Source organism: Mobula hypostoma, chromosome 27 (genome assembly GCF_963921235.1).
Source record: "Mobula hypostoma chromosome 27, sMobHyp1.1, whole genome shotgun sequence".
Taxonomy (NCBI): Eukaryota; Metazoa; Chordata; class Chondrichthyes; order Myliobatiformes; family Myliobatidae; genus Mobula; species Mobula hypostoma.
The window spans coordinates 9,523,007-9,667,185 of record NC_086123.1 but is presented as its reverse complement, the minus strand read 5'-3'; the positions used below and the strand labels follow the sequence as shown (position 1 = coordinate 9,667,185).

At 40.9% G+C, this 144,179-nt stretch overlaps 2 protein-coding genes across 5 annotated transcripts; one reads left to right on the top strand and one right to left on the bottom strand.

Annotated features, from left to right (window-relative positions):
• Positions 1-69,902: 69,902 nt before the first annotated feature.
• spring1 (SREBF pathway regulator in golgi 1) lies at positions 69,903-103,865 on the bottom strand. The gene is made up of 5 exons (XM_063034200.1): positions 103,614-103,865; positions 76,813-76,969; positions 76,424-76,575; positions 75,170-75,283; positions 69,903-72,252 (listed from the first exon to the last, which is right to left on the bottom strand). The coding sequence occupies exons 1-5, from the start codon at positions 103,722-103,724 to the stop codon at positions 72,169-72,171; spliced, it is 618 nt and encodes a 205-aa protein (XP_062890270.1). The 5' UTR covers positions 103,725-103,865; the 3' UTR covers positions 69,903-72,168.
• A 138-nt stretch (positions 103,866-104,003) lies between these two features.
• rnft2 (ring finger protein, transmembrane 2) lies at positions 104,004-136,866 on the top strand. 4 transcript variants are annotated; one of them, XM_063034199.1, is made up of 11 exons: positions 104,018-104,053; positions 104,439-104,520; positions 104,967-105,051; positions 107,266-107,744; positions 111,797-111,873; positions 114,366-114,466; positions 121,028-121,181; positions 132,819-132,968; positions 133,413-133,478; positions 135,615-135,716; positions 136,732-136,866. In XM_063034199.1, the coding sequence occupies exons 4-11, from the start codon at positions 107,357-107,359 to the stop codon at positions 136,864-136,866; spliced, it is 1,173 nt and encodes a 390-aa protein (XP_062890269.1). In that variant the 5' UTR covers positions 104,018-104,053; positions 104,439-104,520; positions 104,967-105,051; positions 107,266-107,356. The 4 variants fall into 4 exon arrangements, with proteins under 4 accessions (XP_062890266.1, XP_062890268.1, XP_062890269.1 ...); XM_063034196.1 differs by lacking the exon at positions 104,967-105,051 and having other exon boundaries at positions 104,004-104,053; XM_063034197.1 differs by lacking the exons at positions 104,018-104,053; positions 104,967-105,051 and adding an exon at positions 104,071-104,212.
• Positions 136,867-144,179: the final 7,313 nt, after the last annotated feature.

Sequence of the window (144,179 nt, the reverse complement as noted above, 5' to 3'; positions counted from 1 at the left end):
CATATTCAAAACCCGGACTCCAGCAACGACCATGGACACATTCGAAGTGACTACGCAACCACCAACTGCAACTCCAGCCTTGAACACCAGGCCGGGTCTTTATGTGCTGCTGTTGTGACTCCCGTCTCCCCTTCCCCCACCACCACTCCGCAGCCCCATCTTCCTCAGATCCCACCGTCAGCTCCTGTGCCCTCAGAGGCTCCATCTTTCTCTCACCCCAACCCTCCCCTCTCCATTGACACCCCCAGCCTCCCCCCTCCCCCCTCTGATCCCAGCTCTCATCCGTGCCGGGTCTTTACCATCCCCTCCGACCTTCAACTGTCGGAGGCAGAACGCTCTGTTCTCAGTAAGGGCCTCACGTTTGTCCCCCTTCGCCCACACCTCAGCGAGTTCCGTGTTCGCCATGATGCGGAACTTTTCTTCTGCCGTCTCCGTCTCCGAGCCTACTTCTTCGGCAAGGACTCTTCCACCCCCACCGATGACCCCTTCTCCTGTCTTCAACCCTCCTCTTCTTCATGGACACCCCGCTCTGGTCTTCTGCCTGCTCTGGATCTCTTTATTGCTAACTGCTGACGGGACATCAACCGTCTCGACTTCACCGCACCTTGTCCCCATTCCAACCTCACTCCTTCGGAACACTCTGCTCTCCACTCCCTCCGCACTAATCCTAACATTATTATTAAACCCGCTGATAAAGGGGGTGCGGTTGTAGTCTGGTGTACTGACCTCTACCTTGCTGAGGCACAGCGACAACTCACGGATACCTCCTCTTATTTACCCCTCGATTGTGCCCCCACTAAGGAGCACCAGGCCATTGTCTCCCACACTATCAACGACTTTATCCGCTCAGGGGATCTCCCATCCACTGCTACCAACCTTATAGTTCCCACACCCCGCACTTCCTGTTTCTACCTCCTACCCAAGATCCACAAACCTGCCTGTCCTTGCCGACCTATTGTCTCAGCTTGCTCCTGCCCCACCGAACTCGTTTCTGCATACCTCGACACTGTTTTATCACCCCTTGTTCAATCCCTTCCGACCTATGTTCGTGACACTTCTCACGCTCTTAAACTTTTTGATGATTTTAAGTTCCCTGGCCCCCACCGCTTTATTTTCACCATGGATGTCCAGTCCTTATATACTTCCATCCCCCATCAGGAAGGTCTCAAAGCTCTACGCTTCTTTTTGGATTCCAGACCTAACCAGTTCCCCTTTACCACCACTCTGCTCCGTCTAGCGGAATTAGTCCTTACTCTTAATAATTTCTCCTTTTGCTCCTCCCATTTCCTCCAAACTAAAGGTGTAGCTATGGGCACCCGTATGGGTCCTAGCTATGCCTGCCTTTTTGTTGGGTTTGTGGAACAATCTATGTTCCGTGCCTATTCTGGTATCTGTCCCCCACTTTTCCTTCGCTACATCGACGACTGCATTGGCGCTGCTTCCTGCACGCATGCAGAACTCGTTGACTTTATTAACTTTGCCTCCAACTTTCACCCTGCCCTCAAGTTTACCTGGTCCATTTCCGACACCTCCCTCCCCTTTCTAGATCTTTCTGTCTCTGTCTCTGGAGACAGCTTATCCACTGATGTCTACTATAAGCCTACTGACTCTCACAGCTTTCTGGACTATTCCTCTTCTCACCCTGTCTCTTGCAAAAACGCCATCCCCTTCTCGCAATTCCTCCGTCTCCGCCGCATCTGCTCTCAGGATGAGGCTTTTCATTCTAGGACGAGGGAGATGTCTTCATTTTTTAAAGAAAGGGGCTTCCCTTCCTCCACTATCAACTCTGCTCTTAAACGCATCTCCCCCATTTCACGTACATCTGCTCTCACTCCATCCTCCCACCACCCCACTAGGAATAGGGTTCCCTTGGTCCTCACCTACCACCCCACCAGCCTCCGGGTCCAACATATTATTCTCCGTAACTTCCGCCACCTCCAACGGGATCCCACCACTAAGCACATCTTTCCCTCCCCCACTCTCTCTGCATTCCGCAGGGATCGCTCCCTACACAGCTCCCTTGTCCATTCGTCCCCCCCATCCCTCCCCACTGATCTCCCTCCTGGCACTTATCCGTGTAAGCGGAACAAGTGCTACACATGCCCTTACACTTCCTCCCTTACCACCATTCAGGGCCCCAAACAGTCCTTCCAGGTGAGGCATCACTTCACCTGTGAGTCGACTGGGGTGATATACTGCGTCCGGTGCTCCCGATGTGGCCTTTTATATATTGGTGAGACCCGACGCAGACTGGGAGACCGCTTTGCTGAACATCTACGCTCTGTCCGCCAGAGAAAGCAGGATCTCCCAGTGGCCACACATTTTAATTCCACATCCCATTCCCATTCTGACATGTCTATCCACGGCCTCCTCTACTGTAAAGATGAAGCCACACTCAGGTTGGAGGAACAACACCTTATATTCCGTCTGGGTAGCCTCCAACCTGATGGCATGAACATTGACTTCTCTAACTTCCGCTAGGCCCCACCTCCCCCTCGTACCCCATCTGTTACTCATTTTTATGCACACATTCTTTCTCTCACTCTCCTTTTTCTCCCTCTGTCCCTCTGAATATACCTCTTGCCCATCCTCTGGGTCAACCCCCCTCCCGTCTTTTTTCCCGGACCTCCTGTCCCATGATCCTCTCGTATCCCCTTTTGCCTATCACCTGTCCAGCTCTCGGCTCCATCCCTCCCCCTCCTGTCTTCTCCTATCATTTTGCATCTCCCCCTCCCCCTCCAGCTTTCAAATCCCTTACTCACTCTTCCTTCAGTTAGTCCTGACGAAGGGTCTCGGCCTGAAACGTCGACTGCGCCTCTTCCTATAGATGCTGCTTGGCCTGCTGCGTTCACCAGCAACTTTGATGTGTGTTGCCTTCCTTAACATTTTTGGTTAGCCCTCCCTTAGAATGTTTCCCACTTATTGGGATTTTCTTAAATCAAATGTTTTGAATCCCTTCTATAAATGTCCCTTTCTCCTGTCCTCCCTGCTAATCTACCTGCCCAGACTACTTCAGTCAACTCTGTCCTCGCTCCACTGAAATTCCCTTTAGGCACAATTGATTCCAACTCAAAATGTGTACTGTGTCTACAGCAATGACACTGATAGATGATTGCCTGAAAATCATTTACAGTCCTTAATGCTACATACAGCACAGGATCAATTCAGCTCTTTGTACTCTGCCTCCAAAATTCAGTCGCTCGACTTGAAGGGAAGTGAATGCTGTGAGCACATTTCAACCCATTGACGCGACTTCATTCTCCTTTCAAGGAATTCCCTCATAATAAAAGATTCCAGTTTTGTTGGTTCTGAGGTAGATAATGAGAACTGCAGAGTCCTCCACTGATGGGGCAGCCACTGTCTGATGGGAAAGGTGTGTTGGTAAACTTTCAAAGAACCGACAACTCAAGTTCTCAGTATTATTATTTATTTTTCATTTGCTCAATTTGTCTTCTTTGCACATTGGTTGTGTGTCAGCCTTTATATTTCATTTTGTCACAAATTCTATTGTATTTCTTTATTTTTCTGTTAATTCCTGCAGGAAAATTAACCTTCTGGTAGTATGGCGGCTTGACGCAGCGCACGCGGCCATTCCGAATGAATATCGATATAGTAACTATGGGCCGTGCACAATCCGGATTTGATGGGGACAGCCGTGAGAAAGTGCAGAAGAACATCTGGTGAAACTTCTGAAATGCCCGCTTCGCTGCCACTGCTACTGTGCGATCAAGAATCCCCGGAGACGAAGGCCCCAAATCCTCGGCTTTGCCTATCGCCTGTTGCCGGGGCCGGGGTCGAAACGCTCGGCAGAGATGGTGCTCGGCGCTCGGGGTCGGAGAGCTGGTTGGAGGCTCAGAGTTTTTCAGATGGACTCAGAGTCGGACTGGATCGGATGCTTCCGGGATGCTGCATCGGCAAGTTGGCGGCGCTGGAGGTTCACCGTCTGCGTGAGTTGATGGGACTTTCGAGAGACTTTGAGACTTTTACTGTGCCATGGTCTGTTCTTATCAAATTACGGTATTGCTTTGCACTGTTGTAACTATATGTTATAATTATGTGGTTTTTGTTAGTTTTTATGTCGGTTCGTCATGTGTTTTTGTGATATCATTCTGGAAAAACATTTTTATCGTTTCTTAATGCATGCATTACTAAATGACAATAAAAGGGGACTGCGTGTCCTCATAATCATATATCGTGCCTTATATGTACTTTGGTAATAAGTTTATTTCTGCTTTGACTTTGACTTTAATTTTACGAACTGATGTATTCCTCCTATTGCTTGTGCAGGGCTTTGTGTCCTCTAGCTAAATTCTCCTCGACTTTGAGTGGTCAAGGGTCGGATATTCTCAGGAAAAAGCAGCAGCTGGGATTTCCCCTCTGTCTCTATTTTTGAGAAGAAGTCTATGAGCTCCTTACATGGAGTGAGTAGTAACAGTTCACCATTTGAGTGACTTTTTTTTATTCATTCTTAGGATGTGAGATCACTCCTTTTCACTTTCTCCATACAGCAGCTCTCCACAACAAAATAGCTTGTTAGGCCGCAGGGAAGGACAACGCTTGAGTGCAGACGTGCAAAGCAGAAACAGAATCACTTTATCGCCAGTATGTGAAACATACCAGCATTGATTGTGGTTCGGTGCCAAGTATAAAACACACGACAATACCATAACAGACAACACAACAGCAAACAACAATTTACAAGACAATAGTGCAAACAGCCATAAGCAATCAGCAATAAGCAGAATGGTCAGAAGCACAAAGGTTAATAACCAGACTTAAATAAATGTGAACATATGAACTGACTCAGTAATTATCAGCAGAACAAGGAGAGCAGGAAAGACCATCTAATGGATGATGTGCGGGGACGGTTAGGGTATTACACCTGTGTGAGTTTTGTTAAGAAGCTGGACAGCTACAGGAAAGAAGTTGCGGAGATGACGTGTAGTGCTGGTGATGGAATTGTAGCGTCTCCCTGATGGCAATTTGGTGACTAGGTGACTGCTAGGGTAAGTAGGTGGAGTCAGCAGTAATTTTTTTTCCCAGCTCTTTTCTTCGCTCTGGCAATGAACAGGTCCTTTACTGTCTGTTGCTGACAGCCAATGACCTTCTCCACCAAGTGGACCACTCTCAGCAACCTGGACTTGGAGAAGGAGGAGACAGCGGGAAACCAATCGGTGATAGAGGTAGTCACAAACTCTCAACGATCATTAAAATCAGCTTAGCACTTTGAAGTGCTGTCCACAATGTTGAATTCTATTATGTGAAGAATTAGGCGAAAGCACCAAAATTAGAAAGATGATGCCAGAATTGAGCACATACAACTCAGAACGAATTGATGGAGATAATCTCCTTTATCTTGAGGAGAGGTGACAAACTGGAAGTATTTAAGATCAATGGACTGTTTGTAAATTTTATTAGGAGTTTGAGGAGATTTGGTATGTCACCAAAAACACTCACACATTTTTACAGATGTACCTTAAAGGGTATTCTAACTGGCTGTATCAATGTCTGGTATGGTGGGGTATGGGATACCGCAGAGGATCGAATCTGCAGAGAGCTGTAAGCTTAGTCAGCTCCATCATGGGCACTAGCCTCCATAGTATCCAAAACATCAAGAAATGGTGCCTCAGGAAGGCGGCATCCATCATTAAGGACCCTCACCACCCAGGACATGCCCTCTTCTCATTGTTACCATCAGGAAGGAGGTACAGGAGCCTGAAGGCACACACTCAATGACTCAGCAACAATTTCTTCCCCTCTGTCATCCGATTTCTGAATGGACATCGAACCCATGAACACTAACTCACTACTTTTTTTATTTCCTACTTTTTGCACTACTTACTAAATTTAATAAGGACCTTGAATATCAGATACCCAAGGAGGAATTCAGCAGAAAGTTCTTCACACAGTAAATGACAAGTGTGTTGACATCTTTTCTGTTTAAAGTGTTTGAGGTGAATATTCTAAATTAATTAAAGAGAAAGCTGGGTGTGTATATGAGGTGGAATGAAACAGGAGAACTGATAAAATGGGATGAGGTGAGAGGTGGAATGTAAATATTGCCACAGATCTCTTGAGCTAAATGTCTTGCATCTGTACTGTATATTCTATATAATTTAAGTGTGAACCACATTAGTCTGAGATTAGTGTTGCAAACTGGCATTTTCAGAGCCATATGTTTCATCTACAATATAATGTACATGTAAGGCTATAGACAAACCCTGCTCCTCCATGTCTAGGGAAACCCCGCAACCAGCCAACTACGTAAGTCAGCTTATGTGGAGGCTGCGTAAACGCCCAATTCGCAGATCAGACAGAACACCATAAGCGGTTAAATACGTACACTTTATAAATCTTACTGCGAATATCAGTTAACAAAGAATACACTCTAAAAGAATAAAACAAAGAAAGGCACCAAAGTTTGAATAGAGTTTTAAAGGTCAGTGCTCTTAAGGTTTCGTTGGAGCTCAATATCCCGCAGAACCTCGACTCTCTGTCCTTGTCCTCCGACGACCCGCACAGGACCACTCCTCAGGTGGTCGACCAGATCGTCTCCAAATGCGACCTTCCTCCATCTTCTCCGCCCGAAAAACCCGCCAAACCACACAGTCCCCCACCATATCAGACAGAATATCACCCACAAAAAGAATAACATGGAGACTCATTGGTTCGTTTTTCCCTTTATCAATAATATAACCCAAACAAGCAGGGAGAGAGAGAACTCCTTACATCGCAGTTATTATTACAGAAAAGCCATTTTATATAACAGACAAAGAAGCCATTTTAGACACCTCAGCAGCCAGTGTAACCAAGACCCGGTTACATACATTTTCAGTTACTTTAAACTAAATTGAAATTCTCAAACTGCTGTGGTGAAATTTGAATTCATTTGGTCTGAATTATTGGTCTAGCAAGCAACATAGCTTTTATACCATCATACCCAAATAGACTTAAGGTGATTTGGACAATTTTATCTTTTCAAAGAAGACAATTCATTTCCATCTGGAATTCCACCTAGCTGAACAGGTTCAAAAGCAACCTACCTCCACAGTTCCAGAATCCAGCTTAACAAAGTCCACCATCTGCCGAAAACAGTTACACAGGCACATTGGCTGATGCCAGTGAAATAAGCTGACAGATCTTGGCAGACATAAGCCGCCTAGAATGGGAACCATGCAAACATTTTCACAGTTGCAGCTTTCGGGCTCTGGTTTCAAACCCTTCTGCATCTTGTGACAGATGCCCTGAAGTCCCCTCAGAAAACCTGAACGACTTGGTTGTTCCAGAAATGAGACAGTAAGGCGTGTGAGGAATGGAGCTGTTTATGCTAAAGGGGGAGAGGTATATATTGGGCTTTCTTTTCCTGATCCTCTATATTTTAGCTCCAATGTAAACCCAAAGTTTCTTTTGCTTTTAGTATTGCCGGCAGATGCCTGGGACTGTGTGCCTGGTACCTGGGTCACTTTATTAGATGCCGACACCTGGTGGAAACCTTTTATTAATTGCACTTCACCCATTGCACTTCGGTTTATTAAGATGCTACTGTATACTCCTGTGAACATGGTCTCTGTTTTTTTTAAGATTGTTTTTCTGCTATTGACTGCTTGTCATGGTACATTTCCATGCATCTTCCCTGAGGATTTACCATTATACATCTGTGAGCCTCAAGCCTCCATTATCAGTGTCAGCTAACCACTCATCCCTCAGGAAGCTTCATGCACAGTTAAGACTGAGATTATATTGAGTGTCAAGTAAAGGAAAAAAAAAGAGACCAGCTATATTCCGCCAAAGACTTTGTTTTCTCCTTCTGTAGATTAGTATGTTTCCCCACACAGACACAGAATGAGAATGGGATCGCTAAAGATTAGATTAGGTTAGATTTAATCGTCACATGTATATCGGAAACCTACAGGGAGATGCATTGTTTGCATCGAATCAGATCAACGAGGATTGTGCTGGGCAGCCTGCTTCTGGCACCAGCATAGCACACCCACAACTCAAAACGCCTAACTGTATGTCTTCGGAATATGGAAGGAGGAAACCCACGCAGTCACGGGGAGAACATACAAACTCCTTTAGATTTAGATTATGAGGACACTCAGTCCTTGTTTATTGTCATTTAGAAATGCATGCATTAAAAAATGATATAATCTTCCTCCAGAGAGATATCACAAGAAACACAAGACAAACCAAGACTAAAACTGACAAAACCACATCATTATAACATATAGTTACAACAGTGCAAAGCAATACCGTAATTTGATAAAGAGCAGACCATGGACACAGTAAGAAAAGGTCCCGATAGCCCCATCATTTCACGCAGACGGTAGAAGGGAGAAACTCTCCCTGCCATGAACTTCCAAGCGCCACAAATTTGCCGATGCATTGGAAGCACCCGACCGCAGCCGACTCTGAGTCTGTCGGAAAACTTCAAGCCTCCGACCAGCCCTCCGACACCGAGCACTGAGCGCCATCCTCTGCCGAGCGCTTCGACCTTACAGACAATGGCAGGAATCGAACCCCATTGATTTTACAGCCGGCACTGTAAAGTCTTGCACCACCCTAAAGACCAACAAGTGTTGAAGAGGTTAAAAGAAACTCACGGATGTAACTAACAGGAGACATTGAAGAGACCGGGTTACATTTCCTGCACAAGTTTTAAGACTAAAGGATGATCCCCTGGATCTCTTTAAAAATTTGTAGCCTTGGTAGAAGGGTGCTGTTGCTTGTGGGGAGACCGAAGAACTACAAATATAAAATAGAGAAAATGAAGGAAAATAGCTGAGCTTAAAACTGGAGCATGCTAGCACATCGGGTCATTGAGGCACAATGCTTGAGTACGTTTAAGCACGTTAGAGAAGCACATGAGGTAGATAAGGTGGGAAGGATTTATTGATGTCATGAGATGAAGAGAGGACGGGTACAAATCTTAAGGAGTAGAAATACTCACATGTATGATGTGGCCTATTTCAGTGCTGTGTATTCAAAACAATTCTCTGAAGTAGACTGCCAATAGTCTGTGTTCATCTGCGTCCATCTGGCACTCGGGTGAGATGCCCACAGGCTACCAATTCCTAAAGAACCAACAGGAGGGAAGAGAATAAAATTACATTTTTTCCTCAGGCAACTATACTTGATGAAAAGGAACAGGTGCAAGTACCCCCTTCCTATAAACAGATAATAAAGCACACGTACAATATGCACTGACAGAGTTGCAGATGCACACTCACAAACCATGAATTTGACACAGAACGCACAGCAAGGAAATATTATCATAATACAGAACAATACACTCACTCTCACACTGAATAAGATGTAAAGGAAAGATATGGATGCACATGTGTGTATATATAAATGCAGACAGCCATCGAGATAAAAAGCAAACCACACACAAAGTACATAACAAAAACCTTAACTCATGCACAATACATTGACACAGAAATACACTTACACATAAAAGGATACATTGCAAACACTAATACATGTGCACACATACACAATAGGACATACTCCAATGAAACACATTGACACACAGATAACAATACACACAAAACATAAAATGACACACACGTGCATAGGCATAGTATACTATTAAAACATACCAAAAGCCACAAACATGAATGTATGCACATACAAATAAAATACAAACAAATTCACAACATAAAGCTTACACAAAGTATATAAACAAAATACTCTCTGGTACACATATGTCAGAACACACAACTACAAACACTGATTTACGAATCAGAATCAGGTTTAATATCACCGGCATGAAATTTGTTAATTCTGTGGCAGCAGTACAATGCAATACATGATAATTGAGGGTAAAAAGCTGTGATTATGATACGTAGATATTAAATAACACACGCAATATGCTGGAGGAACTCAGCAGGCCAGGCAGCATCTATGGAAAAGAGTACAGTCAACGATTCAGGCCAAGACCCTTAGGCAGGACTGGATCTGCAGATTTTCTCTTGCTTGTGAAAATTAAGTAAGCGATGCAATAAACGGAAATAAAAAAGAAGTGAGATAGCATTCATGGGTTCAATGTCCATTCAGAAATCAGATGACAGAGGGGAAGAAGCTATTCCTGAATCGCTGAGTGTGTGCCTTCAGGCACCTGTACCTCCTACCTGATGATAGCAATGAGGAGAGGGCATGTCCTGGGTGATGGGGATCCTTAAAGATAGACGCTGTCTTTTTGAAGCACCTCTCCTCGAAGGTGTTCTGGAGATACATACACACAATCAATGACCAAATCATTTAGGAGAAAATGGAAATTGAAATTATTTTTAAAATTATTACATTTTAATTATGGTATCCAAGCAGAATGCAATATTGTTGAACAAGTAAATAATTAATGACGTGAACAGTTAAATCATTCCCTTCTATCAAGTTCATCTCTGCATTACTAATAGTAATTGTATGGATTTTCATCAACGTTATTCTGCCAGTTGGATTCAAAGTAGTTTCAAGGACATTAGAGCCAATATATGGAGATTAGGAATATGTTTATATTAAACACTCATATTTGGTATCCAGCCAAAAGATGATTACCAGAAATGTCTGAATTTATATGATGTCATTAAAATAAGGATCAGGACTATAATATAACGACTAACAAACAATGTTGTAATAGATAATCATTCCCTTAATTTAGCTGTGAAAATGCATGAAAATTTGATTATTTATGCCTGAAAAATCATTTGTTTTGCGCCTTGTGTTTTTAGACTAAGAAAAGACCATCAGTGGGTCGATTCCACTGAGCACTTAACCCAGCATCTGTGAAAATGAATTTTTAATAATATTTTAAAATCTGGCTAAAAGCAGAAAAGGTTAATATGCTCTGAGTGTGACAGAACCATCTTGTATCACAGTGAATCTGCTCTGATTGTTTCAAAGCTAATCCAATTTGAACTCAACAAATCTTAATTACTAGATTAACTGCTTTTTATTTCAGTAATTGAGATTTTTTGGAGCTCACATATAAAGCAGAGCTCCCAGGGTGACTCAATGAGTAAACACAAGGGCCAATTCGCTATTCAAGGGGGTGGGGAAACTAACCTACACTCACTGCTGTCTGCATCTACTCAAACATGTGAGGTTTGGTTATTTACATAATTAGAATATCACCAGTGTGGAAAGGGTAATGGTTAATTAACCGACCGAGATGTATGGTGATTTCCGATTGTAGAACCTTTAAAGACTAATGCTTTTGTAGAGTTTTCTCGCTTTGGAAGCTTGCTGCTGCTTAGAGAAATGGGCGAAGGAGCGCAAAGATTTTCCCATTCATTGAAATGAAGCTGCTGGGACAATTAACTCTGGCAAAATGTTTTCATCGTGATGATAGCCTTTGTACAGCAAGCACGGGGCAAAAAGCTGAACACGTTCGATAGAATTTACAATATTTCACATCAGAGTAAACGTGCACAAAAAGAATAGTCTTGATGTTGATTTGTGTGAAATGTACTTATTTATTTAGACATACAGTGCAGAATAAGCCCTTCTGGCCTAACAAGTGTCCCACATAGCAATCCACCTTTTCAACTCTAGCACAAGTTACAATGACTAATTAACTTACTAACCGGTACATCGGTTGCCTTTGTGAGAAGAAACCCACGCGGTCACAGGAAGAATGTACAAACTCGAAATTGAACTCTGAGCTCCAAATACCCCGAGAAGCAGTAGTGTCGTGCTAACCGCTACCCACCATGGCACCCTTAAATTAAAAGCATATGTACCATACTTTGCATAACTTGTAGATCCTTCAAGAAGGATTTAAAGCCCATGAAATACCTCTGAAGCATAGGTACAGTTAGAATTAAGCAAGCACCCTGACCAATTGGTGAGGAAGTCCTGAAGAAGGGTCTTGGCCCAAAATGTCGACTGTCCCTGCTGAGTTCCTCCTACATTTTACGTGTGTTGCTTTGGATTTCCAGCATCTGCAGAATAATTGGTGAAGGTGCTCAGTAGCATTTAGCCTGTCTTTCGATGGCATGTTAGTGATTCAACTTGTCCTGACCACACACTTTATCAATCTGCTGCTCCGGCCCCATGCCATCAATCCAGACAAAAATCATACATTCTCACCAACTTGCAACGCATTATCGTGCCAGCTGTAGAATCAGGCGGGGTTGGATTCCCACCACTGTCTATAAGGAGTTCTCCCTGTGACCACATTGGCTTCCTCCTGGTGCTCCAGTTTCTTCCCACATTCCAAAGGCATGTGGTTTAGCATGACTTAGATTTGTGCATGCTATTTTGGCACCAGAAATGCAGTGACACTTGTGAGCTGCCTAGTACAATCCTCATTGATTTGATTTTCCAATTCAAAGATTGAAAGTACATTTATTATCAAAGTATGTATGCAGTATACAACCCTGAGATTCACCTTCCCACAGACAGCCACGAAACAGAGAGAGCCATGGATCCCATTCTGAAAAAGTGCTAAACCTCCAACGTGCAAAAAGAACTCAAACAAATCGTGCAGATTGCAAAATAAGAGTGAAAAACAACGATACCAAGTCTCAAACACGAAATCATCCAGTAATATGCAAATAACACAAATAAATATATATAAACAACAGGAATTCTGCAGATGCTGGAAATTCAAGCAACAAACATCAAAGTTGCTGGTGAACGCAGCAGGCCAAGCAGCATCTATAGGAAGAGGTGCAGTCGACGTTTCAGGCCGAGACCCTTCGTCAGGACTGACGAAGGGTCTCGGCCTGAAACGTCGACTGCACCTCTTCCAATAAATATATATATATTCTTTCTCCCTCTCTCCTTCTTCTCCCTCTGTCCCTCTCACTGTACCCCTTGCCCATCCTCTAGGCTTCCCCCCTCCCCCTTTCTTTCTCCCTAGGCTTCCCCTCCTATGATCCTCTCATATCCCTTTTGCCAATCACCTGTCCAGCTCTTGGCTCCATCCCTCCCCCTCCTGTCTTCTACTATCATTTTGGATCTCCCCCTCCCCCTCCCACTTTCAAATCTCTTACTAGCTCTTCTTTCAGTTAGTCCTGACGAAGGGTCTTGGCCCAAAATGTCGACCGTACCTCTTCCTAGAGATGCTGCCTGGCCTGCTGCGTTCACCAGCAGCTTTTATGTGTGTTGCCTGAAATTCCAGCATCTGCAGATTTCTTCGTGTTTGAGTAATATGCAAATGATGTTTTTCGCAAAATGTTTTGATATACATGTGACAAATAAAGCTAATTAATTCATTGTGGCTCCTCAAACAGCAGGCATCATTTCTCTTTATTTACCATTGAAAGCTGTGACAGGAAGGAGAAAATTCCATAGGTGGCCAATTCAATCATAGCTGTTGTCGTCTATGAATAAAGCCCTTTCTGAGTAGCCCCACCAAACTCCTCCAAATGCTTAACAAACTCAAGTGGCATCTGTGGAAAAAGAGCCTAGTTAATGGTTCATATCAGGAGACCCTTCCACTAAATCAGAACCAGAGATAAGAGAATATATTTTCCACTGGAATACTATTCAGTGCCTTAATGGTAGGTAGATGTCATCAGTGCGATTCTATACTTCAAGTAGTTGTTGGAAGGGAGCGTGGAGTTTAGATCTGGATTCTGGATGTCCTTTGTTACTTATCCATGATCCACTGGTTTCAAAGAGCAACGAGTTTGTGACTTGTGATGTCACTGGCAGAGCGTTCCCTGTTCTACCTTCAACACAGGTGAGTTTTATGCTCGGGCTTCAGTTTGATTTGAGTCACCGCACCTTCTGAAGATAAACTCCAGACGCCAGTAATACAAAGTTCCCTTGGCTTCACTCTTTCAGATCCATGGCAGTCACTACCTATATCGAGTGACATGAAAACTCACTACAAGCCAGTATTTATTTTTCCTGCAGAATGTCTTTCAAAAGAATAGATATCCAAGGAGTTTCATCCAAAGGTCAGGAACCTGAATATACAAACTACACAAATGACAAATAAATGAATTGTATTGCCAGACATAATCGTCTCAGAAATGATGGCAAGTCTGCTTCAGCTACACATTACAGTTGCTCACAAACCGACTGCAACTTTGAGGAGATACCTATCAAAACTCAAAGCACAACAAAATGTGATAGATAAAACAAAATGTTATCTGCAAAATCCAGTGTAGTGACTGCAACAAGTACTACGTTGGTCAAACAGGAGGAAAACTATCGACCAGGCTGCATGAGCATCAGCTAGTGAGCAGGAGACATGACCCACTCTCGCTAATATCAGCTCATGTAGACGAAGAAGGACAACATTTCAAATGGACGACAGAGTCTTGGCTCAGGCAAGAGCAAGAAAAGAACGAGAATTTCTCGAAACATGGTTCTTTGCGGAAGGATCCATTAACGAGCACATCGACGTAGATCTGGTATATGAACCCTGACGGAGAAAAGAGAAATGACAACGTCAACAATCAACAAATCGCCAGCAATCTCAGGATCTGGATAACAAAGCAAAGACTTCCAACAGACTTCCCTCGAAGCTAGCCAATCCAGAACCTTCTACTGCTAAGCTGCTCACAGTGTTTCAAACCAACCAACCAGATCATGACGTCTAATCAATATCCATTCCGACCCTGGAGGAGTATATAAGCCAGCATTCTGATGAGACAACACCCTCAACTGCACACTCGATTGGAGCCGGAACGTCTGCAAATATTTTGCCAAGCTCAGTGATCAACCAAACTCCCAGAATGTCTATGAATTCGCAGATCCACAACCTATGAATATTCCATGAGAAATTTAGCCTTGAAGACTGATAATCAGGGAATTTTAAAAAAATGCAAAAAAACCTTTGATGTCTAAAATAATTGGTCATTAAGTTCCAGAAAAACAATATTGTAACTTTATAATGCATATCAACCTGTCCAAGATGTTACTGTACATTAATATTTTATTATAATATTGGCATGTTATCAATAAGCATCAGGGGAGCCTGTGCTTGTGGTAAACATCGGGACTATGCTTTCCTTTCCTTTATGAAAAAGAAACATATGTGCTGCTGAAAAAGCACAATCATACCATAATCATCTGTTAAATATTAAAATGCAGCAATATTTTACATTATGTTTATTTATGTTACCACTATATTCTCCAAGATATTAAAGCAGTAATTTAATATATTTAAGAAATAGCTAAGCTAGCACAAATGCTACAACTTCTTGCTCCTAACACTATTGCCCCCTGCAAAAAATATCTAAAACCTTTAATATACTTCAAATCATGATAGGAATGAATTATACAGCCTTTACATTTATTGTCTGAAAAATATTTTACCTTCAAATGATAAATTTGGATGAAAATGTGAGCCACTTTGCAGATGGATTACTACAAAGGTAAGATGACAAACGTGAGATAACCTGCAGAAGTACAAGGCGGCAGGGGATCGGTGAAATTGGAAGAGGGGGAGGGATGAAGTAAAGAGCCGGGATCAAGATTGCGAGGTCAAAAATCCATCATCCTCCAACCTGATGGCATGAACATTAATTTCTCAAGCTTCCAGTAATTGCCCCCTGCCTCCCCCCCCCCCCCCGCTTCACCATTCCTCATTCTGGTTGCCCTCTCTTACCTTATCTCCTTCCCTGCCCATCACTTCCCCAGTGCTCCTCCCCCTCCCCTTTCTTTCATAGTCTTCTGTTCTCTCCTATCAGATTCCTCCTCTTCCAGCCCTTTATGTCTTTCACCAATCAACTTCCCAGCTCTTCACTTCAACCCCGCCCCCCTTTCGATTTCACCTATCACCTACCACCTTGTACTTCTTCCTCCCCGCCCCCCACCTTCTTACTCTGAGTTCTCCCCTTCCTTTCCCTTTCTGAAGAAGAGTCTCGACCCAAAACGTTGTCTGTTTACTCTTTCCCATAGATGCTGCCTGCTCTGCTGAATTCCTCCAGCATTTTATGTGTGTTGATATTACAAAGGTAAATTGGTTTATTAATGTCATGTGAATCAAGATACAGAAAAAAAACTTTGCTTTGCATACCATCCACAGAGGTCATGTCATAACATCAGTACAATGGAACACAATATCAGAATGCAGGATAGTGCTGTAGTCTATAGAGAAAGTGCAGTGCAGACAGGCAACATTACAAGATCATAATGAGGTAGATTGTGAGGTCAAGAATCCATCCAATCATACTAAGGAACTGTTCAATAATTTTATAATAGTCTTAGATGTTGTTCTAGTTCTTGGTGGTACATGATTTGAGGTTTTATACCTCTTGCCAGATGGGTGTGGGCAGAAGGGAGAATGTCAGGATGGGTGGAGTCTTTGATTATGTTGGCAGTTTTACTAAGGCAGCAAGAAGTTTAGACAGAGTCCGAAGAGAGGAGGCAGGTTTCCCTAATGTGCTGAGCTGTGTCCGCAAATTCCTGCAGTTTCTTGCGATCAGGGGCACCATACCAAGTCATAATTGTAGTTGTCGATCCAGACCAAATGATGACGATTGCAACAAATGTTACAACTGTAATGTAGAAATATACCGCAGAGCTCTTCACAAACATGGGACTAAAGAAAAATCAATACTGAGAGAAGAGGGATATATTAGGATGGATTACTAAAGCCTTAATTGCTTCACTTGAGGAAACTATAGCTGACTGTTGGACAAGCAAATAGTCAGCAAAAATACAATGGACAATATGAAAGAGGTGGTGGCAAGATACATCACTTTACACATCAACGGTTTTCAAAGGATCTCAGCAAGGAGCATGGAGACAAGGAATAGTAAGCAGCATGTATTCATCCTTGTAGAATTCCAATGCTAATTTCACATAAAGCAGAAAAGAACTCCTTACAACCTCACAATCAAAGTCAGCAAGACCAAGGAAATGATTGCGGACTTCAAGAAGGAGACATTGAGAGAACACATTCAGTCACATTGAGGGCTCAGCATTGAAGAAGGTGAGCACCTTTATGTACCTGGATGTTAATATCTCAGAGAATCTATCCTGCACTCAACACATTAATGCAATCATGAAGAAGGCACGCTAGTGACTCTATTTCATTTGGGTTTGAGGAGATTTGGTATGTCACCAAAGGTGTTCAAATTTCTGTCAATCCATGGTGGATTGTATTCTGACAGTTTGCCTCACAGCCTAGTATGAAAGCTACAATAACGCACAGGGTCACAAGATGCCACAGAGGGTTAAAGACGCAGCCAGCTCCATCATGGGTGCAAGCCTCCTCACCATCAAGGGCATCATCAAGATCTGATGCCTCAAGAAGGTGACATCCATCTCAAAATATCCTCACCATCCAGAACATGACCAGTTGCCACACATTTTAATTCCACATCCCATTCCCATTCTGACATGTCTATCCACGGCCTCCTCTACTGTAAAGATGAAGCCACACTCAGGTTGGAGGAACAACACCTTATATTCCGTCTGGGTAGCCTCCAACCTGATGGCATGAACATTGACTTCTCTAACTTCCGCTAATGCCCCACCTCCCCCTCGTACCCCATCCGTTATTTATTTTTATACACACATTTTTTCTCTCACTGTCCTTTTTCTCCCTCTGTCCCTCTGACTATACCCCTTGCCCATCCTCTGGGTTCCCCCCCCCTTGTCTTTCTCCCCGGCCCTCCTGTCCCATGATCCTCTCATATCCCCTTTGCCAATCACCTGTCCAGCTGTTGGCTCCATCCCTCCCCCTCCTGTCTTCTCCTATCATTTTGGATCTCTCCCTCCCCCTCCCACTTTCAAATCTCTTACTAACTCTTCCTTCAGTTAGTCCTGACGAAGGGTCTCGGCCTGAAACGTCGACTGTACCTCCTCTTAGAGATGCTGCCTGGCCTGCTGCGTTCACCAGCAACTTTGATGTGTGTTGCAGTTATTACAAGATCACCATCCAGAACATGACCAGTTATTACAAAATCACCAGTTACTACCATTAGGGAAGAGGTACAGGAGCTTGATGATCCACATACGATTTTCAGTCTGGCCAAAGAGCAATGTCATTTTGGAGAAACCTCCAGATCATTAGGAGGCAGAATTATTTTTTTCTGACTCTCTGTTGCTATCTTTCTGGATTCCTCACTGAACAACCAATAGTTTAAGGGTCCAAACCTGAAAAGCCAAACCTTACTCTGTTGAATCAGCCTTCTAATTGTAAGTAAGGTATCTCATCTTAGTCTAAGTTATTTTATTCTTTACATTACCTGACAGGAAAAATTGACTTTAAACTGCAAATCATTGGAAACATACTGAGATATTTCTGGAAAAGGGAATAGCTGTTGAAGGAGATTTTTTAAATGATAAAACAGTTCATAGAATGGATGTGGATGTGGAGAAACTTCTCATTTGCAGGTGACTCAAAATATGGCTGCGTAAATCAGAGGTGCAACCCCAAAGAGTCAACACCTTGGTTTGGAGAAACATTGTCTTGTTTCTATCTACATTATATGGTCAGACGGTAAACGTTATATACGTGTATGTAGTTAAATGACAAGAAACTTCACTTGACTTTGTAGGAAAAGTTAGTAAGTCAGACATTTGTGAATTGAAGAATAACTGTATCTGACAGTAGCAAAAAGAACAAGGGATTGGATAGAATTTCCTTAGACAGAGACTTCTGAGAATGTGTGATTTGCAGTAACAGCCTTGGCAAATTTAATATGAGGAGTTATGGCTGCCAGGTGCAACGATGGCCAGTCAAAGTTGCCAGTTTCTCTATTGTATACGCCATCTAATCCCATGTAAAAGTTGTCTAGAACAGAGGTACGACTTGAAAAACTGCAAGGTTTTATGTAGATGTTACAATAAATCCTTGAAATACACAAGGCTTATGTTCCATGATTTGCTTTGTATGATATTCAATTTGTATATTAAAATGCTCGTAGCATTTTGGCAAGTATTATTTATATGCAATAATGGCAACCTGTAGTAATCTCAATCTCCAGAAAAAACTGCTATTAAAAGGCAGCTTTTGAGCTTTGATTTTCCAGAGCTCCTGACTATAACACTTTTGTTTTCTTCTTCTCAGATTATCCCTCAGGATCAAAGATCTCTGGTTGAAGCCATTACGGAAATCATAAACTTTTCAACAGTAGGGGCAGGAGTTGCTGGCAGTGCAGATGAATTTGTGAGATGTGCAATTCTGTCATTTGGAAGCATCTTCTGTTGGCTCCTAGTTGTCATTACCAGCTTGAATGTTCCTTCTCACTTTGAGTGGTCAAGGCAAAGGTGTTCCAAGAATCAGAGGGTATGTTGCATTTTTCAAAGTTGATTTGAGCATATCTTTGAACCTTTTCCCCTGTTCACTGGTAAAGCCTTCCAAGAGTTCAGTATAGTGTCTATTTTGGGAGGTGAGACAATGTACTCAATATGGCCTGCCAAGTGCAACTGACCATGTATAACAGGAGCTTCTCTACTGGGAGATAACGTGGACATTGCTGTGCTTATCCCCAGTGAATGTGAAAGATTTTGTGGAGACAGCACTGGAGGAATCCTTGAAGTGCCTTTGGTTGCCTGCGGTGGGTAGTCCAGGTAGGAGAGCTAGTATCATTGACCTTCAATAGACCATGAGTTTGGCAGTAGAGGTCTTTTCATCATTCATGAAGTTCCCCTCTTCCCCTCTGCCATCTGATTCCTAAATGGATATTGAACCCTTGGACACTACCTCGCTTTTTTTAATATACAGTATTTCTGGGGGGTTTTTTTGCACATTTTTTAAATCTATTCAATATACGTATACTGTAATTGGTTTTCTTATTTATTTTTTTTCTCTTCTAGATTATGTATTGCATTGAACTGCTGCTGCTAAGTTAACACATTTCACGTCACATGCCAGTGATAATAAAACTGATTTTCATTCTGATTCTCTGCTAGCCATTGATTGCTGTGGTGGATTCCATCAGCCTTCGCGAAGAGATGGCTCCCGAGGTCTATGAAATAGTCCACCTTCTCCAAGATCTTGAGGTAAACCTTTATTGTCAAAGGGTAATAAACGATTACAGAACATCCAAGGAAGTAATTCTGAACTAAACAACAGTATATTCAAAATGGAACAGAGAAATTTACAGCACATTACAGGCCCTTCAGCCCACAGTGTTGTGCCGACCATGTAACCTACTCTAGAAATGTTGTGCCGACTATGTAACCTACTTCAGCAAGACCTGAAGGGTCCCAGCCCAAAACGTCGACTGTACTCTTTTCCATAGATGCTGCCTGGCCTGCTGAGTTCCTCCAGCATTTCATGTGTGTTGTAAATATTAGAGGTGTTTTTTTTAAGATGAGACACAATACTCTCTTTGCCTTCTTGGTTTGGTGTAAAATGTCCATGAAACTATTGTCAGAGAGGGCAGTTTGTATTTTAGATTAGATTAGATTATGAGGACAAGCAGTCCTGTTTTATTGTCATTTAGTAATGCATGCATTAAGAAATGATACAATGTTCCTCCAGTATGATATCACAGAAATACAAGACAGACCAAGACTGAAAAAACTGACAAAAAACACATAATTATAACATATAGTTACAACAGTGCTAGCAATACCGTAATTTAATAGAAGAACAGACCATGGGCACAGTAAAAAAAAGTTTCGAAGTCTCTCGAAAGTCCCAACATCTCACGTAGACGGTAGAAGGAAGAAAACTCTCCCTGCCATAAGCTTCCAGTGCCGCAAACTTGCCGAATCAGCATCCTGGAAGCACCCGACCACAGTCCGACTCTCAGTCCAGCCGAAAACTTCGAGCCTCTGACCAGCCCTCTGACACCGAGCACCGAGCACCATCTCTGCCGAGCGCTTCGACCCCAGCCCCAGCTGCCAGCAACAGGCAAAGCCGAGGATTTGGGGCCTTCCCCTCTGGAAGATTCTTGATCGCACAGTAGCAGTGGCAGCAAACCGGGCATTTCAGAAGTTTCTCCAGATGTTCCTCTGTGCTTCTCTTGTCCGTCTCCATCAAATCAGGATTGTGCACGGCCCCTATTTAACAAATATGATATCATTTCACTGGAGAGGCCGCACGCGCTGCGTCACGCCGCCATCTTCTCCTCCCCTATTCATTTGCATTTATAATTTACTTTGAGTTTTCAATGGCTCGATGATTCCATTTACTATCAGAGAATGTATACAACCTGAAACTCTTGCTCTTTGCAGACATCTTTGAAACAGAGGAAAAACCCCAAAGAATGAATGACAGAAAGATTTTAGAATCCCAAAGCCCGCCCTCCCTCCCCCCACACAAAGTATCAACACCCACCCCCTTCCCCTCACTCCATTTGTTCCAGCAGGAAGCATCAGCACCTCCCACTCACCAAGTAAGCAACAGCAAAGCTCCCAAAGAGAGACCATGATCTGCAGTCCAATAAAAACCATTGTTCACCCAACAGTTCAACATGCCACAGTCTTTCTCTCTCTCACTAACGAGGGAGAGAGAGGGGAGACGAACAGATCGCTGTTCGGTATTACAGTCAAACTCACCCAATTCGAGAAGCAGCAGACTGACCCAGCAAGAGTGTGAGAGTGAGAGTGGGGGGGTGGGGGGGAGGAGAGAGAGGGAGAGAGAGAGAGATAGAGAGAGAGAGAGAGAGAGAGAAAGAGAGAGGGGGGAAAGAGGGAGTGAGAGAGAGAGAGAAAGAGAGAGAGAGGGAGAGAGGGAGAGAGAGAGAGAAAGAGAGAGAGAGAGAGAGAAAGAGAGAGAGAGGGAGAGAGAGAGAGAGAGAGAGAGAGAGAGAGAGGGAGAGAGGGAGAGAGAGAGAGAGAGAGAGAGAGAGAGAGAGAGATTGCTTGAGTGCAGAGGCCCCAGACAGCCATGCCATTCTGATATCCCGCTACAATCCAGCTGGTGACACTGGTGAGAAATCAAGTCCACAGGGGCCGCCCGAGGCCACACCCCAGAGGCACATGGCACACATCTTCCGGGCCACTCCTGGAGGTATCGAAAACGGCCAGTGGGTGAACTCCGGGAGCAGAAACCCACCGTCATGCAGAACCACAGTTTGAGGGCAGCTGTAGATCGCAGACCAACAGGTCCCCAGCCACCTTGGAAAGGAAAAAAGAGACATTAAAGAGAGGAATTTAAGCTGTTTTGCAGACGAGCTTGAAGAAGTCACCCTCATCCTACTTATTTTTGTGGTTTGGTGGAGGGTATTTGTTTTGCAGCTGTGAGTGAAATGCACGTCCATCTTTATGCTTCAGTGATTGATCCAGTAGGGGACTGGAAAGAGGTCTCTGAACATGTCCACGCCAAGTGTTGTCTGCATACTTCAGTTCTGTCACTGCTGCTTGGATAACATTGTTTCAGGATTGTGGCCGCTATAAATTAAACAGTTTAAAAATTAGCTCCCCTCCCGTGGGAAGCTTGTTGGAGGCAAGAAGAAACATTCTTCTTGCAGAAAAGATTGCGTGAAATGTTAGTGCAATGTTGCAGCCTTACTTGAGACTATTCTTCATTGAGATCACAGACACATTCAATATGAATATGGGTATTATGTTATCGTGAAGCAAACATAAAACTGTTATGAATTTCTGTGGCAACTGGATGTGAGGAGGATGTGCCACAGTTTCTCCTAATTAATGGAATCAAAGGCTTACCTTTGAATCATAAGTCTCGCAGCCATTTCTATGCACATAGTAAACTCCCACGTAACAGTAGGTGAGAATGACCAGCTAATCTGATTTTATTGATGTTGATTGAGGAATGAATATTGATTTCGACATCAAAGATAATGTCACTGCTCTTTGATAGAATATTTCTGTAGAATTTTAGATCCACTTAAGAGAGCAACAGAAGATTCCTGCCTTAAAATGGTACCTCAAATTCAGTATCATATTTGTGAATGTGAGTGTCTTATGAACTGACTGTACCATAGGTCTGAGTTTGATAATTTGTTGTACCAGACGTCACTGTTTAAGGCCTGGACTTTTTCAAATTACTTTGTGGGTTGATGTTTTATATTCTGTGTTTTTTGCCTTTTTTTTGGCCATTTGCATGATTTTGGGTTATTTTTGCATGTTGGGGATTTGATATTTTTCTTTGAATGGGTTCTATGCTTTTCTTCGTTTTGTGGCTGTCTGTGGGAAGACGGATCTCAGAGTTGTATACTGCATACATACTTTGACAATAAATGTATCTTGAATCTTTGAATTAGGGTCACCAATAATGCTCTGTCCCTTTTTACTTAATTACACTCACAGCAATGTAACAGTAGCTATGAACACCAGGAAGAGGAACTTTAACCAACAATCACCAAGAGCACTACCCACTGAACCAGAGATGAGATATACTAGAAGTCACTTTTTGTGACCTATGAGTTTATATACGATACTATCTTATTGGAACATTTGTTCATAAGCATTTACTAAATATGTCCAAGGTGTTGTGCACAAGTTGAGCCTCTTCTCTGAATCAGAAGTATGTCTATCCAAGCAACACACATAAAAGTTGCTGGTGAACGCAGCAGGCCAGGCAGCAACTCTAGGAAGAGGTACAGTCGACGTTTCGGGCCGAGACCCTGCTGCATTTACCAGCAACTTTTATGTGTGTTGTTTGAAACTCCAGCATCTGCAGATTTCCTCGTGTTTGCGTATGTCTATCCAAGCCTCACTCCAGAGCTTTTGGCACATAATCCAATGTTCCAATATAGTCCAGATACAGCTGATGTAATTATCCATCCAAAACTTCTTTTATATAGTGTAATATTTTCAAATAATCTGTTGTGTACGTTATTGATCATCAATACCAATCCATAAATTAGGTTTAGGTCCTCCAGGACAAACAATCTCAGAGGCGACCTGAGGACTGAGGCCTGCTTTGGTATCCTTTGGAGGGCTGGCAACTGCCTGGGCTGCTGATAAGGAGCCTGGAGTATCTATTTTCTCCTTTATATTCACTTCATCACAACAGCTAACATCAACCATCTTCCTATGTTATTAATCATTCCTATTCTTTCCTTGACCCCTCCTACTGAAATCCCTATTTAATAACCAACACCCAACCAATGTATCCCCAGTCATCTCCATAACCAAGTCATTTGCATTGACTGAATCCTGAACCCTCAGAACTATCCTGCCATCCTTGTGATTTTCTCCCCCATGGCTTCCCCTGTTATTTTGTATCACCATCCCAGTCTATTCCCAAACTCATCTCTTGAATAAATATGAACTTCTTCCTCTTAGAATAGTTTCATGGAACTTCTACATCTAATAAAGAGGGTAAACAAAGTAGAACATCTCACCTTAAAACAACACCACTAATTTTTGGTTCCTCATTGGGGTTATTTATATGATTACAAGGACACCTTTAAAAGTTGGTAGTAACATTTTGTACAATTTGGTTGTCCCAGACTCTAGTCTTTCATTGAGAAATGCTCATGAAGGGAAAGAGCTAAATAGAACCTGTGACAGAGTATTACAAACTGCGGACCCATTGTAAAATTGTTGTGACCTTCAATGGAATGTCACCTTAACACACATTTTCATGGTTGGGTTGAGTTGTTCTCCAATCTTGGCAATTTACTTGCAAACATTTCATCACCATGCGAGGAGACATCATGTCCTCCGAGTGCTTGGCCTTTATATTCTCTTCAATCAGCTGATTGGACGTCATTTCAGAAACTTAATTGTGATGTGGGGAGGAAATCTCAGCACTGCTGAGTTTCTGAAATAACGTCCAATCAGCTGATTGAAAAGTATATAAAGGCCAAGCATTCGGAGGACACACCGAACTCAACAGTGCACTGACAATATTTCCTCGCATGGTGATCAAACATATGCAAGTAGATTGCCAAGATTGGAGAGCAACTCAGTCCAAACATCAGCCACCCAAAATATACAACTTCGGAATTATTCCCAACATAGTTTCATGTAGCGTAAAGCTACTAGGACTTGATGTTTCAATCCCTATGGTAAGTTGGCACTCCCGATGTTGGCAGTGGGTTTGGAGAGGTGACAAGGAGGGAGGGTAGGTACGTCATCAGGGTCATCAGGTGGGCACTCTCCTTCTTTGACATTTCGTTGATAAGCCCATGACGTCTCCAGAGGGCTCAACGGTGCTACCTGGCGTCCCAGATACACCCCCCTCAGTTCCATACCCTCCTGTCTTCATCTTGCAGCCCAGTTGTTGTCTTTCCTTTTAGTCCAAATCCAATTGCTGCTTTCTTCTGCTGCATTGGATAAGGACTTGACTGCTTGTTGGAGGGAGTGACCCTTCACCCCCATCTTCTTCAATAGACTGGGCATAGATGTAGCAACGAATCCCCTGCATCCCACTTCTACAGGGAAAATCTTGGTCTTCCAGCCATTCTGGGCAGCTTCAGTTGCCAGTTCAGAGTACTTGGTCTTTTTCCTCTCATAAGCTTCTTCAACACCATCTTCCCATGGTACTGTCAATTCCACAACATATGCCAGCTTGGCTGTTGTGGACCACAGGACCATGTCTGGCCGGAGTGTTGTAGCCGCAATATCTGGAGGAAACACAAGCTTTTTTTCCAAGTCCACGTCCATATTCATTCCTTCCCTCTGCCACCTGTCAGATGATAAACTCAAATTCTGTTTACCCTTTCTACCTCAGATTTAAGTCTAAGCATGGCGTTGTTTTAGAAATTTCTTTCCCTTTTACCTATCCCTCAGGTATCACTTTTTGGAATGAGGCATGTTGCACTTGGAGACAGCTCTGTAACTCAATTCAGCTGGATTTATTTCCATTCACTTCATCTACAAATGATGTGAATAGTTTGGACATCTTCTGGGGCACCACAGAGTGACCATAGAGAGATGAGTGTAGCCACAGTGTAACACTGTTTTGGCACCGCACTTTACAATGAATCTGTACTGGAGCATCTGCTGACTTAAAACTTCCCAACGGACTACATCAAATGAAGATGTGAAGGAATTAATAAGGAAACAAGGATTTCATTATAACACTTGGATCAATTGGTACTCGTGTTCATGCTAACACTGAATTCAATTGCAACTACTGTATGGAAATCCCCTGGCAGTGAGAAGTGGTGGAAGGTCATGTATTAACATCAGGAGATTCAGAATGGGCTTGGTTGTGATGAGACAGAAAGCCCACCAAACCACAGCTGTTCAGCTAGTCTTGAACTGGCCACCCATAGTTCCCACCAGCTTGTGTTTCCTTCCTTCCCACAGAACCTGGAGGACGACTCACACAGTAGAGTAGGCTCCAACCTACAAGCAAATCCCCTTTGTGGTAATCTGAGGACTTCTTCATGGACCCCTGCACATGACTTTTCACTCTCTGTGGTCAATACCTTTCCAGATCATTTTTAACTCCTCAGTAGTCATTGATATTTAAAAACTGTTCTAATAATAAATAAATAAAGGCATCCGTTAGTCTTGCAAGACCATGGATCCGCGCCTGGAAAGTCTTCACTCTCCAGGGCGCAGGCCTGGGCAATGTTGTATGGAAGACCAGCAGTTGCCCATGCTGCAAGTCTCCCCTCTCCCACGACACTGATGTTGTCCAAGGGAAGAGCATTAGGACCCATGCAGCTTGGCACCAGTGTCGTCACAGAGCAATGTGTGATGAAGTGCCTTGCTCAAGGACACATCACGTTCCCTTGGCTGGGGCTCGAACTCACGACCCTCAGGTCGCTAGTCCAATGCCTTAACCACTTGGCCACGGGCCCACACAAAAACTGTTCTAAACAAAAAAATAAATATCATATATTACGCAAATAAATAATTCAGAATTTTAAAGGATGAAAGAGTCAAGCAGTCAGTTACATTGACTATTTCCCCCTGAACCAGCCCACCAGGATGCACAGTGTATCCTGACACTGTTCAGGAAGCCATAGTTCCACTGCTGGTCTCAAGAGTGAGTTCGGCGATGGCACAAGCTCTGTTCTCTTGCTTATCTCAGAGTTCCACCTTTCCCTGCACATGCTGGACTTCCGAGACAGGCAGAATCAGGAATGGCTTATGGCAGGCAGTCCTCGTCAAAATTATCATCTGTTCACTAGTAACGCACAGCTCAATGTAGAGACACAAAAGATGGATGAAGAAGGAAAAAAATGCCATCAATTGAACTCCAAAAAGTAGAATGGGTGAACAGGACCAGAATTTCCAATTTCTCTTCAGCATTGTAGAATGCATCAGTCTACGTGGAGCAATACACACACAAAATGCTGGAGAAACTCAGCAGGTCAGGCAGCATCTATGGAAGTGAATAAACAATCGAAGTTTTGGGCTGAGATCCTTCGTCAGGACTGAGAAGGAAGAAGGAAGGAGGATAGCTGGAAGGAGATAGGTGAAGCCAGGCGGGTTGGAAAGATAAAGGGCTGCAGAAGAAGGAATATGATAGGAAAGGAGAGTGGACTACTCTGAAAGAGAAGGAGGAGAAGTCTATGTGGAGTCCAGAGAGATACAGGGCAGAAACAGAACCTTTGCCACTGAGTCCAAGCTGAACATCAGCCACCCATTTCACCAACCCTATAATAATCTCAAACGAGAGAAAATCTGCAGATGCTGGAAATCCAAACACACAATATTCTCATTTTTTAAATTATCCTCATATTTTTTATCCATTCTGCACAGACTTCCCCTCACCTGCACACTAGGGGCATCTTGTAGTGGCCAATGAACCTACTCACTGCACATCTTCAGGATGTAGGAAGAAACTAAAGCAGCTGGAAGAAAACCACACAGTCACAGAGAGAACATGTAAAGCCCCAAACACAGCACGGGAGATGAGGACTGAACCTCATTGTGTCTCTGGTATTCTGAATCAACAGGTCTACCTGCTATACCACTGCAACTTCAATCAGATCTCAAAGATTCAAATTTTAGAAGTGTATTTCTTATCAAAATATGCATGCAGTATACAACCCTGAGATTCATCTTCCCCACAGACAGCCACGAAACAAAGAAAACCATGGAGCCCATTGGAAAAAAAATTTCAATCCTCTCCTCCACGCGCACAAAAAAGACATATAGCGCAAACGGCCAAAAAAAATGAGCGATAAACACAGAATATAAAACACCAAACCACAAAGTCACCAAAAGTGTCTTTCAGTTCAGCTCAGTTCGTTTCAGTCGAGCACTGCGTCGTTCGTTATGGAGTCCAACCCACAAATGGTGTCGATTAAACCTTGCCCAAGACCTAAGACTCTGGCAGCATCAAGAGAGAGAGAGAGGCCATTCAAATACAGCAACCTTTTAGAGTCCTGATAAATGGTCATCAATCTGAAGCATTAACTCTTCTCATGTATGCTGCCTGACCTCCTGAGTATTTGTGGCATTTTCTATTTTGAACTCAGCTTAAAAGTCAAACTACAAAATTTTGAGCAAACTTTATACCCTCACCTGGTTGATGAGCCAATTCAGTTTTAAGAGATAATGTTGAAATATTCTCACGTATATAGTCATAGTCATAGTTATACTTTATTGATCCCAGGGGAAATTGGTTTTCGTTACAGTTGCACCATAAATAATAAATAGTAATAGAACCATAAATAGTTAAATAGTAATATGTAAATTATGCCAGTAGATTATGAAATAAGTCCAGGACCAGCCTGTTGGCTCAGGGACTTATTTCATATCTACTGGCATAATTTATTACGTATATATTACGTATATTACATATATATTACGTATATACCTTGAAATCAGGAAAGAAAAATTGAAGCTTTGATACCAAGGGAGATCTCCACATTTAAAACTAAACATAAGAGAAAAAACAAATTGTTTTACCTACTTTGAACTGAGCAGTTTGGGAAAATTATTCTTAGCATTCTCACTTTGGTTTAACACGGCAAAGCTGTAGGAACTCGGAGGCAGCTGTGTTTATGTCATAGATGGATTAGCATTGCCTTGGAATGCTTAATTCCCAACAAACATCTGTGTGTGGTGAGGATCCACTGAACCAAACATAAATCGCCACCTACCGAGTGCAAACCACGATAGAGGAGGATGAGCTCTTTGGAATGTAAAAACACATATTCAAGCTGCCATTTTAATAGGAAGCAAGTATGTATATGTTATTAATATGGACCTATGAAAATGCTTAATTGCACCTATTATGTGTCCCCGCTCCCCACTCTGCTGTCAAGTGTACATTACTACACGCTAGAAAAGAAAGCTGTTTCTGTCATTAGGCAACCATAGAGAATGCAGTAAAACGTAATTAACAGACTAAGGAATCATTTCCTTTCACTGCATCATCTGCCAAGCAAATTTTGCATGGCCTTGCTCAAATACTTAAAGAATAAAAGTCTTAAAATTATACCTTATTATTAATATTGATACAGGGGCTAGATAGATGGTGAAATAGCTTGTACTGAATGCCTAAGAAAAATATGCGAATTTACATGACTGCTTTCACCATCTCACTATTTTCTAAAATGCTCCATGAAGAAATTTTGAGGTGACTGTTGTAATATCTACTTTTGAGTTCTGTTGATTGTAGAAGTTGGCCACGGGGCAGACAAAAACACTTGAGGATGTGCTCAAAGATTCCTTGAAGGTGGGAAACATCCCCGGTGAGCCCTGGAAACCTCCGGCCCACAAATGTTCTCAGTACAAAAAGAACATCTGGAATGGTACTGAAAACATTACGTACATGCTCTGGGGGAGCATAGAAGCCCTGTGTAAGCAACAGAAGGAGTGAACCATCTTAGAAACGACACACTGACCCACCACACCTGCCCCATTTTAGAAGAGCCTGTAACGGCCACATGTTCATGAGTCAGATTGGACCCAAGACTCCTTGATCCCAAAGGACTGCCTAAGAAATAAAAGTATAGACAGCTCAATAGCCAGAGAGCACTAAAATCTATTAATGATAAGTGATGTGCTTCTGATCAGCTCATTAATTTAATGATTTGGTCGTGGATAACATTGCCCAGTTTGCCTAGTGAATATCTTGCTCTTCCTTGGAAAGCTCCATTGGATATTTCTCACACCATAGGATGTTTCTGGGGTGGTGGGGGGGTGGGGGAGACAGGACCTTAGGTTAACATTTGCATAGCAGAACAGCACCTCTGATAACGTAAGCACTCACTCACTCAATATTGGGCTGTCAACAGAGATCTTGTTCTCAGGCCTGTGACTTTAACCAACAGAGGCTTGAACGTTACCAGTTAAGAATTAAAGATTAGCTTTATTCACAATTTACGTAACATAAGAACATAAGAAATAGGAGCAGGAGTCGGCCATCTGGCCTGTCGAGCCTGCTCTGCCATTTGATAAGATCATGGCTGATCTGGCAATGGACTCATCTCCACCTACCTGCTTTTTCCCATAACCCTTAACTCCCCTACTGTGCAAAAATCTATCCAACTTTGTCTTAAATGTATTTACTGAAGTAGCCTCCACTGCTTCATTGGGCAGAGAATTCCACAGATTCACCACTCTCTGGGAAAAGCAGTTCCTCCTCGTCTGCAACCTAAATCCACTCCCCTGAATCTTGAGGCTATGTCCCCTAGTTCTAGTCTCGCCTACCAATGGAAACAACTTTCCTGCCTCTATCTTATCTATCCCTTTTATAATTTTATATGTTTCTTGTCGCGTGACCGGCAACAATGAATATAGAATTGAGTCAGGTTTTATAAAAACAAACAAACATTTATTAAACTCTGCTCAAAAGTAGCGAAATGTATTTAAACGACTAACTTAACCGGAAGTTAACTGCTATATGGCAACTCTGGAACAATTCTTAATAGGGTAAATGCAAAAACAGTTCTTAAGGTGGTAAATTCGAACACAGTTCTTCGAATAGTAAATTCCAAAGTCCAAGAGATTTATACAGTCAATTAGGAGAGACTTTCCTGAAGTAAAGAATTCCTCGAAGACGTGATGTTACTGCTGATCCCAGCCGGAACCTGCCTTGTCCGCAGGATTCACAACGAGGTATGTAACATTCTATAACATCTCTTCTCATTCTTCTGAATTCCAGCTAGTACAGTCCCAGGCGACTCAATCTCTCCTCATAGTCTAACCCCCTCATCTCTGGAATCAAACTAGTGAGCCTCCTCTGCACCACCTCCAAAGCTAGTATACCCTTCAAGTAAGGCGACCAAAACTGCACGCAGTACTCCAGGTGCGACCTCACCAGTACTCTATACAATTGCAGCGTAACCTCCCTGCTCTTAAATTCAACCCCTCAGCAATTACATATTCAATTTCATAGCACCAAACCTCATAACTGCAGCTGTCTAATAAATCAGGGTCCAAATTGGATCATTGGAATAAATCTATGATGATCTCCATCAGGAGGAAAGGATTCTAACCATAAATGAATTCAACAGTGTTGGGGTGGTGATGGACTGGTGAATATAATCATCATCCATATTTATAACTGATTTCTTATTTTTCCTCACATAACTTTGAAGGATGCCATTCAATCCATCAAAATAATGCAGGCTCTTGGAACACTCCGGACAATTCCAGACCCTTACTTTATTCTGTGCTCACCAATTCCAGCCTGATTCTCCTACCATCCACTTACACTAGGGTTAGCCAGTAGCCTACCAACGACATGTCTTTGGGATCTGTAAGGAAACTGTAGTTAAGTCAGATGGACTACACCCCAGGGTTCTGAAAGAGGTAGCTGAAGAGATTGTGGCGGTACGAATAGCGACCTTTGAAGAACCACTAGATTCTGGTATGTCCTGGAGGACTGGATAATCGCAAAAGTCACTCGCTCTTTAAGAAGTGAGGGAGACAAAAGACGGGAAATTGAAGGTTATCTTCATTAAAACCTCCTGAATATTGAGAAGCTTAAATAGAGTGGAAAAGGTGAGGCTGATTCCAGCAGTGGGAGTATCAAGGACCGCAGGACACAAGCTCAGAATAGGAGAATGTCCCTTCAGGACAAAGATGAGGAGGAATACCTTTGCTGCCGAGAGTAGTTTGGCACTTGGTGCAACACTAATACAACTCGAGGCTTTCTGGGCTTCGGAATTCAATCCCAGCACCGTCTGTAAGGAGTTTGTACGTCTCCCTGTGAACCACATAGGTTTCCTCTGTGTGCTCTGGTTTCCTCCCACAGTCCAAAAGGTATACCAGTTAGTAGCTTGTCTGATCATTGCAAATTACCCTGTGTTTGGGCTATTGTTAGATCAGTGGGTTGCTGGACAGTGTAGCTCATTGGGTCCTGTTCTGTGCTTTATCTCTTCATAAAAAATATAAGTAATTTCTTTAGCCAGATGGTGGTGAATCTGTGGAATTCATTGCCAAGTCATTGGATATGTTTAAAGCCCAGATTGACAGGTTGTTGATTAGTAAGGGCATCAAAGGTTATGTGGCGAACCCAAGAGAATGAGATTAAAGAGAATATTAATCAGCCACAATCGAGTGGTGGAGCAGAGTCAATGGGCCAAATGGTCTAATTCTGCTCCCTTGTCTTATGTGCACTCAGGTGAAACCTATTGATTTCCATTGCCTCCTGCTGTAAACTGCTTATGTGGAGTGAAATGAGTACATGCTCAGTCTCAGTTGTATGGCTATGGCAGTTAAATCGCCTCCCAACTCTCATTGCTTAGTCCAATATATGAATTATGGCCGCTTGAAACAGTAAACTGCTGGTTCCTGTGCATCCGTCCCCTAGAATATGTCAACCTGTCCAGGAGATGGGGGACGACTGCGAAAGGTAATGTGGGAGGGAAGCTTTAGAACCAAATAGATATGGGGAAATTCATAGGCAGCCATTTGTCAGGACTCTTAACACAAATTACTTACGTTTCAGAAAATAAGGAAGCTGAACTAATTGTCTGCAAGTTTGCTTCCAGTAATACAGAATTTGTCCTTATACGGTCAAAAGGGGGACATAATGGATTCTATCAACCTTGCTACAACAGATTGAGATCAACGGTGAGGGTTGAAGGGTGAGGGGTGATTTTAAAAAAATGTTAAAGACAATAAAATCAACAAAACCACTATTGGCATTTAGCATATTTAGAATAAATACAAATTTTTGATACAAGTTTTCTAGGTTCTAACTACAAAGATTGTTTAATTAGTTATTTTTTTGTCTGGTATCTATGACAATAGTTCCTCCAAAACACCTCAGTTTCATGCAAGCTTCCGGTATTGTAACTTATTTTCCTCTCGATTGGTTATTGAAGCTTTATAAGATACAATGGTGAAGCCCTTCAATAAACTTTTCAAAAGCATTTTCTTCGCACTGTTCTCAACCGCTGGTTTGGTTGCAAAAGACATAATTCCCCATATGAACTAAGAAAATATCCAGGAGGTAGTGTCATTATATGCCTTTAACCAAACAGAAACATCTTTTTAGTTTTACTCTTAAAACGCATTATTTCTGGTTATTATGTGCAATGAATCATGATGTCAGTGTAGATAGAATTAATGCAGTAGTCTGACCTACTTTACAGTGTTCACACCATTGGATATTACCCTGTGTTTTCATGCAGCAGATGGCACATGTTAATTGTATTTTCAAAATAAAATTATTTATGATTAAAAAATTAACACAAATGTTTTACAAACTATTTGAGTCCAACTTGCCTCTTCTCATCCAGGTAAAAAATTGAAAAGTTGGACTTTTAATTTTGCCTTGATTCATTTTCAGGAAATCAGTGCCCATCTCTGGTTTCCTCTCAGGCAGTGATGGATCATTTTCTTGCACTGCTCCCTCTGTGGGCTCGCATGTGCCTGAGGATTTCCAGCAGTTTGGCAGAGCAACATGGGCTGGAATTTCCCTTACGGTGTGATGGAATGCTGTAGGTGCTACAAACCAATTACTACTTCAGTCATCAACCCAACGCATAAAGCCTCTGATGCATCTGAACCCCCCAGGTTTCAGGTGCACATGACTGGCCAATGCACAAAATTAAAAATATACCTCCTGATGCTCCTTGAGGACGAGAGGTGACTTGATGGAGGTGTACCAGATGATAAGAGGCATAGACAGAGAGGACAACCAGAGACTTTATTTCCCAGGGCTGAAATGGCAAATACAAGGGGGGGCACAATTTTAAAAGGATTGGAGGAAGGTATAGGGGAGGATTTCAGATGTGGTTTTTTTTATACAGAGAGTGGTGGGTGTGTGGAATGCGCTGTCACAGCGATGGTAGAGGCAGATACATTAGGGACATTTATGGGACTTTTTGATAGTCACATGGATGAAAGAAAAATGTATGGTTTTGTGGGAGGCAAGTGTTAGATTGATCACAACATCATGGGGTGAAGGGCTTGTCCTGAGCTGTACTGTTCTATGCTCCATGTCTGTGTTCTAAATGAGTGTCTACGTGGAATTACATAGAAAGCACATCACAGAAACAAGCCATTCAGTATCGCCAATCTCGGCTCTTATTTATATCTTCTGAGCCCTGCAGCATTTATTTTTTCATACCTTCCACTTCCAAGCACTTGTCGAGTTTGCTCTTGCAAGCGTCTTCACCATTTGCCAAAAAAAAGCACATGGTCGTACAATCGACATTCAACCCATTCTCCAAGCAATTCAATTCACCTTCCCACCCTATATTTACTTGAATCTAATATCTATAATTAGTAATTGGTTTTGGATTCTCTCATTTGTGGAAATGTTCTTTGCCCAGGTATCCTGGCTAACTCATATATAGTTTTAGAAACTTGCATCACAGCTTCTCCAAGTCTCTTTTAGTAAAAAAGCTTAATCCATTAACATTTTTTTGATAACAGTAGTGTCTCTCTTCCCTGCTTATGTAAGTATTTTTGCCCTTTATCTAATGCTAACATATTCTGATAACGAGAACTAGAACTGTATACAGAAACTGGCTGTGATTCTCTATACTTTCATTGCAATCTACATAAAGTACTCCGCAGAATTATGCCCCTGGCAATAAAGCCTATGGCTTTAATAGCATGTGTAATTGTCTTGTTAACCTTGAAATGCTGTTTTAATTTTAATGATTTGTCCACCTATACCCTAGATTCCTTGCTGTTCTGCCCTATCTTTTTTTCTCTCATAGAACCAGTTTATCAAATATCAGTTCACAGCAGTATGGATAAAAAAAACCTCTTCTCACTTTGGGATTTATTTCTTTGTAAATGGCTGTGACATTTTGTGGAACCTTTTCTTGGAGTACAGTCACACATATTCCTTTATCATTTTTATTAGCAATTCTTCTGCTTCTATTTAACATTAATGATTTTGTGTAGACTATTCACTGTTTCATCTCAGCTTTATTCACAAACAAGACCAAACTCCATTGAAGATGTAAATGATGAATTATTCAGAATCATTGAAATCCCTTCAACCATCAGAAGTGTAATAAAATTCTTAGGCTGTTAAAATATTTTGATTTCCTTGTGATTCCAGAATATCGGATGTTGAAAGGCCTCAATAGAATGGATGTGAAGAGGATATTTCCTATGGCAGGGGGAGTCTAAGACAATAGGATACAGCCTCAGATAGAGGGACATCCATTTAGAATAGATATGAGGAGGAATTTCTTTAGACTGAGGGTGGTGATCTGTGGAATTTGTTGCATATATTTAAAGCAGAGGTTGATAGGTTCTTGATTAGACAGGGCATGAAGGGATACCATGAGAAAGCCGGAGACTGGGTCTGAGAGGGTAGATCGGGCATGATGAAATGTCAGAGCAAACTTGATGGGCCAAATGGCCTAATTCTGCTCCTATATCTTATAGTCTAATATTCCATTACAGGCTCAAATGAAGTAATACTCCTTCACATTTAATTTAAGGTCTAATGGAAAAATGGACTTTTTCTTTCTGGGGATTTATTTCACTCTCTGCTCAAGACCAAATTCGCAGACATTGCAATGATGCACAGTAAATAGTTCTATTAACCATTATGGAGTTTTGCCACAGTGTTGCACAAGCTCTTCGAAATTTATTTTGGAAGTGTGCGCTTTTAAGTGTCTGCAAATGCTTAGAAGCAGGGTTTTAGTTGTTAAATCTTTCTTTTTTTCATTCATGAAATCTAGCCCTTAGTCTCACTCCAATTTCTTGCACTCTGGAACTTCTTTCCCAAATCTCTTTCTCTTCCTTTAAGATCTCCCTTGAAAGTTACCTGTTACCTGACTTACCTCCTTGTGGGACTCAATGTCAGCATTTGCCCTTGTGGAGTGTCTATTAGATTGCTATTTCAGCACATTAAAAATGCTGTACTAATCATTGCTGGTTTCTGACAGCAGGAGGAACATTGATCATGCAGATTTATTTAAGATTCACTTCCTGTTTTACTGCATTTGAAGCTGGTGTATCTGCACCAATGAAATTCACCGGAGGAGAAGGTTGGTTAAAGGAGGCATTGTATAGTGAGCTCTGCAGTAGGACCGCCATATTAAAAGTGGCTAAGTGACACACAGCATCGTGAAGATCTTTTTACGGGACCCGATAGATCAACCCAACTGTGAATATTGTGGTGAACGAGGAGTAAGGTATGTTGCGGAAAAACTGCATGAATTAATACTGTTACATACCTCATGGATATCTTGTGACTGTCTTATGACCATGATGTAACTGAGTAGCTGATGATCATGATGTAATGGTCTTTTGGAGGTCACCTGATGTAATTTTCCTGCCGATGTGAGGTCACGTGATGACACGTTCACCACAGGTATAAAAGGAGACCCCTGGGGTGATGCAGTTTAGTTTTCCAGTTAGAACGTCAGCTAGATACTCTGCTCCGCTGCGTATTTGCCTTATGACACAGTTTTGATTTAAAACCGAGTTTTACGTTCTGTTGTAAGGTACAAAAGTGTTGGGCTGACAGTTTAACCAATAGCTGCCCGGTTTGTTGATGTACCTTTTCAGTAATATTGGAGAGTGAAGACGGGAACCTGAAAGAGTTCGGCAGTTTTGGATAGGATCGACCATTATTGAATTCGTTCAAGAAAGAGTGATGTGCATGTGCTCAAAGCAGCAGAAAAGGCTGTGTGGTATCTAGTATCCAGAGGGAAAGGTCAGTGCCTTTAAACCGTTCCGTCGTCGTGAATCCTGTGGACAAGGGAGGTTCCGGCTGGGATCGGCAGTGACGTCGTGTCTTCGAAGAATTCTTTACTTCAGGAAAGTCTCTCCTAATTGACTGTATAAATCTCTTGGACTTTTGAATTTACCATTCTAAGAACTGTGTTTGAATTTACCACTTTAAGAACTGTTTTCGCATTTATCACCTTAAGAACTAGTACTGAGTGGTGGTTTGTTAAATAGCCGCATAGCAGTTTACTTCCGGTTAAGATTTTCGTTTGTTTATTTTTTTTAATATTGAGCAGAGTTTAATAAATGTTTGATTGTTTTTATAAAACCTGACTCGATTGATATATTCATTGTTGCCGATCACGTGACAATACGTTCTGGTGCTTATGTCATTGTACCATCTACCTTTGATATACTGAGAAACAGTTTCTTCACAAGCAACTGTTTAATTTGTTGAGTTTTTTTAAAATCTCAAGTCCTGGAACAAACTCACTCAATTATCCAACTTCGCTTCCATCAAATGCTTCTGAATACAATCCAAAAATCATGCAAATCAAACAGTCTCTCTACCTATTAGATATTGAGTTTCCTGTTGCATTAATATTCATGGCACAACAATTTCAGCAGCAGTGTTCTCATCAATAGAGCCCAACTTAGAGAGTAACGTAGAATTCCTCATTAACAAGGCACCATTAACTGCACTAATTGAACTAAGCAAACTCATTTTCTGGGGGCACATATGATAAGCACATGACATGCTCTCCCGTGATTCAGTGTGGAAACCAGAATACAAAAGGGATTCCTTGAAAACATTGCCTCCTCACTCCAAATGTGGCAGAAATCCACAGAGGGCCTCTACAAATGGTAATTGATAAATGGAATGAATCTTTCAGGACTAACCACAGGTTAATACGTGCTTTACCTTGGTGACTTTTTAGGTTTGACCTGGTGTGTCGATTAAGTAACTATAGCACATGTCAGATGGAATAGAATAATGTAAAGATGCTGACTGAAATGGACAACTGCACATTCATTGGTCAGACGTTGATGGTCTTCTCCTCCATCATGGAACACCTGCCATGAGATCTATGTCCTTTCTTAACTAACCTGGATGTAGAGGATGAATTTTTGCTGCTCACTTCAGAGATATGAGCAGCATTGTGACCTTCGATAGTACAAGAAGGAGGCCCTGTTCCTCAGCACATCTGGAGTGTTGATGGCTTTAGGAAGACTTGGCTGGTTGTCATTTGGAGCAAGCTTATATCACGTGGCCAAGCGGTTAAGGCGTTCATCTAGTTATCTCAAGGTTGCTAGCTCGAGCCTCAGCTGTGGCAGCATGTTTGTGCCCTTGAGCAAGGCACTTAATCACACATTGCTCTAGTCTGTGCGAGGAGTGGCGCCCCACACAAACTTCCAATCTGCACCTTGTAAGGCATGAAAATGTCCGATGCAGGCCTCTCATGGTCTGAGTCGACGTTCTCTCCCCTCCCTCATAGATTTGACTTTCTCACAGCTCATGAAGAGGTATTTAACAGATTGCTGTTAAGACTTCAGAAGACCAACTGTACAATTCACCTCTCTTGGTCCCCATTCCACCTTTCAGCTTCATTAGTTATTTCCAAGAAGAAGCCTCATCCTAAAAAAAACTCTGGCAGCCTTTGACAGCTAGAAAGCCATGTCAAAGCTACTGAAGTTTCTCAATTTTCTTAAAGTGTCTGGCATTTAGACATGTGGAAAAACTATATAAAATTATTTTATTCAAAATTAAACAATATAAAATACAAAACTCTTTCAAAATAATTAGAACATGAAATAAATCACTATTTTGTTTTATTAGAATCATATCCTTCCTTTTCAGCAGCTCAACTATTAACAGACTCATAGATATTGCACCAGTCTAAGAGTAAATGAATTAAAACAGAAATTGGTGGAATTGCTCAGCAGAGCAAGTAGCATTCCTTGGAAAGAGAAAAAGTTCTGACAAAAGCTCAACCTAAACATTCACTTTCTTTCCCTCTTCACAGATGCTGCCTGTTCTGCTGAGTATTGAGAACATTTTTTGTTTTAGTATCAGATGTACAGCATCTGCAGTGTTTCCAAAATCTGGAAAACCTTCTCAAGATCCTGCCCGACAGTTGGACTCCAATCTGGCAGAGGAACACAGCCAGGAAATCACCAAGCAACAAAACCAAGCAAAATCTAGGCCTTGATAACTAGTAATAATGCTCTAGTAAACGAGTAAATTTGCCACACCTTTATAAACTTCTGCTACACTTTGTATGAATACTTTAAGTACCGAGAATATGAAACAGATGAAGATTAAATACTACTTTATAAGGTATTTATTATCGGCACCATCGCAATGTGAATCAGAATTAAGTTTAATAGGACTGACATATGTCATGAAATTTGTTTAGATTAGATTAGGTTAGATTATGAGGACATGCAGTCCTCTTTTATTGTCATTTAGTAATGCATGCATTAAGAAATGATACAACGTTTTTCAGCAGTTGTACAGCAAAGTGCATACAAACGCTATAAATTACAATGAGAAATATATATATATAGAAAAATAAATAAATAGTGCAAAAGAGAGGCAAAATAGAAAGATAATATTCATGGTTTGGTTCATTGTTTGTTCAGTAATCTGATGGCGGAGGGGAAGAAGCTGTTCCTAAAATGTTGAATGTATGTCTTCTGGCTCCTGTACCTCTTCCCTGATGGTAGCAATGTAAAAGGGCACATCCTGGGTGATGGGGTCCGTAATGATGGATGCCACCTTCTTGAGGTAATGTCTTTTGAAGATGTCCTCGATACTGGAGGGGCTAGAGCCCGTGATGGAGCCGGCTGAGTCTACATCTCTCTGCAGTTTTGTATTGTGCACTGGCCCCTCCGCAGAATCATTACAGCAATAGTTAAACCAAATCTAAGCAGCTTCTAATCAGCATATAAATAACAAATAGAAAGATATTGGTAGCAATACTTCCATGTAAGAACTGCATGAAGTATTTATATTTCTGATGTAATTACAATTAGCCATTAATTCAGAACTTTCCTATTATGAAGTTGCTGGAACATTGACGTTTTATTGAAAGTAAAATTAAACTGTTTTTTAATTAGATGGTAGCTTTCCAACCGATCTTTTTCAGTGCATCTGTTATGTTTTTTTTCAATTCTGACGATATAATAAAATACATGAGCCCCAACTGAATTTGCCACATTAAAAAACATATCATCTTATGTAGAATGCACATTCAAATCCCAGCTACATATAATTATATATATATTTAAGTAATTAATGTGATAGCTTAGTAAAGCACAGTTATTGTGTTAATTTCTACACTGTATAGTTAATTAAACAACTACTTTGTTATCTACATTACATTAATGTGGTTCCTCATCACATTTCAGCTAACCAGATTTCCATTAACTAAAAATGTTTTTCTGGTTGGCATTTTATTGAAATTACATATGCCAAAATTGACCATTTATATTGATAATTTCAATAGCTTTCAATACCAAATAGTTGAAAAATATTTATTTTAGTTCAGTCATTGTATGGATAACATTAACTTTATAAAGTTAATTGCAATTTATTAATGAGATTTATTAGATTTATTCTTGAGTGTAGTTTTCAATAACATAGACAAGGAGCTACTGATGCAGTACTTGCACTCTGTTAGATTGTTACTGTATGCTATTTATCATTTATAAATTTTGCAGTAGGAACCTTGATTAATATCTCATAAAAACTGTACCCTAAAACAAAGTATGTCTGATCAATGCACCATAGTCAATGAGCACAGACTGTGATACAAACCTTCATCATAATTTTTCACCATATCTCAATAGGAATAGACTTTGTACAGCTCTATAGAATAATTGCTGATTGGTTTGTAGTTTCATATTCATTGATTGATCACCTGTAAAGTAGTTTAAAGGTAAAATAAATTTCCAATGAATCTCATACATGGAGAACAGCAAGGGAAAATAGTAAAATTAGGTGGTATATGAGAGGAATATAGATTAAAAATCATTGGGGATAGACTTTAACTTAGAGCGATAAATCTAACAGGTGATAGCAGCTTTGTAGCGCTGGTTTATATCAGTCCAGTTTTTTGTTAATTCAGTTGCCTTCTATGGAAATAAAGGCCAGGAGAGTTGTAAAATGAACTGTAATGTTGTTTTCTCCCATTTAAGGTTTGCCACAGAAACTGTGTGAGGCAAGTGTTGTCGGCAATCGGGTAAGCATTTATTTGTCCCTGCTCCATTCTGCTCCTTTTATGTTGTGTGCCTTTAGATGAATTTTCTGAAGTTCCTATCAAAAATGCACTGTTCTCAGGTTATTATAGCAAAATTGCAAAATCATTGCACCTGGGGCGGGAGGAGGTAAGAGGGGTCCTTAATTACTACTTTGTCTCAGTACTCACTGGTAAGAGGGACCTTGAAGGCTGGGTAGCCCCCAAGCTGATGGAATGAACATCGATTTCTCAAACTTACGGTAATTTCCCCCTTCACCATTCCCATTCCTGTTTCCCTCTCTCACCTAATCTCCTTATCTTTCCATCATCTCCCTATGGTGCTCCTCCCCCTTTCCTTTCTTCCATGGTCTTTTACCCTCTCCCATCAGATTCCTCCTTCTCCAGCCCTTCATCTTCTTCACCCATCAGCTTCACAACTCTTTAATTCACCCCTCCCCCCGTTTCACCTATCTTGTAGATCTTCCTCCCCTCCCACCCTCCCCCAACCTTCTTGCTCTAACTTCTCATATGTTTTTCCAGTCCTGATGAAGGGTCTCAGCCCAAAATGTTGACTGTTTACTCTTTTCCACAGATGCTGTTTGGCCTGCTCTGCTAGGTTCCATTTTGTGTGTGTTACCTTGACGAGTGTGAGGTCAGTGTAGAACAAGCTGATATGTTGGGAAACAACACCGTTAAGAAAGAGGATGTGCTGGAAATTTTGAAAACAGCGACACACACAAATGCTGCAGGAACTCAGCAGGTCAGGCAGCATCTATGGAAAAAGTACATTCAACATCTTGGCCCAAAACGTCCACTGTACTCTTTTCTATAGATGATGTCTGGCACGCTGAGTTCCTGGAGCATTTTGTGTGCGTTGCTTGTATTTCCAGCATCTGGAGATTTTCTCTTGTTTGTGATAGGATATACCCCAGCTTACCTCGGGAAGTGAGGGAAGAGATTTCCTATGCTTTTGGAAACAATTTTTGTGTCCTCATTGGCCATTGAAGTAGTACTAGAAGACTGGAAGTTGCAAATGTTGTTCCTTTGTTCAAAAAAGGTAGTAGGGATAACTCTGGGCATTATAGACCAGTGAATTTCACATTAGTGTTGGGCAAAACAGCGGCATTGGAGAGGATGCTTAGAGACAGGATTTGTGAGAATTTGGAGAAGCCTAGTCTGAGTGAACATAGTAAGGTGCAGGTCATGCCTCACAAGCCTGATTGATGTCGTTGAGGTGGTGACAAAACAAATTGATGAAGACAGAGCAGTGGATGTGGTGGATATGGATTTTAGTAGGGGAATTTGACAAGGTTCCACATGATGGCCTCATTCAGAAGGTCAGCACGCATGGGCTCCAGGGAGGCTTGGCTGCATGGATTCAGAATTGGCTTGCCTATAGAAGGCAGAGGGTGGTAGTGAATGGAACATCTTCTGCCTATAAGTCTGCTGGGATCTATTCCGGGACCCCTGCTTTGTATGATTTTTTTTATTGACGACTTGGACAAGGAAGGGGAAGCATGAGTTAGTACGTTTGCAGATGACACAAGGGTTGACAGTGCAATGGATAGTATAGAAAGTTATTATAGGTTACGACAGGACAGTGATAGGGTGCAGACCCGAGCTGAGAAACAGCAGATGAATTTCATTCTGGGAAACTGCGAAACAATACACATTGGAAGGTCGAACTTGGAGGCAGAACATAGGGTTAATAGCAGGATTCTCAGCAGTGCGGAGGAACAGAGGGTCTTGAGGTCCACGTCTAGAGTTCTCTCAAAGTTGCAGTGCCTGTTGATAGGGTAGTGGTAGAGGCAAATACATTAGGGACATTTAAGAGACACTTAGATAGGAACATGGATGAAAGAAAAATGGAGGGCTATGCGGGAGGAAAGGATGAGATTCATCTTGCAGTAGATTAAAGGGTAGGACACAGTATGATGGGCCAAAGGGCCTGTACTGTGCTCTGCGATGTTCTATGTTTTATCACATTGTAAGGTTTGCTAATTTTGTGCTGACACATTCTGCTTTAACTTGAATCACTTGGAAAATTCATAAGGCAAATAACGTCTTTCCCTTACTGTACATATGCAAACTGAAAAACAGCAGGAAATTCAGCACTTATTTATAAATTCACAGGTTCAAATAGATAAAAAAAAGTTAATTTGCAACAATTGAATTAGTCCAGCTACACTTGGTTGCCTGATCAATATGTTTGTACCTGTGATTGTTCCAGATAACAGGCTCAAGCAAACAGCAGTGTCACTTGGGTCCTCTTTAATGCAATGCATTTGCTGTCACAGTGATGGATGCCCTAGTTCGAAAATGCTGATCCAATCTCTCTGCTGTGCCATTTTCACATAACCTAAGCCCTAATAATAGCTTCATCTTCCCTTACCAATTAAAGAAGTTAGAGTTATGAATTTCAAAGCTCAGTTAAATATCATCTGTTAATTCTGAGAAAATTACATTTGAAATGATAATGTGCTTCATTTTGAGAAACCCCGACGTGACAAACAAAAACATACTGCTGAACAGATTAATCAACTGTATCAAAGAAAGATTTAATTAACCAAGGCCAAACAACCATTTAATTTCTGATGACAGAAACTTCATAAAGATGCTATGGGTTTTAAAATACAAAATATTCTAACAAGATTATGGACATTATTGCTAATATCAAACCTTTACAATTTCTTGTTGAGTGCATTGTCCAAGCAATCACTAACACTTTATGATAATTATAGATCAATAGGTTCCCAAGTTACTGAACTGTGTAGCAATCTCCAACTACAAACCTGAAGGAAGTGTTAATAAATCAGCTCTGTGGGTGCCTCATGAGCTGTGAACTTCCAGAAACTTTTAACGCACATTCTGAATAACTTTACCTTCATTGTGCTCAGTGGAATAGTAAATCAGAAGGGGAACACGATGGACCATTTAGTTCCCCCACTGGTGCCAATTAATATCTGCCTTTGAATAATCACAGAGTTAATTATTTGTAAATTTAAATATGCTGATATCCTCTGACTTCTTTCAGTACAAGAGACTGGCAGTTCCCATTTTTATTCTTCTTTTCCCAAATACATTGGGAAATGTACGTTTCCAGATGTGTTTCCCAATGTATTTTTCCCTTGCTCCACAAAGGTAATTGATTTTTCTCTCCCATTTTTTATGTGCTGTTGAGTGTTGGCAGTGATGAGCGATGCCTTTACTGGACGTGATCTGGTCCTCTCCAGTTTGAACACCCATGGACTTTCCAGCAGAGGTCACTGTACAGCATTAAAGAACTGGAAACTGAGGGATCTGTTTATTCCCCCTCTCTGGAAATAGTTATACCACAGCACATAAAAGCTAACTTATCAAAGGACATCAATCGCAGGATTTTTTTAACACAAGATCATCTTTGGAATGTGGATATTGATTGGCATTTATTCTCCACGCCTTTGGGGTGTGTGATAGACTTTCCTCCTTAAAAGCCCTGTGGGAAAATAGGGTACCTCGCAAAGCTGTTGGGAAATCGTAAGTACGGATCCTATGTAGGCAAATGGGATTAGCCTAAACGGGCAAAATGGTTGGCAGGGAGATGATGAGCCAAAGGTCCCACTTCAGTAAGGCACATGATAAGGTTCCCCATGCAAGGCTCATTAAGAAAGTAATGAGACATGGGATCCAAGGAGACCTTGGTCTGTGGATCCAGAATTGGCTTCCCTACAGAAGGCAAAGAGTGGTTGTAGATGGTTCAGATTCTGCATGGAGGATGGTGACCAGTGATATTCTGTGGGGATCTGTTCTGGGACCCTTCTTCTTTGTGAATTTTATAAATGACCTGGATGAGGAAGTAGAAGGGTGGATTAGTAAGTTCACTGATGACACAATAGTTGGGGGTGCTGTGGATAATCTGGAGGGTTGTCAGAGGTTACAGTGTGACATTGATAGGATGCAGAACTGGGCTGAGAAGTGGCAGATGGAGTTCAACCCAGATAAGTGTGAAGTGGTTCATTTCGGTAGGTGAAATTTGAAGCCAAAATATAATACTAATGGTAAGACTCTTGGGAGTGTGGAGGATCAGCAAGATCTGGGGGTCGGTATCCATAGGACACTCAAAGCTGCTGCGCAGGTTGACAATGTTGTTAAGAAGGCGTATGGTGTGTTGGCCTTCATCAGCCATGGGTTTGAGTTTAAGAGCTGTGAGATAATGTTACAGCTATATAAGACCTTAGTTAGACCCCATTTGGAGTACTGTGTTCAGTTCTGGTCACCTCACTACAGGAAGGATGTGGATACTACAGAAAGAGAGCAGAGGAGATTTACAAGGATCTTGACTGGATTAGAGAGCATGCCTTATGAGAATAGGTTGAGTGAACTTGGCCTTTTCTCCTTGGAGCGACAAAGGATGCGAGGTGACCAGATAGGGGTGTACAAGATAATGAGAGGCATTGAGCATGTGGATAGCCAGAGGCTTTTCCCCAGGGCTGAAATGGCTAACACGAGGGGGCATAGTTTTAATTAAGGTGCTTGGAAGAAGGTACAGAGGAGATGTCAGGGGTAAGTTTTTCACACAGAGAGTGGTGGGTGCGTGGAATGCACTGCCAGCGATGATGGTAGAGGCAGATACAATAGAGTCTTTTGAGAAACTCTTGATAGGTACATGGATTTTAGGAAAATAGAGGGCAATGCAGTACGGAAATTCTAGACAGTTTCTAGAGTAGGTTACATGGTTGGTACAACTTTGTAGGCCGAAGGGCCCATAATGTGCTGTAGATTTTTATGTTCTATGTTATACAACTCTGTGACTCTATGAACGTTAAATGGGTGCAAGAGCGAAATATGGAATACCATCCAAAGCAGTGTGAGGTAATGTACCTAGGGAGAACAAACAAGACAAGGCGTGGTAGTAATGGGATATTAAGTTGTGTATAAATCTTACAAGTCATTATGCAAAGTAATAGAGCAGCTCAGTAGGATGGTTAAGAGGGCAAATGACCATTTAACTTTATTAGCCAAGGTGTAGGGAGATCTTGTTAGAAGTGTATACAATTCTAGTTAAGGCACAGCCAGAGCATTCTGTTTTCTCTCTCCACAGATGCTGCTTGGACCTGCTGGCTCCTTCCAGCATATTCTGTTTTATTTTGGATCTCCAGCATCTGCACTATAAGAAATCCTTGTACAGTTCTGGTTAACATGTTACTGGAAGCAATAGAAAGGGTACTGGGGAGCTCTGCAAAGATGCTGTCAGAACTGGAAAAGTATAGTTAAGTGACTGACAGGCACAAGACAAAGAGTGGAAACAAAGGGGTCCATTCCTGGTTGGCTGTCACTGACTTGTGGTGTTCGCCAGGGATTGGTCTTGGGTCTGCTACTTTTCACACTGTATGTTAATGATCTCGATGGTAGAAATTATGGCTGTATGGCCAGATTTGCGGATGATACAAAGAGAGGTGGAGGGGCAGCCCATGTTAAGGAATCAGGGTGTCTGCTGAAGGACTTGGATAGGTAGGGAGCATGGGCAAAGGAGTGGCAGATGGAATATAGCAGTGTATGGCCATGCACATTGGTAGAAGGAATTAAGGTATAGACTATTTTCTAAGAGTGCGAAAATTCAGAAACCAGAAGTGGTTTCCTTAAAGGTTGACATGCAGGTTGAGTCCATTGTAAGGAAGGCAAATACGGTGTTATCATTCATTATGAGAGGACTAGAATTTTTTTTAAAAAGCAAGGATGTAAAGCTGAGGCTTTGTGAGGCATTGGCCAGGCCACATTTGGAATATTCTGGGTAGGTTTGGGCTCCATATCCAAGGAAAGATCTGCTGGTGTTGGAGAGAATCCAGAGGAGGCTTATGAGAATAATACTGGGTATTAAAGGTTAAAGTATGAGGAGCATCTGGTAGTTCTGGGTCTGCACTTGCTGGGGTTTAGAAGGATGAGTAGGGATTTCATTGAAAAATACCTGATACTGAAAGCCTGGATAGAGTGGATGTGGGGAGGATGTTTCCATTAGTAGGAGACTCTAGAATCAGAGGGCACAGCCTCAGAATAAAATGATGTTCCTTTAGAACAGAAATGAATTAGACAAAGATAAGAGAAAATCTGCAGATGCTGGAAATCCAAGCAACGCACAATCCTGATGAAGGGTCTCGGCCTGAAACATCCACTGTTTACACTTTTCCACAGATGCTGCCTGGCCTGCTGAGTTCCTCCAGTATTTTGTGTGTGCTGCTCAGAGGTGAAGAGGAATTTCTTTAGCCAGAGGGTGGTGAATCTGGAATCTATTTATTGATTCCGGCCCTTCAAGCTGTGCTGCCTAGCAACTCCTGATTTAACCCTAGCCAAATCATGGGACAGTTTACAATGACAAATTAACTACCCAGCCCTACGTCTTTGGACTGTGGGAGGAAACTGGAGCACCTGGTGGAAACCCACATGGTCATTGGGAGAACATGCAGACTCCTTACAGACAGTGGCGGGAATTGAACCCGGGTTTCTGGTAGCGTAAAGCGTTGTGCTTACCATTACACTACCCTGGAGGCTGAGCAGCTCTTGATTCGTAAGGGTGTCAAAGTTCACGGGGGGGGAGGCAAAAGAATGGGGTTGAGAGGGAAATGTCAATCAGCCACGATCAAGGGTCAAAGCAGAACTGATGAGCCGAATTCTGCTCCTTAGTCTTGTGGTCTTATGGCCTTGTGGATAAACGTGTCGAGGGTGAAAACAGAAATTGCTGACAATACCCACCAGATCATGCAGCATCTACAGAGAGCTAAATAAGCCCTATCCAAGGCTATGGTAAATTATAATGACCCCCAACTCTCTAACCTTTTTCATAGCCATGAACAGGGATAGGAGCAGATGGTTCAATTTAATATCGGAGAATGTATACAGAATACAACCTGAAATTCTAACTCTTCGCAGACATCCACAAAACAGAAAAACCTCAAAGAATGAATGACAGAAACATTAGCACCCCCAAAGCCTCCCTCCCCCCTCCCATGTACAGGCAGGCAGCAAAAGCATCAACCGGCCGCCCCATCCACCTTCCTCCACTTGCTCCAGCAAAAGTACCGACCCCCGCCACCCCAGTTCACTGTGCAAGGAAGAGTGAAGCTCCCCAAAGAGATCATGATCTAGAGTCCATCAAAGAAAATTACAGTCCATCCCAACACTCCGACATCTCAGACAGGCTCTCTCACTAGCGAGGGAGAGAGAGATATCGTTCATGCAACAAACAAGCTTTGCTTCTTCAATCCCCTGACTCGAGGACCGACAGGCTCTCCTCACCATCAAAAAGAGCGAAAGAGAGAGAGAGGGAGGGAGGGGGGAATCACTCGAGAGCAGGGGCCTTCTTCAAAGAGCAGCGCACACTGCCTGCTGTCTCGATGGTTCTTTCACTATGGGAAAATATCTAATTGAAGGAGAGCTAAATGTGATGCTATTAGGCAGGAACGGGAGGATAAACTGAGAACAGATGTACGCAGAGAAATACACAAAGGAAATGTGGACGTTGCTTATGGAGCACGTTCATGTATTTCTGGATCGGTTTGGGAAATGATCGTACAGCAAAGGAACCATGGTTGACAAGAGATCTGGAACATCTGTTCATGAGGAAGAAGGAAGTATACTTAATGTTTAAGAAGCATGCATAAGATAGGTCTTTAGAGAGTTATATGGTAGCCAGGAAGGAGCTTAAAAATGGACTTAGGAGAGCTCGAAGAGGACATGAGGAGGCCTTGGCAAGTAGGATTAAGGATAACCCCAAGACATTCTACACACTTGAAGAACAGGAGGATGACTAGAGTTGTGGTAGAACTGATCAGGGATTAAAGAGGAATCTGGAGTCAGTGGAGGTAGGGGAGGTCCTTAATGAATACTTTGCTTTAGTATTCAGCAGCGAGTATTCATCAACAACTTTGAGGACGGTGTAAAACAAGTTAACTTGCTGGAACGTTTCAACTTTGCTGGAACTTTAACATTACAAAAGATAAATTTCCAGGGCTGGGTGGGATATAATTCGGGTTATTTTGGTTTACTGTGTTGGTGCGTGGCCAAGTGGTTAAGGCATCGGTCTAGTGACCTGAAGGTCACTAGTTTGAGCCTCAGCTGAGGCAGCATGTTGTGTCCTTGAGCAAGGCACTTAACCACACATTACTCTGCGACAACACTGGTGCCAAGCTGTATCAACCCTAGTGCCCTTCCCTTGGACAACATCGGTGGCATGGAGAGGGGAGACTTGAAGCATGGGCAACTGCCGGTCTTCCATAAAACCTTGCCCAGGCCTATGCCCTGGAAACCCTTCAAGGTGCAAATCCATGGTCTCACGAGACTAACGGATGCCTATATAAACGTGAAGTGAGGGGAGAGATTTCTGCACCTTTGACTATGATCTTTGCATTCTCACTGGCAGCAAGAGTGGTACCAGAAGATTAGAGAGAGGTAAAGGTTACAAGAAAGGTAATACCTCCAAGACAACAGCTTTGCTGATTGCAAGAGTGTGAATGACATGACTGGCCCCACTCGCTTTTTGAAACCTCATGCTCAAAACCTACCAGATAATAACTCCACCAATAGCAAAAGCGCGAAGAATCTGACAAAAATAAAATTAGTGAAGGTAGAGTACTGGATGCAATGTATATGGATTTCAGAAAGGCGTTTGATGAGACTCCACATGGTAGGCTCATTCAGAAAGTCAGGAGACATGACAGCCAAAGGAATTTGGCTTAATGGTATCAGATACTGAAGAGATGCTACAGATGATGGAAATCCAGAGCAACACACACAAAATGTGGAGGAATGCAACAAGTCAGGTAGCATCTGTGGAGGGAAATAAGCAGCTGAGACCCAGATAAAGAGGCCCAAAACATCAACTGTTTAGTCCCCTCCATAGGTACTGCCTGACTTGCCAAGTTCCTCCAACAATGTATATACGTTTCCATGGAATCAGAATGGGCTTGCGCACAGTAGATAGAGGGTGGTAGTAAATGGCGGATACTCAGTGACCAAGGTGTTCTGGGACCACTGCTCTTCACAATTTTTATTAATGACTTTGGATGAGGAACTGGAAGGGTGGATTAAGTCGTCTGCATATGACACAAAGGGTGAGCATTGTGGATAATATGGAAGATTGTCGTAAGTTATAACTGGATATTGATAAGAATATAGAGCTGTGCAGAGAAGCAACAGATGGAGTTCCTGGAAAAGTGTGAAGTAATTCACTTTGGAAGGTTGAACTTGAAAGCAGAATACAGGGTTAATGGCATGATTCTCAGCAGTGGGGAGAATACAAGGTTAATGGCATGATACTTAGCAGTGTGGAGAAACAGAGGGATCTTGAGGTCCACATACGTTGTTTCCTCAAAGTTGCAGTGCAAGTTGATAGGGCGTTTAAGAAGGTGTAAGAATATAGGGTGCAGGGGATGGTTACCGGAACATGCCTGGATTGGAGAGCATGTCTTATGAGGACAGGTTGAACAAGCCAGGCCTTTTCTCTTCAGCCGTCTTGCTAAAATCTACAGAGGAGGATGAGATGGAGGCTTGATAGAGCTGTACACATTAATAAGAGGCATCGATCAAATGGATAACCAGAGACTTTTGTGGAAGCTGTAGAGAGGTCTCAGAAGAGATTTACCAGGATTTTACCTGGATAACGAGCATGTCTTATGATAAAAGGCTGAGCGAGCTAGGGCCTTTCTCTTTGGAGTGAAGGAGGATGATAAGTGAGTAGATAAAGGTGTATGAGATGATAAGAGACATATATATATAGTGAACAGCCAAAGACATTTTCCCAGGACTGTAACGGCACAGACAAGGCAGAATTTTAAGGTGATTAGAGGAAAGTATAGGGAGGATGTCAGAGATTGTCTTTTTTCAAACACAGGGAGAGGTGGGTGCACATTTGCACTGCCAGAGTGGTGGTAAAAGAAGATACATTAGGACAATCAGCTTACATGAGGGAGTTTGAAAAATCTGGCCGAATGGTGCCACAACAACAACCTCTCATTCAATGTCAGCAAAACCGAAGAGCTAGTTACTGGTTACAGGAGAAGGAAACTGGATGTCCTCAGTGGAAGATCAGAGCTGGAAAGGGTTAGCTACTTTAAATTCCTTGGCATTATCATTTCTGAGGATCTGTCCTGGGTCCAACACATAACTGCCATTACAAAAAAGGTGCAGCAATGCCCTCTACTTTCTTAGAAGTTGGTGAAGATTTGGCATGTCATCTAAAACATGGATAAACTTCTATAGATATGTGGTAGAGAGTATACTCACTGGTTGCTTCACATCCTGGTATGGAAACATCAATGCCCTTGAACAGAAAAGCCTACAGAAAGTAGTGGATACAGCCTAGTCCATCATGGGTAAAACCCTTCCCACCATTGAGCACATCTACCAGGAGCGATGGTCACAGGAAAGCAGCATCCGTCATTGAGGACCCCTACCATCCATTCCATTCATTCTTCTCGCTGCCGGCATCAGGAAGTTGGTACAGGAGTCTCAGGTCCCATGCCAGCAGGTTCAAGAACATTTATTTATCCTCAACTATCATGTTCTTGAATTCAGTGGGGATAACTTCACTCATGCTAACACTGAAATAGCTCCACAGCCTATGGACTCACTTCCAAGGACTCTACAAATCATGTTCTCAATATTTATTATTTTTTTCTCTCTCTTTTTGTATTTGCACAGTTTGTTGTCTTTTGCACGCTGGTTGTTCGTTGTATGCAGTGATTCTTTGAATCTTTTGTACTTCTTTGAAATGACTGAATAACCACAAGAAAAGGAATCTGAGGGTAATATATGGTGACATACATGTTCTTTGATAATAAATTTACTTTGAACTTTGGACATTTAAGAAAGATACACATAGATGAAAGAAAAATGGAGGGCTATGTGGGAGGGAAAGGTTTGATTGACCTTGGAGAATACTTGCCAATTTCTAACTGCATTACAAGATCATCTACATTATTACACATAGGGCATGCACTCAAATATAACAGTAACAGTCTTGTATTTACCCAACTTTTCAATTTTGTCTCCATGTTTCCTGATGCCAAATTCTTACCCGTTTCTAAACTTTTTCTCTCATTCCTTTTTCTGGAGACTTCTGTAACTCTCCTGAATTCTCCTTCCTTTTTACTTTATCTATACATTTCCAAGCTGTTAAACTCACCCTCCTACCAGTCAGTCTAAAGCCCTATCCTTAGCCCTATTATGTGATTGCCAAGACAATGGGATTTCATCTATCTCTGAATTTACTACCAAATGTTATATTCTACTCCAGTGATAAAAATTTTTAAAATTAAACTCTGTCCTATTGTGAAGCTACATGACTAGATTAAAAATTTGTATTTAAACCTAATCGTTTATCTTAAAATAGAAAATCAAAGATTATTGCAAAATATGTATATTTGCTAGTATTTGTTGTTTGGCTTGATTGTAAAATTATAAAAGAACAAAATTGACACAAAATGATTAGGAAAATCAGACTTTTCTAAAATATGTAATTATTGTCTGATGTGATTCATTACCCTTGCCCCGAACACTAATTGGTTCCTTTCTTTGTCAGACTGAACGTAAAGAAGTAGATGATGTTTAGATCGAAAGTGGGCTGCGTAAATCCCAAAATTAAACAGCAAGCCAAAAAAAGGTACCAAGATGGAGTGGTTTGTAACTTTAACATTTGGACGTCCATCACACAAAAAAGCACATGCTTCAGTTTGAACTCATTTCTCCACAGTCTCTCTTGACCTTTGCTTTGTCAAAATGACACCCAGCCCTCATAAACTAATTACCTCCAGCTTAATTTACATTCCAACCTCACCAACAATTCTATCCCTCTCCTCAGCCACAAGTCTCAAGTTGATCAGAGTGCAAACAACAGGAATTCTGCAGATGCTGGAAATTCAAGCAACACACATAAAAGTTGCTGGTGAACGCAGCAGGCCAGGCAGCATCTGTAGGAAGAGGTGCAGTCGACGTTTCAGGCCGAGACCCTTCGTCAGTACTCAATTTGATCAGAGTGGTTCAGTTTCATAGAAATCATAGCATCTTGAAAATATACAGTACAGAAAGGAAGCCATTCAGCCCATCTTGTCCATGCTAGCAGTAAAGAGGCTGTTCGGGCTAATGCCATTTATAAACTCTTTAGTTGCTCATTCACATACACTTAAACATGATGTGGATACAGTATCTGCCTCCACTGTCTTTTCAAGCAGAGTTTCAGATTCTGACAATTCATTAACAGAAAAATAAAATGTTTCACTACTCCCCTCTAATCCTTCTACCAATTAATATAAATCCAAGCCGCCTAGTTATTGACCTTACTGCCAAGGGTAGCAGATCCTTCCTCTTCGTTCTGTCTAGACTTCACATAATTTAGAGACTAATTAAATCCTCCTTCAGTCTACCATATTCCAAACAAAAAAGATACTCCAGCTGAGCCAAATACTTCTCAAAACTATAATTCTCCTGCTCTGGAAACATCCACATAAATCTCTGCACTTTCTAGTGCAATTAATTCCTTCCTGTAAAATAGTGACCAAAACTATATGCAAGGCTCCAGCCATGAGCAAAACTAGTCTTTCATACTATTCCGGAAGCATCACTCTCCTCTTGTGTTCCTTTGTCCCATTGATAAGGGCAAATATTCCATAGTTTTCTGACTTTATTTATTTCTCCTGCTGTTTCGAGGGATCTATACACCACGATTCCTCTGTTCCTTACCCTTCTGATTATTTGACCATTTGTTAAGCATCACCTTGTCAAGTTTGCCCTACCCAATATATCTTTTGCCGCTTTTGTGCACATCTAACAGTCCATTCACCCAAAGTGCTCTTCCTGACTATTGACCACATTGCCAATTTTGGTATCATGAAACATAAAACATTACAACACAGTACAGGCCCTAAACATTGCACATTTTAACCTACTGTCAGATCAACCTAACCCTTCCATTATAAACAGACCTCCATTTACCTATCATCTATGTGCCTATCTAAGAGTGTCTTAAATGTCTCTAAAGTATTTGTCTCCACCATCACCCCTGGCATGGCGTTCCACGCACCCACCACTCTCTGTGTAAAAATCATACCTCTGACATCCCCCCTTTACTTTCCTCCAATCACCTTAAAATTATACACCCTCATTATGGCCATTTCCATCCTGGAAAAAAGACTCTGGCTTTCCATTAGATCTATTCCTCTTATCTACCTCTATCATGTCACCTTCCATTTTACTTTATAGATTTTAGCAAGGGGGTTGAAGAGAAAAGGCCTGGCTCGTTCAACCTATCCGCATAAGACACAATTTCTAGTCTAGGCAGTATCCTTGTAAATGTTCTCTGCACCTATAATATAGGATCTATTTCTTTTAGCGCACCCTCCCTTAGCACTATCTGTTGTCCGTGCATGCGCTGTTGTCTATGCATGCACATTGTTCTCTCCGTCTTGCTGCAATGTTAATATGATAGTTTAAGCCATCTTTCCTGTGCACAGTATTTTAATACTTATTCAGTTGTGCATAGACACAACAAATTTTCAACAAGTACAAACCGAACGTCAGGAAATATCACAAACTACACTGACAGTTATGGCAAGATTACGGGACAAAACAGCAATACTGAAAAGGCCGTCATGGATGCTAAAAAGCGCGTGAGAACTGAATGATGCGCTGAATTTAATGTGAAAATAACATGGCAATGGCTTCAGTCAGGGAAGCTGACGAATTTTATAACCCCTTATGAAGGCTGGGAGTCGTATATCGAGGGGGTTTGAACTGTATTGTAACGCAAACAACATGGAAGAGCAAAAGAAAGCCCTACTCTTCTTAGCTTAATGGGCCCAAGAACGTACAGTCTCTTACACAACTTAGTAACCCTTGCAAAGCCAGCAAGCAAGATATTCAGCGAAACTGTTACAATTTTACCAAGTCGTTTGAGCCATAAACTACTGGTACTAGCTGAGAGATTCAGCTTTTACAAAAGCAACCAGTCAAAAGCCTTCTTGAATACATTGCAGAACTGCGCAAACCGTGACCTAGAGATGGACTTTCCGATGCGTTAAGGGACAGGCTGGAATGTGGTTTAGAGGAATATGGACTAAACGCAGTCAAATGGGAAGAGCTCAGATAGACAATGCATGGGTGAGTTGGGCCAGAAAACCTGTTTCTATACTTCTTAGATTTATGACTCTAAAGTGGCACCATTTCTTAACCAGAATAGACTAAGTAATTCAAGCCTATGCTATAGAGGGAGAGTGGAGAACATTTAGTAAATTGGAGAATGATTAGGCTCTGCCTATTCTTTTCCTGCTTTTCTTCCTAATTTTTATTTGTTATGAAGCTACGCATGTCATTTAGCGTGTCCTCATTATGGTTATTTTGCATATTACTTCTCCCTTCTTTAATGTCAATTTCTCTGTTCTATGAAGATAGGTACCATGTTTTTATTTTTTTTAAAACTCCAGTACTTAACAAGTCAAACAATCATCGTTTGACTTGCTAAGAAGTGGATTCAATGATTTTTGATTCTTCTAAAACTCTATGCCCCCTTTCTATGACACAGCAGAGATCTTGGTCTTACTCTTTGTGGAATTCCCTCTAAAACCCTGCTATGCTGCCTTCTTCACCTTTAAGTGTGAATTCTTTTTTTAACAATACTCCTGATTCATTGTTTGTTATTGTGCTTGGTTCTTTTTTTTTGTGTGCATTAAGCCAAACTGAAGTGCCTTGGGGATCTTTTAATGTTAAGCATATTGTGCAGTTGCACGCTGTGTTCCAAACAGATTGGAACCAAAAAAGGCACATCTCTGCTTTCTGTGCATCACTTATATTTACCGTGCTCAGAAGCAATGCATCAGATTAGATCTACCTTAAATCAAATATCCTCTAATGGTTCAAGAAATAAATGGTTAAAAAAGGCTAAAAAGCTGAATTGCTAGAAAGACTCCAATTCAACTTGCATCTGTAGAGAGAGAAAGAGAGTTACTGTTTAAGGTTGATAACTTAACATCAAAGCTGCAGGAAAAAAAATGATTTCCAGGAGCATTCAACAGCTTTAAAAAGCTATTAAAATCAATTCAAAAATATTGAAATTAATTAAAAATGATTAACACACAAGAAAGTGGAGTCATGGATTTATTAACATACACACATTCTTTCTCTCTCTCTCCTTTTTCTCCCTCTGTCCCTCTCACTATACCCCTTGCCCATCCTCTGGGTTTCCCCCCTTCTCCCCCTCTTCCTTCTTCCAAGGCCTCCTGTCCCATGATCCTCTCGTATCCCTTTTGCCAATCACCTGTCCAGCTCTTGGCTCCATCCCTCCCCCTCCTGTCTTCTCCTATCATTTCGGATCTCCCCCTCCCCTTCCCACTTTCAAATCTCTTACTAGCTCTTCCTTCAGTTAGTCCTGACGAAGGGTCTCGGCCCGAAACGTCGACTGTACCTCTTCCTAGAGATGCTGCCTGGCCTGCTGCGTTCACCAGCAACTTTTATGTGTTTTTCACGGATCTAAATCTGGTCAGGTGTGACATTACTGAATAGTAAGGCAGGCTCAAGGAGTTTTACTGTAGACTTTTTCTCTGAATTCTTCAGTTCCCAAAAACAAAACTCAAAATGAATACTTTTTTAACAATTAAAAACATTCAATTCACAGTTAATTCCGTATATTCCCTTGTACCTTAACCCTTACACAGCTGTTTCTCACCATTCAAATGAATGGAGTAGGATATCCTCGTGTAGCCTGGCACATTTTCTGTGGGTGGATTTCCCAGCGTCAATTGTGTGAGTTTGTGTTTCCCTAATGAACTCAATGAGAAGTTCAATGTTAGAGTATAGTTGGGACGTGACCTGCAAAAAGCTTTCGCGTGTGAATCCCAAACTAAGCGACATTTACACAGAAAAATGCCAGCAGTTCAATGCAGAACCACCAACATTCCCCAGTAGATCTGGCCCATTTTCAATAAAAAATAAAGGGATTTTCTGACAGGCTAACCTATACTTTTCCTATTTTGTATTCAATTTGTATTAGAGTCCCGTGGCAAGGAGATAGATCTGACCATTTATCAGTCTTGATTCAGTATACACTCAGCAATGAATGAATTAATGAGAAGTATATGGATTTTATCCCTTCACTCAAGATCTCCAAGTTGAAGACAAAGGATCCCATAGCACCACTCAAAGAAAAACTGGCACGTTCTCTCTGGTTTACTGGATAATACACTCATTGGTCACTTTAATCGCTGCACCTGCTCGTTAATGCAAATATCTAATCAGCCAATCATGTGGCAGCAACTCAATGCCCGAAAACATGCAGACTTGGTCAAGAGGTTCAGTTGTTGCTCAGAATGGGAAGAAATGTGATCAAAGTGACTTTGACCATGGAATGATTGTTGGTGCCAGCAGGGATTCTGATCTCCTGGAAATTTCATGCACAACTGTCTTTAGGGTTGACAGAGAATGATTAAAAAAAAAATCCAGTTAGTGGCAGTGCTCCAGGCAAAAGCACCTTGTTAATTCAGAAGAATGACAGGAGATCTTATAGAAACAGATAAAATTATGAAAGGGATAGATAGGATAGAGGCAGGAAAGTAGTTTCTACTTTAATTGCACCCTTCCTAACAGCACTGTAGGTGTACCTACATCTCAGGGACTAGAGCAGTCCAAGAAGACAGCTCATCACCACCTTCTGAAGAGCAATTCGGGATGGGCAATAAATGGTGACTTAGCTGCCAAGGCCCACATTCTGTAAATGAATAAATTTTTTAAAAAATGAAAGACACTGGAGGAGAATGGGAAAACTGGTTCAAGCTGATAGGAAAGTGGCAGTAACTCAAGTAACCATGTGTTACAATGTTGAATCTTAAAGTGGATGGGTTACAGAAGTAGCAGGCCACAGACATAAAATCAGTGGCCACTTTATTAGGTACAGGAAATGCCTAATAAAGTGGACACTGAGTGTATTTATCCTCCAGCAGTATCATGACAACAAATTGGCTGGTCATTACAGATTGTGGGAACTTGCTGTGTGAAAATTGGCTGCAGCATTCCCTGTACTGTGGCAAAAATTATCAACCACTGTGGGATATCCCGCGGTCATGAAATGTGTCTTACTAATTCAAGTTCTCTTTTCTTTCACTTACACCTGCACCTGTCTTACATATCAGTAATAATGCAATGGGAAAATCATCCATCAGCAAAAGGTATGAATAACAAATTTATCCTCTGTCTCTAATGACATGACTCAACAAAATTGTTCACAATGAAGCACAGGTTAACGACCTCACTCTGGGAGACCCTAAAAAAAAGAGACAAAATTAGAAATTGCGCGATGCTGCATTCTGTTTCAAGTTATAGGCAAGATACAGTTTTGGGGTGTAATGAAAGAATCTTGGCTTTCCTTTATTGTAGGTTTTGTTGATGAAAACAAATACCAAAGATATTTTGTTCCTTTCCTTTTATGGCTTTAATCTTGATGGTCATAAAAAGGAATTGAATATTTTCAAATTAATATTGATTTTAATTGTACTCTTTGTTCATTTTGTGTTTAACCTTGTTATTTTGTGTTTAGTTTGGGGAATCAGCATGTATGCAGGAAGATGACATAGGACTCAAATGACCTCAGTTAGAAAAGATGGTCTGGGTCTGGTGCTCCCAGCTCATCAAAATTATTAATTAGTGTGTCAGCTGCAGTCCCTGCTTGCCTGGATAAACATATCTCTACATTAGTTAATGCAGCTTTGGCTAGAAGCTGAAAGAAAGACAATTTGCACCTTTCCCTTAAATTCTCTCCTACATGCACCAAATCACAATGAGCAGATTGTTTGCCTGATGTATAAACAAATCTGTCAAATTAATGGGGATTAAAATTTGTCCCAAGTGCATGCTTCCTTATGTAGATTCTGCTGCTCCTCTAGTAGAACCACATCCAATTTGTTTTGGCAAACTGGGATAATAACGACACCTACATGTACTTAGATCCTTCTGCAAGCCTGATTTCTAATCATTTCTGCATTCTAGTAACAGAAAAGGCTTTTGGGCGGTACAGCCTCCCCTGCACTAAATTTGTATTCTTCGCTGAAAGCCAAAAGCTATATGGTGATAGTATTTTCGCCCACAGAGCCAAAAAATGTTATTTAGTAAATTATATGATATATTTCTAAATAATCCACATTGAATGTTAATTTGTCACTTAATGACATTGATTCAATCAAAGTAGTTTTGCAATCACATCAATTATTCTTGTGTGTCAAAAACAAGACCATTTTTGTGAATTGGGTAGAAAAACATTGATGTCTACAGAATGTTTTCATAAACATAGTTTTAAGGCCCAGCAATCATATGCCTCCTCCCCCCGCCATCCTCTAACCCTGACCACTCATCTTTTTTTCTCCAGTCCTGCTGAAGCATTTTGGCCCGAGACGTCGACTGTCCTCTTTTCCATAGATACTGCTTGTCTGCCGAGTTCCTCCAGCATTTGGTGTGTGTTACTTGAATTTCCAGCATCTGCAGATTTTCTCTCGTGTGTTTCTTCGTTATGTGTCGTGTCGTATGACGTAGTCGATGATGGTCTTTCCATGGCCATGAATGTTCTTGGCAAAATGTTCTACAGAGGTGGTTTACCATTGCCTTCTTCCGGGCAGAGACTTAACAAGATGTATGACTCCAGCCATTTTCAATACTCTTCAGAGATTGTCTGCCTGGTGTCGGTGGTCGTATCACCAGGACTTGCGATATGCACCACCTGCTCCTGTGGCTTCACATGACCCTGATCGGTGGTGGGGGCGGCTAAGCAGGTGCTACACTTTGCCCAAGGGTGTCCTGCAGGGAGCGGAGGGAAGGGGCATCCTACACCTCCTTTGGTCGGGACGTACCTCTACCCCACCACCCTGGCAACCATAAGGCAGGCTCAACAAGGCCATCCTGTTAACCCTCTCTCAGAATTCGGGTTGTTTGGATAATTGGAAATCATGGAGAAACCGCTGTGAGAGCCTGATTGGAATTAGTACATGAATCACGCAAGATAATAATATGTACTTATCCTAGAGCTATGGAGTACATCAGCTAGGAAATGGGCCCTTTGGCTCATTGCATCTGGATTGACCTTCAACATCCTTCTAAACCCAGATTCTACCAGTCACCTGCACACAAAGCTTCATATATGGTGAAGAAGGCGAATGCAATGTTGGCATTCATTTCTAGAGTATAGGAGCAGGGATGTGATGTTGAGGCTCTATAAGGCACTGGTGAGACTTCACTTGGAGTACTGTGGGCAGTTTTGGGCTCCTTATTTAAGAAAGGATGTGCTGACGTTGGAGAGGGTACAGAGAAGATTCACTAGAATGATTCCGGGAATGAGAGGGTTAACATATGAGGAACGTTTGTCCGCTCTTGGAGTTTAGAAGAATGAGGGGAGACCTCATAGCAACATTTCAAATGTTGAAAGGCATGGACAGAGTGGATGTGGCAAAGTTGTTTCCCATGATGGGGGAGTCTAGTACGAGAGGGCATGACTTAAGGATTGAAGGGCGCCCAGTCAGAACAGAAATGCGAAGAAATTTTTTTAGCCAGAGGGTGGTGAATCTATGGAATTTGTTGCCATGGGCAGCAGTGGAGGCCAAGTCATTGGGTGTATTTACGGCAGAGATTGATAGGTATCTGAGTAGCCAGGGCATCAAAGGTTATGGTGAGAAGGCGGGAGAGTGGGACTAAATGGGAGAATGGATCAGCTCATGATAAAATGGCGGAGCAGACTCAATGGGCCAAATGGCCGACTTCTGCTCCTTTGTCTTATGGTCTTATGGTCTTACATATTACACTGGCCAACTAACATACCTACGCACATGTCTTTAAGGTGTGGGAGAAAACTGTGCACCCTGGGGAAACAGGGAGAATGAGCAAACTCCACACAGCCAGGAGCCAAGGTCAGTTTTGAAGCCAGGTCACTGGCATCATGAGGCAGCAACTCCACTGGCGGTGCGCTGTGTCCTCAGCCCCGCCACCCCATCCTCCCTGTCGCCCATATCATCTTCATCGAAGGCGAGGAGTTAATGTCATGGTGTATGATGAAAGAATTCAAATGTTGCATTGGATAAAATAGATAATTTGGAATTGCTTTATGCATTGGCATCAGTCGAATTAATAAGTCCTTTTTTCTGTCCCGAAAAGGTATGTGGTAGGTTACGGAGGGAAACAAGATTGCAGATAGCAGTAACTACAATCCCAACCTTTCAATCGATCTTGTATATTAGCTGTACGAGAGAGCTGAAGACTTATAAGCATATATTATACCTACGTTAATAAGATCGAAGACTGTTCAAATTAGTAACCGTAAGCCAATGTCAATACCAAAAGTGCACAAGAAATCAATATCTAGGACTCAATTAATTCTCACTTTGAGAGGAACAGGCTGGTAAGAGAGAGCCAACATAGATTTGTTAATGATATATCACTCATCGGGGTTTCCTATTTGTGACATTAACTGGGAGTGTTGTAAACGAAGAGCCCAAAGCATTCTTGAGGATTTCTACCACCCAGCCCACCATCTCTTTGACCCGCTATCATGGGGAAGGAGTTACAGAGCATCAGAACTAGGACTGCCAGACTGGGTAACAGCTTCTTCCCTCAGGCTGAGAGATGAGTGAATACCCTACCACCACCGAGGTCTTGTCACTAGGACGGCAAGCTGTTTATTTTTTTTTATTTTATTGAGATACAGTGCGGAATAAGCCCTTCCAGTCCTTTGAGCCACACTGCCCAGCAACGCCCCCCCCACCGCCTTCTTGCTTTCCAGTCATAAAGGGCACTCTTTCAGCATACAGACAGAAGTAACTTAGATAGGGGAGGAAAGTTAATGCAGCTTGGCAAGGAGGAAGAGGAAGTGATGCCCAAGTGTGCATGCAGGCACAGTGTGAGTTTAACCAGAAAATTATGTATGACTTGCCTTGGATCATTATGTACGATTATGCCTGATTACTGAGCATGAAAAAACTCCCAAGTATCATCCAGGACAATCTATTAAGGATCTGGTCGGCTGAATCATCTTGTACTGTAAAGGATCAGAACCGGGTTAGATATCGTCAGGATATGTCGTGAACTTTGTTGGCTTGGTGACAGCAGTACAATGTAATGCATTTTGAATATAGAAAATAAGTAAATTACAGTAAGCATGTATATGTACTGTATATTAAATAGTTAAATTAAACAGTGCAAAAACAGAAAAAAAATGGTGAGGGAGTGTTCATAGGTTCAATGTCCACTTAGAAATTGGATGGCAGAGGGGAAGAAACTGTTCCTGAATAGCTGAGTGTGTGCCTTCAGGCTTCTGTACCTCCTTCCTGATGGTATCAATGAGAAGAGGGCATGTCCTAGGTGATGAGGGTCCTTAATGATGGATGACACCTTTCTGAGACGCAGCTCCTTGAAGATATCTTGGATATTACGGAGGCTGGTACCCATGATAGAGCTGACTAATTTTACAACTTTCTGGAGCTTCTTACGACCCTGTGCAGTAGCAACCCCCCCCCCCATACTAGACAGTGATGCAGCCTGTCAGAATGATATAGAAGTTTTTGAGTGTTTTAGGTGACAAACCACATCTCCTCAAACTCCTAATAGAATATAGCCACTGTCTTGTCTTCTTTATAGCTGCATCAATATGTTGGGACTTGGTTAGATCCTCAGAGATATTGACACCCAGGAACTTGAAATTACTCACTCTCTCCACTTCTGATCTCGCTATAAGAATTGGTTCATGTTCCCTCATCTTATCTTTTCTCAAATCCACAATCAGTTCTTTGGCCTTACTGACATTGAGTGCAAGGTTGTTGAGATTCTTCCAACAATGCTTGTATCATCAGCAAATTTATAGATGGCATTTGAGCTATACCTAGCCATACAGGAGTGGGTATAGAGAGAGTAGAGGATTACATCTAGTGGGGGAAGAGATTGGAAGATTGAATAAAGGGAGAAGAAAACTAGGGGAATGAACCTCACCTAGCCTCCCCCCACTAGATTCCATCCACCATCATTCCATCCCCCTCTGGTTCCACCTGTTAATTACCAGACTCTTTTGCCAACGCACACACGACCATAGGCAATCTTTCCCGTTCTCTAGTCCTAATGCAAAGCCTTGAACCGACCATCAACTTTTGCCTCCTCAGATGCTAGATACTGTTCAAGATTCCAGTGACTCCAGCCCCTGTTGGCATCACAAGGGCCTGTTGTTATAATGAGAGGTTAGATAAGGTAGGTTTAAAATCTCATCGAATGTAACGTGGAAGCAGGTTCACTGGTTTGGTGAGCAAGACAAAAAACATTGACTGTGAATGAGCATATTAATAATTTATTTACAGACAGAAAAAATTCAACCAAACATTTAAGTCCCCCCACTTACACAAATACAAAATTAAATATTCAACAAACAAATACTTAGTTAAAAGTGTGTGTGGAGCATACCTTCTCAGTGGTTCTGGGGACAAAGGAAAAGAGCGAACCCCTCACATGTGCTATTCTTTATACCCCTGAAGTTCTTGAAACTGGACACAAGGTAACCAATGGGAAAAGTTGCTACGGCTTTAAGCTGACCAATCAACAATCGACACGGCAGAGCAACTTTCAACTGGCAAGTAAGCCGCACCCCCACATTAAACCAAAACTTTGATAAAAGGGTGAGGTTGACAACAAAAGGAAATGTATAAGAGATTGGAGTGGCAAGTTGTTCAGACAATCTGGATAACTTGTGACTATCTGGACAAAGTGGTGACTATCTGGAATGAGCTGCCAGAGGAGGTGTTTAAGGCAGAAACAATGATCTCTAAAAGGCTTTTGGACAGGTATTTGAATAGGAAAGGCATAGAGGGATAGAAGCTAATGCAGGTATATAGGATTAGCGATGTTAAGATACACATCCCAGCATGCTGAACAATTCTATGTTTAAATTCTGCATTTATTAAGACCATAGACCATAAGATATAGGATAAGAAGTAGGCCATTTGGCCCATCGAGTCTCTGATTATTAATGGGAAAATTATTTCATTTTATTGTCTTTTTGAGAAGAAGCTAAAGTCAGATGTATCAGTATTATGGCGGAATAAAGGGAATTATTCCACTGAGCGAGAAGCTGGCCAAAATTGATTGGAAAAGAACACTGGCAGGAATGATGGCAGAGCAGCAATGGCTGGAATTTCTGAAAGCAATTCGGAAAACACAGGATATATACATCCCAAAGAGGAAGAAATGTTCTAAAGGCAAGATTGACAGAACTGTGGCTAACAAGAGAAGTCAAAGCCAACATAAAAGCCAAAGAGAGACCATTTCATAGAGCGAAAATTACTGGGAAGTTAGAGGATTGGGAAAATTTCAAATATCAACAGAAGACAACTAAAAAAGTCATTAAGATGGTAACAATGGAATATGAAAGTAAGCTAACCAATAATATGAAAGAAGATACCAAAACTTTCTTCAGATACATGAAGTGTAAAAGAAAGGCGAGAATGGATATTGGATCACTGGAAAATGATGCTGGAGAGGTAGTAACGGGGTACAAGGAAAGGGCAGACGTACTGAATAAGTATTTTTTGTCAGTCTTCAATGTGGAAGACACTAACAGAGTTCTGAAAGAGGTGGCTGAAGAGATCATGGAGGCATTAATAATGATCTTTCAAGAATCCCTCGATTCTGGTATGGTTCTGGAAGACTGGAAAATTGCAAATGTCACTCCACTCTTCAAGAAGGGAGAGAGGCAGAAGAAGGGAAACTATAGGCGTGTTAGTCTGACCTCAGTGGTTGGGAAGACGTTGGAGTTGATTGTTAAAGATGTGGTTTCAGTGTACTTGGAGGCACATGATAAAATAGCCCATAGTCAGCATGGTTTCCTCAAGGGAAAATTTTGCCTACAAATTTGTTGGAATTTTTTGAAGAAATAACAAGCAGGATAGACAAAGGAGAATCACTTGATGTTGTGTACTTGGATTTTCAGAAGGCCTTTGACAAGGTACCACACATGAGGCTGCTTAACAAGCTACGAGCCTATGGTATTACAGGAAAGATTCTAGCATGGATAAAGCAGTGGCTGACTGGCAAGGGGCAAAGAGTGGGAATAAAGGAAGACTTTTCTGGCCGGCTGCCGGTGACCCCACAGGAGTCTGTGTTGAGACAGATTCTTTTTACATTATACATCAATGATTTGGATGATGGAATTGATGGCTTTATGGCAAAGTTTGCAGACAATATGAAGATAGGTGCAGGGGAGGCAGGTAGTTTTGAGGAAGTAGAGAGGCTACAGAAGGACTTAGAGAGATTAGAAGAATGGGCAAAGAAGCAGCAGATAGAATAGTGTCGGAAGTGTATTGTCATGCACTTTGGTAAAAGAAATAAAATGGCTGACTATTTTCTAAATGGAGAAATAATACAAAAAACATTGAGGCGTAAAGGGACTTTGGAGTTCTTGTGCAGGATTCCCTAAAGGTAAATTTTCAGGTTGAGTCTGTGGTGAGGAAGTGCAATGTGAACATTCATTTCAAGCGGACTAGAATATAAAAGCAAAGATGTAATGTTGCGGCTTTATAAATCACTGGTGAGGCCTCACACGGCGAGTATTCAAAGGAGGTTCACAAAAATGATTCCAAGTTCAAATAGCTTGTCAAATGAAGAGCATTTGATGGCTGAGCCTGTATTCACTGAACTTCAGAAGAATGAGGGGTGACTTCATTGAAATCTATCGAATGGGGTAAGGTCTTGATAGAGTGGATGTGGAGAGGATATTTCCTATGGCGGGAGAGTCTAAGACCAGAGGACACTGCCTCAGAATATAGGGGCGTCCTTTAAGAATGAAAATAATGAGAAATTTCTTTAGCCAGAGAATGATGAATCTGTGGAATTCATTGCCACAGGCAGCTGTGGAGGCCAAGACTGTATGTACATTTAAGGAGGAGGTTGATAGATTCTTGATTAGTCAGGCATGAGGTGTTACGGGGGAGAAGGCAGGAGATTGGGACCGAGAGGGAAAATGGATCAGCCATGATGAAATGTAGGAGTACAGTCGATGGGCCAAATGGCCTAATTCAGCTTCTATGTCTTATGGTCACTTAACCTCTTATTCAAATTAACAGTGAGTATTCATTCATGGAGAAAAGTAAACTATCGTAAACAAATCATGTTTTCAAGCCGCATTATAAAGCAGGTAATCGGCAAACCACTTAGAAAATATTTCTCCTAATTACGACTAATTTACTATTTGAAAGAAAATTAACTCAGCAATCCTATGTTTCCCTTTCAGAATAGCAAACAGTACTAACCAATAAATTCTAGTTACCTTTATTAGATCTAAGTAGCTGCTATGATCATGAGGATCATAGCATTCTTGATGTTTTTTGCATTGATTAGCTTTCAAAGCTAATTTATTCCCAGACTTCAGACAAGACCATACGACACAGGAGCAGGATGAGGCTATTTGGCCCATTGAATCTGCTTTGCTATTTGATCATGGCTGACTTACTTTCCCTCTCAACCCCATTCTCTTGCCTTCTCCCCGCACTAATCATCATATGTGTGGTTTGATCATACTACAATGCACAATGAGTCTTCCCATAGAATTCTGAGCTGATTTCATGGAAAGGATCCTTCCAATAAATCACTGAAAGTTTTCACTTTCCAGCAGTGCTATTTTTATTTTGTTCTTATGATCAATGTTAGATATTAATTTTGATCCATGATTAAAATTAAAGTAATAGATTAAGGAAATAATTAATCAAGAGTAAGGAAAATAGGTTTATTAATATTATATACAGACTATTCCCTGTGGTTTTATTAAATATGATCATCATATTTCATTTACAAGCAATTTATGCCATCTTAAACCGTGTTAGTAAGACAGTAAAAATATATGCACTCACTTACAAATACCATATTATTCATAATAATCATTAATATTACTTGCATTAATGGGATGGAACACTGGGTGACACAGTGAATTATAAAATTGCTCTTTTCAGTTTAAAGAAAAATCATCTACGATGCTGAAGTCATTTATTTCATGCACCTGAAAACAGAAGTGCAATTTTAACTGGAGGTCATTTGGCACAATCAGGACAATAGCAACCCCAAAATACCTTACCAATCAGTTAGTACCAATATTCAGGCCAGTAACTTCTCCAAAGTGGTTATCATTGGGTGGGTCAATCACCTACCTGTTTCAAACAGTCAATTCTCTAAAATCTAAGAATTGGGACAGAACTGTGCTTGGCTTATCCAGATCTAAATGGGGCCAGTGAAAAAGAAGACCCTGAAGGTAAATTGTTATTGATTTATGTGGAGCCAATAGCATTATCAGGTTTGATTTGAAAATCTGATACCATAGTCAGTGGGAGGAGAGACAGAGCTGGAGGCATAAAAGCTAAGTGTTTAATTATTTAACTGCACAGTAGATACTCCAAAACAAATTACCTACCGTCAAGAGCCAAAGCTAAAGATCAACATTAAATAAGTAAACAGATGCAATAGGTTAAATGTACCAACATGAACAATGGAAATAGCTAATTTAGTATTAATTTAGAATTAAAGGTGATTCAATGAGCATAAAAAATGATGCACAGTAAATCAATAAATGCATTTTAAAAATTCAGTCAGTGTAGTAGGACTGCAGTAAGTGGGAATTTATGGACAGAGTGATTGTTCCGGATAACAGCTTTTACTAAGTATCTCTACTCAGATTCACGGAGCTGGAGCGTTATTTAAGGATGATCCAAGGAAAAGAGGGTGGGATATCTGAGTATTTCGTATTTTATTCCAAATGACAGTGAGATCTCAGAGTTGAAAATGCATAAAGAGGTGAACAAAACTGACCATCTCCAGGAAAAATCCAGTGAAAGCATTGAAGGTGGTGTATGGGAGCGCTGAGGCACAGACATGGCTCTTATTTTCCAGATCATGGGAGAATGTGGTGCCATAAACCAGAAGAACAATGCCCTAAACCCTACAGAAAATCTAGTGCACACTAAAAACTCCATATTTAATACTGTATTCTTGTCATTTCTGGTATTGTTTTCCAGTGGGAAGAAAGATGTGTAGTTAGTGGGCCTGTAGGCAATAAAGAGGAGCCCAGCTGGGAAGAATTCAGGTGAATGAGAAAAAAAAAACGCAGTGATCAGGCCAAATGTGGGATGGGTGCAACAGGCGTAACATTGTCTTTGGATTCAGTGCACCATGTGGGAGAACGGACTGCTTTCTGTTTTGGGCTACAGATATCAAATGGGTAAGCAGCCACACCTTGCCCAGCCATCCAGAAATTATTGCATGGAATCAGCCGGCAGGCAAAGCCTTTCAGAGCCAGTATTGTTGCCAGGTGGCAGGGGAGAAAAGTGGGTCTGCAGCTGGTGAGAACTGGCCACTAATGTGTCAGGAGATTTGAGAAGCTTGGAAATAGCATCCTTGTTCCTTAGAAAGCACATATTTTGGAAGTAGTCTGTTGTTTACTATTTACCATCTTTCAACAGCTGCAGAAAGTAGCACCAGGTTCCTTGTATCCTTGGGGGCAACTTACAAATTCTGCAGTCATAAAATTGGTGGTAATGGACCAGCAATCAATTTCCAACCCAGATATTCACACCTTTGCCGACATTCAAAGCAGTTCCCTTTGTATATTCTAATCAAAATTACAAATGGTTTCCCTAGTTAAATAGACTCCTGCCTGTTTAATGTAGGACAGCTGTGGGACATGAAAGCGACTGACTGGGAGCTGATTCACATGTACAAATTTGTGCACAAGGAACCTACAACTTTCAAATGCAGAACCTCATTTTCCAAGTGAGAAAAAAAATTAACAATTGCGAATCCTCACATTTTCAAAACTAGGTAAATTGCTCTTTAGCTTTAAAGGATATACAGATAAATATTGCAGATGGAGTCCAATTGATGCAATAAAGCATGCCAAAGCATGTTTCCAAAGTATTGAACTGCCTCTTATTTCATGAGGGGCTTCTCAGTCGAAGCCATATCTGGGCTTAATCCAGGCATTATTAAGGAAGTGCAAAAACTATACATTTTTAGGTTTAAGGTAAGTAAATAAATGAAAATACAAAGGCAACAATATCGCACAAAGCCTCTATCAGGTGTGATGAAAACCCAATGTCAGCACCAGCATGCAAACTACTCTGATATTCTCACTCATGTTGCATTGTCTCAAGGTTAATACATTATTCACAAGTAAGCTGTTTATGATGTTAAAATGGCTGGCTCAGTCAGCAATTCAGCAGCGAACCTAAACCCTTTAAAAAACTTGGCTTATATCTGAGAAAAATCCCTTCAAAAGATGAAATTTAATTTCCCAGAAATATCAATAAATTTAGTCAAGATTCTTGCTCGACTAAATGGTAACAAAATTCCAAAAGCTTAAAACAAATAAGCTGTCATTTTTTGCCTCTTCTTATGAAGTTTCTTAATGACACCCAAAGACCAGAACTCAATCAAACTAAATTAAACTTTAGATTTAATGTAAAAAGCAGTAGAAATAAGTCTTAGAGCTCTTTTGAGCCTGCTTCCCCCATTCAATATGATTATTTTGATCCTGTACCTTACCCACTTTTTCACCTCATCATCATATTCTGAAACAATGTGCCCAGAAGTCTATTGACATTACCTTTCTACTGTAAATTGACAGTTTCCTACTCACACAAAATGCTGGAGGAACTCAGCAGGCCAGGCAGTGTCTAGGAAAAGAGTAGATTCAACATTTTGGGCTGAAACGTCAACTGTAGTCTTTTCCTAGATGCTGCCTGGCCTGCTGAGTTCCTCCAGTATTCTATGTGTGTTGTTTGGATGTCCAGCATCTGCAGATTTTCTCGTTAGTCTCTTATTCCTGCCACTTAATTCAAATAAGATGAGCATTCAAATGTGCTTATGTTCCAACTTGGTTGGATAATGTGTTTTTGGTGCAAGAAGTTATTAAAAGTGGCCCGCACATTTGAAACATTTCCCAATAATAAAATTACTTAAAGGAACAGGTTTCATGTTTTTAAAAATGATTTACATAATCTGAATAAATAATATTGACATTGGAGGGAAATGACTTCCGTTCAGTAAACCCCAGGAAGATGAAATACATACCAGAAGACAATGCCATGAAAGATGCATTTATTTGGTAGACTTCACATTAGTTTGGTCGTTTTCACTTTGTTAAATCTATTCCAATGTGAAGCAACATAAGACATCGTGGAAGTAGACATATGCCATTGCTATGACAAGTGCTCTACTTGAAATTCTACTGAATTGTCAAATCTTATTTATAAACTGTTTGGTTCTGAGTACTGAACCATTTTTTTAAATGCAGCTGACTTCAATTTAAATGTGTAAATAGTAGGGTTTTACTCCCAGTTGGAACAATGTCCAATTCAGAATGTGTTCTCTCCTGACCAGCATAGTTCGCAATCTAACCAAGGATATCAACGATTATCAAAGATTACTCTGTTTGAGTGAAATATGAACTGCAGACACCAGTCTCAAACCAGTACCTCCAATGGCAGTGTACATTTAATCATCGTAAATGAGGCTGATTCAACAACTGAAGTGCTCTCATGGATAGGGATGAGGCAGGCAGCAAATGTCTGCGGTGAGCGGGAGGCCAAGACATTAAATACTGTCACAAAATACTGAGACTGGTTACAAATTACAGATGTCAACTCTCATGACTGTCATTTAATTTGACATTATTCCAGTGACATCAAAAATATGATTATACATATTGTAGTCACATATCAATTCAATTGCATACACAAAATAAATTAGATTATATTAAGTTAATAGAAACTTCACATATGAAATTTTAAAAAATGAAAGCACATGATTTATTTCAGCCCTCAGGATAATATTCTCTGCATCACAATGTCTTTAATACAAAAACATATAGAAAAACTGTCTCATTTTAACTTTTTCATTTATTAATCCTTTACATCCAACTCAACAGCTTGGAGACTCAATGGAAAAAGATAATGCACGGTAAATGCCTTTTAACCTTGAATATTCAATGAATATTATATAATTTTAAAATTGAGATTATTACAACAAATCTGGAGCTCCACAACTGCTTTCTTTCCTTTTTCTCAGTTCAACTGCCTTATACAAGAGCCATGTCAGGACACTCAAATATGCCTTATTCCCTATTTTTTTGTTTTATCTACATTGTAGAAAATGGTCCTCTAAACTTTTGTTTTATCTTTCACAGATTAATGGGTTGTCACTTTCAGAGTGCTGACATTATCAGGAACATCCAGAGATTACCAATGTTCTTTAGCTTGTGTAAATCAAGTAAGATATCACAGGATAAAAATTTCTCTGTTGCATGTGCTAAACGATGTAATAATGCACAAGGAACTTGGCTTCTGAAATTTTGTTATATAGACTTCAAAGAACAAATTCAATGTGAATTCATTACTACAAGTTCAGCAGTTCCACTGAACACAAATTTCTCATCCCATTTTTATTGATGATATATTATCAATATAGAATATTGCACAGTAAGCACAATATTTATCAGGTTAATTAGATATAATTTAATATTAGCAATCTAAGCACTCTCCAAAGTTTGCATTCTACACTTCACTAAAACAAAGCAAGTTTGCAGAATCAAATTATCCCAGCTCACTCATCTCGAAAATACTAGCCACCTTCATGAATTGGCAGGACTTAAAGTGACAATCAAGAAGCCTGAACTGCTCATAAATCAAATGTTGTGTACATTTTAATTTTGATAAACATATGCATATATTTACATAAGTTGCACAGATTAATTTCCAAATATGCAAATAAACTGTAATTAATGTAGCAGATGATTCTTTATTTGCTGGCAGTAGTCTGCTCAGGCTGCAATATTCACCACAATACTAATTACAGATTTGGATGGGTATTGTTTGGCATTTGGTTGCCTTGATTGCTGCAATCAAGACAGTTCAAAAGCTAAAACTAAATAAATAATTAAATACTGGTATAGCAAATAAAACTACTGTAGTTTCTTATAATAAGAAAACCTGTATTCCTTCCACAATGAAAGTTTGCCCAAACAAAATATGCTTTCGTTACTGTATAACTCCCATTTTAACAATGTAGGTTACAGTGGAAGTAACTCTGGTAGATCTTCTCCATAGCAATATTTTGCAGCAGGGTCTCTGTAGTTGTTTTCATGTTGAACACTCTACAAAGAGGAAAAACGTGTAAGTATGTATTCTGAAAAGAGCAAGCTTGAAGGCACTGTCATCAAACAATAATCCTTGCAGCACAAACCTTCAATCAGTGAAGCCTTCAGCAAGTTGTAAGAATCAGCTCAGAAAATCAAGTAAATCAAATGAAAATCTACACTCTCATACAGTGGCATGCAAAAGTTTGGGCACCCCGGTCAAAATTTCTGTTACTGTGAACAGTTAAGTGAGTAGAAGATGAACTGATCTCCAAAAGTCATAAAGTTAAAGATGAAACATTCTTTTCAACATTTTAAACAAGTGTATTATTTTTGTTTTGTACAATTTTAGAGTGAAAAAAAGGAAAGGAGCACCATGCAAAAGTTTGGGCACCCCAAGAGATTTGAGCTCTCAGATAACTTTTACCAAGGTCTCAGACCTTAATTAGCTTGTTAGAGCTATGGTTTGTTCACAGTCATCGTTAGGAAAGGCCAGATGATGCAAACTTCAAAGCTTTATAAATACCCCGACTCCTCAAACCTTGTCCGAACAATCAGCAGCCATGGGCTCCTCTAAGCAGCTGCCTAGCACTCTGAAAATTAAAAGAAATGATGCCCACAAAGCAAGAGAAGGCTATAAGAAGATAGCAAAGCATTTTCAGGTAGCCGTTTCCTCAGTTGGTAATGTAATTAAGAAATGGCAGTTAACAAGAACAGTGGAGGTCAAGTTGAGGTCTGGAAGACCAAGAAAACTGCTCGTAGGATTACAGAAAGGCAAATTAAAACCCCCGTTTGACTGCAAAAAACCTTCAGTAAGATTTAGCAGACTCTGGAGTGGTGGTGCACTGTTCTACTGTGCAGCGACACCTGCATAAATATGACCTTCATGGAAGAGTCATCAGAAGAAAACTTTTCCTGCGTCCTCACCACAAAATTCAGTGTCAGAAGTTTGCAAAGGAACATCTAAACAGACCTGATGCATTTTGGAAACAAGTCCTGTAGGCTGATGAAGTTAAAATGGAACTTTTTGGCTACAATGAGCAAAGGGTGCAGAATTTCATGAAAAGAACACCTCTCCAACTGTTAAACACGGGAGTGGATCGATCATGCTTTGGGCTTGTGTTGCAGCCAGTGGCACAGGGAACATTTCACTGGTAGAGGGAAGAATGAATTCAATTAAATACCAGCAAATTCTGGAAGCAAACATCACACCGTCTGTAAAAAAGCTGAAGATGAAAGGAGGATGGCTTCTACAACAGGATAATGATCCTAAACACACCTCAAAATCCACAATAGACTACCTCAAGAGGTGCAAGCTGAAGGTTTTGCCATGGCCCTCACAGTTCCCCGACCTAAACATCATCAAAAATCTGTGGATAGACCTCAAAAGATCAGTGCATGCAAGACGGCCCAAGAATCTCACAGGACTAGAAGCCTTTTGCAAGGAAGAATGGGTGAAAATCCCCCAACAAGAATTGAAGGACTCTTAGCTGGCTACAGGAAGTGCTTACAAGCTGTGATACTTGCCAAAGGGGGTGTTACTAAGTACTGACCATGCAGGGTGCCCAAACTTTTGCTTCAGGCCCTTTTCCTTTTTTGTTATTTTGAAACTGTAAAAGATGGAAATAAAAAAGTAATTTTGCTTAAAATATTAAAGAAATGTATCACCTTTCACTTTATGCCTTTTGGAAATCAGGTCATCTTTTACTCGCTTAGCTATTCACAGTAACAGAAATTTTGACCGGGGTGCCCAAACTTTTGCATGCCTCTGTAGGTCTTACTGATATTCAGCAAATGAATTAGTTGGTAATACTTTTTGAGAACTGTGCAATACAAAATGACATCTTCGGTAGTCACTTGGGCTTGTGGGTGACCTACTAACACTCCAACATTTGGAGAAGAGGTGAGGTGTCTGTCTGTGACTTCTTTTAGTAAGGAGTAGTCATGGCAGACCAGCTACCGGACAGACTTGATAGAACAAATTCTTTCTAAGTTGGTAAGGAGATGCAAGACAATCGAAGATCAGGGTCTGCTTCATGGGTTCATTAGATGCACGTACAGGCACACACTCTTAGGTGCAATATTAGCTGTGCACACTCGTTTTAACACAGACACTCACTCACTCTTGAAATAATCTGGACTAATCCTCTTCCTCAACTTCTCTCCTTCAGTTTTCTCTTCCATCAGTCCCTTCCCTCCTCCGTCCCTCCTCTATCCACCAGTTCCCCTCCATATCTCCATATTCAGTCTTCCTTCTCTCTACCTCCCTCAGCGCCACTTATTCTCACACTAGTGCTGATTTTGTTTTCCACAGAACAGAAGGGGCTTTGTGATTGGTAGGTCAAAAGTTCTCTGACAGTTTCTCAATACTTTCTGTACCAATGTCCCTGAATGACAATATTGTCATAGGTTTCTTCACAATTAAACAACCTGGAATTCACTCAGTTGTGTAATATGTAACCCTGATGCTTAAATATTGAGGTATAGAAGATTATTGTCTTACAGAGTCTGAAAATTCTTTTGGAATGCTCCACTGTGTTTATTTGTCGCTCCAAGGATTTTGATAGAGAGGAAATTCAATCTGATATTATCAGAAATATCACACTGTATTCAGCAGTGCAAGGTACACTTCAAGATACAAATCTTTAGGAAAATAGTTTCCAATATGTTTGGATATATGAACATTAGAAATTATTCAGTGTATTTTGACATGGTTATGATTTAAAACTAAATGCAGGCCTTTTGAAAGTTAGCCAGCTATCAAAAGGTAAATAGGTTTTGCAATGACAAAATGGAATTGTAACGGTAGGATGGTATTCCAAATAAAGACTATGCACAAAAAATGGGAAATTGAACTTAATGATGCATGACATGCATTTCTATTACATATTTTTATCACTAACTCAGTGTCTCCAGAAATTAATTCATTACAAACCTGAGAAGATGTTCTGCACTTTGCCAGGCAGAGTTCAAAGTGGTCCTCAATTGCTGTAAACAGATTCTGGAAGGCTTCTGCAGCCCTGTTCAGGAAGCGTTCTAACAGAGGTTGCTGAAAATAAGAAGGCACATTATAAATGCAGTTAGCAATAAAATATTTCAAATACTATACAAAAATAAGGCAACCTGTAAGGTTAATTCATAAAGAAACTTTGCATGTGATATTTTACTTTTCAATGATTAACTCATCAGAGTATTAGTGAAGTAGAGAATTTTTCAGGTCAATTCCCAGCAAAGCAATATTACTTATTTAATGGATGAACTACTTAGATGGATGAAATATTAATACTTTTTACTGCCAGGCTGTTTTTAGCTATATGTAATGATCAAGCTCAATACCCCCTAAGTATTTTTCAGCCATTACAGACAGTAAAATATTGTTTGTAACATAACTGCTGACTATTAATTAGTGTAATTGGGATACGACAAGTAGAAACAGGCTCAATGCATAGACTCACTGCCGACTCCCTCAGCTTTTCGTATATATTGGGCCTAAAGAGTAGAGATCGTACAGTGTAGTGTAATGAGTAATCTGCAGAGTCCAAACCTTTAACTGGTTTTGAAAGAATCGTAAGTTTATTGCTGGGACTGCGTGGCTTGAGTAATGCGGAGAGACTGGACAGGCTGATACTGTTTTCCTGGAGCAAGGAACACAGAAGGATGGCCTATACAGGTTTATAAAATCATAAATGCACAGATAAGGTGAATGGTTACATTCTTTTTATAAGGTAGGGGAAACTACAACTACTGAGCATAGGTTCTGAGAGTGGCACGACTTAAAGGGAACCTGAGGGGAAAGTTTTGCCACATAGAGGATGGTGAGAATATAGAATAACTACCAGGGAAAGTGGTTGAACGGTGGTCAGTTACAATGTTTAAATAGTAGCTGGAAAAGTACATAAGTAGGAGAGGCCTTAGAAGGATAAGAGTCAAAGGCAAGCAATTGGATTAGCTCAGGGAAGCACCTTACTCTGCATGGTGGAGTTGGGCTGGCTGCACAACTCCCTAATTATGAAACAAGATTTCTCCTACACTCATTTTCACATCTTCTTAAAAGTACAAATGCTTTTAAACACTGAAGCATTCAAATGTTTAACTATAATTGTACTAACAGAATGTTAGTAATTCAATTCAGCATTTACTATGTATAATCTGCCAAACATCTGTACCATGATAGAAAATATTTTCTTACTTTATTTGGCTGAAGGCAACAAGAAACACAGTACTCATACACACTGCAGCAGTCATTAGGTAGGCAGGTGTCACATGCATATAATTTTGTGCTTGGTGCATTTATGCTGCAGCAGCCATTTACAAGCAAGTTCTTCCTTTCACAGACATAGCCTGCAATAAAATGCAATAAAAAGGAAATGATGCTAAATCTCCAAATATATTTTAGGATTTGTACAGCTTTTCCTATGCAAGAAACAATGTCAAAATATTATAGAATATTGTTCAGAACATTATCAAACTTTTTTAAAAAACATCACATGACAATGAACAAAGAGATGGTTATATTTAAAAAAATGAGTAGGTGGATATGTTCAATGGAAGAAAATAGCTCATGGTGTATTTCTTCACCTTGTTCATCTGTAATTAGTAGTTTACCCTGGATGGAGTTTCGACACTGTGCATTCTGTCTACTGCTGTTACCCAGGTTAAAACGCACTTTCCATACAATTCGCCGTTCAGGACCTCGAAGCTGCAACAAATTTCTGTCGAGGACTGTTCTTTCCTCCTAAAGGCATTAAGCAAGAGAGAAAGTACAAAAAAGAATCACGGCTCTCATCCTCCCATTCATCAGCAATAACATTTGAAAACACATTAAGTCTCTCCTAATCTTCAGGTGTCTTGATAATTGCACAACTAATGAAAATATTTTGAAGAAAATATGTCCATTATAATAGGAGCGCAGAGGTCAGTAGGCACACAGCAACCTCTCGGATGAAATAAAACAATTTTAAAGATATTGCTTTGGATAACAAGGGCTGGACAAAACTGGACAAAAGAACAGTTCTAACCTTTTTTAACCCAACTAGGCAAGGCTTCTACTTCAGAAAAATGACGAAAACATACATAAGTTCATTTTAATCTTTCATCTAAAAAAAACTATTCACCACTCACTTGATATAACGTGATCACGTACTGGGATAGAGCTTGTAAGATAAAACCATTACTGAACAAAGGAAGAAATCAATACCAGAGCCATATCCATGTATTGCACTTATTGACAACAATTCAGACCAAATGTTATCTGCTAGATTTTCAAATGAATACTGTGCACTTATTTTAACTGTTGTGCCCATCACTGAAATCCTAAGAACAATATTCTTGACCAATTCTTATAGAATGGTGGGAGGTTGATGGTGGTGTTGAGGGGAGGGGGTGACAGATATAGTTCCATAATTTTTTGTTACAAACTAAACTACAACTGTTAGTTTGGTCGATTTGGCTTTACTTACTTTAAACAATAAAATTAATGTTGCATTACTGCTCAAATACTATGAAATTCAGCAGTTAAGTAGTTATATAACAAGACACCAATGTGTTAACTACCCAACTAATTTTCTGGACAAGATATAGAATTTTTAACAACTGTTGCATATACAACAGTTTATAAAAAATGCCATTATGAATAAATGACAATTTTAATTTAAAATGTTTCTTAAATTGATGATTAAGACACTCATTAACAGCTTTAGCTATTACTATGATTCATGTTTTACAAATGTTAGACCACTCAGGGCATTAATTTCCAAAAGTAATTACAATGAAAATATAAATCCAGTGAACAGATTTTCACTTTTTTACCAAAATCTTTACTCTCATGGTTCAGCTACTTTAGCTATTGAACCTTAATTTTAATATTCTGACTTCTACATCTAAAGAGTGCATTATCTCCTATGTTATTCATTTTGCTAAAGGAGAATCTAATCTACTTTTGATGACATGTATTCAAGTAAAAGGTGCACATAAATCCAGTCAAGACTTTGTAACTGAATCACAGCAAAAAGCTGACCTTTTTAAGTCCTGTTTCAAGTCCCTGTTGCAAGAAACAAACAAAACCAAAGCATGACTTCTAAATAAATTTTACTCGGTCTTTAAGCTTAAAACAGTCATGGTCCAAGATCATCAGTGTCATAATTCCAGTTGAAGCTTCCAATCACTCTCGTGGCAGCTAACTGGAAATAATACATGGGCTTGAGGAAGAATCTATTTGGCTGCATTATCCTATCACCCACCTGCAGTCTGTCCCTTTTTGCATGCAGATGTGGCATGATAACAGATGCAATAGTCTCATTATAAGCCTCTATAAAACCGTTTCCAACTCAAACTGGATGGGTTAGCTTGCCTGGATTGTTTTAAGACTCTGTTTTCCCATTTTGTATTTTGCCATAGCTAGCTACTTCATTAAAAACAAAATTAAAGAAATATTAATCTTACAATGGTTTGCAACCATAATGTTGAATTCAAATTCAAAGTGAAAAGATAATTCTTCAGACAATGACTTACCACACTAGCTTTCATTTTATATACCACACACTTCTAATGAATTTGCCTTCCAAGGGTTAGGCTTATTACAATTACATTCAAATGGTAACTACTGGAGCCTTTTGGAAAGATCTACTTGATATATTATTTATTCCATTTGGAGAGGAAATTGCTGAACGAAACCTCAGTGTTTCACTATTTTGAAAGTATTTCTGTACTATTATAGTCAAACAAATTCAGATTCGTGACACGGTAGCGTACAGTTAGCACAAAGCTATTATAGTGCCAGTGACCCAACTTCAATTCCACCACTGTCTGTAAGGAGTTTGTCCCTTCTCCCTTCTCCCTGTGACCACGTAGGTTTCCTCTGGGTGCTCCAGTTTTCTCCCACATTCCAAAGTTGAGCAGATTAATTGATCGCATGGGTATAAATGGGCGCTTGTTGAGTCGGAAGGGCCTGATATCATATTGTATCTCTAAATAAAATAAAAACCTATTTATTAGCCCATATAGAATCAAAGTTGAATTCCTCTTGTTCCTCTTTTCCTAAGGCTTGCATACATAATTCAATCTGACACTTCACTTAGTTTTGAGACTGTATGCTACATTCGAGGTTATCCTTTACTGAAGATGTGATACCCTGAATGCAAACGCAGATAGATTGGAAAAAAAAGCCACAAGCTTCTATTCAGTGAAATTCTCCTGGTGCCTTAACAAATATGTCTCTCAACCAACATCATTAAAAATAGATAATGTGCAATAAATCTTGTTGCTCGTTGTGAGATGTGTGTATTAATTGACTGCTGTTCAAAAACAGATCGTTAGCTGTAAAGCACTTTGGAATCTCCCAAGGTCTCACAAGGTGCTATAAAAATTCAAGTCCTTTTCTTTACTAAAATAGGGATCCTGTCGCAGGATAGTGACTTCACTATTTCAGCTGACTGAGGTCCCAGAAAGTACATTGCTTACACCTAATATTAAAGGACACTTCCCCAGAGAGGTAAACATATGCTAATAAAGGAATAACAAGAACAAGCCAGGATATTTATTCTTGTGCTCATTACTTCCTTGTATGTAATGGTGGCACTAGAGGCCTGTCAATTAAACAAATAGTTGAATGAAAGAAAAAATATTAGCATGTGCTAGACTTCAAATAATATATCACAATTTCAAACAGCTTCAAGAAAGCTAATGTATTTTAACTTTAAACTATGCTTCCCTCTGTGTGCTCTGGTCTCAATTTATTTATGAATCTCACGAAAACAACTGAATATTTTAATCTGCTTTACATCCTTAATCAATGTATAAATGATTTCACACATCCTAATCTCAATTACTAAATAATCCATGCTCATCTAGATTTTATCCACTAATAAATCTGTTAAAACCTATTGATGTTGCTATTAGTTAACTTATATTTGTGTAACCTGGAGCAATTTGTGGTAAAGGCCACACTAGCAGTGGAAAACAAAAATACTCTGATTCACAGGGGTGGGGGGATCATTAAAAATACTGTTTGAATAAACTGCATCATCACGAGGTAAAAGAACTGCTGAATTAACAATTAACTGGTCATAAAGAAAGCTATAAACATGGAGCTATGCATTTACAGTGCATTTTTTGCTAGTTGTTTGTTGCAAGAGTTCTGATGTACATGGACCATGACCTGAAAATGTTTATAAAGGCAGCAATTTGAAAAAAAAACCCAGATGAAGATCAGGATCAGAAAAACAGGGAACCTAGTTTGAAATTGTTACCAATCTGCCAATAAATGCCTAAGTTATTTGTTATATGGCCAGAGTATATCAATGTGAGTGATAGATAAGATTTATTGTGCACAACTACCAATAGCAAATAGTCAATAAATAAAGCATACCGTAATTACATAAAAGATTATTTCCAATGTTTTGCTCATCGAAACTAGTAGACAAAGGAGTTCCTATATGTTTTTAATAATTGTATTTGTTAACTTTTTATTGCGTAATATCAAATAATTCACTATCTCCTTTTCACACAACATTCAAATTTCAAGAGCATTCAGTTTTCCCCCCCAATAGTACATGTACTCATTAAAGTGTTAACTTTGATGTATTACTGCCTCGTCATCTCTGTGGTAATTTCTACAGAACAATCTTAAGAAATTATTGAGAGTCAGCTATTTAATTGTGGGACATTTCTATTAAGATTGTTTCCATGATCACTCAACACCCATCTGCAAAATGCCTTAAATACAAATGTACCTACAACACAGAAAAGGTCCTACGTCATGTTACCTAGAAATGGATTACAGCCGTAGACAAAAGGAATAAAGAAGAAAGGAAGATTTTTGAAAGCTTGGTTCAAATGTAGATTTAGAGAATGTTGAAAAATGACCAGATTTTTAGCCCAAATTTAGAAGTTAAGGTTGAGTATTTTAAAAAAAGATGGTTCAGCCTCAACTGAGCAAAATTCAGGCAGCTTGAGACTGTGGCCTGCTCCAAGGTCTGGGAGAAATATTAGCTCCCAAGAACACATAGGCTAAAGCAGAAAGAAATAAAAACACTAGATTATTAAAGTTGGCGCGGCATCACCTGGCTCTATGTGCACATTTCAGGGTTTATTAGAGCTGTGTTTAGACTACTGCAAGTAGATAGAGATTTCATAAATGGACGCACACTAATAGGAGATGCTAATGGGGTATTTTCAAATTGGTTCCAAATTTATTTGAGCTTTACAAGCCTCAGAGGACTTACCAAGGAAATGGAAGTAAGTTTTGGCAATGTCTCAGGGGAGAGGTTAAAGTTGTCTTTGCCCCATCTGTTTAAAAGCTCACCTATTATAGTTTCTGTTTCAGTTCTTTCAAATAAATGCATGCAGGATAACCTAATATGGCGAGAGATTTGTTCAAGCATTTCAGATAATCAAATCAGGGTGGAAGGTATTCCAGGACACATCCAGAGAAAAAGATCATTATCTGGTTCTGTGCTGACATCAGAATCAGGTTTACTATGTGACATGAAATTTGTGGTTTTGCAGCAGTAGTACAGTGCAATACATACAAATAATAAGTTCCAATAACAGAATAATGAGGTAGTGTTCATGATGGATCAATCAGAAATCTGAATGGAGAATGGGAAAGCTTTTCCCAAAACATTGAGTATGTGTCTTCAAGCTACTATTCCTCCTCCCTGATGGTAGTGTTGAGAAGATGGCATGTCCTGGGTGTGGTGGAGGTCCTTAATGATGGATGCTGCCTTTTTGAGGCATTGCCTTTTGAAGATGTCGTCAATGATGGGAAAGCTAGTGCCACAATGTAGCTGGCTGAGTTTACAACTCTCTGTAGCTTTCTCCGATTCTGTGCAATGACGCCTCGATACCAAGCGGTGATGCAACCAGTTAGAATGCTCTCCACCGTAGGAAGATGCTAGTATCTTTGGTGACATACTAAATCTCCTCAAACACTTAACGAAATATAGTCAATAGCATGCCTCTTTCATAAATGCATCAACATGTTGGCCCAAGAGGTGTTAATACCCAAGAAAGTGAAACTGCTCACACTTTCACTGCTGACTGCTCAATAAGCATTGATGTGTGTTCTCCCAGTTTCCCTTCCTGAAGTCCACAATCAATTCCTTGGTCTTACTAACACTGAGTGCAAGATTGTTGTTGCGACACCACTCAATCAGCCAATCTATCTCATTCCCGTATGCTTCCTCGTCCCCATCTGAGGTTCTGTCAACAACAATTATGTTACTGGCAAATTTACAGATGGTGTTTGAGCTATGCCTAGTCTCACAACCATAGGTGTAGAGAGAGTTAGAGAAACAGGCTAAGCACACATCCTTGAGGTGCGTCGGTGTTGATTGTCAGCGAGCAGATGTTATTTCCGATCTGCAATGATTGTGATCTCCTGATGTGGAAGTCAACGAGCCATTTGCAGAGGGAGGCACACAGGCCCAAGTTTGAAGCTTAATGAGTGGTACTGAGTGGATGATGGTGTTGAACGCTGAGTTGTAATCAATAAACAGCAGCCTAATGTAGGTATTTCTGCTGTCAAGGTAGTTCATGGGGGAGTGGAGGACCAATGAGATTACATCCACTGTACACTGATTGTGGTGGTAGATATGTGTCAAGCAGAGATGAAAAGGGCAAATTCTCATGGCACAGGCTTTAAAATAGTCCAGCTTTCTTGACCTCAGGGAACGGCACACTTCTGTAGGCTAAGATTCTCATGTTAGATGTTGGAAAATCTCCATAGCCTTGTATAGGAGGGCAAGTGTCTACAAAACTCACCACTATCTCCATATTTTGACTCTACATCCATCCAAACAAAAACTGGTGGCTTAGAGGAGACCAATTAACAATATATCAACGCAAAAAGATAATCATAATGTCAGTGATTATTTTAATTTTCAAAAACACTAGTCAAACTGAGAAGGTAACTAGATTCTTATCCCCAGTTACTTCTCCCACCCTTTCTCCAGCACCGCTTCTCCCAGTTCCATTCTTGGAAGTCACCTTCAGATACAGAACTTAATAGGCTTTTGCCTCTCCCCAAAAAAGTCAAGCACAGATTAGGCTTCACAGCAAAGTAGCTATCTTCACACAGTCATGGATGAACTTTGAACAACATGAACTTTATCTCTACTTCTTCTTGTTTGTAACATTTTGGTAGTCCACAATATACTTAATAATAAACAGAAAGAAAATGAGATTCGGGCTTTTTTGTTTAGATCCAGACTTTTCTGGGCATCATTCTTCCCTTTGCCTGCACAAAAAGAGAACAAACGCTATTGAACCAACTGAGTAGATTTCAACATTTGTTTTCATTTAGCATGTATAAATCACTCTCCAGTGCCCTGGAACTAAATCAGATGTTTTTTAGAGTAAAGTTAGATAGAAATATTGTTCAAACCTCCAAGCACTCCATTATTCAAACTAAACTGCTGCCACCCACAGGCAAATTTTTCCCTTCTCCTGCAGCAAAACAAACAATGTAGGAATTAGATCGTCTTGACACATATTTTACTCTATACCATCCAAAGCTGATCATAAACATAATTCTTCAGTCCGTGCTACAGCATCAGCTGCTACCAGTGGTGCACTATCCTGCACATCTAGTACTTTGATATGCTAGAATGGATCGTATTGGTGTGTGACCAGCAGTCCCAGTAGATCAAACCAAATTCAGTCCCAGACATGCAAATACATGGCAGAACGCGCTATTCCAGGACTGAATAACAGATTTGGCCTCCACATTCCCCTGCTTGCTCCCATATGATGTTCAGCACTGCTGCTCTACCTTGCTAGGATTCCCTAGCATTAAGGATAGGAGCCAAATCTCCACTCACAACAATGAGGTCTGTAGGGCACAAACCAATGAAGCCAATGGGAAAATAAAACACTTTTCAGAAACAATTTTGCTTTTATTTCATGTTTCAATTATTTCTAATTGTGTTGTGTTTTAATTAACTTTCTATGATTTTAGAGTCACGGAGAAATACAGCACAGAAACAGGTCCTTTGGCCCATCTAGTCCATGCCAAAACCATTTAGACTGCCTACTCCCATTAACAGGTACCAGGACCATAGCCCTCCATATCCCTATCCATGAACCTATCCAAACTTCTCTTAAACGTTGAGATCAAGCTCACATGCACCACTTGTGCTGGCAGCTCATTTCACATGCTTCCAGCCCTCTGAGTGAAGAAGTTTCCCCTTATGTTTCCCTTAGGCTTCTCACCTTTCACCCTTAAGCCATGAACTCTTGTTGTAGTCCCACCCAAACTCAGTGGAAAAAAGTCTGCTTGCTTTTACCCTATAACATTGTATTATGAGGGGTAATAACTGTATCCCTCATAATATTATATCAAATCTCCTCTCAATCTTCTGTGTTCTGAAGAATACAGTCCTAAACTATTCAATCTTTCCTTATAACTCAGACCTGGCAACATCCTTGTAGATTTTCTCTGGACTCCTTCAGCCTTGTTTACATCTTTCCTGGAGGTAGATGACCAAAACCGCACACTAGCAAACCCCAAATTAGGCCTCGCCAATATCTTGTACAACTTCAACATAACATTACATCTCCTCTAATCAATACATTGATTTATGAAGGCCAATGAGCCAAAGGCTTTCTTTACGTCCCTATCTACTTGTGTTGCCACTTTCAATGAATTATGGATCTGTATTCCCAGACCCCTTTGATCTTCCACACTCCTCAGTGCCCTCACTGTGTAAGACCTTATTTTATTTTCTAATTATTTACTTCAATGTTAAAAATTTTTAAATGTCTCTGAATGTTAGCCTGGGCAATGCAGAGCAAACTGCAGTTTGCCAAGACCAGCCCTGATAAATGTAAGTGTACAGTGACAGGAGGCAGTAATTAGTGGCAGCCATTTCTCCAATATTGCTTGGGGCTTATTAACATGGAACCAACGTTCTCAATTCCTAATTCCACTTTACACATCCCAGAATTTTAAAGATATGCTATGAGGCACTTTCTTCAATTAAAACATGTTCATGCCCAAACTCTTTTTGTAAATAACTTTCCCCTATGAAGATAGCAAGTTTATGTACGCTTCTCTTTTGTAATACCAGAAATAGCTTTTACTATTCTTAGATATAGTTCTTGTTGACAAAAAAATATTATGTGAAGGATGGCCTACTTCCAATCTCACTTCTTTAATCATTTTCATCTGGCCTAGATCTAACCCCATGGTTGCCTTAGTGCCATTTATCAACTATTTTCCTTCACAACTTGTTTTAGTTGAGCAAAAATGATATTCCCTCATATTCCAGCCTATATTAAAACCCTATCAATTATACTATCTGATTTTGCTATTTTTTGGAAAATTACTCAATGCAAATTGAGGTCACATTTTCTATATCAGAATCATGACCATACCAAAAATAATACTTTGGCTGAAATCACCACACTGAGTTCTGAATCCTGGGATGGTGATGCCTTTGTATGATAAGCAGTTACATCATCCAGATTTCTATTCACTATAGTTAGAAGGATGAAAGGAGATTGAAGTGAAACTTAGACAACACTAACAGCGGTTCGGCAGACTGGATGATGCTTCCCTTGGCTGGGAGGCTTGGAATGAAACATCACAGTCTCAGGTTACAGAAATACAGTTTTAAGATTGAAATGAGGAATTTCATCACTTGGTAGGTTGTGAACCTGTAGAACTTGCTGTCAAAGAGGGGTGTAGGGGCCACATTACCGAATATATTAAAGGAAAGAGATAGAAAAATTATTTGAAGCAAAAGACCTCAAGGAGTAAGGAGGGAGAACAAACATATGGTATTGAGACAGGTTATCAGTTATGATCGTATTGAATAGCAGAGAAAGCTCAAAGGGTTGAACAGCCTACTCTTAATTTCTGTGTCTATGGAAGAGCTGTGAATACTCTGAAAGGGGACACTAATTGCAGTTCTTATGTTCTCAGTGATGTTAATTGGGAATTACTGTATCTGGAATATGGATGAACAATTAAGTAACAGAGCCAAGTCTTTGTACATTACTTTCATCATACAACTGAGAAATAACACTGAGCAAAATCATAGACCTTCTGATGCAGAAACCTGTCCCAGAGGTAAATGTGGATTTTATTTTTAAAGTGGAAAAACAGGTTTATGGAAAGAATTCCAGGTTGAATTGCCTCAACACCTGAAAGCAAAGCCACCAACAATAGGGCAAAAAGAGTAGGGGCTGCACATTCAAAGAAAGAACAATGAATACAAGTTCCTATGAGGTTCAATAACAAAAAAAATGGCCAATATTCAAAAGGTCAGACATCATCAATGAAGAGAGAAAAATATCCTAACAAAACACCTCATGATTTTATGCACCCCACACAGTCACTCCTCAGTCCTATGTTCCAAGGAATGAAGTCCCAGTCTGTCCAATCCCTCACTCTATCTAAGCCCCTTGTGTCCTTGCAGTATATTTGTTCCTCATAAATCTTCTCTGTAATGCTTCCAGTTTCATAACCAGGAGACAAAAACTACACAAAACTCCAAGTACAGTCTCAGCAACATTCTGTACAACGTCACATCTCCAATACTCAGTGCCCTGACTGATGAAGGCCAGCAATCCAATCACCTTCTTCACCACCCTGTCAACCTACAAAACCACTTTCACTCCTGGGTCCTTCTGTTCCACAATGTTCCCCAGGGCCCTCACAGTACAAGTTGTACTCTGGTTTGACTTCCCAAAATGCAATTCTTTGCACTTAATTGAAAACCACTTGCTAATCCTCGGCCTACTTACACAGCTGAGAAAGATCACTCTGTAAGTTTTGATAGCCATTTTCACTGTCCACAATACCAGCTATTTTAGTAGCATCAACAAACTTACTAACTATGCATTGTACACTCAAAACCAAACAGTTCATATCAATAACTGTAATCCTCTCACCAGGGCTTGTATACAAACTCAGTTTGTTCGCTAACCTACTAACAGCCACATTACTCAGCAGTGAGAAGGCCACCTTTCATAAACGATATACTTCTAGGGCCAGTACAATTGGGGTTCAACCAAACAGGAATGTTGTGATGCTGTGACTAAAGGAACCTCAATTTGAGCTATTGCTGTGTAAATACTGCCCATTCACAATTACTGATCGGCAAGAAATAACAGATCGTACACTGCATAAAATTATAAAGAAAGTATATTTACCAAATTCAGCTTTATCAAACATTTAATAGGGGAAAAAATACAATAAAAGGGCCCATTACAGTTAAACCAGTCCAATGTGCACATGACCTTTGGAGCTCATACTGGAGTATTTCGGGGTGTATCTCTTACTCACACACTAGACCATGGTCTGCGTAAAAGCAGCCGCCACATTCTATCATTATATTTGCTTTCTCTTACACACACACACACACACACACACACACACATATTGGCCCTTTCTCCTTGCAGCCATTCATCTGCACAAAGCACTTCTGGTAACAGGGACCGTTACGACGGTCATCCAACGGCATCCGGAGGCACTTCCCTTGTCCCGCTCAGCTACTCCCACCAAAAGACCCCAAACCAGACTACAGTCCGTCACAAATCTCTCTCCGCCCAGCTCTCTCTAGAACCTTCTCCCGATCCCACCATCCTGTTTAGCTGACACAACATTCCCAAGTTGAACAACAAGAATTCTTGCCTTTAGCCAAAACCAAAACATTTTACCCATTGGACAGACTACTTTTACAGAAAATTGCTAATATAAACTACCTCAAAGTATAGCAGTAGAAAACTTAACCGGGGCATTACACAGCGAACAACAAAGGTCCCAACAACAACCTCATTGGCACACCATGAGTCACAGGCATCCAATCTGGGAAACAATGTTTGACCATCAGTCCCTGCTTTCAACCATCAATCCAATTAGTAATCTTTCCCTGGATCCCAAATGATCTAACCTTATAGACTAGCCTACCATTCAGGGCTTGTCAAAGGCCTTGCTGAAGTCCATATGGCCCACTGCCTTACTATCCAACTTCACAGTGATCAACTTCTCCTTTAATTCCACTCACTTCCTCCAAGCTGTATGGATCTAGACTCTTTATGGTTCACTGTCACCTTGCCCAAACTAGAAAATTTCTTCAGCCTTCAATTATAAATTCTCACAGTGGTCTTCCTTGCAGATAGATTTTTCTCTCCCTTTCTCCATCTCTATCTCAAAAAGCACCATGGGTCTTCTGACCCCCATAGCTACCACAATTATACTTCATCTTACTGTAATTCCTATCGATACATTCTACTCTCCTGTGGCTTCAGAGGCTCTGTTAAATGTACAAATGATGCCTTGTTCCAAACCACTGCTTTCAATATGTTTCTCGCCAACATGCATCACCATCAGCTAACAGATCAGCTGTAATTAATAAATCTTCACCACCCTCTCTCAGTCAGCGCCAACATCTTTAAAGTCACTTTGTCTCCTTCCTAATGCAGACATCCCTGATGAGTGAGACAGATTAGTCAACTGAGTGGTGTTGGAGCAACAACTTTGTACTCAATGTCACTAAGACCAAGGAATAGATTGTGGACTTTAGGAAGGGGAAGTTGAGGAAACACACACTGGTCCTCATCCAGGGATCAGCAGTGGAAAAGGTGAACAGTTTCAAGTTCCAGGATGTCAACATCTCTGAAGATCTACACTGGGCCCAAAATATTGATGCAGTTAAAAAGAAGACATAACAGTGGCTATATTTCATTAGGACCTTGAGCAGACTTGGTATGTCACCAAAAATGCTCGCAAATTTCTAACAGATGTACTGTGGAGAGTGTTGTAACTAGTTACATCACCATCTGGTATGGAGGGGCCACTGCACAAGATCGAAAAAGAACTGCAGAAAGTTGTAAACTCAGCCAGTTCCGTCATGGCCACAAGCTTCCCCAGCATCGAGGACACCTTCTAAAGGCAATACTTCAAAAAGATGGCATCCTTCATTAAGGACACCCAGCACCCAGGAAGTGACCTCTTCTCACTGCTACCCCTCCTATGCCATGAGATTTCCGAATGGACAATGAATCCATGTACACTATCACTATTTTTCCTTCTTTTTGCATTTATTCAATTTGTATACATTTCTTGTTGTAATTAATAGCTTGTTTCATTTGGATGTATTGCAATGTACTGCTATCGCAAAACAACAGATTTCACGACCTATGCCCGTGGCATTAAAACTGATTCTGATCCTGATTTTCTGAAACCTATTTGTTGATTTCTAATGTAAGTTCATATGGAAGTTGCGGCAAGGCAAAAGTTAACATAATGTCCAAGCAAGGATGGACTGCAGATAGAGTGCAGACAGCCCAGGCAAGAAAGAGCATAGCATCCCTTCTGCACAGCAGGAGGGTCAGAGCTATTTCAAGGAGATAAGAATGTAACAGAAAGATCCAAGGCACACACACCAACTAAGGGACAGTTCCTTTACTAACTTCGAGGTATCATCAGTAGTTAGCTTGTAGTCTCCATTGACTTTTAACACCTGCATTTTGAATGGTGATTGATCTAGCAAGTAAGGAATTTGAACATACACAGTATGTGAAAAGATCAATATCCGTAACTGCTAGTCAATTCTGTATAAAAGTGGCATTCTTCTGTTCAGACTTCAGAGCAGTGTGGTGACAGAGGCCATGCTGTTCTCCTTGAGCATAAGTAAAATGAAATATGATTGAGGAATAAGTGTGAGTTTTGAGAGCCCAGTTAAACAGCGATGACAGTCATCAACCTTACACATTATATTGCCTTGTTTCCTTCTCCAAAGATGCTCTCTGACTTAGTTCCACCACTTTCTTTTACTTCCAGTATGCTTTCTTTCCCCATAAATCTGAGTTCCTCTTCAAACCATTATCTTTTCCCTGAAATACATCTGTCCCATTCATACACTAATTGTTAGCACGTTTTACAGCTTGGAGTGTCCGAGATTGGAGTTCAATTCCGACTTCACCTATAAGAACGCTGTGCATCCTTCCCGTGGAATGCGTAGGTTCTCTCTGGGTGCTCTGGTTTCCTCCCACAGTTCGAAGACATACCAGTAGATTAATTGGTCATTGTAAATTGTCCTGTGATTAGGCCAGCATTAAAACAGGGGTTGCTAAGAGGCACGGCTTAAAGGGCCTGAAGGACCTATTCTGCATTATATCTCAGTAAATAAATAAACGTCTAGAGCTAGGACTGCATTGCCCTCGTCTTCATTTTCCACTACAATAGCCTTTATAATCAACAGATCAACCTCCACAATTCCAAGCATCTCCAATGTCATTCCATAAACAACTGCACCTTCGCCTCTTCTCCTTGTTCAAGAGTTGAAAGACTCCGTTCATTGCTGGACATGTGGATTCATTCTTCCATCTCCATTTTGCCCACTTTACCCATTCCATTTCCCGTAGCTTCCTTGCAGAGAATTACAGAATTGCCACTCACTTCTACAGTGGGGAGACTCAATGCAGGTCAAGGGATTGCTTTGCAAAGCCACTTCAATGGCAAGTGTGATCCTGATCCTCTCGATTCCCATTATTTTGCACTTCACTTTGTACCACCTGAATGCACCATGTAATGAATTCATCTGTGTGAACATCATGCAAGACAAGCTTTTCACTCTTACTTTGGTACATGTGACATGAATAAGCCAATTCCATTTACAATCAAACCTCTATCCCTTGCCTCCTATGCTATTCCAACAAAACTGAACATAAGCTCACAGAACGGTACATTTACCAACTGGGCATATTTCAGCCATCTGGACTTAACACTTGCAGATAGTCGCACTGCCAGCAGTTTTATTTCTCACTTCCAACATTCAGTCCACTGCCCTGTGGTCACTTCAGATAATTATTCTGCATTACACTTCCTCCAGAATCATCTGTTATTCTCTTAAGAATTGTTTTATCCCCTCCAATCCCTTGGCTCTATCATCCTTTTTGCAAGTTAACCTCTCCTCATGCTCCTTTTCTGCATCGTAAAGCTCACTTTATCTCTAACTATTCCAAGCTCTCATGCAAGATCATCAACTTGAAACACTATTTCTCTCTTCATGTTGATTTCTATTCATTTGGGCTATGAAGGCATTTGGTTGAGATGTCACTTTCCCTGTTTTGGGCATACACATGAGGGGAAGGGGGATGTTGGATAAGAAAATGGTAGCCTTGTATACTAAGTGAATACGGAGAAGGTTAAGTTAAGAAAACGAAAGAAAAATCTTGTCTTTTTGTTAGAATGTTAACAGTGGTAGCAGAGGATGGTTAGCAACTAAAGAATCCCACCAGCATTTGATGAGAGCAAGTCTTACAAGAGCTGGGAAAATTAAATTTGAATATAGACGTGTGTTACTGAGCTCAGCAAAAAGAACCAGGCCCTTGCCTTTGTACTGTCGCTTTTGGGAAGAGCGAGCGAGACCGCAATAGGAATTTCAGTGCAAGACATGCACAAAGGTGATGGTATAACTACACTTGACTCCATTCTTCTGAAGGAAGAAAAGGATTCGATTTATGAGACCTATTTAGACTTTTGACAAAATTTCCGGAGACAGTTCTACAAATATGGATGATTATATTATTGATTTTAAACAAAAGTGTAGTCACATGCGCAAATACAAAATGGAACTTTCCTGACGCAGTATTACTTTCAAATTGTTGGATATTGTGTGTCTAGAGAGCTAGCATTAACATTCACAGATACTGACTGATCTAATTATTTCCAGCATTTTTATTGTTAAGCATATTATTTTGTTATCCATTTAGAATGTTTTCTTCTCACTTTCACTACTTGTCCAGTTCCCATTGTTACAGTGGGCAATATCGACAAAATAGAATAATGAAAATAGTGTTTATTTTGAAAACTGTAACTAGTCATACTGTTTAAACAAAACACCACAAGTAAAACTGACCTGTCACAAAACCAAATCATACTAGTATCATACACCACAGAAAATGGCCCTTTGGCCCGACTCATGGATGCCAACCAAGCTGCCTACCTGATGTTTTATCATTTGTCTGTGTTTGACAAATATCCCTCTAAACCTTTCCTATCCATATATGCGTAAAATTTATTTTAAAAGTTTTAACTGTACCCACCCCTACCACTTCTGGCAATTTATTCCATATACCCACCATTCTCTATATAAAAAAAGATACTCCTTAGGTCCCTTAAAAATCTTTCATCTCTTAGCTTAAATCTATGTCCTCTAGGTTTAGTCTCACCTTATCTTAGGAATGTCCCTCTACGATTTTATGGACCTGTAAGGGCACCCATCAGCTTCCTACATGCAAGGGAAAAAAGCCCCAAGCCTATCCAGTCTCTCCTTACAACTCAAGTCCTCCAGTCCAAGTAAAATCATCCTTTTCCATTTAGTGACATCCTTCCCGTAGGTGGACAACCAGAATTGCACACAATACTCCAAAAGGGTCTCACCAATATCTTTCACGATTGTACCATTACTGCTCAACTCATGTACTCAGTGCCCTGACCAATGAGGACAAGTTTGCCAAACACCTTCTTCACCACCTTGTACCTGTGACACCACTTTCAGGGAACAAGGTCCATCAAAACTCCCCCAGGACCCTGCCATTTTCTGTGTAAGTCCTGGTCTAAATTACCAAATTGAAACACTTCATTTTTTTTGATTCAATTCCGTCAGCCATTCCATGGCCCACTTTGCCAGTTGATCTAGACCCTGTTGTAATTTTAGATAACCTTCCTCACTGGCCATTATACCCCTAATTTTAATGCCATATGCAAAATTTCTAACTCTAACATCTACATCCACATACAGATATAGATGGAACAACAGCGGACACAGCACTGAGCCATGCAAACACACTGCCCTAAACCTTCTTGCCACAACTCTACCACCCAGCCCTCAGCAATACTATTGTTGTACAACATCTACCATCTACTTGAATCCGTAGTATCACAACCACACTTACAGGCCTCCAATCTGAAAAATAATCCTCTACTACTAACAGCCTCTGATTCCTTCCACTAAGCCAATTTTACATCCAATTTCCTGGCTTACCCTGGATCCCATGTGTCCAGCCCACTATGCAAGACCTTGTCAAAGGTATTCCTAAAGTACATTTGGACAAAATTTACTGCCCTACCCTCATCAACCCTCTTGCCACAATCTCTACCACCCAGCCCACATCAACACCATTGTCATACAACATCTACCATCTACTTGAATTTGCAGTATCAGCTACATTAAGAAGACCACCATCATCCCAGTACCTGAGAAAAGCAAAGAAACATTCCTCACCAACAACTGCCCAAAGGATGTGTCACCTAGTATCATGAAGTACTACAAAAGGCTGCTCATGGCACGAATTATCTCCAGTCTTCCAGACAACCTCAACCCACTGCAATCACCTACCGCCGAAACAAGTCTACAGTACAGGCCAACTTCCTGGCCCTACACTCACCTCTGGAGCATCTGGACAACAAAGACACTGACATCAGACTATTGTTTATTGACTACAGCGCTGCCTTCAATACCATTAATTCCAAGCAAATCCGTCACCAAATTCTGGACCCTGGGAGGCAACATTTCCCTGTACGACTGAATCCTTGACAACCTGAGCAACAGACCTCAATCAGTAAGGATGGGCAGTTACATCTCTGCCAGGGTTATTTTAAAATCTGCTGCCCCCCAAGTTTGCGTCCTCCCTGACCTACTCTTCTCCCTGTACACTGGTGACTCTTTCTGCTCTAACTCCATCTACAACTTTGCAGATATCACTGTCATGGGCCATATCTCGAATAATGATGAGTCAGAGTACAGGAAGGAGATAAAGAGTTTAGTGACATGGTGTCATGACAACAGCCTTTCCCTCAATGTCAACAAAAGAGCTTGTCATTGACTTCAGGAAGAGGGGTGATGCACATGCATCTGTTTACATTAAAGTTGAGAGGGTTGAGATCTTTAAGTTCCTAGGAGTAAACATCACTAATACCCTGTCCTGTCAAACTAATTGGCGCTATGGCCAAGAAAGCTCACCGACAACTCTACCTTCTCAGGAGGCTGAAAAAATCTGGCATGTCCCTGTCAACCCTCACCAATTTTTACTGATGCACCATAGAAAGCATCTTATCAGGATGCACAATAGCTTGGTATAGCAACTGCTCTGCATGAGACCACAAGAAACTGCAGAGTAGTGAACACTGCTCACATAACAGAAACTAGCCGCCTTTTCACGGACTCTATCTATACTTCTTGCTGCCTCAGTAAAGCAACCAACATAATTATATGGCAGTTAGAAATTGGAAATTATAGGCCAGTTAGTTTGGCCAGTGGTTGGGAAGATGTTGGAGTTAAGGATGAGGTCTCAGGGTTCTTGGAGACACATGATAAAATAGGCCGTAGTCTGCATGGTTTCCTTAAGGGAAACTCCTACCTGACAAATCTGTTGGAACTCTTTGAGGAAATAACAAGCAGGATAGATAAAAGAGAATCAGTGGATGTTGTGTGCTTAGATTTTCAGAAAGACTTTGACAAGGTGCCACACATGAGGATGGTTAACAAGTTCATTGGAAAGATAATAGCATAGATAGAGCATTGGCTCATTGGCAAGAGGCAAAGAGTGGGAATAAAGGGAGCCTTTTCTGGTAGGCTGCCGCTGATTAGTGGTGTCCCACAGGAGTCTCTGTTGGGACTGCTTCTTTTTACATTATCTGCCAATGATTTGGATGACTGAACTGATGGCTTTGTGACCAAGTTCGTGGACTTACAAATGAGCTAAGTGGTGGCAGAAGGAATACAGTGTTAGGAAGTGTAAGATCATGCACTTTGGTAGAATAAATAAAAGCACAGACCATTTTCTAAATGGAAAGAAAATTCAAAGGTCTGAGGTGCAAAGGGACTTGAGAGTCCTCGTGCACGATTCCATAAAGGTTCATTTTCAGATTGAATTGGTGGTGGGAAAGGCAAATGCAATATTAGCAGTCATTTCAAGAGGACTGGAATGTAAAAGCAAGGACATAATGTTGAGGCTTTATAAGTTACTGGTGAGGCTTCACTTGGGAGTATCATGAGCAGTTTTGAGCCCCTTACCTAAGAAAGGATGTGTTGACATTAGAGAGGCGTCAAATGAGGTTCACAAAAATGATTCCTGGACTGAAAGGCTTGTCATATGAGGAGCCTTTGACAACTCTGGGACTGTACTCACTGGAATTCAGAAGAATGAGGGAGGATCTCTTTGAAACCTACCGAATGTTGAAAAGCCTCAACAGGATGGATATAGAGAGGATATTTCCTATGGTGGGGGAATCTAGGACCAGAGGGTACAACCTCAGAATGGAGGCACGTCCATTTAAATTAGAGATGAGAAGGATCTTCTTTAGCCAGAGAGTAGTGAATCTGTGGAATGTTGCCACAGGTGCCTGTAGAGGCTAAGTCATTGGGTATATTTAAGGCAGAGGCTGATAGATTCTTGATTAGTCAGGGCATGAAGGGTTACGGGGAGAAGGCAGGAGACTGGGGCTGAGAGGGAAATGAATCAGAACATGAAGAAGTGTCAGAGCAGATGGGCTAAATGGCCTAATTCTGCTCCTATATCTTATGGTCTTATAATCAACAATTACACCCACCCTTGGCATACACTCTTCTGCCCTCTTCCATGGGGCAGGAGAATCTAAAGCCTGAAAGCGTGTAACCACAAGGCTCAAGAATAGCTTCTAGCCTGCTGTTGTAAGACTACTAATTGGTGCCCTAGTACAAAAAGATGGACTCTTGACCTTACTATCTACCTCATTATGATCTACGCTGCACTTTCTCTGTAGCTGTTACACTTTATTTGGCATTGTTATTGTTCTACCCTAGTCTAAATCAATACACTTTGGAATGATTTGACCCACGTGAACAGTGTGCAAAACAAGCTTTTCACTGTATCTCTGAACGTGCGAAAATAATAAACCAATTCCAATTCTATCCTGCCCTCACCAACCCTCTTGGCACAATGTCTATTGCCCTGCCCTAGTCAATCACTCTATTACCTCTCTCCATGCAATACAAATCTAAAAACCTCTTTTTCAGACTACGTTGGAGGAATCTTGCATACATTCTGACTTTCTTTCTCCCTCTCTCACAATAGAGCTGGGATGTCTTGATTTTTTTTTTGTTCCATTAATGTTCTCTCACACATCTCTCAAATCCCCTTGGCTTCCAAAATATCTCTTCCTCTGGAATACATTCAACACCTGATCCTCCACAAGTTTCAACAGCAAAAAATTGGAATGGACTACAACAGCTCGAGTGAAGAAAGCCTTACTATCTCCGTTGGAAATCATTTAATCTTTATCTTCAGTACTCTGTACTCTCTCTCTCCCCCCTCTCTCATTTCACCTACAATACACAGGATACATACATATATATATTTTCTGCTCCACTGCACTTGGAATTGTTGGAATCAATGACGAGATAAGATTCACTAAATTTAAATTCCTTTAAATTACTATTCCTTTAAATTTATTTGAAAGGAATGTTATACCTTCAGATAACATTGGCCTCAAACAATTTATAAGACACATCTCAACTGACTCAGAGAAACCACAAGAAAAAGTCATGACATTTGCAGGCTGCTTTTTCAGTATACAAGAGATGTGAAAATCAGCATTTTACAATTATCTCAGGGAGATAGAAAAAGTGGTAAAAAATGTCAACAAAGCTCAAAATAAACAAGTGCAGCTGTCAGCTAGTCTATACTTTAAGGGTATCCAGCTATGAAATCAGATCATGAATGATCCAATCTTGATCACCGCTCTTTTCCGTTTTCTCCCTAGACCCCTCTACTCCCTTGTAATGTAATTACTGGTCAACTACCTCTTCAATATATTCAATAGTCCACCTCCACAGCCCTCTGGAGTGAAGAATTCCAAAGAATCATAGTCCTCAGAGAAGTCCTCTTCACCCCATCTGAAATGGGCAATCTCTTCTTCTGAATCTATGCTCGCTGGCTGTAGATACCCCCACTGGGGAAACATCTGCTCAGGACATACCCTGCCAGGATCTTGCGTATGTAAATAAGATTACCTTTGATTCTTCAATACTCCAATATAGGCCTAACCTGATCAAACTTTTTATTTTTTATTTAGAAAGCACGGTAACAGCCCTTTCTAGTCCACAAGCCCATGCCACCCAATTACACCCAAGTGACCAACTCCACTACTAATCTGTATGTCAAAGTTGCTGGTAAACGCAGCAGGCCAGGCAGCATCTATTGGAAGAGTTTCAGTCGACGTTTCGGGCCGAGACCCTTCGTCAGGACCGGGTCTCGGCCTGAAACGTCGACTTAAACTCTTCCAATAGATGCTGCCTGGCCTGCTGCATTTACCAGCAACTTTGATGTGTGTTGCTTGAATTTCCAGCATCTGCAGAATTCCTGTTGTTACTAATCTGTATGTCTTTGGAATGCAGCAGGAAACTGGAGCACCCACAGGAGACACATGCAGTCACGGGGAGGACGTATCTACTGCTCTCGCAGTGTGGATATATAAAGCTACGCAGTGAGTTAAGCACTTTCTCAAAAATTGCCCGAGACAGAGTCTTCATTCAGGGTTTTAAATGAGATCTTACTTGGGAAAAGATATTGCTGTTTCAAGGGCAAATAAAGAACAGATGGAGATGGATGCTTTTCCACCATGTGCCTCAAAACGAAATCCAAATTAACCCTCGCAGGAAATGATATGAAAACAGCTTACAAACAGGAAGTGATGCTCATACAAAACTAACTGTACCCCTAAAGGCCAGAACACTCCCAGCCTGGCATCCATAGGATGTCAAACTTAACTACTGAAACTAAAAGTCAAATGATCTTTTCATTAAATCTTTCGTAAAAGGATAGACTCAGAGACTGGCCTTGAAATTGTCTCACTGCACTGTTCTCACTTCAAAAATGTTGTCCTTGATGATGTTCCTGGTTAGGGATCAGCAAGAAATGCTGGGCCAGTTAATCATGAGAAGAGGGTGAACTGATTAACTTGAAGCCCTCTTGTGGAATGATCAGCCAAGTTGAGATCATTAAAAACAAACTTCCATTGGTTCTTCTGGGTTGTAGGAGTGGAATTGTTGTGTAAGTTCTTGGAAGCTTCAAATATTTAAGATCCTGAAGGGAAGAACACCACTATTACCACTTCTCATTTTTCTCTTTATTGAGTGGGACATCACACCCACAAGTGTCTGAAGTCAACTCTCTTGACATGAAGCATCCCTGGATACTGACGGGAGAAGCAAATGCAAGGTCACTGTTGATAGCACACCATGATGTCTAAAGGGTATTTTGGAATCAGCGACCTGGAAAGTAAGGGTGTTGATAATGAGGACTCACCCAAGGTCCAAACAACACTGCGTAAGGGGGAGGTCCTGTCCAAGATCAATAATCTGTGGACCTTTGGTCAGATCTTCAGATGGGAAACGTTGCATGACCTCAGCACTGTTGGAAGCGATCAGATGCAGTCCGAGATTAGACTGCACCAACAAGTCTTGCACTGCTTTCAGCACACTGGCTGCTCTTTCTGCCCTAGAAAATGACTTAAGACCATCAGCCACATAAAAATGTCTCTCTATGTGTCTACATGCTTCAGAGATCCGAATTCCTTCTCTCCATCAATAGCTATCCTCCTAAGGCCATTGATTGCCACAGCTGGCGAACGGCAGTTAACAAGTACACCAACTCTCATATGGTACTCCAGAATCTTGTTATCCAGTTGATGGTCACAAAACCACAAGAATCTGAGGTCATCTCGATGATCCTCTCTCATTAGGAAGTTGTGGAACATTTGTTCAATATCTGCCATCCCTGCGACAGACTCAGTTCTGAAAAGCATGAGGACCCCCGAGCAGACTATTATTTAAGTCTGGACCTGGCAAGCGCACATTGTTCAGTGATACACCTTTAAGCTGTGCATTTGAATCAAAGACAATTCGTATTTGTGCAGGTTTTGGGGGTGGGATACATCGAAGTTGGGCAAATACCAGTCTTCTTTGCTGGGATCTAATGGAGGCGCTAACTCAGCAAGATTGTTCCTGGAGGGTCTCTCCATGAATTCTGTATCATGGCCCTTCATTTCGAGTTTCCTTCTCAATGTGCGACTGAGGGACAAGTCCACTGAGGGCCAGCTCTCTGCTATTTGGTAGGAGTTGTCGTGGCGAGCAAAAAGGAAGGTGAGCTGCCCAACTGTTTGTCTCATCTTTACTGAACTCTCTGTTCATGATTTGAAGGAAGACCTCACCTTCAACGGAAGGTGCTAGCTTATAGACATCTTCCAAGTGACAGGAGCCCAGCTTGCCTAACTCTGGTTGAGCAGAGGTAAGTCTGTGTGGGATTTAGTTTGCTTCCATATAATCTCATTCATATAATTTCTATTCTCATAGCGTCTGAGATAGCTTGGGTGCCAGCTCTCCAGGACATTAGTGTTAAATGTGCTGACACTAGGTTGATGAACGCTATCAAGGCAGAATTCACTGACTATGGCCCAACCCAGGTCAAGTCATTGGGCATAACATTGCGCTGTTCACATATCTTACATGCACAGATGGTGTCTCTGCGAAATAACTGGAGAATCTCAGCAGACGAATCAATGGGGGATCATGTCAGCTAGGGCCTTAAGGTGTGAATGAGCACACGCAGTTGAGAACAGGATTTTCCTTGGAACCTTTCCCACATACCTCTGTGCAAGAGGAAGTGGCTACATCTGATGGATGCTCAGCTGGCCCCCCTCCATGCTCTGCTGCAATTGTGGTGGAATCAGTAGTAGCCCAAGGTGCTAGCCCTGAATGGGGTGCACCCAGTGCAGTTTAGGATAACTTTACAGTGCTTTGCTGTTGGAGCACATTTGAAATATATTGAGTGCTCTTTTAGAACACGTCGTCGATATGCAAACAGATTTTTTCTTAATCCTCCACATTTCTTGAAGGGGTGAGATTTCTTGTAGACTAGACACTGTCCACTGGGGTTCATGATAAGAGTCTGCTACTTCAGTTTTGTTGACTGTGATAGGGGTTTTGGTTTTCCATGCATTTGATGGAGACATCTCTTTGGTTAACTTATTACCAGAAGTTGAGACCATACTGTAAAACTAGGGTCATTTTGCATTTCTGCGTGACAGCAGGCAAATTCCACAAAGAATGAAAACGGTGGATTGTTGGCATGAGGCTTCCTTTTAGACTTGAAACCTTTAGTTATCCACTGTTCTTGCATGGTGTTTGGTATTTTCTCCACTATCAGGTTTATTCCTCTTGCTGTATCCACGAAACTCAGACCTGGTAGGTGACCCTTGTTTTTTGTGGCTTGCAGTTCCGACAACTGATCTGCAAGCTCCAGTAGCTTCCAGGTACATTGTGTGAGAGCTTTGGAAAGTTATCAAGTCTGCTGAGGAGAGATTCTTTGATTGGCTCTGGAGAGCCACAGCACTTGTCCAGTCTCTGCCACGGAAATTGTAACCCCGCAACTGGATTATTAATGTGAAGTGCCCTAACAGGTACATGTTGCAGTGACTCCCCATCAAGTCTCTTACAGATCTTCGCTAGGTTTGAGACTTAGACCTTCCACAGCATTGTGAAAGTTTGCCTTCGAAGACAGATAACTGGCAGACTGGTTGTTGAACACTTTTGGTCCTGCTGTGACTAGGTCTCAGCGAGCAAGATACCCAGAATGAGGGCATCATGGAGACTGGTTTGTGAAAAGTGTGTCCTGGATTAGATGGATGTTCGGTCTGTCTGTGTCTGTGCAAATGAAGTTGGTATCGGTAGCAACTCTTGACTAAGGTTTTGCTCTGACAAAACTGCAAAGGGGGCATTGTGGGTCTTTGTTGCTGTAGACCTTGACTGTCAATACCTGGCCTATGTGAAAGGCATGTTGTCCGTGTGGTGTGGACAGCTTCTCCTTGTGGAGCTGCAGCACTGTCTTTTTCATCGCCAAAATGTGTTAGGCCATATTATTTAGTAAGCTGCACTGGCTGTCGTGATTGATTCTTGTTGTAGACTCACCACTGTCTAAGTCAGCTGTTACTTCATATACCTTTGTCCCTTCACTTTCTTCTGAGCACACTTAATGTAGCCTCCACATGTGCTCTCACCATGTCTATACATGCTGCTCTCATTCTTACTGCTTCAGCTTCGGCCCGAGCTCGTGCTGTGGCTATGCTAATCGGGGATTCCCTCCAGTTTCACAATGACACAATCGATACGCCAAATTCTGACCTCACTTCTAGGCCACAGCGATTGATGTTGCTCAGGTTGGAGGCTGACATTATTGACATTGGTGTTCAGATGCCTCTCCAATCCATGGACAATGCCTTTGAAGACGAGTTATCTTTTCACACCACTGCCCTCACAATGCAGATATACACAGCTATGCGGTGAGTTAAACACCTTCCCAAAAATCACCTGAGATGGAAGCTTCCATCTGGGTTTTGAATGAGATCTTGTGAAAAGATATTGCTGTTTCACAGGGAAATGAAGAGTGGATAGAGTTGGATGTCTTTCCATCATGTGTTTCGAAATGAAACCCAGATTAACCCACACAGGAAATGATATAATAAAACAGTTTACATAAAGGAAATGGTTCATACAAAACAAACTGGATACAAAATGAACTACAGTTGAGTCCTAGCACCCCGTTGGATACCAATTGTCAACTATGCTCTCATCCTTCATCCACCTGTTGTTAAAAATCACAAAGACACCATGCAAAATTGTTAAACACAATTTCCCTTTCATAAAATCATGTTAACTTCTTGACTGTTTTGAACTTTTCTGAACATCCTGGTGTTCCTTCCATAATAATGAATTTCAAAATGTTCCCAAAGATCGATATAAAGCTAACTCACTACACCTCCTGCTTTCAGTCTCTCTTCCTTCTAGATTAGTGAGGTTACAATTTGTAGTTTTCCAACCCTGTGCAAAATGCTGCAGAATCCAGGGAATTTTGGTGGAGTACAACCAATATATCCACCATCTTGCAGCCACTTCCTTTGAGACACAATGGAGAAACCTGTTAGCCTGTGTACCCATTAGTTTTTGTTTTAACACCTCAGGCTCCAGAAACAGATCGAGTAATCATTCTGAAGTTCCATTCACCTATCCCGCATAATGGCGATGAGCTAGATCAAAAAGAGTTATCGTCTTACTATCATTATTGTGATAACATATTAAAGCATTTCAGTGCCAGTTGATTCTTATCTCCCATTAAATGAATAAATAATAATAATAATAATAATAATAAAATGCCCAAGAGAAACCAAGAAGTCTCAGGGTAGGGATTTGGAACCAGAATGATGAGAGCGGAGTGAGGTAGGCACTTGTGGGCACTTACAGCTCAGATCCAGGGACACGTCTAACCCGTCTCAGAATAGCAAGTTCCAGACAGATTGACCAAGGCAAAGGGTCCGGATCTCAGGATGGATCAGAAGAGTGGTGTCACACATCTCTCGATGGATGGGGAAGGGGATCGGTGGGGGGGGGGGTTGGGCTCACACATCTCTCGATGGACAGGGAAGTGGATCAGAGGTAGTGTTACCCATCTCTTGAAGGATAGGGAAGGGGATTGGGGGTGGGCTCATCCATCTCTCAATGGATGAGAAAGGGGATGGGGGGGAGTGTCATCCATCTCTCGACGGATGGGGAAGGGTTTTGGGGATGGTGTCACCCATTTCTCGATGGATGGCAAAGGGGATCAGAGGTGGTGTCACCCATTTCTTGATGGATGGCAAAGGAGATCGGAAGTGGTGTCACCCATCTCTTGACGGATGGGGAAGAGGATCGGGGGGGGGATGGTGACACCCATCTCTCAATGGATGGGGAGGGAATACAGGGATGGTATCAACCATCTCTCAATGGATGGGGAAGAGGATCGGGCTGGTGACACCCATTTTTCGATGGATGGGGAGGAGATTCGGGGGTGGTATCAGTCATCTCTCAACGGATGGGGTAGAGGATCGGGGTGGTATCAGTCATCTCTCAATGGATGGGGAGGAGATTCGGGGGTGGTATCAGTCATCTCTCAATGGATGGGGTAGAGGATCGGGGTGGTATCAGCCATCTCTCAATGGATGGGGAAGAGGATCGGGCTGGTGTCACCCATTTCTCGATGGATGGGGAGGAGATTCGGGGGTGGTATCAGTCATCTCTCAATGGATGGGGTAGAGGATCGGGGTGGTATCAGCCATCTCTCAATGGATGGGGAAGAGGATCGGGCTGGTGTCACCCATTTCTCGATGGATGGGGAGGAGATTCGGGGGTGGTATCAGTCATCTCTCAATGGATGGGGTAGAGGATCGGGGTGGTATCAGCCATCTCTCAATGGATGGGGTGGAGGATCGGGGGTGGTGTCACCCATCTCTTGACGGATGGAGAAGAGGATCGGGGTGGTGTCACCCATTTCTCGATGGATGGGGACGTTGTTCTCACCTGTCTCAAGGTGCTGCGCAGGAAATAGATGAGCGAAAGGCCGAAGACCACGGCAAGGACCCAGCGCTTCCTCAGCACCTTGCGCCACACCATAGAAATGCAGTGCACCATCAGGCCGGCGGTTCACCCAAATCCCCAACTCGTACTACCGGCCCGAATCCATGGCGTTCGCCGTCAGCGCGCCGCGATGCTCCGCCGCCCCAACGCCGCGCTCCCGGCTCCGGTAGGAAAACAACAGCGAACCCAAAGGAAGCTCCGCCCCGGAGCTGCCGCCGGATTGGATCACTCGCTCCGATTCCGCAAATGCCGCGCGTTGACTGGTGGGCGCGCCTGCCAATTCTCCGCGTTCGGCGATGACGCTAAACAGGCGAAAGGTCAAAGGGCAAATAACAAAGGGCTGTCACAGGCAGGGTGACTGCTGCAGTCCGGAATGAATGGGGGTGAGATTACACAGTACTCGGGGGTCTTAATGTTCAGCTGTGTGGTGAACAATGCAACTAAAACATAGCAACCCTCTTCATATCCTACAACAACCCAAAGTGATCAGCATAGAATATTATTACTTTTACAGGGCGTCACCGCTCATGCTGTGAAAATGTGTAATCCAATATTACAGGCTGCTGATTAATGTTGTATTCCAACATAATATTACGTGTACCTCAAGCAGATGATAAAATATTTTAATATGACGTTATATGTGAAATATAATTTCTAGAACTGCTCAATTTACTCTGTGGCATGTACAAAATGAATGTTCATTGGATCTGTTTTTCCAAAATTGATTTTACCATCTACGTCAGTAAAACAACTTTCCATTGCGTTTAGATTTTTTTTTCCAATTTACGACGGACTGGAAGAAGATGCAGAGAAGGCATAGTAGTAATGCGGATAACATTCCACCAGAGAGGTAAGGGTGCCGTTATTTGATTAGAAATAAGTGGATGGGGAAGGCCAAGGGTCAGCCTTGGCAAAGAAATATTTAATAAGTGCAAACGTTGGTACATTGCAAATGTGAGTAGTTAATTTTAATTATTTTACAATGGGTAGAAAGTGGATTTCTTCCATAATCCAGCTGGTTATTAGACATGGTCATTAAATAAATTGTGGTTTAATGTAGTTCACTCTTTCCTTAAGAAAATATTGTAATCTTAGGGTAAGGTCTAGAAGATCAACAAGTATTATATCCTGACTTTTGAAGTTATGGTTTCTCTTTAATTCAGAACCTCTTTTGTTTTAAATTTCTTATATTTTGTATTAGCCTGCTCAAATTTTGCGTGTCTTAAGTACAACTAAAGAGATCTAAGTTTTGTAACAGTGTGAATTTGTTTATTTCTTCCACCAATTATCCTATAGTTTCTGAATACTGCCATATTTGTACGTATGCATTAATTATTCGATCGTTCGTCCGTTGAATTCAAAGATGACCATGGTATCACAGGTTGGTTTGAATTCTGTGAACATGTGAATGGCTGCTGAAGACAGATTGTGCTTTGAACCGCCTGTGGCAGACTGAACAGGAGATCTTGCTTTGAGTTGCATGATTACCAATGGACGTGCTGCTGCTGTGAGGTTATCGTTGCTTTCGCTTCTGTTCTGCCTTGGTTCATAAACTATATTGACAATGGATGGGGCTTCGAAAGGTGGGAAAATAAAGAGTCATGTTTTCCTGGTACTCTACATCATACTGAAATGCTTCAAGGTTGACTTAGTGAGCCCTTGAAATGTTTCTTTTGTTCTTGGTGGGGAATATTTCTGTCCTTCGTTGTCTGCCATGTATAGATTCTGTTTGCAGTTACTCATCTGATATCCTCATCTCATCAGTGTGTAAACCTGTCTATGATTTAGCATCAATATGCAGGACTTCTCATGCCATCTTTTACCTGTCTGCTTCCTCTGACTGCTTATGTGAAACTGATTCAGCCTGATACCATTGTTGCCTAGAAATTGGATTTCACCTTTCAAACACAGCTACGTAGAGTGCTAGCACCTACCTGGATCTCCTGCAGAGAATTAATGAAATTTGGCTAAAAAAGAACATTAAAAGCAGCGCTCTGACATTTTGCATTGTCTCACGCTGAAAGGAGGTGTCTGGTTCCCATTGAGCACCACATGAAGAGCTTGCAAAGACCTCTTCATTGTTGTGCCCTGGGAAGTAAGCCATAGTTACCGAATTCTTCCCCTGTCTCTACAAGCTAAAGTGACTGGAAAGGCTCTCTGCAGTGAGGAAATATGAGGAGGAAGGGGGTAATGCACTCTCCTATTTGTCTCTGCATCCTCAAACAATAGTCTGACCTAAGCAAGGCACACACAGCGCTGGAGGAACTCGACAGGTCAGGCAGCATCAATGGAAAAGAGTGAACAGTCAATGTTTCAGACTGAGAGGGAAGGGGGGAGATGCCTGAATTAAACTGTGGGGGGAAGAGGGTGGCTAGATGGTGATAGGTGAAGCCAGGTGGGTGGGAAAGGTCAAGGGCCAGAGATGAAAGAATCATGATAGGAGAGGAGAGCAGACAGTAGGAGAAAGGGAAGAATGAGGGGACCCAGTGGGAAGTGATAGGTGGGTGAGAAGAGGTAAAAGGTCAGAGTGGGGAATAGAGGAGGCCAGGGGGGTGCGGGTGGGGTAGTTATGCAGCAGAAGGACAAATTGAAATTCATACCATCAGATTAGAGGGTATCCAGACGGAATATAAGGTGTTCCATCCGGGTGAGTGACCTCATCTTGGCACGAGAGGAGGCCATGGAATGATACTTTGGAATTGGAATGGGAATTAAAAAGTTTGGCCACTGGAAAGTCCTGCTTGTGACAGATGGTGCGGATGTGCTCGATGAAGCAGTCCCCTGATAATCTATCCTGATCACTTCCTGTGCTGTGTATAACCCCATGCAAGTTGTTATCTGGCTGATCAAGAGGCCAGTGAACTGATCTTGCACATGGAGACTGCATTTAACAAAGGGAGCGCCAGTGAATCATTTTCTTCACGTTGACTGTTACAAACCAGCTGGCAAATGGCTGTATGCAAAACATCAGTGACAAGTAACAGCTTATCCTAAATCCCTGTGCGATGGAGTCCTTATCTTGTGTCATTGATAAAGATTGATTTTGACCAAAACCTCCCAATTACTGACAACAATGGAGGAAACATATATCATTGGGTAAATCAATAGTGAATCTCAAGCGTGCTAAGTTGAGGGTTTAGACCAGAGGTTCCCAACCTTTTTTATGTCATGGACCCCTGTTATTAACCGAGGGGTTCCATGGACCCAGAAGTTGGGAGCCCCTGGCTAACTTTCTGAGAGAAGCTAACTCAATCTGCTGGACAAATCTTTATGTGTAATTTGACATCTTAAAAAGAAATTGAATGGGTCCAATTTCTAGGCTGGTTTCACATGCATACATCAGGACAGACAGCACAGTGGCTTCCTAGACCTTGGTTTTCGGTTGTTAGATATCCCTGCACTCCGACATAATTGCATGTTGACTGCCAAAGGCCACACTTATTTCGGTAATTCTGCTGTTGATTTCCTTCTCAATATGAATTGCGTGTGACAGTTTACCGATAGCAAAACCTTGGCAGATGATATATCCAATTATGTTATGTTTAAGTTTTTAATTACAGCACTGTTTGTGAGTTCTTTTTATTTTCTCTTTTAGATCAAGGAGTCAGACAGTTGGTTCAGAGAACAGTGTGGATGAGAATGGTGTTTTTGAAGGGCTCAAACCTGAAAGCCCATCCCCTCAGCAAATGTTTTCTGGTTTGACAAGCCTGCAGTCAGGCCCAATCAATGCCGCGTCATTCCAGTCCGGCCTAGTTCTGGGGTCTTCACTCAGCGCCTCAGTTGGAACTGGAGATGTCTTTATTCAGATGACCCCACAAGAGGAGGGAGGCATTCGCACAGAGAACATGCAGAACCATCACCGCCATCGGCATCATCACTACCACCACAGCCACCATCGTTCATCCTTGTTGCATGTTTCTGGTGATCGCCATGGAAATATGGAAGATGGCGGTGATGACCCGGGAACGCCCGCCCCAGCACTGTCAGAGCTCAAGGCTGCAATTGCCTGGCTTCAAAAGGGCCTTCCCTTTATCTTGATATTACTGGCAAAAGTTTGCTTTCAACATAAACTTGGTATGAGCATTTGGATGCTTTTCAAACTTCTGTTAACAACAGATCGCTAAGCTATAAATTCTGTGTTGATTGTTACTGGTTATTTATTACACTGTGGAAAAATTTGGAGTTAGCCCTTAAGTGCCCACAGCAAATACTTGGAAGCTTCCATGCTTAGATCAAGCAATTGAGTCCATGGGACATCAGTTCTGCTTGTATTCAAAAGTTTGAAGTAAATTTATTATCAAACCATGTAGATGTTACCATATACTACTTTGAAATTTATTTTCTTGCAGGCATTTACAGGAAAAAGAATGAAATACAATAGAATTTTCATGAAAAACTATACATAAAGACCGGCAAGCAATTTGTAAAAGACGACGATGTGTACTTAAGAACATTAGATTTACATACATCCTTATTATGCTAACTAATAGAACAATCACAGCAAAGGATTTTGCCCAAGCCCTTCAGAGTGCGTCTTTCAAACCCAATTTTTTAAATAGGTTTTGATGCGCTTTAATGTAAATACTTTTCTGCTATTCTGAGAACTCAGTCTGTCTAGGTACTTTAGAGGGGTTGTGTTGTGGAGGGAAAGGTGTTCTGGTTAATTAAACCTTTTGAAAATAGCAGGACACTTCATACGTGTCACTTACTTACTTATTGAGATACAGTGCAGAAAAGGCCCATATCTGAGCCTAATCACGGGACAATTTACAATGACTAATGAAACTACCAACCATATGCCTTTGGACTGTGGGAAGAAACCGAAGCACGTGGAGGAAATCCACATGGTCATGCGGAGAACTCATTACAGGCGGTGGTGGGAATTGAACCCCTGTCCCCTGTATTGTAAAGTGTTGTCCTATCCACCATGCTACCGTGCTGCAAATGGTTGATTTTTTTTGGTGCTTTTGTGCTGGCCGCAGGTCCTTTCAGATTTGATGAACAAGTATTTTAGGATTTCTGCCCATAGTCTCCAGACTCTTACTTTTGATCATGGCTTGAAATTTTATTTCAATGGAGATGTGTATTGCATTGAATAATATTTTGATACTAAATATTGTGGAGTGAGATATCTAGATTAAGTCGTACAGCACAAAAACAGGACTTTTGATCTGTTGTGTTCATGTTAAGTATCTAGTACCTATTTAAGGTAATCCCATATTAATCCAATTTTATCCACATTTTCACCACATCAGATGACATCAGATTTTAGCATATACCTGTACTAGGGGTAATTGGCCGACCCACACATATCCTTGGGAAATGGGAAGAAACTAGAGCATCATGCATAGTCATAAGTACATACAAACTCTACACAGACTGCACTGGAGGTCAGGATTGAGTGCAGATTATGGGAGCTGGGAGGCAGCAGTTCTTCCAGCTTCACACATAGTTATATGTGTTCTGGTTTTCCAGTTATTAGAGGATTTTTCTGTAGTGGATCTACCTCTCTGAACTTGCTACGGTGCCTCGCTACTTGCAGTAAGCTGGTCTGGATGTGGAGGATAAATGAAGCTTGCCCTGTGTCCTGAGTGTACTGCAAAGTCGAGAACATAGTGGGTGGGTTGCATCACCTTGTCCTGGCCTTTTCGAGTCATACAGCATGGAAACAGAGACCCTTTGGACCATCATATCCATGCTAACCTTTTCAATGATCTGTCCAAGACCCACTTACCCACACTTGGTCCATAGCCTTCCATGCCTTGTTGATTCAAATGCTTCTCGAGATGCACCTTTCAATCAGAGTACCTGCCTTTGCCACCTCCTCAGCCAGCATGTTCCAGATTCTAGGCACTCTCTGTGTGGGGGGGGGGGAAATCCTCAACAGCTCCTCTCTGAACGTCCCACCTCTCTTTTTATTATCTATGGTCTCTTGTATTAGACAGCCCCACCAAAGGAGAAAAGTTCTTTCTATATACTCTATCTGTCCCCCTTTTGATACCTCACTGCTGCCAAAGGCCGATAAACTTTTCTTAAATGTCTGACAACCAGAAACTTTTAAAAACAATTCAACTAGATTTAAATGTAAATAACTATAATGAAAAGCACTTTAATGTCTTAGAAATTAATTAAAATTTTGATATTCCATTAAGATTACTATAAATTTCAAGTAAGGTCAATTGTACCTTTAATTTGCATAGGGTTGTGCCAATTATGTCAGCTATGGCTGGGATAAAGCTAATGGACCAGACCATCGCTTAACTCAGAACATCAGTGCTGTGCAAGGCTGTGATTTCTGCGTAATCATACAATCTGTGAAGTTGTGAAAGTCAGAAATGAGGATCAAATTGACTATTATAAAGGAAATAGCTGGTGATTCTCTGTAGAATCACTGGCCACAGAAGAGCATAATACTTCACTATATCACTGCTTGAAGCAAAACATAGGCGTTTTATGTTCCACTCCTCCATTTGTAACATTCAAATCGGTTCTGCTTGCAACCTGAGGCATTGTAGTGGATGGCATGCTTGTAATTACTGGCATTACATACCGTAGTTTCTCATAAAGAAATAGGATCTTCAGTCTATGCTATCCACACTGACTATCAAGCACCTCTCCCTATCAATCCTATCCTAGCTCTTGAGTTATAGCTTTCTATATCTTGGCTTTTCAAGCCACTTCTTCAACGTTGTGAGAGTACCTTCTGCCACATTCCAAACGCCTCAGTAATAAAGTTCCTTTCTTAAATGCCCTCTTGTATTCACCGTTAATCTGTGCCCTCTAGTTTCAGACATATCTACTATGATCATGTTTCGTACTATCTGTTCTCATACTTTTCTGTACTTCTTACGGGTAACTCCTCAGCCTCCTCTGTTCCGAGGAGAATTATCTTTCCTCCCATCACTGAAAACTTCTTTGACAGGCAACAATCTGGTGACTTCCCAGAACACTCTCCAGAGCAATCTCATAATGTGATGGCCTGACCAGTATTCCAGCTGTCGTCTTACAGATTTTTTTTATATAAAGCTCACTTTGTTTGGTCCCATCTCACAGGTTAACAAAATAGAAACAAAGAATAACCAACCTCCTTGCAAAATCACTTTCCTTTCCCCGAAGGACTAATTTGAGTTTACTATTTCAGCATCCAGTAAGGTTAGGCATTCCTTTTAACTGGGATGGCACAGTAGTGTAGCAGTTTGCACAACACTTTAGAGCATCAGATGTTAAGATTGGGGTTCAATTCCCAAGTTAGCACGTTCACCCTGTGACCACATGGGTTGCAACTGGGTGTTCCCACATTCAAGAAGGCACACAGTTAGTTGCAGGCTGCCAAGCACAATCTTTGCTTATTTGATTTGATGCAAACCACCCATTTCACTATGCTTCAGTGTGACTGTGACAAATAACGCTAATCTTTATTTTAAATCTTTAAATAGCATGTAAAATATAAGATTGGCTCACTGTAATGGAAGGTTATTGACTGGAAGGGTTAACTTTCTTGTTCATTAGTTATTGTTTGTCAAATATTTCCAGCATTTTCTTTCTTTATCAGGATTGCTTTGGTTGTGATGTTTCTAATGAAACTATCTTTCGAACTGGCTTTAGTTGCATTTTAATCAGAAAGCTGCACAGATATTCAAAAACATGTCATTTGAAGCTCAGAGATTTCCCATAATTTGTCATGATATGTATTATTCAGGTCATGACATTAATCAATTGAGCAACTGTCACTTCAGCAACTGGTTCTGGCAATTCAGTATTACCATCACTTTGCAGCAATGTTTGGGAATGTTCCCAGTAATATCAATTATAAGTAATCTACAACTGTCCTTCGAGTGAGATGATCATTATCCTGATTAGGAGGCATGTGCGTTTTGCCTTTGTAAAGATATTGCCAAGTATCACACCTGGGGCTAAACAATGCTCAGAATATTCTGAATTCAGTGGATAGGTAACTGATTCTTATTTGTTTGGGACTTGTGATAACAATGGAACTGGGCTTTACTTTTTAATTCAGTTATTTATGAAGGTTATACATTGGAAGATTGGAGAGGGGCAATACCCTCAAACATTTTCAAATCTTGAAGCTACATACAACATTTTTTTTTTGTTTGCATTCAATACAGGAATTGCTGTGTGCATTGGAATGGCTAGTACTTTTGCTTATGCAAATTTAACGGTTAAACACCAAGTTTCATTAAGAGTAAGTATTCCATATCCATTAGCAGCATCTTTTCTTTGCACCCTTCAGTAAGATACTGTTTTTTTAAAAAAAACACGTAAGTGTTTTTTATTTCCCTTTAGTTCACTCATTGTCCTTTGTGCTGTGTTGTTCTACATTGAAGAGATAAAGAGCATAGATTGCCCTTTATTCGTTCCTTGGACCCTTAACCTACTTTAGTATCAAGTAAAAATGAGGAAGTAATTGTTAACACAAAACATTCTACAGATGCCGGAAATCCAGTGTAACACATAGAAAATGCTGGAGGAACTCAGCAGGTCAGGCAGCATCTGTAGAAAGGAATAGAGTTGACGTTTTGGGCCGAGGCACTTCATCAGGCCCTGAATAAGGGCCTTGGCCCGAAATGTCAACTCTTTATTCCTTTCAATAGATGCTGCCAAACCTGCTGAGTTCCTCTGAAGTAATTATAAAGTTATCTCTTGTGCTGCTCTACACTTTAAGGTTTCTCATATAAGTTGCTTAATTAAATTCCTTAATTTTAACGGAAGTAGAGTGTAGTGAGATGTCCTGTGAATCTGATTAACCTGGATGTGAATACACTGCCACTCTTTACTATGTGCACTTGAAAAAACTGCATTAGATTCAACTTCTATCCTTTATAACCTATTACCAGATTGTCATTGTATTTATTATTTGACTGCAGCTAAATTTTGACTTTTTATTTTGCCTGGGGTAAGGTTGCATTAAGACTAGTTTCCTTTCAGTCACATACCCAAATTGCAGTCCTTATGTGAGCCAAGGTGGTAAGTCTTGACAAGCTGTTCATCTTTCAGAAAGCACAACAACTGAGCCTGCTCTGCTTTCGATCAACATCCACACAAGCAGTTTCCAGCAGGACCACTGGATAGCTATCAAGAGTGGGAACCTTGCCTATTTTTCCTCTCATTTGTAGTTCCCTATAGCCACACTGCATGATATCAACTAATTTGGCACAGACAGGGTTTGTGTCTAATCACATAGGTTATTACAGTTCACATTCTGCTCACAGATCCGAGTTCTAACGTTTTGCAGAGGAAGAAAATTGATCATTTCACAGTGTCACTTTCTGTTAATCTTTATTGATTTATTAATTTAGAACCTGATGGTAATTTGAAACTAAAGATGAATCCCCTAATGAATGACATTATACATAACACATCATAAAAACTGAGGTTCCCGTAAGTGCTATTCTGATTTTTTTAAAAGGGGTAAAATACAACAATATTGCTTTATGTTGTCTTACGAAAGTAGAAAATACAGTGCATTTTGCAATGAAGCAATCTTGCTTTCCATATTGACATCACTCTTAATCAGCACTTTTTCCTCAATGACCTCACTGTATTTTAATTCTTCTTAAGTAATTCTACGTATATAAAATAGAATGTCATTCAATGTTTTTGCCATGTTGCACTAATCATCTATTGCACTTACCAATTAATCTAAAGAGCTGACGAACGATGTTAAAAAGATTGCTTGACTGCTACTCTACTCCTGAGTCCACTTCTGCCTTTCTGACCACAGAGGTGGTGCATCCAACTTAGCTTAGTTACAATTAAAACCCTTAGTCGTACCATTAGCAGCACAATGTTCTGGAATACAATGCAAAATCAGCTGGCCTTCTGACCTGCACACGCCAAGTTTGTTAAATCTGAACCTGCCCCACATCACAACCTGTCTTGGTTTCCTGTTAACCCACATGGCACAGTTGCGTGACAGCAAGTCAGGATTCAATTCCTGCTGGTCTCTGTGAGGAGTTTGTACTTTCTTCCCGTGGCCATGTGGGTTTCCTCCGGGTGCTCCAGCTTCCTCCCACGTTCCAAAGATGTATTGATTAGGTTTCGTAAGTTGTGGGTATCCTATGTTGGCACCGGAAGCACTGTGACGCTTACAGGCTGCCCCCAGCACATCCCTATTGACGCAAATGACACCCTTCACTGCATTTTTCGATATTTTGATGTGCATGTGACAAGTAAAGCAAATCTCAAGTCTTACATTTGTTTTGAATTCTTCAGATTTATACAGAAATCTCACCTCATATTTAAATCCTTCCTCTGCATTATTCCTTCAACTTCAACAACCTCCTCAATTCCTGATTTCCATCCACATCTTCCACCTCATCGTTATCCTGTGCTTAACTTAACTTCAGCCACCCACGTTCCATGTCTGGCATCTCCTTTGTAAACCCTGTTTCTCTCTACCCTCTACTTCACACTTAAGACCGCCCTGCATCATTGACAAAGCCACCTAAGCTTTAGTCCAATGTATAATTTTTGCTGATGGCTTTTTTTAATGCTATTTAAATGCAAATTCAGTTTTACACTGTGCCAAATGTGATTTATGTAAATATTTCTTGGAAACCTGCGAAAGTGTTTTTTTAAAAAAGGGTCCTTGGAGAGAAAAAATAATAGCCTGGAGGCCTTTTTAATAAAAAACATCAGTGTTTTAATAGTACACTTATATTTTTATTCTAACAGGAAAAAAGATCGGTACTTACAAACCTCTGGATATTGGTTTTCCTCACAGGGAACACATTGTTTTTGTATTATACCTTCAGTGCTCAAGAGCTTTATAAGAGGTAAGATGTTTTTAAGTGTTATTGGTTTCTGTAAAATGCTGTTTATAAAAGTGCATTATTTTGAAGCTTATTGGTTGCCCGCTTGTGCTTGGTGGGCCTTGTTTCTAACAGTTAATTTTGAAGGGTCGGATTGCACCTGTAGGCCTGGCATTTATTGTCCATCCATAGATATCCTGAAAAGACGATAATGATTCTTGCTTATGATTCACCTATAGTACTTGATAGAGCTGAATAGTTTACGAGGCCACCTCCCAGGGCAGCCATGTTGAATAGTGTAGGAATGGTGTGTAAATTTTCCTAAAGTAACTAATCTACTGAGCTTAATGTACTCCGAAGCATAAATGCTTTGCTTGCAATTTTGAATTCTGCATCATTGCAAACAGGGGCAGGAGTATTGATCCACTTTCAATAACTGTTTATCCATTTATCAAAATGTAAATTCATAATTCATTAGATAGAATAGATAAATACAGAGGAGGTACTGACAGCTAAAACAGTGATGGTCATCCCATCAAGACGCAATGCATTGTCCATACTACTAAAGAAGTAAATGTGAAGATAGACATTTCACCAGACCTCATTGCACATAGGAGGACCAGAGGATTTTAAATGCCACATTATTGTTTAGAAACAAGGGACTGGATAAGCTTGGCAGCTCCTTGCCAGTCAGTCACCAATCAGTGGTGGGAGACTTTTAATATGTTAATTGGTACTTGGTAAAATATAGGTTAATTTATAAAACAATACAGACTTGTTAAAGCAAGTTGCGTTTGACAAACTTAAAAAAGCCCTTAGAGGTAAAAGAAAGAAAAAGTGGAGATAGTGGCTGTTGAATTCAAACAATCCAACAGTATTAGATAGATTTGTTGGTAAAATGGAAGCCTGTGGAATGAAATGGACTGAGAGACAGAAACAGAGCTGTGGGAAGTGGCTGTTTTTGTAGTGGAGAGACCTACATATTGATGTTGTCAGTATTCAGGTGACACCGCTGCTCTTTTAGCTATTATTTAATGACTTAGACGTTCCTCTGTGTGCAGCACATAAGTTCAACATTTGCAGATAAAAGACTACAGTAAACAGTAAGAAGCAGGAATCAAAAGACGTAGGACCTTCCAACGTTGAGAAGTGCCAGATGTTTCCAGCTGATTGGGAGAAACGAGACGAGGCAAATATCAGCAACATAGTACAGTATTAAGGACATGACCAAAGCTGTTCAAGTGTTCAGAATGCAAATGGAGTTGTATGTGAATGCTTGAAGTGACATGACTTTCAGAAGGCTGTTGTAAAGGACTAGGGTAACCCTGACTCGTATGCTTACAAATGGTGGTCTAGAGTGCAAACGCAAGCAATTTATACTGATGCTTTATACTATAAAAGTTAAATCATACCTTTAATTTTGTATCACTTTATGACCTTCGTATAGGTGTCAGATTATAATAAAATGTATCAGAGACGAAAACTAGCAATATTGGAATGGTTCTCTTTAAGCCAGACAAACGATGCAAGATTTGATAAGTGTTTAAAATCATGATAGAGTAAATAAGGAAGTACTGTTTATGATGGCAGAGAATTGACAAAAAAAAGCAGAAGTTACTATAATTAGGAATGAACCCCACCAGTGCAGTGAAAGAAAAAAATTCCATGAAAACTCCCTCCCTATTCCTCTTGCACTATTTATTTTTGTTGTCACTTGTAGTGATTTGTTAAACCTGCCACAAAGCAACAAACTTCACGGCCAATGTCAGTGAAAATAAATCTGATTCTGATTCTGATGGAATGGAAATGTTTGAGGACAGTGGAAAAAGGAAGAGGCCTATTAGTCAGCAACTACAGGCTAGTCCAGTCAGTTCAACCTCAATGGTGAGAATGCTTTTGGAAGCATTGATCCGAGACTGGATTAACAGTCATCTAGATAAAAATGGATAAAATATGACAAGTCATCACAGAATGGCAGACCATGTTTAATCAATTTGATTGGATTTTTTAAATGAGATAACAGACTTAATGAGGCTATGCAGTCAATGTGGTGTCCAGAAGACTTTCTGGTGTAACAGGCTTATCGGTAAATTTGAAGCACTTGGCTTAAAGTGGACATTGATAACATGGGTAAAAAATAGCTAAGTAATTGATAACAAAAGGTCATGATGATTAGTTATTTTTCGGACTCGATGAAAGTGAACAGTGACATTTCCCAGGGATTGGTGTTGAGACAATTGCGTTTACTTAATCCACATTAATGACTTAAACCTGGAGAATTTCTAAATTTCTAGATGACACAAAACTTGACAGTATTGTCAGCTGCAAAGGGGATGATGATAGATTACAGCAGGTTAATGGAATGGACAGGCAAATGTAGATGAAGTTTATTGTGGATAAATGCGAGGTAATGCATTTTGGTTGGATGAATGAGGAGAGACAATATAGAATAAAGGTTGCGATAGAGATACAGGAGCAGAGAGACCAAGAGAGATAGGTGCATAATCACTGAAAGTGCAGGGCTGGTTGAGAAAGTGTTTAATGTGGTTTCATGATTTTGAGCTTTTTCAACTGAGGCATTGAGCTGTAAAAACAGGGAAGTATGCTTCATGAAAGACTGGTTCAGCATGAACTGAAGTACTGTGTTCAGTCTATTTGCCATGTGAAAGTGCTAGAGAGTTAGTCCAGAAATATTTACGACAATGATTCCTGAGATAAAGGATCATGGATATAAGGGTATTGGGCTGAATGGCCTAATTCTGCTCCTGTATCTTAGATTAGAGAGACAGGGCCTAGTTTCTTGAGAGAAGAAGAGGCTGAGGAGAAATTTGATCATTCTTATTATTGTTAAATGATAAGTGGTATGAACAGAGTGGATATTGAGAGGTTATTTCCTTTGATGGACCAGTTATGGATTAGAAGACATGGATACAAAATAAAGGGATAGAAAATTAATAATAACGTAAGGAAAAATTTGCCTATGCAGCGTGTGTTTGTAACTTGAATGCACTCTTCACCAATGTGGTGGAAACAGATTCTATTTGACTTTACGGAGTCTAATGGATAGTGAGGAAAAAATTGCAGGTTCACAGAGGAAGGGCTAGAGGGTGGACCTATTGCATTTAAAGCAGGGCTTCTCTACATTTTTTAAGCGGAAGGCCCCTATCATTAACTGAGGGGTCAGTGGACTCCGGGTTAGGAACCCCTGTAGGCCAATTGTGGCCAAATGGGACTACCTTAGGGGGACACCTTGGTTGTCAAGGACTGTTGAGCTGAAGAGCCTGTTTCTATACTGTATTACTTCATGACCATGAGTCGCACTAGCAGAGAGATAGTACAGATATAAAGGGACAAGTGGCCTCCTCCCGTGCTATGCCATTCTAATTCTGTGAAATTGGATAGTTTTCTCATCGCTGGTTCTGTCATACTTGCCGAAATGACTGCCCTTGTTCTACAGTTACAGACAAAACTATTGGACAGTTTTATATCATTTCCCTTTGTGTCGCTGCCTTCACCATCGGTAATTGGACCCATTCCTTGTTCCAGAAGCATGCGAGGGAGAAACTCTCACACTTGCTTTACAGAATCAGGTTTATTATCACCGGCATGTGACGTGAAATTTGTTAACTTAGCAGCAACAATTCAATGCAATACATAATATAGAAGAGGAGAAAAATAATAAATAAAATAAAAATAATTAATAAATAAATAACAGTATACGTATATTGAATAGATTTTAAAATGCAAAAAAGCAGAAATGCTGTATATTAAAAAAGTGAGGTAGTGTTCATGGGTTCAATGTCCATTTAGGAATTGGATGGCAGAGGGGAAGAAGCTGTTCCTGAATCGCTGAGTGTGTGCCTTCAGGCTTCTGTACCTCCTACCTGATCGTAACACTGAGGAAAGGGCATGCCCTGGGTGCTGGAGGTCCTTAATAATTGGAGCTGACTAGATTTACAACCCTCTGCAGCTCCTTTCGGTCCTGTGCAGTAGCTCCCCCATACCACACAGTGATGCAGCCTGTCAGAATGCTCTCTACGGTACATCTATACGAGTTTTTGAGTGTATTAGTAGGAATGTTATTTACACAACGTTGTTGTAGCCAAGTCTGGAGTCAAAACCGGTTATTGTATACATGCAAACCAAGAACCTTAAGTGAAATGAAGATAAGTAGTCTTAACTGAGATGAGACCAAGTGAAAATGAAAAATCTATGTGCATTTAGAGTTTATAGAGAATAGTTGATAAGAGAATTGGTAATATTTAGAACACCTACTTTGCCTTTTAGTAATAACAAAAGCAATTAAAATATTCAGGTATAAAAATAGGAATATGAAACCTACCTAGTTATGTCACTATTACATTCCTTCGTATCAAGGATCATGTATTGATCACAGTACAAAACTTTGCTAATTCCTTTCTTTGAATTATCTTTTCATGCAATTATTTTCAATTTTATTTTGTCCTGCATGGTTTGCAAGATGTCATTTGCTTTAACATTGATTTCTTTATAGGTTTCATTTGTAACAGTCAGATTTTTGAACAGTAGTTGAGGCAAGTGTTGTGTTAATCTGAATCTCTCATGCAATGTGAGTATTCGATTTTGTTTTCATATTTTGATTCTTCACTGTAATCTTTCTTTCTAACTGCTCTATTGTAATGGCTAAATGCAGACCTAATTTACATCACAATTTTTTTGCCTATCAAGGAAACATTTCTCATGTCCAACTAATTGGTGAACAGCCGCCATGCTATATTTCATTTTATAGTTTTGATCTAGTGCCAGTGATCAAAAGAGATTTTCTTTAATACAAAATTTTCCTATTGGGAGATGCGTCAAGGACAGGAAGTCTTATCATTGAAGCCAAAATACTATCACCCTATTTACCCTTATTACTTTCTCATTGGTGTTTCCAATTTGTGAGCCTTCTGGTTTGTACCCTGAAGCATTTCATACAATAGTATGAACAGATGCCAAAATCAGGACAATGACTAAAAGCTTGGTAAAATGCATGGATACTGAGAAGAATTGTAAAGGATGGCAACTGTTTATAGGTTGAGGGGGACTTTCTAAGGAGCTAGGATGATGCCCGACGAAGTTTCTCTCAGTTTGCAATTTTGAAGGGATAATGGAGCACATGAAGGCTAAAGGGAAAGAATCAAGTTTTTTTTTCAGGAGCGGCAGACCAATATATTCGTAGTGTTATAGTAGAGGAACTAAATCTGGGGACATTTATGGAGTTAGAGTAACTAGCTCATGAGCACTTTGAAGAAGAATTTATTTGTTTTGAGGGGCACAAAATCAATGTGTAGATGAATTCTTGGAAAATAGTCACAGGTTAGCATGTATGGAACTACATTTGTTGAATTTAGATTATGGTTAATAATCTACTAATCTAGAGTATGGTTAGAAAGCATAGAGGTAGAAGGGTTGAAGTAAAGGAGTAGAAACACAAATACTCTGGAGGAAAGTGGATTTGGAAGTTCAAAGAGCCAATAAAGGATAAAAACTGTAGGGGTTTACTAATTATTTTGTAGTTTTTACACATGGCTGGAGAAAGAAATGGCAAAGTTTTCAGCCGTTACTTAAAGGAAGTTTGATGATGATATCTGACAGTCAGCCTTGCAAAGCAGCAGTTTCCAGAGTTGAACTGGAATAACGTCAGCAGAGTTGTAAAAGCTGATGTGATTTTTGGGTAAGAAAATCAAGGAGAGAACTCTGGGCAACTCCAAGTGACGGTGCACAATATGAAGGGAGGCCGCCTATGGCTACACTTGGATTGATTGGCATGGAATCCAGAGGAGATATTACGAGGTCTAATAATTCATAAAGGCATGACAAGAAAAGATAGATGTCCCAAAGAGGCGTAAATCATCATGAGTGATGAGAGTGTCATTTGTGATTTTGGTCAGGGCCATCTCAGTATTGTGAGCGAAAGCCTTTGGCTACAGGGAAACGGAGTACTGATATTCAAAACGATGGAAAAAAATAAGAATGAATGCAAATTTGTAGGAATATGGTTTTAAATTTGATGTGATCTCAATGCCACATCAGTACATACCAATGTAGGTCAGGGAGACGAAATACTGAGCAATCTTATCTCAGTTATTAATTTTTTTTAAAAGAAGTTCTGTCTTATATGTATTCCAATTGTGCTTTTTAAGTTCTTGCCCTATACAGAAAATGACAGTCTTCCTCTGTGGTATTGTAAATGCTTGAAAACGGGATATCCCAAAATGTAGTGGGGTATCTCCAGAATCTTTCAATATGCTCTCATTTGGTGAGACATGTCTTGTGTCCAGTGGTTTTTGGGGGTGAGGAATTCCCTGCTGAACTATCCTCTCAATGGCAGATTGAGGGTGTTATTTTACATTAAAAATATGCTGCTCTTCCTTCCTCCCCTTTCAATTTTTATTATTCACTCGAACTATCAATGCACAAATTGTTGCACTGAATATATCCTATAAGTTTACTTGTTACCTATGCCTTTTGTTGCTAAATTATCCACATTATTAGGCATAATGATATTTGCATACGTACTCCAAATATTTTATGTGTGCCCCTGTGCTTTGTTTCTGTTCACAGCTTGATATTTCTGAAGACTAGTGTGGAAAGCATGGATTTCTTTGATTTGCTTTGGATTGCAGGAATCACAGACTTTGTCCTGAAGTACATCACAATTGGTTTCAAGTGTTTGATCCTCATTCTGCCCAGAATTATCTTAGCTTTCAAGTCGAGGGTATGTTGGTCCCACTTTCTGTTCATTCCTGTACGAAGGTTATTCTCTTATCAGTGATGCTTTAATCTTATACATTTCTAATTCAATTTTAAAAGTTCTCATTTCCAAAGAATAGGTCAAAAGAAGTTTGTGTTATGTTAATTGAACAGAGAAACTTCCCATGTTGATACTATTGATTCTCAACTGAATAACTATAAATAATGATTTCCATGTAGACTTGACCTCGGACTGTTATAGCAAAATGCAAAGTTTTCAAGCAAAATGCAGAATAGTTTTTTTAAAAAAGATATGATTGCTAACTTGCTCCATTACTTTGTTAACTGGTGGCACATCTGCTGAGATTTTGTTGAACTTTACCGTGTGCATGACACACACAGATGTAATTTGCTACTTTTGTTGTCACATTTCCCACAAAAGAGGGCGCAACAAGAGGTTTGATGCCCACTTTAATTATAGGGGCTAGTCGTACGTTAGCTGCTATCAGAGTCTCCTTCCAGGTGAGTGCCTTCAATGTTTGTAATCTCTACCAACAACCCCTCCTCCTTTGCAGCTTCACAATCATCTTTAAGGAGGTGCCTCAATCACCTTCTCTCCATCTTAACCCCCAGTTCATTTCCTCCAGTATTAACACTCCATAATGGCTAAACTCAGATCTTTGGCATCATATGTGTGGCCTGCGGCTGCTTCAGGAAATATGCTTTGAGCCACTGTGTGAAATCAGCATGGTTCCAGGGACAATACTGCTTCAACATGCACTTTAAGGTACATTGCAAAATGTAGATCATGGGTTTTAAATTCTCTGGAGAGGGTTACTGTAAAATAACCTCTGTGCCCAAGTTTGATGCTCCTGGATCGTATGATCACTCATCAGGATAATAATTTGCAATGCCCTATTTGTTTGTCAGCTGCTGATGCACTAATCAATATTTGTGGTTTGGCTTTTACATTGTCACATGCATCGTGCAGCTTTTCAAAATGGCTGCAGCTTGACCAACACATTATGAGATATGCTGTGCTCATTCCATTAGGGAAAAATATGTACTTCAGCATTCTTGTGGACTCGAGATTCCCATTTAGTGTTACAGTCATGGAAAATTTATGAAGCGGAGGGGCATCCAGCCCATTGTCTGAGACAATCAGGAACAAAATAACTATCTGCCCTAATGCTGCCCTTCCAGCGCTAGGTCTATAACATTGCAGGTCATAGTTTAAATCTGATCAAGATTTCTGTCTGTCAGTTCTCCCCTAATTCTTCGATCAAAAACATTCAATCTAAGAGCCCTGCTTTTTGATCCCTCGGTCAAGGGAAATAGATCCTTCCTTTATCTGATCCCCTCATTTTATACACCTCTGTTAAGTTTCCCTACAACTTCCCCCTTTCCAAAGGAAAACAACCTAGCTTATCCGATTCAGTCCTTGCAAGATATTTGAAGATCTTTTTAGAGCAATTACAGCTTTTCTGTAATATGCTGATTTCAAGCTCAGCTTAGCTATTTTGTGAACAGTTCCAGTGTAATCTTCCTGCTCTTGTATTTCATGCCTTGCCAATTAAAGGAAGGCAGCCTTTTCAACATATGTCTTTATACCCACCTTTTTCTGCCACCCTTTGAACATTCACTCCAATGCCCCTCTTTTCCTTGACACCACTTCATATCTTGCAGCTTATTGTTTATTCACTTGCCTTGTTGCCAATGGCAACATTTCTCTTCTGGCTTTCTTTGTGATTTTACTTCTATCCCCAATCATCCAGGACTTCTCCAATCTGCAGAAATCCAAGGCAGAAGATATGGTGCGTCTCTTCATGCCTTCCCATCATTGGTGGCATAAAAAGGAAATAAAGTGGCATCTGGCACTCTTTTAACAGTAATATGAACAAATATTGTTTTTTAAAAACTTTTTTTGCAGTATTACAAGCAGATCCATGGCTAATTGGCTAATGTATAAATTTAATATTTTACAGTGCATGCAGAATAAACTGAAAAGGGACCAAGCACAGAACCTGTGCATCGTCATAGATAAGTGCAGAATAAATAAATTAAAAAGATTTATTTCTGAGAAAGAATAAGTTCTGGATGGATTGCATGGTTTTGTTAACCTTTTCTATATTAGACAAATTAAGGTAGAGGGAGAAAACATCAGAAAGATGAACAACTTTTAACCACTGCATAAGATAAATTGTTCTCCCCTTCTGCAGCTTTTGCCCTTGACGGGTTGTCTAAATGACTGGTTAAATTACAATAAATCTTGCTTAGGCATCACCCCTAAGTTTGGGTCATCTAACCCAATACCACCACCACTGACACTTCTTTTTTGAGCAGTTGCTAAACCTCGTTAGATGGGCAATGTATGTGGTTTCTGTGCTTCAGTTTATGAGGGATGATGTTATTATTTAGATTGAAAGATCTTTTCATGTCTCATTACCACAAAATGCTATTGGGACATTATTTCCTTGACCTTTTATTCTTGTTCCTTCAGTATGCTCTGGGTTCAAAGATTTTGTGATGATAACTATAGATTCATGTCATTATAAATAGTCATATTTAATTTACTAATTTGACCTCCAATTATTTATAAGTAAATGTTTTTCTAATGGATACATAACATAGCAGAAACTAAAGCAACGTGCTTTTTGTTGAAGAAAAACACAGCACCTATCCATTTTCTTCACTGACCTAACATGCAACATAGCTGATTTAGTGATATACTTCAGATACTTTATACTTTATTGTCGCCAAACTATTAGTACTAGAACGTACAATCATCACAGCGATATTTGAATCTGCACTTCACACTCCCTGGATTACAAATATTAAGTATTAAAAATATTAAAAGTAGTTAAAATTAGTAAATATTAAAAATTTAAATTATAAATCATAAATAGAAAATAGGAAAATGGGAAGTAAGGTAGTACAAAAAAAACCAAGAGGCAGGTCCGGATATTTGATATCTGCTAACCAGCTTGGATGAAGTTTCTAAAGAGAAGAATACAGGAAAGAAAGGAAGACGAATGTGATGGGAATTATTAAAAACATCCAGACAGATGAGTTACAAAGAATTTCAGGTTACGCATTCTGTTATATTAAATGGAGCCATTGACATGATCAATTGAGTGAGCATACTAGATATTAGATGAAATAGGGCTAAACAAATTATTGCCTTTTTTATTGACACCTTCTAGCAAAGATTACTTTCCACGTCAACTTTCTTCCTGCCTGTCTTTTATTTTGAGTAGTATTTGATTCTACGCTAATTAGTAGAGTGGGTCCGGGAAACTATAGCTTCCCTGCTGACAAACCTTCCTCGGCATGACTAACTTGCACACTTTTCCTTCAGTAAGCGTTGAGAGGACTTTGCAAAATGGGGGTAGTTGATGACTAAATGAGGCATTCAGTAGAAGAGGGGAAAAGGTTTGTGATGTTACTGAGTAAGGTGCGCTAATGAACAGCTGCCAAACTCTGGCTTGTGTCAGATATGGCTTGAATCATTGAAGAAGAGGTAAGATGCAATCTGCAAGGTGTAAATATTTTAATACAGGGAATTCACACTGGTCTAGGCTGGAAACAGAACTTCTTGTAGATACTGTTGTGATGTCATTTGAGAAAGTGTTATGGGCTGTCATATGAGAATTTTTACTCGCCTGGATGGATGAACTGATTAGTCTCCTGCTCCCTTTATCAATCATTGCTGTACATTTACCTCTGTCAGTGCTACGATGAAACTTGGAGATTTTGCCCTTTCTGTCATCAAGTTAATTAATGGGTCTGAACTCAATTTTCATTATTGTACTCTTCCCTCCATCAAATTATGCACCTTTCCCTCAATCGTATTGACAATTGTTAATGAGGAATATGATCTAATTTTTTTTAATTTAAGTAGTTGCAGCATGGGAGCCAGCAGTAAAATCAGAGCCGAGGTTGGTCTTGCTATGTTGCTTGTATGTTTTTAAAAGTTAATTGATTTTATTATTTTAGGTGTGATGGTCAACGCTGTCTTTTGTAATTTATTTCCCAATGGTCTGCTTCGAAAAAAAACAGGTGGTTTTTCCTTAATGTTAAATCCAAGCTGAGGTTTCATTCCAAACTAAATTGATGACAAACCTACCATCCAATAGTGGTGCTTTCTAAATAAATGTATTTCATCGTCACTGGGTAAAAATAACAACACTATGGGAACTTTCTCCCCACACAGGAAAGCAGTTCGTCACAACATTTTCAAGGACAAAGGGAAGGGACAACAGCTGTAGCCTCTGCTGCCAGCACCCATACCCCACGGATAGATACTAAAACTAAAATTGCCAAACCCTTCTCTATATAGCTCATCTTCCTTGTTGGTGAGACAATGTTGTATAATGTAGTATTTTGAAAAGTGCGTGGAGATCAGTGAATTTTAGTTAAATTATGTTCATTAACATGTGAGTTCTCATCTGTATTCTAAAATCTTTAAAGAAAGTCTTTAATTTCTATTTCATTCACAACCTTCCCATAGAACGTTGAACAGTACATCACAGGAAACCCTTTGGCCACGATACCTGTGCCAAGCATGATGCCAACTTAAACAGATTCCTTCTGCCTGCACATGGCCCATACCATGCATCTATCTATAAGCCCTCTTGAACACCTTCAACAACCTGTCCTCGCAGCACGTTCCATGCACCTACCACTCTGTGTAAAATAAAACTTGCCTGTGCATCCCCTTTAAACTTATCCCTATCAATCACCTTAAAGCTATGCCCTCTAATATTAGATATTTCTACATTGCAGAGAACGATCCTGGCTATCTAGCTTTCAGTACCTCTCATACTTTTAGAATGTCTATCAGGTCTCCACTCGATGTCTAAAAAATTATCTGAAGACCTTCCAGCCAAGGAACTACTTTGAATGCAAGAAAACAGCAGTCATTTTGCCCACAGCATCACCGAGACTATTACTGCTTGAGTAAAATTGCTGACTTCGGTACCACCGCTGCCTTTTGAGTAGTGCTGTGGTATTCTTAGAGAAGGCAAACAGGGCTCCAGATTTGGCATTTCTACTGCAAATGGCGCCCCAAGCACTGAACACTCTCAGATTTACAGCCTAATACTCCGAGCAGGAACCTGAACTTGCAAACATCTGGCTCAGCAAAATTGCCCTCATTACCCCACAAAACTAGTGCAACACCGACTAGAAACAGAGGTTATTTACAGAATGCAAAAGTCGTGTTGGGACTGTGATGGAGAGCAGACAGAAATAACTTCCACATAATAATAGTTTTTTTTTAACATCAACTTTGGTTGATATTATCATTAACATACAGTATGTCATGAAATTTGTTATTTAGTAGCAGCAGAACAGTGCAATACATACAAACCACTGTAAGTTACAATAAGAATATATAAAATAGATGAATAGTGCAAACTAGGGAGGTTGTATTCATTGGTTCATGGACTATGCAGAAATCTGATGGCGGAGGGGAAGAAACTTTGCATTGACACATTCATGGTGATAAAACATCCACGTCTTCCACATGAGCAGAGGTAAACCCAAAAAAAAATTGGCACCAATCCACATAATGAGATAAGAGTACAGATAACCAAAGTTTTGAATAAATATATGAAATTTTAAGTGGCATCTTTAAGGAGGAGAGAAGTGGAACAATTTTGGGAAAGATTTACAGAGCTTGGGGCCTTGACAACTGGTGGCATGGTTACTAGTGGTAGAGCAGCCTAAATTGGGGATGATCAAGAGAATGAAGTTAGAGGAGCAATGATATCTTTAGCCTTAATAAGTTGGAGGTGATAAAAAGGATAACCAGAGCTGATGTCATGCAGGGATATGAGAACGGTGAAACAGATGTGTACATCTGCAGGCACAGGGATGATGTGAATTGAACTGGTGGTGTTAGGTGTGAGTTTGGGTGTTTACACACAGTAGAACAAGATACAACAACCGTGAACAAACCGTGAACTGGTCAAGGCATGGATGAGGTTTTTGACAACAGATGAGTTAAGGCAATATATATTCAGGTAACATTGCGAGAAGGAAGTAAGTGGTCTTCGAGTTGACATAGATGTGAAGTTAAAAACTCAATTTGCTGTCTTGCTTAACAACAACATTATCAGAAGAACAATTGATTGTCTTACATATGCTGGAAAGAGGGAAGAAAGTAGTGACTGGGGAATAAAAGTTGTAATGGGGGCTAAAAACAATGGCTTCAATTCCTGATACTTACTTGGAATAAATTAATGCACCTTGAACATCATTGAGAGTGGAGACTAGGCAGATGGGCTTAAGAAGGCAATTTGCAGAAGAGAAAAGATGCCAAGGTATCTGTGAAGTCGATGTTCATCCTGAACTTGTTTGGCAGCTGAGAGCAGAACCAGTGCATCTTTCTGTGGTCTAACCAGATCTAACAACAGATAGTTGAATTAGTTGGCCAACAAATTTGTGCAAGTCTCAGAGGTCCTTGCATTTAAGGGAATGTAGGCAAAGTATAACCCTGGTTTTATTAGAGGTGAGTTCATCAAAAGATGGGGGTAAATATTTGGATGTTCTGATCAGGAACTGCAGCAGTGTTGGGGCAAAAGGAGGGTCAAAGGTGAGATTGTGGAAGTTGTGATATAAGTGACTTGGGAGAATTTTACCAAATGCAGAGATGTGAGTAGGGTTCATATGAGGATGCAGATGGAGAGCGATTAATGAAAATGATCATATTTGTGATACTTAACCTGTTTTCCAAACACTTGAAAGTCTGAAAGTGGGCAACAAGTATGCAACACTGAATTCCCCATTTTAAATAACATTAAAAATCAGCTGCATTAGAATACCTGATCGTCCAAACTTATATAATTTGTTTGCCCTACCCCTCTTCGCTTTTTTTTTCTTGAAACTGTGTTTTGATTGTTTTTAATTTTATATACATGTGCTGTACCTGTCATTATTCTCATACGGAGGCATTGTTTACATTACAAGTAATAATTTAAAGGCACACAGTTTATGTTATCCATCTGTGAGGAACCAACAGTTACGTTGTGCTACACGAAGAAAAAGGAGTTTGTAATGGCTTTGCAACAATATATATTGTAGAATCTGGCTGCGAATTGTTGTCAACTTTATCACCCATCCTTTTACCTTACTGCATTGTGCCTGAATTCATATTCATTACTCGTTGATAAAAGTAGTTGAATTTCCCAGTTAAGTTACATGTGTAAGTAAACTGTTGAAGCTTTGGATTACCGAATGATGCTTTCCCACTGCTGTCTATAAGGAGTTTGTACCTTCTCCCAGTGGTTTCCTCCAGGTGCTCTGGTTTCCTCCCACACTCCAAAGACATACAGGTTAGGGTTAATAAGTCATGGACGAGCTACGCTCGTGCCAGAAGTATGGCGACACTTGCAGGCTGCTCCCAGCACATACTCAGACTGTGTTGGTTGTTCACACAAATGACTTATTTCACTGTATGTTTGGATATACATGTAACAAATCTTTATCTTTATACTTGACCTTTCATCTCAGTGGAACTAAAAATAAGAACTTCTGTAAAACAGCATTCCAATTTGCTCTTCCCCATTGCGCAAAGTCAAAATCTGACGTATTTAAGGAATCGTATAGAACACTGAATCATGGAAATATATACCCTTTACTTATATTGAGATGACTTAAAAACACTGGGTGCAAAAAGATTGTGGTATTAAAGAAACCCCTACAATACAAGTACAATGCTACCATCATATGGATCCCAAATTCTTCCACAGAAGTACTTTTACTGGGTGATTCCTTCAGCAGGAAGTAATAAGGAGCAGCAGTAGACAACTAACACCAGCAGCATTTCCAATCTGGTCCACTTGACTGAACCTATAAATGACAGACAGATTTCCATTGTGTAACAGGACCAGAAGATCCATTCACCAGATCAATTCTAAAAAGATACAAACATGTCCAGAGAGTATTGCCATAGTTTTTAATTGTTAAATCTGTTGAAAGCCATTATATTTAATGCACAGTTTATTTTTCTGTATATTTATTTAAACTACAAGTGCTGATTACATCATTGAGGGATTTTGCTTGCAAGTGCTGATGTCTATGGAGATCTACCCATTAATCAGGAGTACTCTGATTTTAATTGTATAGTCCAGGTTAATTTTAGCTCCCTTGCACCACTGGGCTCATAGACTGTTCCAGCCCAATTTATCTAGATGATATCATCACCCCACACTCACCTATTAAAGAAAAAATAGTTTCAAATTTGAGGACATGATGCATTTAGGGGGTAACTAGGTAAGTAGTGGAAGAGAGAGAGAAGGAAATACTGACAGGGAAAAAAAGCAGCATAGATCAAATCGTATCCGGATAGCAAATTCCCTGTAACAACTGCACAATTCTCTTTAAAATACCAATTCAAAAAAAATTTAATTCTTTGTCCACTTTTTGCTCGGCTTTATCTCTTCCCTCCAAGGCTAGTTAATTATAATGTAGAATGTTTCCAGGGGTGTTGGCAGGCTGCCTGTCCTTTGCCCAAGTGGCCATTCTTCATGTCTGAGTCTGGTCGATGAATGCCAAACAAGCTCAACTGTCAGACCCATCACAGCCAAGCCAGATCCATTCTGCACCTGTCACCCACACAGGCTATCCAGCAGGGGTCACTGGATAGTAATCAGGAACGAGGAATCCAGGCCAGTTTCTGCACCCATACCAATCTCCCCCCCACCCCACCACCACCTTCCCCACACTCCAAGCTCAAGGAAGCACAACTAGTAGTAGCAACAACATTATTTTTAAATAGAACTGCTACAGTTGTTCCCCGCCCCCCCCCCACACACACACACACACATTTGTCAAGTCTGCATTAAACACCTCATCTGGAAATAAAATGAGTCATTTGGGTCATGTCAACAAAACCTAGCCTTATGTAACCAGCAAGGTTTTAGCAATTATTGTTTCAGTCCTGTTTCATGCAAGATGCATCTGAGACAAAGTGGTTCTGTAGCTGCCTTCTTTTTCGAAATCTCACTGTGCAAAATGTTACCAGCACTGATAGCCCTGCTGGTTAATGGGAATGTTCGATCTGAAACAATTGCGGTTATATATTTGTCCTAAGCTGTCAGCTACACAAACCAGAAATGAAAACTGCCCCGACTGCCTGCTGCAGAACTGACATCACTCAATTCCCTGGAGATATGAGATCACAAAAAAATGCCAGAGCTATGAATGATTATAATTGTTCAAAGCACAAAAGATTAGAGTGACAGCTTGTTATATGATCTCATCCCCAAGTCCCGTGAGGTATCTGTGCCGTTTTATTGGGTGTTACTGTAGAGAGTCTCTCTCCTCCAGCACCAGGCAAGGGGGAACAGGATGACACGTGAATGTGGCTGTGTCAGATTTGACTCATGGTCTAAGGACCGCAGGCAGGTGACTTTTTATTCTTGTTGCAGTGACATCATGCTTTCTTTGCAAGAACCCATGGTTTCCATGCCAACTGTTGTGATGCAGCTGCTCTTGATGCACTTTGTGTTTATACCTGAAGATATTTCGACCGAGCAGTCAGATATGGAAAAAAACCTGAATCCTGCCTCTAGATTAAGATGATAAATGAATCAAAAACCAATAGGTTAATTGGTTAGGTAAAAATTAAAAAAACTGCCCATCTTTCTCGAAACAAGTCCTCAGTAGCTGAAAAGACAAAATCATCTGTATTCTTTTTGGCTTCTTACAGAAAGGTATCTTTCAGTGGCTGCTGAAAAGATATTGGCTTTGAGAAATAAAAGAGTCAAACAAATAAGTTTATAAACACTTCAAAAAAAGGAATAAAAATGTATAAATTTTAAGGGTCTTTGGGGAGAATTCCAGAACCATCTGGAATTAAGGTGAGGGGAGGGCTAGTGATGCATAGATCCATGAAATCAATTCTTGAGGTCCAAGCGATGTACAAGAGAGTTTCAGGCTCAGAGGGGGAGAGGCATAGGCGAATGTGCACTTATATTTAGTTGACATTGAACTAAAGAAAATTTAAGATCATTCAAGACGTCTTATTAACTTGGGCAGTGAGCAGCGTAGCACCAGGCTTGTTAGTCGGCTGAGTCTAATGGAATTGAAATGTCACCCAGAGTGACGTGCGGAGATGGTGTTTGATCCTTTGTTTGAGGATATTGGTACTGAAAGAGAATGTGTACGTAGGTGATTCATACGATGGCATGAAGATTGTGGTGGTGGGGCATGTCACTTGATGGGAATTCATTCATAGTAATTCATCCTCTGACAGCTCAGAACAGAACCAGATGAATCTGATGTCAGTCTGTCAGTGTTATCTTAATGATGCACTCTCACATCTGTGTTAGAAGGTTATGGGTTGAAGCCCCAATCCAGAGATTTGAAGTAATGCCCCACAGTACTCTTAAATAAAATTTTCCCTAACTTCCTAAACAATTTATTCTTTAAGCACCGTTGTCTTTTTTTAAAAAGATTCTGACATTCAATATGTTATGTTTGAGGGTCCTCATGTAATTTGGCCATTGAGTTTGCCTACATTACAGCAGAGACTACATTAAAAATACTTCATTGATACTGAAGCATTTATGGTGTTTTTAGATTGCTTTATAAATAAGGTAATTTTATCTTGTCTTACAGCAGAAATAACTACCTTTCATTAAATATAAACTATTTCAAATTTAATTAACTCCGAGCTCCTCTACGTTGGTGAGACCTGATGTAGATTGGGGGACTGATTTGGGGAGCCTTTGCTCCATCCGCTGCAAAAGGCAATATCTCTCATTGGCCACCCATTTCAATTTGACTTCCCATTCCTATTCTGGCATGTCTGTCCGTGGCTTTCTCTATTGCCACAATGAGGCCAAGCTCAGGTTAGAGGAGCATTACCTCATATTCCATCTGGATATCTTCCAACCTGATGGCATGAATATTGATTTCTCTACCTTCTAGTAATTTTCCCCCTCTCCCTTCTCTCCTTCCATTCCCCTCTCATCCCTTCTCTTCTCACCTGCTGCTCATCTCCCTCTGATACCCATCTTGCTTCCCTTTCTCCCATGATCCACTCTCCTCTTGTATCAGTTTCTTTCTTCTTCAGCCCTTTACCTCTTCCGCCTATCACCTTCCAAATTCTTACTTCATTCCCCACTTCCCTACCCACCCACCTCCCCCTGCCCAACCTGGTTTCACCTATCACCTGACGAAGGGTCTCGGCCTGAAACGTCAACTGCGCCTCTTCCTATAGATGCTGCTTGGCCTGCTGCGTTCACCAGCAACTTTGATGTGTGTTGCTTGAATTTCCAGCATCTGCAGAATTCCTGTTGTTCACCTATCACCTACCAGCTTTTACTCCTTCCCCTCCCCCACCTTCTTATTCTGGTTTATAACCATATAGCAATTACAGCGCAGAAACAGGCCATCTCGGCCCTTCTAGTCCATGCCGAACTCTTACTCTCACCTAGTCCCACCGACCTGCACTCAGCCCATAACCTTCCATTCCTTTCCTGTCCCTATAGCTGTCCAATTTAACTTTAAATGACTCTGCCCCCTTCACTTCCAGTCCGGCTGAAGGGTCTCAGCCCAAGACTGTTTATTCCCATCCATGGATGCTGCCTGACTTGTTGAGTTCCTCCACCATTTTGTGTGTTACTTATCTATTTTTAAAATGTTTTTGCAGGGATCTCTTTACCTTCTAATAGAGGAAGTGAGCCAGTTGTTGAGGTCCCTGATTCCTATTCAACTATGGTACAAATGCATCATGGAGGGACAGTCATCCAATAGTTATTTATTGGAAGGCGTGCTCATTGTTCTGTATAGTCTTTGCAAGGTGAATAATTCAAAATAAACCAAAAATGTTATCCTTCTTGACTTGGTTGCAAATGGTTTATCATTTTTAAATTTTGATCTGTTGTATTTATAACAATAATTCATGGAATCAATTACAAATCGATTTGTAAGCTTTTGAGTATTCTAAAAGTATTAGATATATTAACTGTTCAGCAGAAATAATCTTTATGGAACAACAATGGGTTTCACTAAATAATTGCAAGTTTGTGAATAAAATGTTAAGTTTGCAACATTTATGCTGCAATGCTTTTTAGACAGAACTCTAATTGCTTGTAGCAAGGTCATAAATATTGTTTTTATATTTGCCTCAATGATGTTGTTACAAATAATTAACCTAGATAACATTTTATTGGGTGTTGCTTTGACAGTTTATCCAGCATTTTTTTTTACCAGTAGCATATTCTGTCTTTGTAACATGCTGCAGTTCTTGGATGTCTGTGGTCGAATAGGTGGTTTGCGAAAGGCTTTGAAGATCTTGTGTAAATCACAGGTAAATTATTTTTTATCTAAAAAAGCAGCAACATTTCCAACACCTGACATGCTCTTTCTCACAGAGAAGAAGGAAGTATGCAAGGGCACTTCCCCTTTATTTTTTACTGCATGTCACATTATCTGCCCTGTTTGCTCACCAGGGACCCAGAATTGCCCATAGGTATTGAAATAAATAAAAACTTTAAAAATGTTTTTAATAAATTCAGAGCAATATTGAGTGTTGGGAATTTATTTCATTAAAATTGTTCAATTCTTTTCCAATCAGTGAATGGACACAGGCAGGGTCTGATGGTCAGTGAATGGACACAGGCAGAGTCTGGTGGTCAGTGAATGGACACAGGCAGAGTCTGGTGGTCAGTGAATGGACACAGGCAGAGTCTGATTGTCGGTGATTGGATACAGGCAGAGTCTGATGTTCAGTGAATGGATACAGACAGTATGCTGGTCAGTGATTGGACACAAGCAGACTCTGGTCAGTTAAGGGACATGGGCAGAGTCTGATGTTTAGTGATTGGACACAGGCAGAGTCTGATGGTCAGTGAATGGACACAGGCAGAGTCTGATGGTTAATGAATGGATACAGGCAGAGTGAGTTGAGAGACACAGGTAGAGTCTGGTTTGTCAGTGATTGGACACAGGCAGAGTCTGATGGTCAGTGAACTGGAGCATGTAGAGTATGGTGGTCCATGAACGGGAACATGTAGAGTCTGACAGTGAAAAGGAACGGGCTGTGTCTGGCAGTCAGTGAATTGACACAGGCAGAATCTGGTCAGTGAATGGACACAGGCAGAATCTGGTCAGTGAATGGACACAGGCAGAGTCTGGTGGTCAGTAAAATGTAACAGGTAGTGTCTGGTCCATCACCGAGAACAGGCAGAGTCTGGTGGTCAATGAACAGACACAGGTAGACTCTGGTGGTCAGTGAACAGGCAGTCAGAGTGGACACAGGCAGAGTCCTTTAAATTGGAAAGGTGTCAGCAGAGTCTTTTGGAAACATGATTTGCAGCAAGCTAGAATAAAGTGTGTCTTCTCAGTTTGGGATCAGTTATGTTGCGCTTCGTTTGGAGAAAGTGAATACTGTCTCTGGGAGCATAGCGGATAAAGGATTGGAATGGGAACTCAAAGGGTCAGGAGCTCAAATGTCATTATGAAAGTGAATTCAGTAAATCGAGTAATTTGTGAGACTGGCAACGTAACAACTGCAATGAAAGCTGACGATTGTTGTAAAAACCCCAGCTGGTAGACTTAATATCCTGGAGGACAGGAGACCTGGGCGAGATTGCCTTTTCCGGCATGGACTCCGTGGGCCGAATGGTCTCCCTTCTGTGCTGCAGCGATTCCCAGATATAATATACAGTCTCTGCCAGGGCTGGTCACTGACAGCTTCAGTCTCTTACTGTGTGATTGACTTTTGATGTTCCCAGAAGCGGCCTGGAAAGCCACTCATGTAAAAGCAATTGCCACCGTCTCCCCGGAGCGACTACGGGGAGATGAAAAATGGAACTGGCAAAATGCCTGGGAACAGGTCACTATTCTGTCTTTACAAGGACTCCGAGTGTGGTAAATAAAGGTATATTCTAGAAGAAAATAAATTTAAAGTGAGGTCAAGCAAAAAAAATGTATTTAGTCAAAAATCATTTTTAAAAATGTACCAAGTCAAATAGCTATCATTGCAAATAGGTGTGGAACTTTACAGCATAATTGCTGTTCGAGACTAAAAGCTGTATGCATTTCACAGCTGCTGATGTAATCTTCAATTCCAGAGGAGCGTTTACGTTATGGGTTTGAACGTGGATTCTATTCTAATCAGGTTACATAGCGCTGACTTCAAAATTATGAAAGGGTCTCCTTGGTGTTACAGCAGCACAGTTAGCATTATGTCACCTAATTTTTTAAAAAGAATTTTTAAAATATTTATTACTGTGGCTTACTGTTTACTCATATCATCAGCCGCCCAAATACATTGTCAAAATCTACTGAGAAGAGGAAAAAAGTATATTTAAAAAACACGAGAGATCCGGAAAAAGAGAGCTTTGTCCGTTAAAGCTTTGGTATTGACACAATCTGTATTTTTATTGGAAATTAGCAATATTAAGCTGTGGTTCTCATTGCGATTTGCCTTCCCTTCTGGCAGAGCTGTGGTGTGCGAGCTACTAGCCAGCAATGCAGCGAAGCTGGGGATATCTGTCCGATCTGTCAGGCAGAATTTCGAGAACCTGTGATGCTGATTTGCCAGGTATGGTAAAGAAAATTAGGGTTTTAGAGAGAGAGAGAGAGTGTGTGTGTACCAACTTTCCCCTTGATTATCTCTATAAAACTAATCTAGGCTTTCCCTCAATAAAACTTGATGGCACTAATCCCCTATTCAAGGTAACCATTCGATATGCAGATTAGAAGTGGACAAGATCGCTAGACAACAGCCCCGTTGATTGGGGCTATTGTCAATCACTGGCGCGTTACACAGGACGATGTTTTCAAAATATTCCGTCTATCATTTTGGAAAGGGTGGAACTAGAAGGAGCATCATCCCAAAGACCCATCCTTGTTATAACACAGGGCTAAGGGGAACACTGCGGGTTAGGAAGCACTCTGAAGAGAGAACCGCGGCAGGTTTCAGCTCAATGACCTTTCATAAGATTTATCTGCCTGAAAACCGTTTTGTTTTACACCACAGCCGCTGACTGGTCTGTTGAGTGTTGCCAGCGCAGCGTTGTTTTGTTGTTTAGAGGTCTGCTTTTAGTTTGCAGAATACGTTCTGCGGGAATTCAAATGTGTGCTGTAAAAGCACAGGATGTTACCCTGGGTAGGTAAGCAGTATAGTTCTGAGCTACAGGTCGACTGTACCTCTTCCTAGAGATGCTGCCTGGCCTGCTGCGTTCACCAGCAACTTTGATGTGTGTTGCCTAAGTATGTGAAGTCTTGGCAGATAACTGAGATCTTACAACCCTCCCCTTCCCCCCCCCCCCCATAAGACGCTTCGAAATTAATCTCTTCGCTGAAAAGCGAATGGGTTGTTGAAATATGGTCGAGAGTGCGGACTTCTTGCGACATGACATGGGTGGTTTTACGTACAGTTACCGGTGTTTCCACTGCGGCCTGTCATATGGGAATTACTGATTTATTTCCTTTCCATCTCCGTCTCCCTCTTCTCCCCCTCTCCCTCCCTCTCCCCTCTCCCCCTTCTCTCCCTCTCTCTCCGTCTCCCTCCCCCTCCCCGCTTGGGGTTTTCTTCCTCGCCGCTCGAATGTTAGCACGTCTTCTGCGACGAATGCGCCTGCCTGTGGTTCGACCGGGAGAGGAGCTGTCCATTGTGCCGAACCTCTGTCACCGAAACCGTCCGCTGTTGGAAGGACGGGACCACTTCAGCGCACTTCCAGGTGTATTGAATTCCGAGTGAGATCGATGGTCGGCGCTCGGTTCTCACTGCCGAGAATTCTTAAACCTTCGGCAGCTCCAGAGATACAGTATGCGTGAATTTGGCTGCGCAATAGCTGAGATCGAGCTCAGTGTGAAGAAATTGACGTCTTCAAGTAAATGTCTAGAAGTCTCGTGTTAATAGCTATTCCACTACTTCCATGTTTAAAACAATAATTTAGCAAAACAATAGCGCATCTCTTAGTGCATTTGAATATTAATCTTGCCGTTACTCCGTTAAGTATTTCAGGCGGCTATTTGATGCCTGTGGTTTGTGAGCGGTAACCCTCAGTGCGTATTTGCTTTCACTCAAATCACATTTACGGTAATTTAAAAGATCCCAAAGTGCTTTGCTGGTTATGAAAACATTTATTTTAAAGTTCAAGTGTACCATTCTATGAAACTGCAGCTTCAAAACATGACTAACATTGTTACTTATAGTAAGAGTCTAGAACAATTTCTTTTAAAAAAAAACTTGTACAGACAGTTGCATGCAGTAGAATCAACGACTCTATTCAACTGGTATAAAATTGTTGTAACAAATGTTGCACTCCACATTTCAAAACATGCATTTTTTTAAAAAATTGCTCTGATGTTTTCATAAATGTTAAGCGGTGCAATTTTTTTCGGTCCTACTCCTCCGCATTCCAGTAGTTTGTTCGGCCCAAGTTTGGGGCTGAGTTTCACTCCAGAGCAACGCCCCGACCTTTATTGCGTCGATTGAATGGCTGACAGTTCACCTGCCACCTGCAAAACAGCAGAAACATTTCATTTCGGTGTGTTTACAGTATTGAATAAAGGTATTCTGTCGCAAGATTTATGTTTTATGAAAAGTTTTGTTCTGTGACTATCATGGCCTCGGTACTATGCAACACGACTTCAGGGAAGCACGCGAAACTAACTCTCGAGCGCATCTTATTAGTTATGAAGTTTTTGGAAACACAGGTAATATTTGAAATTATTTCCAGAAGAGAACAACTCCTGCAGGCGCCTTCCCGTTGAATAGAGATCTAGGAAAGTGCCTCCCAGTGATACATTAAGTTCTAGAACCGCTTATAAGTTAAATCGAGCACAAAATATCTTGTATAAACAAGTTAATTAGTAAATATCCGTGAACTAAAATGCTCTTAAATTTCACACACCCCTTCCATCTCTCCTTAATTTTCCCTCCCTCTCTTTGGGAGGTAGCCCGCGCAGCGTGAGTTCCACTGGCATATTTTACCGTTCGAGTGGAGACGGATTAGTCTGAGTTGGTGGGCTGGCGGAAGACAACCCAACTCAGCACGATGAATCCTCACAACACATACACACATACACGGTGCAGCTGGGCTGACTGGCTGGGGATCAAAAAGGAAGGCTGGATGATTTTCACCATCAGCTCAGAGATGGTGGTGGCCAGGCCAACAAAATTAGTCTTAACTGCCCAGCTGAGATCATCTCTCTCAATGAAGCCCAAGACTTTCTTTAATGTTAACTCGGTGCCACAGAAGCGGGAGTTGGTTAAGATGGTCATTTAAGATAAAAAGCGACATCTTTGGATCTACGCATCGGTCTTTCAGTCAGAATGACCAGATGAAGATTCAGGTCAAAGCTGTAGAGAGTACCATAGATAATTTCATTTTTTTAAGTGAGGTTAAATCTAGCTTCAAACATACAATTCCGAGGGGAAAGGCAATTTTATCAATGTTAGTATTAAAATGGATTCCGCATTCAGATCATTTAGTGGTCAGTTAACTTTAGGGGGGAAATTAAAGTACTCTGGTTTGATTGTGCTTAATCACAGTATTCGGCGACTTAAAAGCCGACGGCTCCTCTTACCTGTTGAAGTCCGGATCCCAGGTGTCAAACTTCCTACAGGTGTTTATTTCTGATGAGTATGAAGAGCGCTGTGACATGAACGAGCGTGCAAATGGTATAAAGGTGCTTGTTGCTGACGTTTGTGTGGATCCTGTCCGCGGCTTTGCTCTGTGTCCTTTCTTGCAAATGGTCCCCTATAATCCTCAACCTTCGGGCGACCTCTTGCACTTCGGAGCAGTGTTCGCCAGGCCGGCCCGAGCGGCACAAGCACGCCGTCCTGTCCACATCGTCAGCTTGCTGACACATTGCTAACCAACTGCAACTACCGAAAACCTCAAAAGTCAGTGCGTCCGTCGTTAGGAGCTCTATTATTAATTAAAGCTGCCTCCAAGTGTCACATGGCGTTCCGAGGGATTTACATCATCTCTCTCCCCCCGTGTTCAGCTTGTGTTGGAAGGTAATTCTTAACCGTTTAGTTGCTGGACCTATTGTTTTAGTGGATGTTCCTCAGGGCTTCTCGAAATTGCAGGAAAGGTATGATCATGTTGCAGTGAAGTTCCCTTATTTATACTCTTGGACTCTTTAGATTCCGAGACTAACTAGCTGCAGTTTAAAGATGACGAAAGTTTCTGAAATACTTCCTTACGCACATCTGCGGCTCCACATTTTGGAATGGTATTTAATACTATACAAGATATAGTTTTAATAAACCTTTCCTCATTCCCTGTAGAGAAATGGCAGGTTATAGGATGAAAGTAAATACCTCCTCCAAAGTATGCCGGGGGCAGGTAGCGGATTTCCCCCCTAGAGGCACTTTAGGAATTTATACCTGCAAATTTGTCATGTTCTCTGTAGAAAACTAACCAAGCGTGAGATCAAACGATAGAAGTTCTCACAGTTCCAGTGGACATTTAGGAAAGTTTATGTATTTTAATTCGGTGTATTTCAGTTCAATTCGCATCCATCACAGGGCGGATAGACGACATTTTGCAATGTTTTTAAAAGATATTGGAAAGTGTAATTGCCACGCTGAGTGATTGGCGCACGACTACTTCGCACCTTAGAATGCAGGTCAATCTGTTATAAAAGCGACTTTGAGTGGAAAAGTGGTAAACAGCAATAAAGCGATTAAGCCGAATTTTCAGGATAAATTTATCACTTCCTTTCATCCCTCCCACATGCCCCCCGCCCCCCCCCCCGTTTCTCCCAGTTAAAGCTGGCGACTTTTGCTGAAGAATCTTATAATTTGTTACATTTTCCTGCTACTTAAAAATCTCAGGAAGTAAAGTAATATTTCCATTTTCTGACTTTTTATAGGATTCCTGAAGCTAAGCTTATCTGATGTAATGATCTCTCTCTCTCTCTCTCTTTTTCTCTCTTTCTCCCTTTCTCCCTCTTTCTCCCTCTCTCTCACAGTAATGGCCAAGATGAAATCAGGTTGAGGGACAGGAATGGCTTATATAGCAACTGACGGGGTAAAAAACACCTATTTAGAGGTAGTAAATTCTATTAAGTGCGAAAACACATTGCAGACAAATGGCATATCACTTCACTCCACGTAATATCACTTAAGTCGTAAGGCATTGTTGACAGTAGAGAGGAAGTACCTTCCTTTTGTTCAAAGTTGCCAAAGTATTTGGGTCGGTGGGCCAACAGAATACCCGCCATTATTTCTGTATGTTTTAAATTCTGAACTTCCCACTTCGAAAAAACTCACTATTGCGACAGCATCAGTATAAGTATTCACTTTGCAAACCACAAACTCTATCACATCTAAATGAGCTGCCAGAGGAAGTTTAAAGTAAATTTATTATCAGAGTCTATATTTGTCACAATATACAACCCTAACATTCGTTTTCTTGCGGGCACCCACAGTAAATCCAAGTAACTCAATAGAATCAATAAAACACCGCACCCAACAAGACGGACAAGCAACCTAAGTGCAAAATTCAAAGGAAATAATAATAATAAAACAATAAACAATTAAATGTCGAGAGCGTGAGATGAAGTGTCCTTGAAATGTGACTCCATAGTTTGAGGGAGCATGTCAGTGATGGGCCGAATGACGTTAATCACTCTGGTTCAAGGCCTAAAGGCTGAGAAGTGATAACCGTTCCTGACCCTGGTGGTGTGGGTCCTGAGGCTCCCGTACCTTCTTCCTGATGGTTGAGGGGTGATAACCGTTCCTGACCCTGGTGATGTGGGTCCTGAGGCTCCCGTACCTTCTTCCTGATGGTTGAGGGGTAATAACTGTTCCTGATCCTGGTGGTGTGGGTCCTGAGGCTCCCGTAGCTTCTTCCTGATGGTTGAGGGGTGATAACCGTTCCTGACCCTGGTGGTGTGGGTCCTGAGGCTCCCGTACCTTCTTCCTGATGGTTGAGGGGTGATAACCGTTCCTGACCCTGGTGGTGTGGGTCCTGAGGCTCCCGTACCTTCTTCCTGATGGTTGAGGGGTAATAACCGTTCCTGACCCTGGTGGTGTGGGTCCTGAGGCTCCCGTACCTTCTTCCTGATTGTTGAGGGGTAATATCCGTTCCTGATCCTGGTGGTGTGGGTCCTGAGGCTCCCGTACCTTCTTCCTGATGGTTGAGGGGTAATAACCGTTCCTGACCCTGGTGGTGTGGGTCCTGAGGCTCCCGTACCTTCTTCCTGATTGTTGAGGGGTAATATCCGTTCCTGATCCTGGTGGTGTGGGTCCTGAGGCTCCCGTACCTTCTTCCTGATGGTTGAGGGGTGATAACCGTTCCTGACCCTGGTGGTGTGGGTCCTGAGGCTCCCGTACCTTCTTCCTGATGGTAGCAACAAGAAGAGAGCATGGCCTGGGTGGTGGGGATCCATGGAGATGGATGCTGCTTTCCTGCGACTGCGCTCTGTATTCAATGGTGGGGAGGGCTTTCCCGTGATGGACTGGGCCATATTAACTACTTTTTAAAATAGGATTTTCCGTTTAAGGACATTGGTGTTTCCACACCAGGCCGCCATGCAACCAGTCAATACACTCTCCACCAAACATCTATAAAAGTTTGTCAAAGTTTTAGAAGTCAAGCCGAATCTTCGCAACTTCTAAGGAAGTAGAGGCTCTGCCGTGCTTTGTTCGTAATGGCCCAGGACAGAGCCTCTGAAATGGCAACAGCGAGGAGATTGAAGTTGCCGACCCTCTCCACTTCTGATCCCCCGATGAGGATTGGTTCATAGACCTCCGGTTTCCTCCTCCTGGAGTCAACAATCAGCTCCTTGGTCTCGCTGACATTGAGTGTAAGGCTGTTGTGGCAGCACTCGACAGATTTTCAATCTCTCCCCTATATGCCGATTCGTCACCAGGTTTGATTCGGTCAGCGATAGTGGTGTCGTCAGCAAACTTAAACATGGCTTTGGGGCTCTGCTTAACCTGGCAGTCACGAGTATAAAGTGAGTAGAGAAGGGGGTTCATCTCGGAGCCCTGTGGTGCACCTATACTGATACAGATTGTGAAGATGTTTCTGCCAATCTGAAGATGTCCGTGGGAGAGTGCTGCCGACTGGCACATTCTAGGTTGCAGGAGTACGTGCTGAGGGACGCACTGAAACTCGGTGCAGCCACCGCAAGGGCCCGGTGGGGAAGGACCACAGTATAGGTTTCTCCACCCGTGGGAGTGGGAGGGGTCGGTGGGCGGGGAGTATACCCCTCAACAATGATATGGTGAGCTGAACTACTGGAGTGCCACGTGGGTGGCTATAAATACGGATATGTACTGACTATAATGGAAACGTATGTAAAGGATGAAAAGTTATTGAATGGTTTATTGTATATATTTATTTTTGAATAAAGTATATTTTGAATTTTTAAAAAAACTGACTCTGGTTTGCAAGTGAGGAAATCGAGGATCCAATTGCACAAGGAGGTAATGAAGCCAAGGTCTTGAAGCTTATTGATTAGTTAAACAGTTGAGGCAGGTAGAATAACAACTTTTATAAGAAAGTTGGACCGTCACATGGATTGGAAAGGTTATGGGCCAAACGGTGTCAAATGGGCGAGGACATTTTGCTCGGCATGGACCTATTGAGCCGAAGGGCTTATTTCCGTGCAGCGTAAATCAATAACTCAAAACAAAATAAAACAGACCTTTAAAATATATAGAACATAGTAGTTTAAGTTTGCTAAACCGAAGCCTTTCGGATTACAAAATGGTTATACCAACACGTAATGACGTCACACATTCTTCAACATGATAATCAAAATACAGAGTATATTGAATATTCATGTAACGTAATATTTCTAATACTCAAACTCAAAGCAAAGGACGAAAATATCGCCTATTATATAGTGCCTTCACATCATGAGAACATTTTAAACTTAGTACATATATTGTTGAAGTGCATAATTTGACGGCTATATAAGGGAAAAAAACTCTTGCACAGCAAGCCACCACGAACAATAAAGTAGACTTGTCGATTTAGGGTGGAATGCGGCCAAGGCATCAAAGGAATATTTAGTTCCTTTTAATAAACTTCTGTGTGGTAGATGGGATTATCTCATGTGTGGACTGCCTGGGAGTGGCGGGAGGGCTTGGTGGGCGACGAGTTGTGGGATGTACCTGGCGCGGAGCACGCTGGCTTCTTATGGCCTTTCTCGGTGCTCTGTTGGTGTTAACCATTCCACGTCCTGTCCCTTGTGCAGTTTGAACCACGTCTTTCTAACCTGGCTTTACCAAGAAGTGTTAGGGAGCTGTTGTCTTAGATGCTTTTTAAAATGATCCCTTTACGTCAACGCATGCAAGGTTTTGAAATGTTATAAGGCTGACGTGCAACATTGGCGGAGAAACCACTGAGAATCCACTAGATTTTTATTTCACTGTTTAATGCAATAAACAGTCCATTTATTGTTGATGCTTATGTTATTGTGTTGGAGTGTGATAGTGTCTTTACTGCAGGACATATCTTTCCCTTTTTCGTTGCTTTACTCGAATACTTTGTGATAAGCAGTATCTGAGATTCATAAAGGAGTTAAGTGCTGCGTTCAGCTTCTCGACGACCCAGTATCAAAATTTGCAGCGTCGGCAATGTTTCCTATTCCTTATAAGTATCTGTATACTAATCAGAACTACGTGAAACCCCAGAATCGTAATAAGTTGATTTAATTATCCTAAAAGTCACAGCCCCTTCACGCGGACATTCTGCTTGTAGGAGAATTGCATTCCCCGTTGGGAACATTACAACTAACTTTCTGTAACAGCTTTGATTAAGCACACACAACCGTGGTAAAGAGGTTGTGAAAGACGCTGGGTAAAGTTTTCGCCTTCCTGCTTCAACGGAGGAACGCTGATTGTATGCTAAGTTTGTTGGTGCACCGCAGAGCACGCGAAGGCATCACGTGAATGCCCCATTCCATTCACCCGCGACTCGGACAATAAATTTAAGAATAAAATGTTTTAATATACACCAAAGCAGAGGCGAAGAAGTCGTGTCGTTGGTATCAAAATGATGCAATGATTATTCAAACTGTATGGAAA

Excerpts from the sequence above, each read along its gene's own strand:
- spring1 (XM_063034200.1), bottom strand. The coding sequence starts at position 103,724 with ATGGTGCACTGCATTTCTATGGTGTGGCGCAAGGTGCTGAGGAAGCGC. Across the intron at positions 75,284-76,423 it reads GTTGCCTTCAGCCAAATAAA|CAACCTCTGTTAGAACGCTT; the intron begins GTAAGAAAATAT and ends TCTTATTTTCAG. Across the intron at positions 72,253-75,169 it reads AGTGCAGAACATCTTCTCAG|AGTGTTCAACATGAAAACAA; the intron begins GTTTGTAATGAA and ends TCCTCTTTGTAG.
- rnft2 (XM_063034196.1), top strand. Across the intron at positions 104,521-107,265 it reads GATAACATTCCACCAGAGAG|ATCAAGGAGTCAGACAGTTG; the intron begins GTAAGGGTGCCG and ends TTTCTCTTTTAG. Across the intron at positions 132,969-133,412 it reads TTCTGTATAGTCTTTGCAAG|TTCTTGGATGTCTGTGGTCG; the intron begins GTGAATAATTCA and ends AACATGCTGCAG.